At 46.9% G+C, this 115882-nt stretch overlaps 4 protein-coding genes, 2 long non-coding RNA genes and 1 pseudogene across 17 annotated transcripts; 5 read left to right on the top strand and 2 right to left on the bottom strand.

The window, feature by feature from the left end:
- Positions 1-13693: 13693 nt before the first annotated feature.
- On the bottom strand, positions 13694-21518 carry LOC311604784. The gene is made up of 2 exons (XR_014781677.1): positions 21480-21518; positions 13694-14025 (listed from the first exon to the last, which is right to left on the bottom strand). It is a non-coding gene; the product is annotated as an uncharacterized lncRNA (long non-coding RNA).
- Positions 21519-24134: 2616 nt separating this feature from the next.
- LOC311605060 (large ribosomal subunit protein P1-like) lies at positions 24135-24802 on the top strand (annotated as a pseudogene). The gene is made up of 2 exons: positions 24135-24176; positions 24335-24802. The product of its transcript is annotated as a large ribosomal subunit protein P1-like (transcript).
- Positions 24803-27647: 2845 nt separating this feature from the next.
- On the top strand, positions 27648-33433 carry RPP14 (ribonuclease P/MRP subunit p14). 2 transcript variants are annotated; one of them, XM_084796658.1, is made up of 6 exons: positions 27648-27881; positions 29030-29117; positions 29242-29326; positions 31969-32045; positions 32665-32743; positions 33297-33433. In XM_084796658.1, the coding sequence occupies exons 2-6, from the start codon at positions 29047-29049 to the stop codon at positions 33351-33353; spliced, it is 369 nt and encodes a 122-aa protein (XP_084652784.1). In that variant the 5' UTR covers positions 27648-27881; positions 29030-29046; the 3' UTR covers positions 33354-33433. The 2 variants fall into 2 exon arrangements, with proteins under 2 accessions (XP_084652784.1, XP_084652783.1); XM_084796657.1 differs by having other exon boundaries at positions 27648-28125.
- Positions 29334-31060, top strand: LOC311605808. Its single transcript, XR_014782096.1, has 2 exons — positions 29334-30298; positions 30483-31060. It is a non-coding gene; the product is annotated as an uncharacterized lncRNA (long non-coding RNA).
- Positions 33434-33450: 17 nt separating the features above from the next.
- On the top strand, positions 33451-34227 carry HTD2 (hydroxyacyl-thioester dehydratase type 2; the record flags this gene model as incomplete). The annotated part of the gene is made up of 1 exon (XM_084796656.1): positions 33451-34227. One exon carries the CDS (start codon positions 33451-33453, stop codon positions 33964-33966), a length of 516 nt encoding a protein of 171 aa, XP_084652782.1. The 3' UTR covers positions 33967-34227.
- Positions 34228-42394: 8167 nt separating this feature from the next.
- On the top strand, positions 42395-103876 carry PXK (PX domain containing serine/threonine kinase like). Of its 9 annotated transcripts, none has more exons than XM_084794517.1 (20): positions 42395-42619; positions 61989-62039; positions 64661-64708; positions 71113-71299; positions 80523-80600; positions 81032-81105; positions 81578-81652; positions 84314-84418; positions 85074-85175; positions 85740-85901; positions 86165-86282; positions 87582-87660; positions 89456-89504; positions 92241-92318; positions 92771-92857; positions 93233-93302; positions 94803-94862; positions 99477-99506; positions 102010-102042; positions 103448-103585. In XM_084794517.1, exons 1-18 carry the CDS (start codon positions 42518-42520, stop codon positions 99491-99493), a joined length of 1542 nt encoding a protein of 513 aa, XP_084650643.1. In that variant the 5' UTR covers positions 42395-42517; the 3' UTR covers positions 99494-99506; positions 102010-102042; positions 103448-103585. The 9 variants fall into 9 exon arrangements, with proteins under 9 accessions (XP_084650643.1, XP_084650640.1, XP_084650638.1 ...); XM_084794514.1 differs by having other exon boundaries at positions 94800-94862; XM_084794512.1 differs by having other exon boundaries at positions 94800-94862; positions 99474-99506.
- A 10-nt stretch (positions 103877-103886) lies between these two features.
- On the bottom strand, positions 103887-111891 carry PDHB (pyruvate dehydrogenase E1 subunit beta). Of its 2 annotated transcripts, none has more exons than XM_084794524.1 (10): positions 111737-111891; positions 111611-111664; positions 110168-110275; positions 110013-110075; positions 109885-109920; positions 109074-109359; positions 108425-108535; positions 108069-108160; positions 106437-106578; positions 103887-104293 (listed from the first exon to the last, which is right to left on the bottom strand). In XM_084794524.1, exons 1-10 carry the CDS (start codon positions 111776-111778, stop codon positions 104235-104237), a joined length of 993 nt encoding a protein of 330 aa, XP_084650650.1. In that variant the 5' UTR covers positions 111779-111891; the 3' UTR covers positions 103887-104234. The 2 variants fall into 2 exon arrangements, with proteins under 2 accessions (XP_084650650.1, XP_084650649.1); XM_084794523.1 differs by lacking the exon at positions 103887-104293 and adding an exon at positions 105543-106084 and having other exon boundaries at positions 111737-111890.
- Between the last annotated feature and the right edge of the window lie 3991 nt (positions 111892-115882).

Genomic DNA, 115882 nt, shown 5'->3' with positions numbered 1-115882 from the left:
CTCCAAGCCTTATTTTTAAGACTCTCAGTGAACCTGGAGCTAGCCAAGCGCTTGCATCCTTCTCTTACCACCTGCCCGCCCGGCACTGGGATTGCAGGCCCATGTTACTGTTTTTTCACATGGCTGCTGGGAATCCACACTCGGGTTCTGCTGGCATAGCAAGCCCTTTACTGACTGAGCCATTTCCCTGGGCCCTAAAATGCATTTTTATTAGTTTAGACTTACTGTAATTATGTGCCTGTGTCTATGTGGGGTAGAAGCAGGTGAGTGCAGGTGCTTGTGGGGGGCAGCAGTTTCAGATCCCCTGAGGTGCAGTTACAGGAGATTGTGCCCTGCCTGACATAGGTCCTGGGATCAGAACTTGGGTATTCTGCAGGAGTGCTGTGTGCTGGTAACTGCTGAGCTATTGCTCCCCCCTCCTAAGTGTGTTTTTTTAACTTACTAATTTCACATGATTGGTGTTGTGCCTATGTCTCTGTGTGAAAGTGTCAGATCACTTGGAACTTCAATTACAGACTTCTGTGATCCGCCAATTGGGCGCTGGGAATTGAGCCTGGCTCCTCTGGAAGAGCAGCCAGTGCTCTTAACTGCTGAGCCATCTCTCCAGCCCCCTAAGTGTGTTTTGTTTAGTTTTCTTTTGTTTAAGTAACTGAAATTATCTCTCAAGAGCAGAAGTCATCAATTTGTTCCTTTCGTTCACTTCGGTTGTTTATCATTTATTTTGTTTGTTTGTTTTGTTTTGTTTTTCAAGACAGGGTTTCTTGTGTAGCCTTGGCTGTCCTGGAATCATTTTGTAGACCAGGCTGGCTTTGCACTCACAGTGATCGGCCTGCCTCTGCCTCCCAGAGTGCTGGCTTGTTATTTATAGTTTAAATGGAAACCTATGGTGTGGTTTGAATATTGTAATTGATCAGAGAAGCATGGAGTATAGTTCTTAGAAAAGATTTTTTAAAAAATGACATCAAGATTGTGAGATGCAGCCAATGCAGTGATCAGGAAAATGTCAACGTTAGAAAAGAAAAGCACTCGGGAGGCAGAGGCAGAGGCAGGCAGATCTCAGTGAGTTCAAGGCCAGCCTGGTCCACAAAGAGTCCAGGACAGCCCGACAGCCAGGACTACAAGAGAAACCCTGTCTCGAAAAACCAAACAATCAAAGGCTGAAAAAAAAAATCAATAAAATTAAGCTTTCACCTCTAGGAGGTAGGAAAACAAATAGAATAGTGAAACAAAGGAGTAATTCAGCTGAAAATGAAATCAACAGCGTCTGTTCTGTTTCTCAGAGAACTAGACGGTAGTAGATGTTACTGCTCCTCATCTGAGCCTCTCGAGAGGAGGGTGAGTCTGCATCTGGGTGGCAAGAGATGGGTTCCTGTGAGTCACTGAGAAGGCCATGGGCCACGGGATCAGTTTCAAAGCAGCTGCCCATGGACACAGGATTAGAAGCCTCTGTGAGGCTGTGTCCTGATGTATACTCATAACCCCAGAACCAGGGAGGAGGCAAGAAGATCACAAGGCCACAGTAAGACTGTCCCAAAGCAAAGGTCATGGGGGAGAGGGTGTGTGCTGCCCATCTCAACCTGGAAGCCTGGAGGGGCTGTGGCCAGCTGGAGCATGGCAGGCATGGCTCTAGCAGGCCTTGCTCCCCAGTCCCCTCTGCCTTGCTAACAACCGTTAGATTACATTCCTAAAGCTAGCCCCTAAGATCTAGTCCCTTATTTGGCTGTTTCCTCCTCCTCCTCCTGAGGCTGACTACCAAGGTCCAACTGTCAAATTATTAAAGTCCAGGATCAAAAGCCCCCTTGGCTCACCTGATCAACATGCCCAATTAAAACCAAGCACCTCATCCTAAGCTTTCCCTTTTTCCTTTATAAACTGCCATTTGCCATGTCTGCCTCTCTATCCAGAGGCAGCCCTTTGTCCCACTCCAGGACCTCTTAGCTCTCTCTCTCTCCCTTGCCCAGTTTCCCTTCCCTTTCTCCCTCCTCCTCTATTTCCTGTCTTTGTCTCTTATCCTCGCCCTCTGTCCCTCTGGGGCAAATAAATGTCCTTTGTGCTGACAACTTGGTCTTGGGGTTCCTGAGATGATACTTCAACTTTCGAGAACAGTAGGCAAGTTCTGCAAGTAGGACATGCCACCCGCCTATCCTCAACCCCCACCCTGACCCCGCCACTGTCAACAGAAAGCCTGGGATAGAAGTCATGAACCAAGATTAAGAGTCGTTTTTTGAGCCAGGCGATGGTGGCACACACGCCTTTGATCCTAGCACTCGGGAGGAGGTGGATCGCTGTGAGTTCGAGGCCAGACTGGTCTACAAAGTGAGTCCAGGACAACCAAGGTTACACAGAGAAACCTGTCTGGGTGGGGGGCGCAGGGGGCGGGGGAGCTGTTTTTGATAAATAGATAAAATGGGTTTTTAAGGCTCTTTGATGGCACCCTATTTTTTGCTTCAGTAATTGTAGGCCTGCTAGTTACTGCCAGCTAGCTGCCTCCACACCAGATCCTGCTGCTCTCTCTGCCTTTGCTGAACCTCAAACAGAAGAAGGGCAGCATTCATCACAGCCCTTCCTGAAAGACTGCCAGAAACTTCTGGGATAAAAATAAGAGAGCCCCAGGGGACTGGGTCCCACTTCTAGGAGTTAGGACCATGAGGCTTGTTGCAGATGGAGCCTTCTGGGCAAGCGAATACTGAAGACACTGAGCGACAAGCGGTGGCTAGAAACTTTTGGCCATCAGTCTGAGTTTCTTGTCCAGGGTAGGGTGACAACAAGGATGACATTGGTACCGGGTGACAGACATATGCCGGATCGATGGTGCTGCCCATTCAAGTCTGTCTTCTGCTTGAGCTCCCGTGAGGCCCCTGTATCCCAGGGAGTGATACCTGCTGCCCTGCCCTGAGGAAGTTCCCACAGAATACCCAGAGATTGGAATACCTGCCAGGTGGTCCGGTTACAGGTCCAAGGCTACTGTGTTTGCCGGATCCCTTTTTCTGTCTCCTGACCTCCTATGCCTCTCCTGGTATGAGCCACACATTGGCACAGGCAGTTACCTACCCCTAGCCACTGGAAATGCGGCTCTGCCGAGCTTTCATCTACCTCCCGGTGCCACTCTGGGACCACAGACTGGACTTCCTTTTAAAAAGCAGAAGGCATGTGGAAAGGGAAGGAGTGAACAGAGACAGGGCAGGAGAGATGACCTCCAGTCACCTGCCAAGATTGAAGCCGAGGGTGGGGGGAGCAGTGCTTGGGCTACTTAAAATTCCAGGTGGCCTGAGATCAGCCACCTTAACAACAGCATCGGAGGCTGATAGCGAGAACAAACAGAACAAGTTAACATTGTTAGCAGAGCAAGAGCCCCCCACCTCACCCTGCCGGCTCGGAATTTACTGCCTCTACCTCACCCTGCTCAGAATTTACCTCTTCTCGGAGGCCACATCCATATATCTTACCTCAAACATTTCCCAGAATCAACTGCCCCCAAGCCCCAAAAGGTCGCCTTTGTTAGCCGATCAGTTGTTAACTAATCACTGTTGCTGAGTTCTGCTTTTGTAAAGGGTATTTAGACCCTCAGCTTTTTGCAGGACGGGGTTCTCAACTCTTCTGAGCTTGATGGACCCCAACGCGTCGGCTCAATAAAATTCCTTTGCTTTTGCATCGACTCTGGACTCTGACTCTCATTTGGGCTTCTAGGAATAGACTCTGGCGAGCTGAGTCTAACGCTACTGTTCACCACCCCTGCTGCCCCAGGGCTTTGCTATTTAGTATCATCCTGATGTCTAAGCTGGTAACAACCAGGGGATGGGCGTGGCACCAGAGGATGGGCGTGGCCGTTCCTCTCCCTGTGGTGGGAACAAAGGTCTTGAGTCACCATCACTGATCTGAGAAAGGAGGAAGCATCAGACTTCTTGCTCTGAGCTCCGTAGGGAGCCATTCCTTTCTGATTTGTACATCCCCAAGACAATGAACGGGAACCTTGGACGGTGCAGCTTCATCGGGTGATGGGATTGAAGGATTCTGACAATCCCAGTGGCCCAAGGCCAAAGCTGTCTGGGGCATGTGGCTCCCATCGATTGAAACACAACTCCCGGGAGGTGACTGTGAGACTAATGTGAGCCTAGTTCCATAGTTCCTCACCAAGGCTCCCAGGTCTGAATGTGACTCACACTCAGAACCAAGGACCATGGCACCAGATCTCATGTTCTATCCCAAGTCCATGCGTAAACAAACCGACACATGTATGTTTCTACCATCAGTGTGTATCGGATAAGATCTGAAACAAGCCTGCCCTTCACGTTGGTACCAGGAGAAGAGACTTCACTTCTGCTTTGTTTGGGGTTTTTATTTGTTTGTCTGAATTTCAGGCCCTGTCTGAATTAAAATTAATCTAATTTTGAGTAACAATTAAGGCCTTAAATTGAGGAGTAGATTCAATAATCTACTTTCTTGTCCTATCATCCCTACATATTTCAATATTCTCCTTTATTTCTTTTCAATGCCTATCTCTGTACCTAAGAAAGAAAGATAAAGGAAAAGAGAGAAATCCCTGAGTCTAACCTCGCTTTCTTTCTGAATGAGACCAATAATAACTTATAACCAATTCCCAATGACAATAAACATCTATAACCCAAGAAAGCAACCAAAAACCTACCCAAGGCTCCTGCCCCTTTAAGGGAAACAGGGCGTCTTTCTCTTAAGGTTTCTTCTGGCTGATTTAGGATAAGTAATGCCTATGTAGGGGCCCAAGTAAAACTGGGGAAAAAATGGTTAAACAAGCTAGGAATAGTATTTGTGGTCCAGTCTTTAAATGTTGGGAAATTCCAGGCTTAATAAAAGTGTGTGTGGGACAGTCTGAAATGCTGGACCAATTGGCATCAGGAGCCCTCTTTGAAGCTGTCCTTTTCTGATGAGGAACAGCAATGGAAGTACTTGGGGCTGGGACATGAAAGATGCAGGATGTGAGTGTCTCCGCATGCTGGAGGAACGAATCTTGTCAGGTCTAATCCAGCGTCAGTGTCGGGTTCTTTTATTCTGAAAACATATAATTTCTCACAAGCATTAGACAGTCCTAAAACTATGAATGGATTAGGTGTGCAGGATGCACAGAACAGTTGAGGCTGGTTCTCTGCTCTTTGTATGAGCAGAAGAAAGACATCTGCAAATCTTTATTTATGCCATACGAAGAATGACATCTAATAATAAATCATGGGGATTCTGTGACCAACAAGAAGCATTGTCTGTGCCTAGACACTCATGTCTCAGCCAGTCTCAGAGCTATTCCCATGTGGTGTGATTAGCAATGTAAGTTACCTGCTTGTTCTGCAGTTTGAATTCACGTAAGGATAGACTGACTTAAGTTAGCAGTCTCTCTTTCATCCAGGTCTGTTTCATTTTGACCTCCTTCAAAGAGGAAGTATAACATCACCATTAACCAACGAACACACAATCGTTATCACACTGAAATCAACACAAGATTGTATAGTTCTAAATGTCCTTCTCTAGGCTCTATGGCGCCTGATATATAGGCCAGGCTGCTACCTGTTTCCTGAGAGAATATATCTCATTTTAGGGACAGGCCGGTTACCCTGAGCAAAAGAAAAGACATTAATTAAGCCTTAAATAAACTTTATATAAACTCCCATTTTATTTTAGAGTTTATGCATACCTTAGGCAGCTTGCGCCTGGGTTTATACATCTGTTGCAGGTGTTTTTTGCCTCATCCCTTCTCTCCATAGGTGCGGGTTAGAAAATATTGTCATAATAATAATTACAGGCCTAATAATAAACATTATTAGGGCATACTGGTAAAATAACCGCAACACACCTCTGAGAATTACTGCTTAATAAGCTCACCTTTTCCAGTTCTTCTGAACTCTGCCTGGTTCAACTCAGCTGTTCTGGTTCAAACTCTTCAATCTGGCTACTCTCTTGGCCCCTGAATTGTTCTTCTTGGCCTCAAACTAACCCCAACAATCTTTTCCAGTTTCTGGCTCCATCCTATTCTCTGGCTCATTCTGATTTCGCCTGCCGGCAACCTGTCTCTCTATTACATCCCGATAAAACTGCCACCTCTCTCCTCTTCTTTGCCCCTTAACCAGCTTCCCTTTTCCTCTCTCTCTTCTTGTGAGAGCTGGGCATATCCTACTCTGTCCAATCTTTCTCTGATTTGTCACTTTTTCTGCCAATTAAATATCACTTTCAAGCATGGGTGCTTTCTTCTACAAGCTAACTTTACCTTCATTGTTTGGGATTAAAGGCGTGTACTGTAAGACCCCTTCCCCTGTGCACCCGACATAGCAAGCATAGCAGCAGTAACGCTATCTTGCAAGGCAAGACTAGAATAATAGGTTCCCGGGGTAAGATAAGGCCTGGGGCTCAGATGAAAGCTGCTTGTCCTTGTCAAACAAGATATTTATGGTCGGCCATCTGGCCCAGGGAGTGGGCAAACTCCCCTGTTCCCATCCGATGGCCGGGCCATAACCTCGCTCCATGTCAAACAAGATATTTATGGATGGCCACCTGGCCCAGAGAACGGATAAACTCCCCTGTTCCCAGAGCCCACCTAATGACCGGACTATAACCTCGCCTCATTTAAATTTACCAATCAGAGCCCTGTAACTATGCTTTTTCGCTTCTGTAACCGAGCTTCCCGCCAAACTCCCTATAAAGGACCCCCTAAAAACTCGCTGGGCGTGCCAGCCTCTCGGGAGACTGAAACGCCCGGGTACCCGTCCCCTTAATAATAAAGCCTCTTGCTTGTTGCAGCCGAAGCCTTGGTCTCGTTGGTTCTTGGTGGGGGTCTCCGCGTTAAGACCGCCGTGGCGGGGGTCTTACATTTGGAGGTTCCACCGAGATCGGGACCCCCGCCCAGGGACCACCGACCCAAACTCGGGAGGTAAGCCTTCGTGCCGGCCGGCTTAGTCGTTGTTGTCCTTTCGTCTCTTTGTTAATTGTTACGTTACGTGTCTCGGTGTCTGTGCAGACTCTCTGAATCTGGCAAGGACCGGGAGGAGTTGACGAGCTCCGACTCCCCCCTTGCGCCCACGGGAGACGTCCCGGCGGGATTCCGTAGGGACTCTCCGTCCCACCAGAACCCTGCCTCCTCCAAGGTTATTTGGGGCTCCGGCCCATCTGAGAGGCTATTCGCCTCATCTGGGAGCGGCGCCCGGGCCGCCGTCTCCAACCTCCGTTTTATTTTCGCTTTGGCGCAAGCGTCCCGCGCAGGCTGTGTCTGGTCTTCTGTGTCTAGTGTTTCTCTGTTGTGTTTCGTTCTATATTTTTGGTACCATGGGTCAGACTCTTGTCACCCCGCTAACCCTTACTTTGCAGCATTTCAAAGAGGTCCGTGCCATAGCGCACAATCTGTCAGTAGAAGTTCGCAAGGGCAGATGGAAAACTCTTTGTTCCGCTGAATGGCCTACGCTTTATACCGGGTGGCCACAAGATGGCACTTTTAACCTTTCTCTCATTCTACAGATCAAGTCCAAAATTATAGACCCTGGACCACACGGTCATCCGGACCAGGTCCCCTACATAATGACTTGGGAATCTCTCGTTCGTGACCCCCCTCCATGGGTCAGACCTTTCCTCATTCAGCCCCCTCCTATCCCCACCTCTCTTACTACGCCCGCCTTAGAACAACCGCCGGCTCCCACTTTGGAGGCTCCCGCGACTCCCGCCGGGGCCGGGCCCCACTCCGCGACTCCCGCCGGGGCCGGGCCCCACTCCGCGACTCCCGCCGGGGCCGGGCCCCACTCCGCGACTCCCGCCGGGGCCGGTGTAAGACCCCCAGCATGGTGGTCTTAACGAGGAGACCCCCACCAAGAACCAGCGAGACCAAGGTTTCGGTTGCAACACGCAAGAGGCTTTATTGTAGGGGGACGGGTACCCGGGCGTCTCAGTCTCTGGAGAGGCTGGCGCGCCGAGCGAGTCTTTTTGGGGGCCTTTTATAGGGATTTTAGCGAGAAGCGCAGTTACAGAAGCGAGAAGCATAGTTACAGGGCTCTGATTGGTAAATTTAAATGAGGCGAGGTTATGGTCCGGTCATCAGATGGGAACAGGGGAGTTTACCCGTTCCCTGGGCCAGATGGCCAACCATAAATATCTTGTTTGACAAGGACAAACTGTTTCTGTTATCTCAGCACGCTTTTATCTTTCTCCTCTGGGCCCCAGGCCTTATCTTATCCCGGGAACCTATTATTCTAGTCTTGCCTTGCAAGATAGCGTTACTGCTGCTATGCTTGCTATGGCGGGTGCACAGGGGAGGGGGTCTTACATTCCCCCCTCTTGTTGTAAATTGAATGAAATCTTTCATTCAATGACCTCTGGTTTTACCTGTTGGAGCTGTTGGTATTGTTGGGTTAGAACCAAGGCCTGTACAACCGATAGGCGGTCTCGGATGAATTGTACCAGTCTGTTAAGGAAGGATGCAGGGCCCAAAAAGTAGGAGCAGGATAATAATTAATAAAGGGCCCGTTATGGTAGATATTAAAGTGGTGAACCAAGGAGCCTTATTAAACCAGTTTTTATACCAAGTTCGTCCTGATTTAAATTGCAACTGTCGCTGCTTGAGCCTTTGACTCGTTGAGGAATCGGAAGGGGTCACAGGCAAGGAACCTTGGGGAGTAATGAGATTAAAGGGGCTGATGGTCACTGGCATAGGCAGGAGAGGTGCTAGGACAAGGGGTCTGGCAGGTGGGCCTTGTTCTGGAAGGACTTTGTTGGTCCTACAGGCACTGGGGAAGGACTTGTTAGGGTCAACTTAATTTTAAAAATCAACCCAGGGTCTTTCCCCGCAGCATATAAGCGCAATCCCCAGTTGTTTTCTCTAAGCCAGCTCTGATGGTCTCATTTTTCCATGTTAGTGAATCTCACGGCTATGGGGTTGCAGTATCTGTTTTTACAAGGCCCATTTGGGCTATTGCTGTGGGCGCACCTATTCTCAGGGTATTTATAACTATCTCTTTCTCCCTGGTTTGACCTGTCATAGCTGTTTTTTTTTTTTTACCGTGATCAGATCCCAGGTGGAAGTAGGGATCCAATGAGCCTTACCAGTAGTTTTACAACCCCATGCAGCACAATAGAAATCAGAGGTCCCCCCACACTTGTGTCGAAGCTTCTAACTGTGGCCCTGACCAGGGCAAACATAAAATTCTGAGGACCGGAGGTTGGCCCGGCAGAACTGTCCTGAGCACCCGAATGTGCTCCCTATCCCACCCGGGACGCACTGTTTTTCAGCCAGTGGTTTAGAGAGGTCTGTGTGGTCGGGGAGATCCCAGGTGAGCGATCCAGCCACCAACTTACAAATATCTGGCGTTAGATTCGGCCACCAAGTCCATGGGGGGTGCACTGCAGTGATCGACCAGACAGTGTTCCCCTCTTCATTGATCACCTCCCAAGTCTGTTGCATCGGGGCATGAGGGTTGTTGTACTGACTCAGGGTCGCGTCCGCGATGCAGACGCAGCTTAAGAGGATTATCTCCAATCTCGAACTGATGAGGAACTGTAGGGTCTCCAACCGAGTAAGCGTCCTTCAGCTGTTTCCAAATCTCTCGCCTGATCGTCTCGAGAGCCTTAACGGGCTAAAAGATGGGTGGAAGGCACAAAACTGTCATCAGGATGCGCCACACTCTCTAGGATTTTAAACAGAGGTGGTGGTGCACCAAACAGTATCTCAAAGGGTGTCAGTCCCATTGGTCCAGGCGTGTTCCGTACCCGGAACAAGGCAAGGGAGAGAAGGGCTGTCCAATCACCCCCGCCGGTCTCTAAGGTCAATTTTGTTAAGGTCTCCTTTATAGTTTTATTCGTCCTTTTTACCTGTCCTGAGCTCTGGGGTCTATAAGCACAATGCAATTTTTAATTTATCCCCAATTGTCTGGCCAGTCCCTGACTTACCTGGGCGACGAAGGCAGGCTCGTTGTCCGACCCAATTACCTTAGGTATCCCGAACCGGGGAAGGATTTCTTCAAGTATCTTCTTGGCCACTACAGTTGCCGTTTCCTTTTTCGTGGGAAATGCCTCAACCCACCCCGAGAAGGTGTCTATGAAAACTAGAAGGTATTTATTACCATATCGGGCCGGTTTGACTTCAGTGAAATCAACCTCCCAATAAGTTTCAGGTTGATCTCCCCGCAAGCACTTTTCTGCACAGTGTCTGCTGGAACCGGCATTAGTGAGAGTGCAAGCCTTGCAGTTTTTTTTTTACCAGATCCTCTGCTGTCTTTTGTAGTCTGGGGATGTGATAGGGAGACTTGTTGACCAGTTCTGTCATCTTCTTGGGCCCTAGGTGGGTAAGGCGGTGTATACTAGCCAGGTATTCTAGCCCCTCTTCCTCTGTGAGGATTCTTCTCTCTGGAATAAGCTAAGAATTTCTTCTTTATTTTTAATGTCTTTGCCAGCTGAAGTCAGCAGCCCACGTTGTCTATAAATCGCTCCGTGGACATGAGCTGTTGCGAAAGCATACCGGCTATCAGTGTAGATATTGATAGCCTTTCCCTCTGCCAGTCTTAGTGCTTGGGTCAAAGCAATAAGTTCAGCTTTTTGGGCCGACGTCCCTTCTGGTAAACTGCTGGCCCAGATGACAGACTTCCCGTCCACTACTGCTGCCCCAGCCCTCCGCTTACCTGCTACCACAAAGCTACTTCCGTCGGTGAACCAAGTTTTTACCCCAGGCCACGGCTGGTCAGTGAGGTCTGATCGAGTCCCTGTTTCTTCAGCCAGTATCTCTTTACAATGATGAACGGGGGTCTCACCAGCTTCGGGTAGCAAGGTGGCAGGGTTAAGGATGGCGGGCGGAGCGAAGGTCACCCGCTCTGTCAGCAACAAGCTCTGGTAGTGGGTTATCCGGGCGTTGGTCATCCAACGGTCTGGTCGTTGTCTGATAATGCTCTCGAGGGCGTGGGAGGCCACCACCATCACATTTTGGCCCATGGTTAACTTATCGGCATCTTTTACCAATATAGCAGTTGCTGTTATCGCCCGCAAACAAGAGGGCCACCCACTGGCCACAGGATCCAGTTTTTTTTTTTTTTGACAGATAGGCCACTGGGCGCTTCCAGGGTCCTAGAGTTTGGGTGAGGACTCCCCTGGCAACCCCCTTCCGCTCGTCGATGTACAGAGTAAAAGGCTTGTTCAGATCAGGCAGTGCTAGGGCAGGGGCTTCTAGCAGTGCCTTTTTAAGGTTCTCAAAAGCCAATTGGTGTTCCTTAGTCCAAGTGAACTCCCCCCCCCTTTTTTTTTTTAGAGGGTATAATGGGGCCGCCAGAGTGGCGAACCTGGGAATCCAAAGCCTGCAGAATCCCGCGGTCCCTAGGAATTCTCTTACCTGGCGAGGAGTGGTTGGGGTCGGGATCTGAGTCACTGTTCGTTTCCTGGCTTCTGTGAGCCACCGTTGTCTATCTTTCAGGGTGTATCCCAGATATGTCACTTCAGTCCGGCACAGTTGTGCCTTTTTGGCAGAAGCCCGATACCCCAACTCACCTAACTCAGCCAGGATTTTCTGAGTCCCAAGCTCGCATTCTTCACGGGTTTCTGCAGCCAATAGGAGGTCATCTACATACTATAGAAGAGTCACCTGGGGATTATTAGCGCGGAAAGGGGCAAGGTCCCGATGTAGGGCTTTATCAAATAGGGTGGGGGAGTTTTTAAACCCCTGGGGCAATCTCATCCACGTAAGCTGTCCAGTTTTTTTTTGTTTTCAGGGTCTTGTCACTCAAAGGCAAGCAGGGATTGGCTGTTAGGGTGCAATCTCAGACAGAAGAAGGCATCTTTGAGATCAGGTGGCAGTGTTCAATCTTCTCTGAGTCTCCTTGGCCCCTGCCTTCTGTTGTCGCCCAGGTTCCCTGTCTGCCTAGGCCTGCCTGTTCCCTGACGCCTTTCTTTTCTTACCACTGCAGCCAGTATTCTTGTCAGATTCTTTTCCTGCCTTTTTTTTTTCTTATTCTCAGCTCTCTCTTTCTTTCCTCTTTTCTCATCCTCAGCTCTCTCCTTCTTTTTTTCTTTCCTGTTTCACTTCCTCTGTCTCCTTTTTATGCTAAACTTTCTCAGCCTCCTTTACCACATCCCTGATGGTATAATCTTGCAATCTCTCAATGCGCTAATGCGCTGTAGTTTCTTTCTAATATCAGGTGCTGACTGTCCAATGAAAGCCATGATTACAGAGGCTTGCTGTCCCTCTGATGTAGGGTCAAAAGGGGTATATCTCCAGTAAGCCTCCATGAGCCTCTCTAGAAACGCCGAGGGGGGCTCAGTCGCTCCCTGCATGACTTTTTTTACCTTCGCCAAATTGGTGGGCCTCCTCGCGGCCCCTCTGAGACCTGCCACCAGAGCCCGGCGGTAAATGGACAGCCGTTCCCTACCTTTTGCCGTGTTGTCGTCCCACTGAGGACGGGTCAGGGGGAATCCTTCATCTATTTCGGCCAGGGTCTGGACGGGGTGTCCAGCGTCATCTCGGATATTCTTTCGAGCCTCGAGGAGAATTCTTTCTCTCTCCTCGGTGGTGAATAAAACCTGCAGAAGCTGCTGACAGTCATCCCACGTTGGTTGGTGGGAGAACATCAGGGACTCTATCAGACCTGTAAGTCCCGTAGAGTTTTCTGAAAAAGGTGGGTGGTTAGTTTTTTTAATTATAGAGATCAGAGGAAGAAAAAAAAGGCCAATACTATAGGAGTTGTAACGCATTTTTTCCTGTTGGGGCCGGCCCGACAGCACTAAGGGGCAGAACCATGGTGGAATCAGGCCCCTCAGGGGTTGTTCTAAGGCGGCTCCCAGTGCCCGCCAAGGGTCCATCACCCATTGCCCCGGAAGCCGCGGGCGGGGCTGAGGTTGGGGCTGCCGGCTGGGGAACTCGGGGATATGGTGGGAGCAGGGCCATGGGCCATTCATGGGGTTCTGCTATGTCAGGATATATTTTAGGGATGGGCTCCGGTGGTGTGCTGGGCTCGCTTCCTCCACTCTGCCATGGTTTCGATTTCTCTTCCACGGTGCCTTCTTGCGCCGCCAAGACTCAGGAGCTTGGTGGGCGAGGTGGGATGAAGGGCTTGACCCACGGGGGTGGGTAACGGGCCATTCGGCAGAACAAAAAGTCTCCCATTTGCCCTTGCGGACTTCTACTGACAGATTGTGTGCAATGACACGGACCTCTTTGAAATGCTGTAAGGTAAGGGTTAGCGGGGTGACAAGAGTCTGACCCATGGTACCAAAAATATAAAACGAAAGACAACAGAGGACAGCCAGACACAAAAGACCAAAAACAGCCTGCGCGGGACGCTTGCGCCAAAACGAAAACAAAGCAGAGGTTGGAGACACAGGGGGTCCGGATTCCCCGTCTCCCAGATGAGGCGAATAGCCTCTCAGATGGGCCGGAGCCCCAAATTCGGATGGGACGGAGAGTCCCTACGGAATCCCGCCGGGACGTCTCCCGGGGGTACAAGGAAGAAGTCCGAGTTCGTCAACTCCTTCTTGTCCTTGCCAGATTCAGAGAGTCTACGCAGACACCGAGACACGTAACGATTAACAGAGAGACGACAGAGAGACGACATGACAACAACAACTAAGCCGGCCGGCACAAAGGCTTACCTCCCGAATTTGGGTCGGTGGTCCCTGGGCGGGGGTCCCGATCTCGGTGGGACCTCCAAATGTAAGACCCCCAGCATGGTGGTCTTAACGAGGAGACCCCCACCAAGAACCAGCGAGACCAAGGTTTCGGTTGCAACACGCAAGAGGCTTTATTGTAGGGGGACGGGTACCCGGGCGTCTCAGTCTCTGGAGAGGCTGGCGCGCCGAGCGAGTCTTTTTGGGGGCCTTTTATAGGGATTTTAGCGAGAAGCGCAGTTACAGAAGCGAGAAGCATAGTTACAGGGCTCTGATTGGTAAATTTAAATGAGGCGAGGTTATGGTCCGGTCATCAGATGGGAACAGGGGAGTTTACCCGTTCCCTGGGCCAGATGGCCAACCATAAATATCTTGTTTGACAAGGACAAACTGTTTCTGTTATCTCAGCACGCTTTTATCTTTCTCCTCTGGGCCCCAGGCCTTATCTTATCCCGGGAACCTATTATTCTAGTCTTGCCTTGCAAGATAGCGTTACTGCTGCTATGCTTGCTATGGCGGGTGCACAGGGGAGGGGGTCTTACAGCCGGGCCCCACTCCGCGACTCCCGCCGGGGCCGGGCCCCACTCCGCGACTCCCGCCGGGGCCGGGCCCCACTCCGCGACTCCCGCCGGGACCGGGCCCCACTCCGCGACTCCCGCCGGGACCGGGCCCCACTCCGCAACACCCCAGCCGGCGCCTTCTGCTCTGGCGGGTTCCGCTGGGACCGGGCTCCCTCCCGCAATGCCCCTGCCTGTAGTTTCTGCTCTGGCGGGTTCCGCTGGGACCGGGCTCCCTCCCGCAATGCCCCTGCCTGTAGTTTCTGCTCTGGAGGGTTCCGCTGGGACCGGGCTCCCTCCCGCAATGCCCCTGCCTGTAGTTTCTGCTCTGGCGGGTTCAGCTGGGACCGGGCTTCCCCTCGCTCCGCCCCAGCCAGTGTCCCCTGCCATGGCAGATTCAGCTGGGACCGGGCTTCACTCCGCTCCGCCCCCCGCTGGGACAGGTCTCTATCCCGCCATTGTCTGTCCAGCCCAGAAGGTCTTGCCACCAGATGAGGGGCCCCTCCTGGATCTCCTGACTGAAGAACCACCCCCCTACCGGGCCCTAGTGGTTCCAGGTCCAGCCTCATCGGCCGGACCTCCGACTCCCTCGGCTCCTCCCCCGCCGGGGACACCTGGGGATATCACGCCCCGCCCTGAAGATATTGCTCCCACCGCAGCGCCCGAGGCCTCACCGATGGCCGGCCGACTCCGTAGCCGGCGCGAAGTTCCACCTCAGACCTCTCAGGCCTTCCCTCTTCGGGCTGGCACGGGTGGCCAGATGCAATATTGGCCGTTTTCCGCCTCAGATCTTTATAATTGGAAAAATAATAACCCTTCTTTTTCTAAGGACCCCTCCCGGCTAACCTCCCTTATTGAGTCCATTCTAGTCACCCATCAACCCACTTGGGATGATTGTCAACAGCTTCTACAGACGCTCCTTACCTCTGAGAAAAAGCAGCGCGTCCTTCTGGAGGCACGCAAGAGCGTCCCAGGAGCTAATGGGCGGCCTACCCAGCTGCCAAATGAGATAGCCAGTGCCTTCCCCTTGGAACGACCCGACTGGGACTTCAATACTGAGGAAGGTAGGGCCCACCTACGCCTTTATCGTCAGCTGCTTATAGCGGGTCTCCAAAAAGCCGCCAGGCGGCCCACCAATTTGGCCCAGGTTAAGATGGTTACTCAAAAAGCAGATGAGACGCCGTCAGCTTTCCTTGAGCGTCTAAAAGAGGCTTATAGGGTCTATACTCCATATGATCCGGAGGACCCCCTCCTGGCCACCACCCTGGCCATGGCTTTTATCTGGCAGTCTGCCCCAGATATCAGACGCAAATTGGAGAAATTGGAGGAACTTAAAGAGAGTACAGTTCAGGATCTTTTAAAGGAGGCAGAGAAAGTTTATAATAAAAGAGAGACGCCGGAAGAGAGAGAAGAAAGGCTTAGGAAAGAGTCTGAAAAAAGGGAAGAGAGATTGAGAAAAGAAGCGGAAGAAAGGGAAAATGCTAGAGATAAGAAGAGACATAGGGAAATGAGTAGACTTTTGGCCACCGTAGTTTCAGGGCGCCAGGATAGTCAGGGCCAGGGAGAACGGAGAAAAACCCCTGTGGATAAGGACCAATGTGCCTATTGTAAGGAGAGAGGTCACTGGGTACGGGACTGTCCCAGGCGTCCCAAAGGGCCCCGTAGAACCCCCCCCTCCGCGGCTCTCCTCAACCTGAAAGACTGAAGAAGTCAGGGTCAGGAGCCTCCCCCTGAACCCCGGCTAACTCTAAATGTGGGGGGGCAACCCGTCACCTTCTTGGTGGATACGGGAGCTCAGCACTCCGTCCTTACCACCGCACCGGGGCCCCTGACAACAAAGACTGCCTGGGTGCAAGGAGCGACTGGCGGGAAGCCTTACCGCTGGACCACCGAGAGAAAAGTACATCTTGCCACCGGTAAGGTCTCACATTCCTTTCTTCATGTCCCGGACTGCCCATATCCCCTCCTGGGAAGAGACTTATTAACCAAACTCAAGGCCCAAATTCACTTCGAAGAAGGGCACACTCGTGTGACAGGACCACAAGGGCGGCCTATTCAGACTTTGGTATTAAATTTAGAGGATGAATACAGATTGTATGAGACTGACCCCCCTGGGAGCGATACCCCTAGCCCAGACTGGCAAGCCCTGTATCCATCATCATGGGCCGAAACTGGGGGAATGGGCCTAGCTCACCAACAGCCCCCCATATTAGTACACCTTAAGGCTTCTGCCACCCCAGTCTCTATCCGGCAGTACCCTATGTCACAGGAAGCCTACCTGGGAATACGGCCTCATATTCGGAGACTCCTGGACCAAGGCATACTGACTCCTTGTCAGTCTCCTTGGAACACCCCCTTGCTTCCTGTTAAAAAGCCCGGAATGGGAGATTATCGGCCAGTCCAAGACTTAAGAGAAGTCAACAAACGAGTTGAGGACATACATCCTACTGTCCCCAACCCTTACAACCTATTGACGGGGCTATCCCCAGACCATGTCTGGTACACTGTGCTGGACTTAAAGGATGCTTTCTTCTGCCTAAGACTGCATCCCTCCAGCCAGACTCTCTTTGCATTCGAATGGAAGGACCCCGACTTGGGGATTTCGGGGCAACTAACATGGACACGGCTGCCCCAGGGATTTAAAAATAGTCCCACCCTGTTCGATGAGGCCTTACACCGTGATTTGGCCGACTTCAGGGTACGATACCCAGACCTCATATTGCTCCAATATGTGGACGATCTCCTCCTGGCAGCCCCCTCTAAGGAGAGCTGCCAACGGGGAACCCACGCCCTCCTACAAGTCCTAGGACGGCTGGGGTATCGAGCCTCTTTCAAGAAGGCACAAATTTGCCAGACTGAAGTAACCTACCTAGGTTACTCCATCAAGGATGGACAGAGGTGGCTCACTCCGGCTAGAAAACAAACTGTCCTCCAGATCCCACCACCGCGGTCCCCCCATCAGCTCAGAGAATTTTTAGGAACAGCGGGCTTTTGCCGCCTCTGGATCCCTGGGTTTGCGGAACTGGCAGCTCCCCTGTACCCCCTTACCAAGCCAGGAACGATGTTTACCTGGGGGCCCACTCATCAACGGGCCTTCGAGGCTATTAAGACTGCCTTAATCTCAGCCCCCGCACTGGGGCTGCCCGATTTAACCAAGCCCTTTGAGCTGTTCATTGATGAGAAACAAGGCTACGCCAAGGGAATTCTAATTCAGAGACTGGGGCCCTGGAAAAGGCCTATAGCCTACCTCTCTAGGAAACTGGACTCCGTGGCAGCAGGCTGGCCCCCTTGCCTACGGATGGTTGCTACAGCCGCCTTACTCCTTAAAGACTCTAATAAACTTACCATGGGACAGCCAATTACTATCTTAGCGCCCCATGCCATGGAATCCCTGGTCCGGCAACCCCCAGACAGATGGCTCTCCAACGCCCGGGTTACCCATTACCAGGCCATGCTTTTAGACTCGGACAGAGTCACCTTTGGGCCAACAACCAATCTCAACCCTGCCACGCTGCTCCCTCTCCCAGACGGGCCCGAGGATCATGACTGTCAACAAGTCCTGGCGGAAACCCACGGAACCCGCCCTGACCTCACTGACCAGCCCCTCCCTCACCCAGACTTCGTTTGGTATACGGATGGGAGCAGCTTCCTGGATAACGGGACACGACGGGCCGGAGCAGCTATCACCACCACCGACCAGGTAATATGGGCCAGCCCTCTGCCCCCAGGGACCTCCGCCCAGCGTGCTGAACTGATCGCCCTGACCAAGGCCCTGGAACTGGCAAAAGGAAAAAGGCTAACAGTCTATACAGACAGCCGGTATGCCTTCGCCACGGCCCACGTACATGGAGAAATTTATCGGCGCCGAGGACTCCTCACCTCAGAAGGTAAAGAAATTAAAAATAAGACTGAAATCCTGGCCCTCCTAAAGGCCCTCTTTTTACCCCAGCAGCTCAGCATCATCCATTGCCCGGGCCACCAGAAAGGGGACTCCCCTGAGGCTCAAGGTAATCGGCTGGCTGACGAGACAGCCCGCCAAGCCGCTACAAGACCCCTCGACACTCTCGAGGCGCTCTCCTTACAAGGGGACACCGGAGCGCCAGGACAGCAGGATCGGAATTGGAAATTCACCGACGACGACATACAAAGACTTCACAAGATGGGCGCTCTTCCTGAAGGCCCTAACCATTGGCGATACCAGGACAAGGTAGTCGTCCCCTCAAAAGAAACTGACTATTTGATTGACTACTTCCACAAGCTCACTCATTTAAGCGCCCAGAAAATGAAGACCCTCCTTGAAAAAGAAGAAACAAACTTTTACCTATTAAAAAAAAAGGAGGCCCTCCAGAGAGCCATTGACAATTGCCGGCCCTGCACGCTGGTCAATACCAACAAGTCCTTAAATTTGTCAGGAACTAGGGTCCGAGGACACCGGCCAGGGACCCATTGGGAAATTGACTTCACGGAGATCAAACCAGGTATATACGGATACCGGTACCTGCTGGTCTTCGTAGATACTTTTTCAGGATGGACTGAAGCCTTCCCCACCAAACATGAGACGGCCAAGGTGGTTTCCAAGAAGCTTTTAGATGATATTTTCCCTCGCTACGGGATGCCACAGGTAATTGGGTCCGACAACGGACCAGCCTTCGTCTCCCAGGTAAGCCAGCAGGTGGCCAAACTACTGGGGATTAATTGGAAATTACATTGTTCTTATAGACCCCAGAGTTCAGGACAGGTAGAGCGCATGAATAGATCTATTAAGGAGACTTTGACTAAATTAACGCTTGCAGCTGGCACTAAGGACTGGGTGGCCCTGCTACCCCTGGCCCTATACAGGGTTAGGAACACCCCTGGCCCACATGGGCTTACTCCCTTTGAGATTGTCTATGGTTCACATGTTCCTATTGTTCACTTCCTTGACCCAGATATCGGCTCCTTCGCTACCAGGCCTTCCCTCCAGGCACACCTAAGAGCCCTCCAAGAGGTGCAAAATGAGGTATGGAAGCCCCTAGCCCGTGCTTATAAAGACCAGCTTGACAAGCCCCTGGCCCCTCACCCATTCCAGGTCGGAGACTACGTCTGGGTCCGACGCCACCGGACCAAAAACCTTGAACCCCGCTGGAAAGGACCTTACGCTGTTCTCCTGACTACCCCGACGGCTCTCAAGGTAGACGGAATTGCCACCTGGATCCACGCAGCCCACGTCAAGGCAGCCAGGGAGACAGACCCAGACAAGACAGCATGGAAGGCTCATCGAACCGACAATCCCCTAAAGATAAGACTTTCCCGAACCTGATTCGCCCCGTGACTCTTACTTTTCTCCTACTATCCCTCCCCTGGACCCCGTCTGCCAGCCCTCATATTCCAGTACAACAAACCTGAGAGGTAACCAATAAAGAAGGAGACACCATCTGGTCGGTCACCGCACTACATCCTCCATGGACTTGGTGGCCAGACCTAACACCAGATATTTGTAAGTTGGCAGCTGGGTCACTTACCTGGGACCTTCCCGACCACACTGACCTCTTTAACCCCCCGGCTGAAAGACTATGTGTTCCAAATGGGATAGGAAGCTCCTTTGGGTGCTCAGGACAGTTCTACCGGGCTAATCTCCGATCTGCGAAGTTTTACGTTTGTCCGGGACAAGGCCAACCTCGGCAGCTTAGACGCCAATGTGGGGGGGCCCCTGATTTCTTTTGTGCTTCTTGGGGTTGTAAGACTACAGGCGAGGCTTACTGGAACCCTTCCTCCAGCTGGGACCTAATCACGGTAAAAAGGAACAGTACTTATGACAGACCCATGGAAAACGAAAGAAATGAACACAAATACCTTGAGAGCGGATGCGCTCTCGGTAACAGTGGCCCGGAGGGACCCTGTAAGGGAAAATACTGCAACCCCATAGTTATCAGGTTTACAGAAAAAGGAAAACAAGATCGCCGGTGGCTTAAAGGAAACTCCTGGGGATTGCGTTTGTTTACCCAGGGAAAAGACCCTGGACTAATTTTTAGGGTTAAGTTAACCTTGGCCACTGCCCCCACCATGGCAATAGGCCCAAACCCTGTCCTGACTAAGCCACATCAGGCCCAGCCAAGACCCCAGGTGCTACCCCAACCTGCTCCACCGACGACGTCATTTTCGGTAAATCCTAGCACCCCCTCTGCCCTAGATTCACATCCTAACACGAGAAATCAGCTCCTGGACTTGGTAACAGGGGCATACCAGGCCCTAAACTATACTTCCCCGGAAAAGACTAAGGAATGTTGGATGTGTCTCACCTCCCAACCCCCTTACTATGAGGGAGTTGCCCTTATGACCAGCATTACTAACTCCTCTACCCCAGACAATAGATGTCTCTCCAATACCCCTCACCGTCTCACGCTGTCTGAAATATCTGGTAAGGGAACTTGCTTAGGGACCGTCCCCTCATCCCATAAATCTCTGTGCAACACCACTCTGACCAGCACCCCGAAAATTTCGGGAACCAGGTACCTTACTGGCCCAAATGGAACCTACTGGGCCTGTAACACTGGGTTAACCCCATGTGTCACAACATCCGTCCTTAAAATGTCCTCGGACTTCTGTGTATTAGTCCAGCTCTTCCCCAAGATCACATACCATGACCCCTCCGACCTATACCGCCATTTTGAGGGGATCAATCGTTACCCCCGAGAGCCAGTATCCATCACTCTGGCATTGCTACTGGGAGGATTAACAGTCGGGGGAGTTACGGCAGGGATCGGAACTGGGACTACTGCTCTCACTCAGGTTGCTCATTTTCAGCAACTACAACAGGCCATGAACGCAGATCTTCAAGCATTAGAAGAATCCATTAGTGCATTAGAACAGTCCCTGACCTCCCTTTCCGAGGTAGTGCTCCAAAATCGTAGAGGGTTAGATATTTTATTCCTGAAAGAAGGTGGACTCTGTGCAGCCCTCAAGGAAGAATGTTGTTTTTACGCTGACCATACAGGGGTAGTTAGAGATAGTATGTCCAAGCTGCGAGAGAGACTAAAACAGCGACAGTTGCAATTTAAATCAGGACGAACTTGGTATGAAAACTGGTTTAATAAGGCTCCTTGGTTCACCACTTTAATATCTACCATAACAGGTCCATTGCTAATTATTGTTCTGCTCCTACTTTTTGGGCCTTGCGTCCTTAACAGACTGATGCAATTCATCCGAAACCGAGACCACCTATCGGTTGTACAGGCCTTGGTTCTAACCCAACAATACCAACAGCTCCAACAGGCACAACCAGAGGTCATTGAATGAAAGATTTCATTCAGTTTACAACAAGAGGGGGGAATGTAAGACCCCTTCCCCTGTGCACCCGACATAGCAAGCATAGCAGCAGTAACGCTATCTTGCAAGGCAAGACTAGAATAATAGGTTCCCGGGGTAAGATAAGGCCTGGGGCTCAGATGAAAGCTGCTTGTCCTTGTCAAACAAGATATTTATGGTCGGCCATCTGGCCCAGGGAGTGGGCAAACTCCCCTGTTCCCATCCGATGGCCGGGCCATAACCTCGCTCCATGTCAAACAAGATATTTATGGATGGCCACCTGGCCCAGAGAACGGATAAACTCCCCTGTTCCCAGAGCCCACCTAATGACCGGACTATAACCTCGCCTCATTTAAATTTACCAATCAGAGCCCTGTAACTATGCTTTTTCGCTTCTGTAACCGAGCTTCCCGCCAAACTCCCTATAAAGGACCCCCTAAAAACTCGCTGGGCGCACCAGCCTCTCGGGAGACTGAAACGCCCGGGTACCCGTCCCCTTAATAATAAAGCCTCTTGCTTGTTGCAGCCGAAGCCTTGGTCTCGTTGGTTCTTGGTGGGGGTCTCCGCGTTAAGACCGCCGTGGCAGGGGTCTTACAGTACCACCACACCTGGCTCTAAGCTTTTCTTTACCTGATACTTGTTCTATACCAGGCTGGCCTTGACCTCAGATCTGCTTGCTTTTTTCTTCTGGATTAAAGGCGTGTTTGAATTCCAGCCGGATCACACAGATGAGAAGGTCTTTGGATGCAATCTCTTGCCAGGGCAGCCACGTTCTGAATTAAAATTCCTCTACAAATTTATGTCCTGCATATCGTTTATTTGCAACCAAGATTTAACTAGATATAAAGATTTAACTGGTAGCCCTGGGTTTTTTGCTGTTTTGTGTGGCGTGTGCACGTTGTGTGTGTGGGTGTGTCCGTGTCTGTGCGTGCAAGCATGTATAGATATTAGAGGAAGGTGCCCAGTGTCGTGCTCGCTTAAGCTTTATTCCCTTGAGCCATTTACGCCAGGCTGGCTGGGCTCCTGGGTCGGCTGGTTTTTACCCCCCCCCACCCCCACCCCCCCCACCCCCCCACCCCCCCCCCAGTGCACCTGTGGCTACACGAGAGGGTCTGAACTCAGGCTGTGCCCCCCACTGAGCCATCTTAGCCCAAACTTCACAGATTCTTTTTTGCTGCTTGGTTTGGGTTTGGGGTTTGGGGTAGGGAGGGGAGAGAGAGTGAGCCATGTAGTTCGGGCTGGCATGAATGTCGCCATGCTTTTGTCTCAGCCTTCTGAGCGCTCGCATCATAGGCATGGACCGCCACATGATGACTCCTTATTTTCATTTGCTGCAGGCTCCGTCTTCCCGTGAGACTGCCTGCCAGACCCTGCTTTCCCCCTTCACAGGTTCCACACGAGCCACAGGCAAGTGGTTTTGAGTTCTTGGTTGCAGATGATCCAGGGTGTGCTGGAAGGAGTAGCTTCTAGCCTGGCCATCCATGTGGGAGGGATAGGAGCCAACTGGAGTCTTCTGTTGCATTTTTTGAAAAAAAGATTTATTTATTTATTAGGTATACAGTGCTCTGTCTGCTTGTATCCCGGCAGGCCAGAAGAAGGCATCAGATCACATTATAGATGGTTGTGAGCTACCATGTGGTTGTGGGAATTGAACTCAGGACCTCTGGAAGAGCAGCCAGTGCTCTCGCTGCTGAGCCATCTCTCCAGCCCTGTTGTAGGTGGCATCACAGTGCCACCGTATGATACAGATGGCTTACTGTGAGCCAGCTGTCTGGCACTTGGTGGGCCTCCTTAAATAAATGGAAATGATTGGTGAAGTTAACATTTTTTAGCTTCTCATCATCTTGACCTTTGTCCTATCATCACAGAATCTGCTGACAGAGGGGCCAGTGTTCTCATTGGGTGGATGGACAATGGTAGACTGGGCTTTACATTGTGTACTGTAGAAAATCTAGCTGGTACCGGTTAACAAGGCAGGGCAGGGAGAACAGAGAAATGAAGTGTGACCTGAACTCTTGGTGTCCCCTACATTAGTCCATTCTAAAACAAAACAAAACAAAAACAAAGAAGAGCTGAGCATGGTGGCACATGCCTTTAATCCTAGCACTCAAGGGAGGCAGAGGCAGGTGGATCTCTGTGAGTGTGAGGCCAGCCTCGTCTACAAAGAGTGTTCCAAGACAGCCAGGGCTACACAGAGAAATCCTATCTAGAAAAAACAAAACAAAAACAAAACAAATAAAAGAAACAAGCAAGTAGAACAAGCCGTGGAGAGCAAGTCAGTAAGCAGCACCCCTCCATGGCCTCTGCATCAGCTCCTGCCTCTATGCAGGTTCCTGCCCTGTTTTGAGTTCCTATCCTGACTTCCTTCAGTGATGACTGTGCTGTGCAAATAGAAGGCAAATAAACCCTTTCTTCCCCATGTTGCTTTTGGTCTTGGTCTTTCTTTTTTTAAGATTTATTTATTATGTATACAGTGGTCTGCCTGCATGTACACCTGCACACCACGACGCCAGATCCCATCATAGATGGTTCTGAGCTATCATGTGGTTGCTGGGAATTGAACTCAGGACCTTTGAAAGAGCAGCCAGTGCTCTTAACCTTTGAGCCATCTCTCCAGCCCCCTGGTCTTGGTCTTTTATTACAGCAATAGTAACCTTGACTAATTATGCACTTACTTGTTTTGGGAAGGAGTGAGGATGGCTTACAAGGATGGACAAGATCCCACAACAGAAAGTTAAACGTAAGTTAAACGTAAGTGAGGAAGAATAAAGACAAAGAAAGAGGAAAGACTGTAAGCTGTAGTAGTTGGAATAAAAGTGTTCCGTGAGCTTTTCCTCAGCTGCCGCCAAGGTGCTCGGTCCTTCTGAGGAAGCTAAGGCTGCGTTGTCGTGAGGCCCTCACTTCATCAGGCGACTAGCACTGTGCTGGCAGTCCACAACACGACCTCCGTCTCAGAGCTGCCTGCATCTACTCTGCCCTCATTCTTCACGACAAGAGGTTAAGGTCAGGCAGTGTAAGATCAATGCCCTCATTAAAGCAGCCAGTGTAAACGTTGAACCTTTCTGGCCTGGCTTGTTCACAAAGGCCGTGGCCAGTGTTAACATTAGGAGCCCCATCTGCAATGTAGGAGGGGCTGGTGGGCCAGTTCCAGCAGCTGGAGCCATGCCAGCAGGAGGTCCCGCACCAGCCACTGCTGCTGTTCCAGCTGAGGAGAAGAAAGCGGAAGCAAAGAAGGAAGAATCTGAGGAGTCTGATGATGACGTGGGCTTTGGTCTTTTTGACTAAACTTCTTGTTAACATGTTCAATAAAAGGCTGAACCTGAAGAAAAAAAAAGTGTTCCATGAAATCCTGCATGCCTCCAAGTGCTAGGTGACCAGATGACAACTGACTTGGTACATAAGCAAAACACAGATCCTTTCTAAGTGGCCAACAAGCTGCAAGAGGCATTGTCGGGTGCACAATCCGTACTGTCTGTTAAATATGCAGCAGCTTCTTCCAAGATACCTAACTAAATCTTTCTGCTGCCAAGATGAGAGAAACTTCAGGAAAGAGCAGTACCCCTTGAGAGAGTACTGATTGCAACAAATCAAAAATTCGTGTTCCAGCCAGGTGTGGTGGCGCACACCTTTAATCCCAGCATTCGGGAGGCAGAGGCAGGCAGATAAGTGTGAGTTCAAGGCCAGCCTGGTCTACAAAGCCAGTCCAGGACAGCCAAGGCTACACAGAAAAACCCTGTCTCTAAAAACAAAACAAAACAAAACAACAACAACAACAAAGTTTTCATCAATGTCCTCCTGTGGAATATCAATTTGGTATTTAACTTGGCACAGCCTTTCTCTAACAATTAGGAAGAACCTACCTGTTAGGTCAGAGGTTTTTGGACAAAGGCATGATGTCTCAGACCAAGAGATGCCCCCACCCTACCCCCATCTTTGACCAGGAGCCCATGCTTTCAAAAGCCCTCAAAAAACACTGGACAAAGCCAGCTCCTAGTTCTGGATTCCAAACTGACCACTGGACCTAAAACCCACGTATGGGACCCTGAACTCACCAAATATGGCGGTAACGCCAGTATGTCACCAAGTCACAGCTTCTCTCCACTCCCCTTTAAGAAGACCCTACCTGCTGGGAGGCAGAGGCAGGTGGATCACTGTGAGTTTGAGGCCAGGCTGGTCTACAGAGTGAGTTCCAGGACAGGCAAGGCTACACAGAGAATCCCTCTCTCAAAGAAAAACAAAAACAAGCAAACAAAGACGACCCTACCTCAGCTCAGCCTTGAAACTTCCCTGGCCCCATTCCTTGGGACCAGTGAACTTGCCTGAGAGCTGCGTCCCAAGAAACTCACCTTTTTATAAATGCGGTTCGATTTGATTTCTTATGTTGCTGGAGAAACCAGCCATTCACTACCTAACACTTGGTGAAAATGATCTTTGCAGAGAATTGCTTCTAAAAGACTGAGATGGCCTAGGGGTGGGGGGAGGGGGAGTGTTTTTACTTGAAATAAAATTTACATTTCATTCTTAATTTTTTTTGTGTGTGTATATGTCTGTTAACGAAGATCTAGCAGTCAGATCCTTGTTTCCCTCTTCCATGTGGGTACCAGAGATAAAACTCAGGTCCTTGGGCTTGTCAGTCAGCACCCTTTATCTGCTGAGCTGCCTTGCCAGTTCCCTTGGGTGTTTTGATATAAAGTGATGTTACATTTAAATGTTCAGGAGAGAAAACCCCACACCAAACTTGTGGGGAGGAGGAATTAAGAAACTCAAAGAGGGGCTGCAGGAGGTATTCTTGTCACTGCCCAGCTTGCTGCCCCTTGAAAGAAAGAGAGGAGTCAGGTATGGTGGCGTACGCCTTTAAACCCAGCACTTGGGAGGCAGAGGCTGGTGCATCGCTGTGAGTTCGAGGCCAGCCTGGTCTACAAAGTGAGTCCAGGACAGCGAAGGCTACACAGAGAAACCCTGTCTGGAAAAACAAAAACAAAAGAAAAACAAAACAAAACAAAACAAAAAACCTCAACCGTGGCCCAGGCATGGCAGCACACCCCTATGATCTTGGTATTCTAGGGGATGAGCTGCAAGTTTCAGGCTGGCTTTGGCTACAGGGTAAATTCAAGGCCAGCAGGAATTAACCCTATTTCAAAAAGGGGTGGGTGTGGGTGGGTAGAGAAGGTGAGGAAGGGAGAGAGAGAGAGAGCCCTCAAGTTTGGAGAAGGAAGTAACTAGCTAGCGTGGGTTTTGGTTTTGGTTTTGTTTAGTTGGTTTTTTTTTTCCCCTTTATATCATTTGAAATGATACATCATAGTCCTTAGTTTAAAAAATTTTTTTTCACTGAAAAAAACAAAAGCTAACCAGCGAAGTGTTCATTATTCCAAAGTATCTCGTTCATCCTCAACTCTGCATTAACACGGAAGCCCTGGCCGAGTCAGGTTTCAGGAGGCACTGCTTTCCAAGATTTTGGTGCAGGAGTGAACCCAGGCTCTTGGAAACCCAAAATGCACGTGCTTCTGGTTTTTTTCTGGGTCATACACCCTGGCAAGAGGAGTTTGCTGTGTGGCTGGCCCAGAGAGACTCTTTCTCTTTATAGTTTCCCGGATGGCAGACCTCTACGTGAGCTCCTTTTCCCACACAACTCTGCAAGGGAGCTGCTGACGATCTCTCTGCTGTCCGAGAGCTGAAGACGCTGGACTTGGTGGCAGAGAGTGGATTCAAAGCCGGTTCTGCCAAGTCCCTATTGCGGGGGCGTCTGAGAGCCCCACTTAAGATTTAATAATAAAGATACAGAGACACCAGTACAGTATAAGCCTGTTCGCCTTTTTGCAGAGGGCAGTCTCCTAAGCTAGCCATCCAGACTGGACCCTTTACACAAAGGCGCCTTTACCGATATCAGCATACCAAAACTTACCTGCCTTGAAAGACCCAATGCCTAAGTAATTCTCAGCAGGTGGATCACTCTGAGTTCAATGCCAGCCTGATCTACAACCTGAGCCCAGGATAGCCAAGGCTACACAAAGAAAGCCTGCCTCGAAAAAACAAAAACAAAATAACAACAAAAAAAGGGATGAGATGTTTTTGGTATAACCTGTTGAGAGTGAATGAATAAATAAATAAATGACCGTGAAGATTGTCGTGGCTTAATAACCAAGCCACAAACGCAAGTTCCGGGAGTGGGCGCTAGAGGGCGCGGGACCCGCTCGTCCTCAGACTCGCTGAGGTTACGCAATCGTTTAGTGGCCGACGCCGCGCACTGACGTCACGCTCGCTTGAGCGTCCGTAGGGCGGTGCGGAACGGAGTCAAACGTAAATAGGTCTGCTTTCCAGGCCCAAACTTGGGCTGCTGCGTGGGAACTCCCACCCGTGCCGAGTTATAGCAGCATGCCGGAGACAGGAACGCGGCTATCCCATTGAGTGGCGGCTTCGTTCTGCGCCCGGGACGGCCTACGCGCGCGGCAGGTGCAGGTGCGCATGCGCGAGCAGGAGCGCGTGGTAGCAGTGTGGCGGCCCGGAGGCTCTCCGCATTAGGTCAAGTTGGAGAACCGCCGCCGCCGGGCTCCGGACTACGCGGCTAAAGGTCCCGGTTACAGACGGTGACCCCTTCCGAAGGCTGATCCCGCTATATGCTGGGCACACTTCGCGGTGGGCGCTGAGTTAGTGCCGGCGCCTGACTCTTCAGCAGTGGGGATCGGTCTTTTTGAATGACTGGGTTAGTGCCAGAGTTGTTGTTTTGTGTGCTTAAATGTGCAAGACTCTCGTTTGAGGTCGTGAGAAGCAGTAGGCAACGAGACATCCCTGTTTCGGAGTGCAGGCACAGTGGGAGCCTGGAGACGGGGAGTAAGCCTTGTAGGACTGGCAGGGTGGGGGTGTGGTGGTACAGTAATTTGATGGGGTGAGTAGTGACAAACAGTAAGATGAAGGCGGCCAGGGAGCGTGAGACACATGGCCACCTGGAGGCGCTTCTGGCTTGTGGAGAAACTAGTAGCGGTAGCATAGGCCGAGAGGAGAAGAAAGTCCAGAGCATTAGGTCTCATGAAATTCCTTTTCGACCCGTAGAGGTAGCGCATGCCATTATCCCAGCACTCGGGAGGCAGAGGCAGGAGGATCTCTTGAGTTGGAGGTCAGCCGGGCCAGACTAGTGAATTTTGGCTTATAATTCAGGTCCAAGACCAAGGGGCTACATTTAGTCATGGTAAAGATACTATAAAGGTCTTTTAAGCTGGGCAGTGGTGACGCACGCCTTTAATCCCAGCGCTTGGGAGGCTTAGGCAGGCCGACTGCTGTGAGATCGAGGCCAGCCTGGTCTACAAAGCGAGGCCAGGACAGTCAAGGCTAACACAGAGAAACCCTGTCTCGAAAAACAATAAAAAGGTCCTTTAAAATCAAATAGGCTGGATGTGGAAGTATTCCAGTTGGTAGCCCCAGCCCTCCCTAGAGAGAGGCAGGGGCATCAGTTCAAGGCCAGCCTGTGCTATACAGCAAGCCTGTCTCAGAAATAAATAAACTAATAATAATAACAACAACAACAATAATAGGCCAAGTTCCCATTAAAAATACAATACTACGACTACTAACAATGTGTACCTGGTAGTCACCGGCCCTCTCTCCTGTAGGTACCCCATGTTGGAAGATGCCAGCTACCTCATATGAAAGAGTGGTTTACAAGAGCCCCTCAGAGTACCACTACATGAAAGTCTGCCTGTAAGTTCAGTCTGCAAATGGGAGTTCTGTTTTACATTCCCTGTTTGGTTTTTGCCTTTTTAAATGGATCTGAAAAGCATGAAGTTTAATGCGGTATTTTCTCTTTTTTAATGTTTTTTTACAGAGAGTTTCAAGAACACGGAATTGAATTGAATGCAGCGCAGTTCAAACAGCTGCTTGTTTCAGCCCTGAGGGACCTGTTTGGGGAGGTATGGAACCGCTTGGCAGATTAACATTCCTAAGGTTTTTATAAGAAATTCTAGAACAGGGACCAGGGGTATAGCTCACTGGTGGAGTCATGGCCTGCCTTGGGCCTGGTCATACCTGTTGTAATGCAGCACCTGTGATTCTGCCACTGGTAGGCGGAGTCAGGATAAGACTTTGAGGCCGACCTCCTCCTCTGCATAGCCAATGGAAGTCAGCCTGAGCTAGTCCTGGAACTCCATCTGTAGACCAGGCTAGCCTCAACTCACAGAGCCACCTGCGTCTGCCTCTGAGCCCTGGGATTAAAGGCGAGCAACTCCTCTCCCAGCCTAGAAAGAGCGCTCTGTCAGAAACACAGAAATACCATTTAAACATTTTTTTTACCAGAAGCCAGCTTCCAGAAATACTGAATTCTGGTAGGTTACTGTAGTGTGCCCTGACAAGGAACCTGTTAGGGCACTGTTTGCTCCTGCACAGTGCTGTCAGGTTATAGTCTCCACTGGTAACCAGCAACATAGCCCACCTCTGCGTGAGCGCTAGCATGCTTCAGTGAGGAAGTCTTTTATAGAGCGGTGAGGGATGGCAGGGTGTCCTGAGTTCCGTCCCTGGAACCCGTACGGTGGAAGGAGAGAGCCAGCTCCTGAGAGTCTCCTCACACCTCCACGCACGTGCAGCGGCTCAGACTCACATACACGGCACGTGGGCAAACACATCCGTACACGTGCAGTGACACATACACATGTGGGGAAGACACATCTTAAAGTAGTCAAAGAGTGTGAGCAGAAGTAAGCTGTGCCTACTGATAGTGGTTGACGATCTGATAGGGTGTCTTAGTGAGCAGCACTTAGCGCAGCTTTGTCTTAGCCGTCACCAAACAGAAGCTGAACTGTGGAAAAGGAAAGGAAGAACAGGGGCAGATTCTGGCGTACTCTGTTCACATCTGCCACGGACCTTATCAAATATGCTCGGCAAAGACTGTGTTAAGAAGATACAAAGAGGGCCGGGTGTGGTGGCGCACGCCTTTAATCCCAGCACTTGGGAGGCAGAGGCAGGCGGATCGCTGTGAGTTTGAGGCCAGCCTGGTCTACAAAGTGAGTCCAGGACAGTCAAGGCTACACAGAGAAACCCTGTCTCGAAAAACCAAAAAAAAAAAAAGAAAAGAAAAGAAGAAGATACAAAGATGAGTTATAGGCTGGGGAAAATGCTTGAAAACTGTATGTGTGACAAAGAAGTATTACTTAGATTATCACAGAGAACTTTCAGAACCCAGTAGTTGGGTATAGTGAATTACACCTGTAATCAGAGAGCTAGGCAGGCTGAAGTTAGATGATCCAGGTTATGCATAATAAGACCCCATCACACACTAGGAAGCCCAATCAAAGAAAACAAATAGTCCAAATGGAAAATAGGCTACATACTTTGGCAGACATTTCACTAAAGAGAACCTACAATTGGCAAAGAAGCACATGAAAACATCAAGTACCAGGGGAGTGCGTACCAACTGCAATATAAACTAGTTATGTGCCTACCATACAATTCAGCAACAGCACCTATAGGCACTTACCACAGAAAACTGGAAATTATGTTAACAGAAATGCTTATACACGCTAGGTGTGATTGCATATGCCTTTAATCCCAGTACTCGGGAGGCAGAGGCAGTCAGATCTCTGTGAGTTCAAGGCCAGCCTGGTCTACAAAGTGAGTCCAGGACAGCCAGGGCTACACAGAGAAACCCTGTCTCGAAAAAACAAAAACAAAAGACAGTTTCAGGAGATAGAGCTGTAAGAAAGACATGATTTCTATCCCTTGGGCTGTCGGTCCTGTTAAATAGTGACAAGAAGAGAATTATGGGAGAGTAAAGGATGGGGTCTTGTATAAGAAAGAGTGCAGTAAGGAGGTTGAGCCTAACCTTGTGAACAAGACAAGGAACTTTTTATTTGCTTTTGTTTTTTCGAGACAGGGTTTCTCTGTGTAGCCTTGGCTGTCCTGGACTCCTTTTGTAGACCAGGCTGGCCTCGAACTCACAGCAATCTGCCTGCCTCTGCCTCCTGAGTGCTAGGATTAAAAGCGTGTGCTACCACACCCGGCTCAAGAGAAGGAGCTTTTAAAAAACCTCACTCATTCACTCTATCTATCTATCTATCTATCTATCTATCTCTATCTCATGTGTGTACATACATATATGTGCCTGTGTGTACATGTGTGGAGGTCAGAGGACAACTTGGAGTTGGTTCTCTCCTTGCACCATGTGGGTCCTGGGGATCAGGCTTACATCGTCAGGCTTTGTGGCAGGCACCTTTAGCCTCTGGAAAAGGAGCACTTTAAGCACAGATTGGCCGGGCATGGTGGCACACGCCTTTAATCCCAGCACTTGGGAGGCAGAGGCAGGCAGATTGCTGTGAGTTCGAGGCCAGCCTGGTCTACAAAGTGAGTCCAGGATAGCCAAGGCTACACAGAGAGACCAAACAAACAAACAAACACAGACTCTGAGGTGAAGGGGGTATCATGAAGAGGTTGAGCAACATTCCAGACATTAGGAGCCCTTTGCAGGCACATGAAAGTACCAGCACCATTAATTGAGACACTGGTTTTCTTAGCGTTCACAAGTGAGGACAGGTGTCTGCTAATGGTATTGTCCCGTACCTAGGTAGGTGCTGCTTTGCCTGTGGACGTCCTAACCTACGATGAGAAGACCTTGTCAGCCATCTTAAGGATCTGCAGCAGGTATGACAGTGGGACAGTTCTAGAATACTAGGCAGAGAGAGTGGTGGGACAGCACAGTGAGTGAAGCTGTTTCCATGATGAGAGTATATGACGCAGAAGCCAGAACACCTTCAGGAAGTTCACGGTGGCGTTCCTGTGAACATTCCTCCCCGAGGGGCTGTGCTAGACAGAAAACCTTGTGATCGATTACAGCCGATATCCCAGTTGATGGCTGTGGTGTTAAAGTCAGATGTGTACATTTTCAAAAAGACTCTTGGGCTCATTTTTATTCTCTGATTGTGATATGTTTTTTGGTGTGTGATTTTCCCCATAAAGACAGGGTTTCTTTGTGTAGCCTTGGCTGTTGTGGACTCGCTTAGTAGACTAGGCTAGCCACTAAACTCACAGGGATCCACCTGCCTCTGCGTCCCTGAGAGCTGAGATTACAGGTGTGAGCCACCGTGCCTGTGATATGTTTTTTTCCTAAAATTCTGTTTCATTTAAATAAGGCTTCTGGCTTTAAAACACAAACAAGCAAACAAAAACAAAAAACAAAGACATTCTTAACCATCACAAGCAAACGTACTAGGGAGCTGTTGCAGCAGACGTCGTTATGCTCTTTTGATCTTTCTTTGTACAGTGGTCTGGTCAAATTGTGGAGCTCTTTGACCTTGTTTGGAGCCTATAAAAACAAGAAATGTGCCTTCAGAGTGATTCAGGTAAAGACCTTTTTTTCACAACCCCAAGGACGACCGAATACTGCAGTGGTATGATCTGGGTGTGTCTCATTTTTGAGTAGAGCAGAGTTAACATCTAGCGAGGCCAACCGTGGTTCTCATTGCTTCCAAAGCTGAAGCCAGTGGTCCAGTCACACAGGAGATGCCTGGGGTTCACCATTTCTTGTTGGCTGCTACATGCAGTGCTTAGTTGACAGGCTGTTTCCAGGCTCGTGAACACGTGCTCGTGATGGCTCTAGTTCTGTGCATCCTGTGAAACTTGCATGTGTCTGTGTTACCAGTGTCATTATTTCTATTTTTTCTTTCCTATTTATTTAATATATATTTTATTAATTTATTCATATTACATCTCAATAGTTATCCTATCCCTTGTATTCTCCCATTCCTCCCTCCCTCCCACTTTCCCCCTGCTCCCCTCCCCTATGACTGTGACTGAGGGGGACTTCCTCCCCCTGTATATGCTCATAGGGTATCAAGTCTCTTCTTGGTGCCAGTGTCTTTATGCAGCTTGAACGAACCTTCTCTTCTCTTGTAGGTGTCTCCCTTTCTCCTTGCATTGTCTGGGAATAGCAGGGAACAAGTACTGGACTGAATATTCTTACAGCCCAGAGACCTCCGCTCTCAACACTGTCTTTTGCTGTCTGCATAGTTTGAAAACAGAAGCAAGCATCTGCTGATGACGTCTGGAGATGCTGAGGATGTTGCCTGTGGTTTCTGGCCATCGTGTCTGGTGGAGTGGGCTTCAGAGGAGACTGTGGCTAACTCACCTGGTGCCGGCAGGGCAGTGCTTACAGCGTGTGCACATGAAGGTTGGAGACCGAGCCGAGCTCAGCAGGGCCTTTACAGCACAGGACGTGGCTACCTTCTCAGAGTTAACAGGAGACACCAACCCTGTGCACTTAAGTGAAGATTTTGCAAAACACACCAAGTTTGGAAAGACAATTGTGCATGGAGTTTTGATAAATGGACTTATTTCAGCTCTCCTGGGTACTAAAATGCCAGGGCCAGGTTGTGTGTTTCTTTCCCAGGAAATTAAATTTCCAGCTCCTTTATATGTTGGAGAAGTGGTTTTAGCATCTGCAGAAGTGAAAAGGTTGAAGCAGTTTGTTGCTGTTGTTGCAGTGTCCTGTTGTGTGATGGAAAGTGAAAAGACAGTCATGGAAGGCTGGGTTAAAGTTATGGTCCCAGAAGGTTCTAGATCCTGAAATACAAATGTAAGATTGTAAGTTCAAACCTGCGCTCCTGTTAGCAAGCGCCATCGGGGGAGGTGGGCTCTGCACTTGATGAAGGAACGCTGGCACACCTGGGAGCCAGCGGGCAGTTTGCTCTAACGTCTACTTCCCAGACTGCTATAAACTCCACCCAGGCTTAAGTATTTGCAAGATTTCATTCTCTGTGGAGGGTTCAGGACAGCCCGGGCTACATTGAGAGACCCTGTCTCAATAATAAAAACAGAAAAATGCCAACTGGTTCAACTTTCTCTGTTACTTGAAGCATTTACATGCAGCCTTGACTCAGTTATGTAAACTAACACTGTAACATAGAGTTCAACAGAGTGCCAGGCCTGGAAATATTAGCCGATATTATCCTCTCCCCTGGCTTCCCTTGAGTGAGCTTCATGGATTTTCTGAATTCAAAGTTGGCTGTTGTACAGTTGAACAGGTTAGCATGCCCGTCTATTGGGAAGTTGGGTCAATCTGTTAGTATTTTAAACATGAAGAAAAGAATCTGGGATGCAAAGCCTCTATTTAAAAGGGTCTAATTTCTCTCTCCCTCTCTTGAAAATGTGGATCTACCCTAAAAACAAAACAAAAAACCCAACAACAACAAAACCAATCTAAAGACAGACAAAGGGCGGAGGAAGGCAGAGCTGGGTGTGATGATGCATGCGCGTCATTCCAGATGAAGGCAGGAGGACCTCTGAGTGTCAGACCTTATCTCAAGGAAAAAAAAAGTTGTAAATATTTAGATGGTAGATGAGGAGGCCAAGTATTTGTTTCTGTTTGCTTTTTAGAGTTTAGCGGTATGGGGAGACTGTGCTGACTGTGTTATATTAAAGTCATCCCAAACAGCCAATACTTTAAAAAAAACAAAACAAAACAAAACCAAGCATCTATATACTCATGGCCTGCCTGTTCAGGAGGTTAAATGGTAACTGACCAAAGCCATATGCTTTGATTTGGAATACAAGACATGGCATCTCTTACAATTCTAAAACTTAGGAGGACCAGGAATTCTAGGCCAGCCTGGGCTATATAGCAAGACTTTGAACCCAAACCAAGAGTGGATGTGGTTGCCTGTTCCGTATTTCCTGGAGAATGCATTCCTTCTGGTGATGTCTTGAATAGCCTTGTGGGTATGTGCTTGCTTGTGCATGTGGAGGCCAAAGGTCAGTCTTGTGTGTCATTAATGTGACAAGATTCACTTTTTTTCTCACTGCATTCATCTCTAATTGGATGAAGCTGGCTAGCAGTGAGCTCAAGGAATCCACCTGCCTTCACTTCCCCAAGCGCTGGGAGTATATATAAGCACAAGTCACTGTGTCTGGCATTTGCTTGTTTGTAAACATGGATTCTGGGGTTGGAACTCAGGTCCACAAGGTTGCTCAGCAAGGCACTTGGTCAACAGAACTGTATCTCTGGAGCAGTTGAATCCATTACTGAAAAGAATTATTGTAGCCACTAGAGGGCAGTCACGTGTCTTGAGTGAGTGAATTATAAACCTTCCTCCAGTATGTGAGTGAGAAGGAAACAGCAAGGTCAGCGTCAGGCGCAAAGGCGGAGTTCATCTAAGGGTGACTTAGTTGTAGGCAAGTCACTAGACTTGATGAAATGTGTCACCTATCAGAAGGGAGCTCAGGCCTTCAGTGCTCACTCCTACAGGACTCATCCCTGCGGCTCAGCAGCAGTCGTAGGTGTAGATCTGTAAATGCAGCCTGGGATGGTTGATAATAGTAGCTACCATTTTTTACATTCCGGTAAGCTAATCTGCATTTACTATAATTCTTGAGACAGCTTTATAAAGCTGGTGGCCCCATTTTGTTGACTCATGCCGTATAGCTTGTCCCAGGCCATCCAGGGTCACAGAGGATTCAAGCTTAAGCTTCCTTGTACCTATCACGGTGGATCTTGCAGTGTCCTCGCTCCTGGAGCACTGTCAGTTGCAATAGTATTTTGTTAAGATAGAATTCTTTTATTTTTATTTTTATTTTTATTTTTTTTGGTTTTTCGAGACAGGGTTTCTCTGTATAGCCTTGACTGTCCTGGATCCACTTTGTAGACCAGGCTGGCCTCGAACTCACAGTGATCCACCTGCCTCTGCCTCCCGAGTGCTGGGACTAAAGGCGTAAGATAGAATTCTTACATCCTTTCAGATTGTTATTCCCTGCTATCGCTGGAGCATTTCCCTATTCTATACCTATGGTTTCCACCCAGTACCTGTCCCTCATCCCCCCCCCCTCCAGCCCCCAGTAATGGTCATGCCATGTAGTCTAGGCTGGCTTTGAACCCAAGAGTCTCCTGTTTCAGTTTCCCAAGGAAACAAATGTGCTGGGCCACCTACCCTTCAGAGATTGTCTTCAGAGTATGGAAGCTCTAAGGATCAGTTTGATGAAAAGAGAATTAGAGCCAGGCTAGCAATCAGAGACCGAGGCAGGAAGATAGGCTATCTGTTCCAACCCACTAAAAGAAAAAGTTACGCAGGCCAAGTGGGGAGTGGAGAGAGATGTCACACCCTGAAAAAGTAGCTTCTCACGTAGAGCATTTTCACATTGTTAATAGTCTGGGGTGGATATGACCTTTGATCCCTATAAACGGAGTCAGTCTTCTCTCCACAAGTGCTGACTGGGAGCCAGGGCCACCAAGCTGTTCATGTTCCCTTAAAGCAGCATGAGAAAAAAGTCATTCTCTCTCAAGCCCACATGAGGTACCAGAAGGCATGACTGTCTTACAGGGAAGGCTAGCAATTGAGAAGGGGTCACATATGGAAGTGAATGCAAAAGTAATGGCTAAAATAGCCCAATTTGTCAGCACTTTTCACATTAGGGGTGTTATAAGACTGCAGTTTATGTGACACTTGATTGCCACAGAAAGAATACCCATCTTAAGCAATTTTAGCCTAATGTACTGGAAAATGGCTTAATAGACTGTTACATTCTGTTCGAAAAGGAACATCTCCATATTGCTGAAATGCCACTCAATTTCCCCTCCCTGCCCCCCCCCCCCACAACAAATCTAAGGTTACTGGGGAGAGCCTCACTGTGGCCACCATTTATCTTGTGGACCTGACTTGTGTGTTCATCTAGAAAAAGAAATCTCTGAGTGCCTCCAAGGTAACCACGGGTTTTTATTTTGTGCCAAACTATAAGTCAATTCTCTTTTTATGTTCCTAGAGTATAATTCACACACCAATTTACTCCCCGAGAAAATTGCGGTTAAATCACATCTATTAGGGATTGATATTAAAGCAGTCTACCAGGGGTTGACTGTCAGGCTGAGGAGCTGCTGTGACCATGCGCTAGCCGCAGGCCCGCAGAGTCGGGGCGCTGCGCCCTTACTCCTGGGCTGCGTGAACTGCGTGTGGTGTCATGTTAGGGCTCCGGGTATTTTCCCTTTGAGTCTCTGTTCATTTGGATTGCAAAGAGCAGAATTCTCAGCATCTTCAGAAACATTTGCACCTGGAACAGAATGGCAGGCTAGAAGATAACCCAAATAACATGTTCACCAGCCAGACAAGATTGGTAGACTCCAAAGTGGCTCTTAACCGCAAACTGTCCGAATCTTATGCTCCCGGACAGATTTCCCCAGTGTTTGCCATACAAAATGTCAGCATACGAATGACTGGGTTGAATTTCGTTCGTTGTTTAGTATTCAGACCATGACTATTTAAAGAAATAACCTTATTTAGAGTTGTAAGGCCACCCTGCTTAGGAAATACTGGGTATGCACAAGCTTCTGTGAGCTGGTTTTTGTATAGCAGTTGTCAGGCCTAGAAATTTTCCTCAGTAAAATCTCTTATGTTCAATCAATCTGGCTAAGCCTCAGGTTGTTAGATAAACAGCCCAGGGGCGGTCTAAACATTTGGCAACAGAGCAGAATATAATTTATTTATTTATTTTTTCTGCTAGCCTCTGAGTAGTTGTATGTATGTGAAAAGCAAAATCGTGGAATGCTCTCTCCTTATCAGCCCATTCCGGCCAGACTAGAAACACAAGTCTATTTGATTTAGATTAGCTCTGGTCTGGGAAGAGTTTCCCCGTATTCAGCCTGTGCCACTTCAAATGCCAAACAGAGCCAGGCACATAGCATCTGTAGTCAGCCACTCAGGAGCCTCAGGCGGGAGGATCACTGGGTCTCTAGGAGTTCGAGGCCAAGATGCTGATTTGAAAAAAAAAAAAAAGCAAAAGCCAGATGAATATTGAGGTCATATGGGGTTTGCAGCCTGGTCCGTGTCTCAGGACGCTCAGAGGGTTGCTGACAAGGAACTCACTGAGGTAGGTAGGAAGAAAGAAGCCTAGCAAAAGTGAAAGGCTTCCGGAAAGAACCACAGAGCAAAGGAGAGAAACCCTGAGCTCGTCCCTGGCTATCATCAACTACTTCTGACTTTCAGTTTCCTTTTCCTGGTGGAGAAGACAGCCAAGTCACATTTCATGACACGTGCAGCTCTAGTCTTCAATGCCAACGCCTTTTTAGTCCCTTCCCTTTCAGAGAGAATAGCATTCCCATTCCCGGGTCTTCATGAAAGGCCCTGCTGGTGACGTCCTTGCATCTAATAACTCACAGTTGCTTCTTAGCCTCCGCCTCAGGCAATGCCAGTATTGGTGCCATCCAGTGGCCTCCTAATCCTTAGTAAAGCTGTCCCAGTCTCCACTCCATAGGTGAGGAAGCTGAAGCAAAGGGGAACCAGGCTGCTGGCCACGCCGGAGCTGGTGTGGACCCGAGACCTGCCCAGCACGCTAGTGTCTTCCTGAGATTGTGAAGGCAGGCTTTTTCCTAGTTCTTGAGTCTAACTTGATTTTTTTTCTCTCTCTCTCTCATGGCAGTCCTCTTTCAAACCAATCCTTTCCATCTTCACCCACTCCAGACCCATCTTCTGCTCCCCTCCTACAGTACTGTCCACATTACGACTCACCTTTTCCTCCTTGAGGTAGTGCCGCCCAGAAGGAAGTGTCTGTTAGTGACCACTGCAGCCTGAGTGGCCCCCCAAGGTTTCCAAGCCTCAGAGCTATCTGCTGCCTCGAGATGTCTTACCTGGTTGTCTAGAGAAGGTCTGTCACGGCAGGCTGTGAAGCGCTTTCCCTTCTGCTCAGCACTTCCTGCTGCTCAGTGTATCACAGTCTCTGCTACTTAAATCTTTATGGATGTCCCGGACCACCTGTGACTTTATGCCATTTCCCCCCCTAGCTTATGTGCCTAAGAAGCTTGACAACAGTAGGTGACATCTGTCTTGCCTTTTCACTTTCCTATGCTAACACAGTATTTGGGATCTAGTGTATGTTCAGTAGTTCAGTAGGCTTTGCTTTTGTTTTGTTTTTTGAAACAGGGTTTCTCTCTATAGTCTTGGCTGTCCTTTGTATACCAGGCTAGCCTCAAACTCAGAGATCTGCCTGCCTCTGCTTCCTAAGTGCTGGGGTTAGAGGGTAGATATTCTGCCACCGCTCCGTCTACAGTAGGCTTTTGATAGAAGCGTGACTGGGGCTGAAAGTATAGCTGGCAACCAAAAGGCCCTGGGTTCCTGAAGACCCTGTTCAAACTCTGGATCTTTCATGAATTACCCCAAAGCATTCCTCTTTTATGTCTTTTTTTTTTTTTTTTTTTTTTTTTTGGTTTTATGAGACAGGGTTTCTCTGTGTAGCCTTGGCTGTCCTGGACTCACTTTGGAGACCAGGGCTGGCCTGGAACTCACAGCGATCCACCTGCCTCTGCCTCCTGAGTGCTGGGATTACAGGCGTTCGCCACCATGCCCGGCCCTCTTTTACGTCTTATGCGCCAATGGTGGCTTGTGCCTCAGTTTCGGTACTCTATATAGACTACTTTGCAGTCATTGTTTCTGGGACAATCTTTCCCTTTTCCTATAGTGTTGGAAGGGTGGACTGGGGCTGTGGGTCAGTGGCAGAACACCTGCCTAGCATGCATGAGGCCCTGGGTTCAAACCCCAGCACCACAACCAGAAAAAAAAAATTCCACTCATTTTGTGCTTTTTCATTTATGGACCCTTTGGTACCCAAAGTCTTCAAGCATAACTGTCATTATTTTGTTTGTGCAGATATCCTGGAAATGGAGCCAAATCCCAGTTTGCTTGATTCAGAGAGACATCCTCTGAACCTTGGAAATGTATATTTTGGAACCTGTGGTTCCATAGAGCAGTGGACTCTGATTATATAATTTTTTTCCTAACATAAAAATAAAACATTGTAACTATGAGGCTGGAAAGATGGCTCAGAGGTTGGAAGCTCTGGTTGCCCCTCCAGTATATATATACATACACAGGCAAAACACCAGTATACATAAAATAAAAATACATTTTTTTCCGGGCATGGTAGCATATACGTTTAATCCCAGCACTAGGGAGACAGAGGTAGGCAGATCTCTGTAAATTCAAGCCCAGCCAGGCCAACTCACTCTGAGCTACATAGGAGTTCCAGGACAATCAGGACTGTTACACAGAGAAACCCTGTCTCAAAAAACAAACAAAAATACTAACTAAAAGTAAATTAAAAAAAGAAAAAGAAAAAAAAAGCATTGTAATTAAAGGCACTTTAGAAAATATGAAGAAAAATCATAATTCTGTTTCTTATAGGAAACATTTTGGTTATTTCCTTCTAGTGTTTTTCCTGTAAATCTATCTGGATCTTCAGATAGATATATTGCTTTTTTTCATTGTTTTGGTTTTTTTTGAGACAGAATTTCTCTGTGTGTAGCTCTGGCTGTCCTAGAACTCACTGTGTAGACCAGCCTGCCTCTGCCTCCCCAGTGCTGGGATTAAAGGCGTGCGCCACCACCGCCCAACTCACCCTCAGCTTATTACATGGTAGGGGCTCAGTAAGTATTGCTGAGTGACTTACTGCCTTCCTTAAGGATTGGGCCAATTGATAGTCCCACCAGCAGGAATATGACCTTGTCTTGGCCAATTCCTATCATGACAAGAGCGATTGATTCAGGATTTGGGTTTCTGTTACTCTTAAAATGAAATACTTCACTGCCTTTAAACAAGAAACAGAGGAAACAAGTTGAAACCCGCCGCCCCCCCCCCCCTTAGCTGACACATGGCTTGGCTTGACTAGATTGCTAGTTTAAAGCATGTTGGGATAAAAATGAGATGTAGGAAGAGATCTCATATATTTAGGGCTAAATTAAGAAGTTACATTCCATGTGTCCCTCTATTGAGCACTGGCCCCTGAAGGCGATCTGTCCTTGTCGTTTGGTTACTTGGGCTTGGCCAACAATCCCTGCAAGCTTGAACTCTGGCGAGGATAACCATTAAGGGTCATCGAGACCTTCGCCATGACGTCAAACCGCATGGTGGTGGATTTACAAGGAAGCTTTGTTTCTATGACTGAAGTAATAGAGGTTTGGTGGAAACACACTTGAGTTAGAAATCTTTGTTCATTTCCCATCCTGTTGTATTTCTATTAGGCTTTCTATATAGGTATTTACTCAGTTTGGCCGACTGAAGAATGAGGTGGTGGTGGTGGTGGTGGTGGTGGTGGTGGTGGTGGTGTGTGTGTGTGTGTGTGTGTGTGTGGCTTTTCAAGGTCACACAGTTTAAGTACATGCCAGAGGCCAAACAGACAGGGTCTTGGTCATCGGATCTAAGTCTGTTTCCATTATTATCCTGGAAGATTGTGATCTTGGGCTAAGGTAAGCAGGGTAGATTTGGTGCTGACAAATTGCTCCTCAAGTTTGATGGCAGCTCTATGTTTGAGGCTCTTGGAGCTGGAATGCTAGGACCAAAACCTCTCAGAGTCTAAGGCCTCTTAGATTCTTCAGGTTTGATGACCTTTGGCCCCAGCTGAGAGCTGGGGGCCAAGCATACACGCAGTTATTTTTTTTTTTCCACCCCAGTTCTTAGTTGCTTAGTGGTTCCAGAACCTAACACTGTGGGATCCAGTTATGGGGGAGCAGCACCTAGGTTCTCCTGAGGATCAGAGTTCAAAGCCTGAATCAGGATTTGGTTTAGAAAGTCTGGTCTACAGGCTCAGACCCAAGCATCCACCCTAGAGGCGTTTTTTGTTATTTCCCTAGCCCTAAGTTCCTTGGGCAGGGAAGATGTGATTGAGAGTAGTAGGGTCTCAAGTCTGACAATCTGAAGGGTTCATCTGAAAAGTTCAGTTCTCTTGGATCCCTGGGCTCAGGATGCAGCGTCTAGATTTGAGATCTAGTGGTGATGGTTTAGTTTTATGTTCGTGAGCCCAAGGCCGGGTCCTCAATGTAGTGGGTGTACGATGCAATGGCGAGGAGGTGCCACATAGGGACACAATGCCTCTGATAGCAGCCTTGGGAAGATCGCAGTCACCCACCCTTGTGTGTGCCTCGGCGCTAGGACCCAGCGGGGTAGGGCTGACGGGTGATGACTTTTCCGCGGGCCGGGCCTTCCGGCGCTAGGACCCCGCGGGCGGCGGCGGCGCGTGGGGCGGCGCGCGTTGACAGCAGCAGCGGCGGCGGCGGCGGCGGCGGGACGCGGCGGGTGGCGGGTCTCGCTCGGCGCCTCCGGTTCCTGCCCCGGCTCTCGACGCTGCGGCGACGGCGGCGGCCCGGGATGGCCTTCATGGAGAAGCCGCCGGCTGGCAAGGTGCTGCTGGACGACACGGTGCCGCTGACAGCGGCCGTCGAGGCGAGCCAGAGCCTGCAGTCGCACACGGTGCGCGGCCGGGGCGGGAGGCCGGGGCGGAGGGCGGGAGGCCGGGCGAAGGCCAGGCGGCGCAGCCGGGCGCGGGCACCGGCGGCCGGGCAGGTGCGAGCCGCTGCCGCCTCCCTCCTGCTCGGCCGCGGCCGGGCGGCTTAGGGGAGCCCCAGTTGCTGGTAGTAAACACTGGCCAGTTCATCTCTGCTCCATACAGTCTTTTATGGGGGCTTTAAAGCCACGCTTCCTTTAATTTACTCGTACATTTTTTTTTGGTTGTTTTTTTAATTTTTTAGAAAGGGGCTCCATGCATTGTAATTTACTAGCAGTAAACCCAGGAACCAGTTTAAAAAAAAAAAAAAAACCGGGAGCGACTAGCCTCTGGGACTTGGTTGAGGAAATGATGAATGGGGTGGGGGCGGGAGCAGGATTCCTTAGATTGTAATGTTGTGTCAGGCTAGCAAATCAGATTCCATCTCAGAGGCTTGTTTGTTTATTACGGCAGTGTTTGGGGGGGTTCATCACCTGGAGGCTAAAGCCCCAAGCCCCACAGTAGCCCCCCCACCTCGTGTGTGTGTGTGTGTGTGTGTGTGTGTGTGTGTGTGTTTTCAAGTTCCTCTGTTGCTCAAAGAAATCTTTCATTCTGTTGTATTAATTCGGGACCTTTTGGGGTCCCCATTTCTTCCACGACAGCCTTGCTTTGTAGGTCCTGAACTGTTCAAAGCATTCGTTCTCAGATAGAGAAATGACGATCGTTTTTAAAAGTGCACTTTGCTCCCTATGCTAACATCTTAAGTCCTAGTCCAGAAATTTGTGAAAAGGCACCAAATACCCATGAGCTTTTTAAACTTGTAAATTTGTTGTAGCAAAGTGAGGATTTAAAGGGCCCAAGTTTAAGGCAGGGAGTAATCATTCTTTGAAATTATATTTTTGACCGGCTTGCTGGAGAGTAACCTCTCAGGGTGTTTTAGGTCTGTTGAACTCTAAGGAGACAGTAATCACATAACTTCCTCTCTGCCCAGCTATGACAGGGGTGACAATTCTCACTCACTTTGGGGTCTCAGTCTGATAGCAGCATTTCATATGTGTCTGTTGGGTGGGTAAGTAAATGAATTGCAACCTCCTTGTGCCCCTTTTCCGCTTTCGTACAGTGATGACTGTGACCATCAGGACAACGTGGCTTCTAGGGTACTGACAGAGGTCAGTGAAAGTGAGGCGGTGAGAAATGTAATGGGGTTCCATAGTTACTGCAGAGGTTTTCCTCAAAACAAACACAAAAATGTCATGGCAAAAAAAAATGGTAGTTTAGTAGGTTTTTTTCTTTTTCTTTTCCTTTTTTTTTTTTTTAAGATTTATTTATTTATTATGTATACAGTGTTCTACCTGCACACCTGACCTCATTATAGATGGTTGTGAGCCACCATGTGGTTGCTGGGAATTGAACTCAGGACCTTTGGAAGAACAGTCAGGGTCCTTAACCTCTGAGCCTTCTCTCCAGCCCTTCTTTTCCTTTTTTAAAGATGATTGAACAAGAGGCAGTGACTCACAGGAGACCCAGAGAAACAGATGTGGAATAGACAACGTAGCATCGTCTTGCGTAACTTTGACTGTTCTATGCTCTTGTCGTGTTAGCTGTGAAGGGTGAGACTGAGAAGTGTTGCGTCAGCCCTAAACTTTATTGAGAAAAAGCGTATACTGATGCAAACTTCTGGGACTACTACTAGTGACTCATGAGTAAGTCGCTTGAAACCAGCATCAGTTGGACGTTGTTTTGGAAAGAAGTAGTTATTGAAAGTGACGCGTGGCGTTGGGTTCTGTTGGGTAGATTGAAGGTAGCTTTTCAGTTTGTTGGGTGAAAGGAAAAAGTGTCAAAAGTCAAAGGTGCATCCTTCAGAGGATCCTGCTTTCTAGGAAGCTGCTTCTTGGCTGTGGACAGTCACACTGTAGCAGCCGTGCTTTGCTTTGAAGAGGTCTAGAATCATACCTGTCAGTCATGTGACTTTGCTTGGGCAAGGCACTGAAACTTTTCTCTCTCTGTTTTGTTCTGAGATGGGGTCTCACAGTGTATCCCGGTTGGCCTGGAGCTTGATCTGTGGACCTGAGTGGCCTTGAAGTAATAGAGATCCCATCCGGGGTGTAGGCCCAGCTAACTCAAAAAATTTAAAACGTTATTCTGTTTTATATGTATTTATTTTACGTGTGCGGAGGGTGCTCGCCTGCTATGAAGAGTGTGTGGCCGTCAGAAGACAACTCTGAGGAGCCAGGTCTCTCCTTCTGCTGGGCCCAGTTCAGGTCAGGCTTCCAGGCCAGTGATTAACTTGCTGAGCCATCCTGGTGACTCGAAAACTTTTTTTTTTTTTTCATTTTTGATGTCGCTGAAGCTGGTCTTCCTGAGTGCTGGGATTATAGATGTGTACCAGCACAAACCACTAGGCCCCTCTTTTTTTATTTTAGTTTTGTCATATGTAAATGGGGGAAAAACCAGTGCCTGTTCTCAGCTGTTCTCCTCTTGTTACAAGGATTGAAAAAAAAAATCACCTTTTGAAGTATTTGTAAGGTGGTTCCTTTCTTCCATCTCTTTATTCCTGAGTACCCCATGTGTGGAGGGTTAATCACACTTAAGTATGCTATTGCAAGTGAGCTCACTCCTGACCATAGCTGTTTTAATTTATCAAATTGTTTTGTCGTAGGAAACAGAATTTACAGCTCAAAATCATAGGGTAACTCTGACTTAGGATTTTATGAGGGGAAAAATTGTATGGGGAAGATAAAGATACCAGGACGACGAAGGAACACAAAGTCATTTCCCAAAAGACGTACTAGAGTGAGGAGCAGCCGGCTGGCTGGGTGTTTGTTGGTGGGTGAGTCATTGCCTGGCTTTGGCTTGAATGGTTTTCTTTTGTACATTCTTCTGGTTTTTAAGAAACGGAACACAATGATTTTAGCTTGAAGAAATTGCTGGTGAGGGGCTAGGGAGATGGCCCGCAGTGAAGGCCACTTGTTCCTTGCAGAGGACCCAGGCTGGATCCCAAACACCCACGCGGCTCACAGCTGTCTGTAACTTCAGTTCCAATCCAGTTCAGTGCTCTTTTCTGGCCTCTCGGCACCAGGCAGGCAAGTGAAACACCTAGAGTACATTAAATAAAGTAATCTAAGAAAAAAGTAGTGTTTCTTATTTAAAAAAAGAAAGAAAGAAAGAAAATTAAAAAAGAAAGAAAAGAAAGGAAATTGACAAGGAGGCTAGAGAGATAGCTAAGTGGTTAGAAGTATTCACTTGAATGTAGCACAAGGAGAATGAGAGAGAGAGAGAAAAAGGGAGAGAGGGAGAGACAGAGAGAGAGAGAGAGGGAGAGGGGGGAGGGAGAGAGAGAGGGAGGGAGAGAGAGAGGGAGAGGGAGAGGGGGGAGGGAGAGAGAGAGGGAGGGAGAGAGGGAGGGAGAGAGGGAGGGAGAGACAGAGAGAGAGAGAGGGAGAGGGGGGAGGGAGAGAGAGAGGGAGGGAGAGAGGGAGAGGGAGGGAGAAAGAGAGGGAGGGAGGGAGAGAGAGGGAGAGAGAAAGAGGGAGGGGGAGAGAGAGGGGGAGAGAGAGGGGCGGAGAGGGGGGGAGAAAGAGGGAGGGAGAGTGAGAGAGAGAACAAACAGGCCATGATGGCAGGAAAATGAAGCTTTCACAAAATCAGAAGGGAAAGACTGTTATTCAGAGGCAGGATGCTTTGAGAAGAAAGGAGGTTTTCTAAACAAGGGATTATGGGAAATGGCCAACAGGTGAGTTGTAAGCAAGCTTAGATGAAATAAGAGAGAGGGAAATACAAATTCTTGGCTGCATGGAGGGGAAAACTCAAAGTCAAAAGACTTAAAAAAAAAAAGTGCTGGCCTCACAGAAATAAAACCGACAGGAAGCGGCATCTGGAGAGGGCTGTCACCAAGTACGCATGTTTCCTTGTTGCTGTTTGGTAAGTTGGCAGTGTGGCTAGCTTTTTACCTCAGCTCCCTCCTGTTTAATATTCTGCAGGTTCGTCTGGCTTAGGGCCCAGTTACTCTGCATCTGGTGCATTTTGTTCTAGAAGTAAAAGATCATTGTGTGATATTTGTAGCATAAACAAGTATTTAATGGGCCAGTGAACTAGACAGTTCTGGCTTTCATAGACTTTTTCTTGTATTGCATCTGAGGGCTTTTGTTTTCCGAGGTTTGCACAAGTTACCTGCCATACTATAGATGCGATTGGAGTTTCTTGTTTGGCTTACTGAGCTTAGTTTCTTAATTAGTGACCTTTAAAAAAATAATTTAGGGGGCTGGAGCGATGGCTCAGTGGTGAAGAGCACTGTCTGCTCTTACAGAGGTCCTGTGTTCAATTCCCAGCGCCCACATGACAGTTCACAACTGTCTGTAACTCCAGTTTCAGAGGATCTGACACGCTCTCACAGACATACATGCAAGCAAAACACCTATGCAAATAAAATAAATAGTTTTAAAAAACCCCATGTATTCATAACCAGATCTTTAATCTCACTTGTCTCAACAAAACAAAACAAAATAAAAACAACAAAACAAACAAAAAACAAAACAAAACAAAAACCCCCCAAAAACAAAAAAACAAAACCAAGCACCAAAACCTTTGTTCATGTATCACCAGCATACTTATTCAAGTGTGATGCCAAGTAAGACATCGTTGTCTTCCGAGCCTGAAATGCGAAGGTAAGCCAGTATTCAGTGTCAGCTACCCTGAGTGCTTTTCAGATGCTATTTGGAGATTTCTTTAGAAGTCCACATTATACTGAACACTTGTAAAACAGTTCCTCTGAAGATATTTGCATGAGCAGTGCTGACTGTATGGTGGGCAATGGCAGCCCTTCAACACAGCAGTCAGGTGACGGGCCATGGCAGCTATTCCCTGGGACTCACTCATCTTCTGCTTACTCCTGTGTTTTCCCAAGTTGTCCTTTACAAAACCTGATAAACGCAGCAGTCAGGAAACCGTCCATCAGGTGGGTTTAGAGCTAGAGACTTTAAGTCATCTCTTTATTGAAAACCATTGGTTTTGCACTGATTAGGGATCAATGATATTCGGTCCTCACCCGTCAACTTTTTTTGAGCATTACCCCATTAGAAATGTCTTGTAATAGAGAAATAGATAACAGCATGGCGGTTTCTATGGAGAAATGTGGGGTTCTGGGGCAGGACTGTTTTGTCTTGTCTAGAATGCCGTAAACAGCCATCACTTCCATTATGATCTTGAGGTTGTTCAAAATAAAGATAGTCAATGGAAAGTTGGACCGTGTTCATTTGTAACACATGGGACAGGTGCTGGGCTCTCCCTGCGAGGCAGGCGTTAGTCCTGCAAACCCTCCAGAGGCATTTAAAGGCTTCATAGGAAACGAAGCTCCTTATGTTGCAGTTTTTGGCATTCTGAGAAAAGGGAACCTGGGCAGCAGCTGTGTGTGTGTCAGTGTGTGTATGCGTATCTGTGTGTGGCTGTCTATATGTATGTATGTCTGTCTGTGTGTATGTATGTATATGTCTATGTGTCTGTCTGTGTGGTAAAGTTGGGTGTCGTTTTAATTGTTCTCTACCTCTTTATTTTATTAAGTAATTATTTTTGAGACAGGGCCTTACTGTATTGCCCTGGGTGGTGTGCAACTCACAGAGATCTACCTGACTCTGTCTCCTGGGTGCTGGATTAAAGTTGTTTGCTACCATTCTGGGTTCAACCACATTTTAAAAGTTATTATTTTGTTGTTGTTGTTGTTGTTGTTGAGACAGGGTTTCTCTGTGTAGCCTTGGTTGTCCTGGACTCGCTTTGTAGACCAGGCTGGCCTCAAACCCACAGAGATCTGCCTGTCTCTGCCTCCCGAGTGCTGGGATTACAGGTGTATGCAACCACACCTGGCTAAAAAAATATTTTTTAATTAATTTATTTTATGTACTATATGTATATATGTATGTATGTTTATCATGTATGTGCCTGGTGCCCATGGAGGCCAAAAGAGCGTGTTGAGTCCCTTGGAACTGGAGTTACAAATGGTTGTGAGCCATGCGGTGGATGCTGGGAATCAAACCCGTACTCTGCAAGAACTGTGCTCATAACTGCTGAGCCATCTGTTCAGCCCCAACCTGCCTCATTTTTTGAGACAGTTTCCCATTGAACTCTCAGATTCAGCTAGACGGGCCAGCAGGCCCTAGTGACCCTGCTATCGGTGCCTCCTGAGTATTGCCGTTAAAAGTAGGTGTTGTGCCTGCGTTTTTCATGTGGGTGCTAGGGATTGAACTCAAGTCCTTGTGCTTGTGTGACAGATACTTTTCTTTTTTTCCAAGACAGGGTTGCCTTGGCTGTCCTGGACTCACTTTGTAGACCAGATTGGCCTTGAACTCATATCGATCCACCTGCCTCTGCCTCCCAAGTGCTGGGATTAAAGGCATGTGCTAGATACTATATGGACTGTTTAATCCCTGAGTCTCCTTGGATCTTCCTTTTTTAAAAAAAATTTAGTTAAAATTTTAAAATTTTCATTTATTCATTTATTTAGATGTGAGGAGAGCGGAGGCTATATGGGTCCCACAGCACCTATATGAAGGTCAGAAGACAATTTGCAGGAATTGGCTTTCCCCTTCCACCGTGTGAATTCTGGAGAGATCAGATTTGGGCCAGTAGGTCCCCTTACCTGGATTAAAGGCAAGCGTCACCACGCCAGACACTCCTAAACACAGTCACGCACATACTTTTTAAAACAGAGCTTGACTCTGTAGCCCTGGTTAGTCTGGAATTTACAGTAGAGACCATGCTGTCCTCAGCTTGTGGTAACCCTCCTCCTCTGCCTTCCAAGTGCTGTAATCACCAGTGCGAGCCACCACACTGGCTGCTTCTTGGAACCTTTAAGTGCTAAGGGTTGGGAAGGGAGTGGTAAACTCCTCCTGTGGGCAGTGTGCTCTTGAACTGGGTGTTGTTCTGGTTAGTTGTAAACACCAGACGCATAGTGGGGAGATTAAAGTGTGTTGTTTCTTCAGAGACGAGGTCATTGCCCTTTGTTTTCAGGTTGAGACTTTGACTAAGGGCACAAATGCTTTCTCTTGGGTAAACCTTGGGGTTTTGAAGGAGGACTTTCTGCAAATTGACCATTTAATCTTCGGCTGATGCTACAATTACCAAACTTGGGGGGAAGGCTGGCCATCTGTGCATATAATTGCATACCAGTATTTTGCCATACTTCCTAAAGAGAGTGCCGTTGAAAGCAAAAAGGAACTTTAGTGTTACTGTTGCCTTCAAATAGCCGAGTAGTCATTTCTTGGTGGCTAATGTCAGCTTGGGAATTGTACTGCATAGTGGCAAGAATCTGCCCAGAAAGCCTTTCCTACACTTGTTTTTTTTGCAGTAGCATTATATAATAATTCACAAACCATGTAGTTTACCCGGTGGAAGTGGATGCCTGAGTGGTTCTTAGTATACTCACAGAGCTGTGAGCTTATCAGCACACTTAGAAGGGTTTCATTGCCTTCCAAAGCAGCCAGCCACCCGCTCTACATCCTGCAAAGTTTTGTAACATTCCAGGGTATTAAGCTCAGAGCACACAGACTCGCTCACAAGCTCTCCGCTCTTTCAATCCAGCTCCTTCCTAGATGCATAGGCAGGACAGCTTGTGTCTGTGAACTTCTCAGAGCTGCCCTGACAGGGAGCCTTTCAAAATGCTATGGCTCTTAGGATAAAAATCACTGTTAGAAAATACACTAAAAACTGTGTCTGGAGAGGTGAATCTGTAAATAAAGTGCTTGCACAACCAGCATGAGAATCTGTGTTTGGATCTTTAGCATCCTTGTAAACGCTGGATGTGACAAAGTGTACTTGTAACCCCAGAGCTGAGAAGTGTGGAGACAGGAGGATCCCAGGAGCTTGCTGGCCAGACATGGGCTCTTGGTTCATTGAGAGTCCCCAGCCTAAAAAATATGCCAGCAGAATGATTGAGAAAGACATCTGAGCTGGGTGTGGTGGTGCACTTCTTTAATCTCTGCACTTGGGAGGCTGAGGTAGGCAGATCTCTGTGAGTTCAAGGCCAGCCTGGCCTACAAAGTGAGTCCAGAACAGCCAAGGCTACACAGAAAAACCCTGTCTCGAAAAAACAAACAAAGAAACAAACAAAAAAGAAAGAAAACTCCTGATTCCAGCCTCTAGTATCTATACATGTTTAGACTAGCAGGCGTGTGCCAGCGTATGTGTGCGCGTGCACACACACACACACACATACACACTGAAAAAAAAAACTGTAAGCTTGAAGAGTTAACTCATTTTTGTATATCTAAAAATAATGTCCTATAGTGCTATGTATATATTATTCTATGAAAACTGAACTTAAAACACTAGAGCGGCAGGCAGATCTCTGTGAGTTTGAGGCCAGCCTGGTCTCTAAAATGATTCAAGGACAGCCAAGGCCTCACATAGAAACTCTGTCTCGAAAAACAAACAAACAAATAAACTACTAGATGGATTATATACTGTAAGAAAGAAAACAGACTAGTTTGCCTCTTACATAGCACATTTTGGTATGTGTGCACAGATGACTTATTACTGGCCCAGGTGGAGGGAAAAGGGTCCTGGACCAGAAAGCAATAGGTAGGAGCCTTTCCTATGGTTCCACTTGTTTGTCACAGCATCTTTGCGTCTAACATTTAAATGAGTTTCCCCACATTTCTTTGGCATGGTTTAGAGCAACAAGTCATTTTTCCTGTTGAGTTTAGTTGAGCCACCGCTGATCCCCGCTCCCCCAACCATGATGCGTATTGATGGGGTATTGATTTGGGAGAATGTTGCATCGGAAAGTGTCTAAGCCACTTTTGGAGGTGAAAAGGAAAAGCGGTTGTTTATTCAGAGCCTTCCTGCTAGGTCTGCCATTCTCCCCAGGGACTCATTGCACTTTAGCCCTGCACACTTCCGCTCTTTGCTCTTTTGCTGAAGCAAATGGAAATGAAGCTGGAAGCAGGTCTGTGTGCGCCAGCCTCAAGTGCCTGGCCAGTGGAGAGCAGCCCACCAGCCCACCGAGCACAGGCGGATGGACAGTCTCCTGCCATATGCATCACAGCTGTGTGGTCCTGCAGATGACCACATTATAAGTGTCTCACACCCATCTGGGACGGAGTCATCAAGATGGTTAGGAGAGTGTGTTCTACCAGCCCCTGACTCCCACATCGCTACTTAACTGATGCTGACAGCCTTTGCTAGGTTGTGAGAAAGCCTAGGGACGTTCCAGTTGACCACAGAATACCTCTGCAGCCTTTCCTCCTTGAGATGTGATAATCCTCCCTTCTATTGTTCTGCTGCCTAAGACATACCTCTGTGTTCCCTGCAGATCGCATTCTGTGCAAATTTATATCTATCAGCCTCCTATCTTGATTGGTTTCCTGGGTGCTGGAACTACAGGCATGAGCCGCCATGCACAGCTTGTCTGCTGCTTTCCCGCCCTCCCTCCCTCCCACCTGCCTCTGTGTGTGTGTGTGTGTGTGTGTGTGTGTGTGTGTGTTAACATGTGTGGTACACTCAGGTAAATGTGTGTACCCGTGTGTTGTGTGACACTTTTCTGGGGCGATGCAGCACAAATGTCCATTCACTCCCCCAGATAAGGAATTAATGACAAACCTAAGTACAGTACCACCAAGGTCTGAGTGGTGAGCCACTCAGTTTATTAGGGTTACTAACAAGAGCAGGGACGACTCAGAGGCCGCCTGTCACCAAAAGCCCACCTAGCCCAGTGTGGGTAATAGCTCAGGAAAGATGCTACCCTGGAGCTCTCTTTAGCTTGAGAGGTCACTGAATGTGTCTTCCTGGTAGTTCTGCTGATTAGCGTCTCTTAGAGACAGCTAGGCCGGTTGGAGACTGATCTGAGTCTTCTATAGGCCTTACTATTCAATACTTGGAGAGGGAGGGGCCTTGTGCATCTGGTAAATTTCAGGGGCTTCTTGAGATTTCTGAATTGTTTACTTTCTGAGTCTTAAGGAGCCTTCATTTAGAATTACCTGGGTCTTAATGAACATTGGAAAACGATGCTATGTAATACTGTGCCCAGGCCAGAGCACAGCACTGTGTCCTCCTCTTTCACTGTCAATCTTATTAAGACAGTCTCTCACTGAACTGAAAGCTCACTGAGTTGGTTTTCCAGTTAGCTCCTGGGGTCTCTGCGCCACAGGCATGCCCAGCCACGTTTGGCTTCCCACATGTGTGCTAAGGATTTGAATCACACAGGTGATCAGTTGTCATACATCTAAATAATATTTTACTGTAACTTGCTGTAGACCTGCTCTATGTTTTGGGTACTTGGTATGTGAAGTACAGGAGTAAGCACGATAAAATTGGTTCCTGCCTTTGTACATTCATCTCCATTTATTCATTGTGTCAGGGTAAATATGGAAAAGCAGCAGACTCAACCAGTTGTGTGATCTCTTGAATGCAGGCTTGAGAGCTGAGCAGCACTGAGGAGACTTGAGCACATGTGTAGCACATGAGACTGATGTTTGCTGCTGGGATGTGGGGTGCCGTGAGGCGGGTAAGGGATGGGCATAGAGAAGTCATGGATCCGTGAACTTAGATGCATCTCCGGTCCTTGACAAGATGGGAGAAGGAAGGAAAAGAGGGAGAGCATGTCAAGGGAGAACGTGCCCAGATGACGGGAATGGTGCACCAGAGATATGACTGGAGAAATAGTACAAGGTCAGAGGGGCAGTTGGTCGTCAGCTCTAGACCTTTTGAGTAACACTGCAATAAGTGTGGTGATTGTTGTACAGTTGATGTTGTTCCTGCCGAACCATGAAGAACTTCCTGTTAATCATTTGTTTCTTCTCTTTCCTTTTCCCCTCACGTCCTGTTAAGTTGAATTTGTTTAAATATCACTTACATGCAATGAAGTTAGTTATTTTTAAGTATATAGTTTGGTAAATTTACAAAAAGACACATCTACGGTAACAGTTTCTTCTGTCTGTCTTTTTCTCTTTCTTTCTTTCTGTCTGTCTGTCTGTCTTTTGGTTTCTCAAGACAGGTTTCTGGAGTTAAAGGTGTGTGCTACCACTCCCGGCAACTGTAACACTTTCTACAGCCAACATTTTCTTAGCATCCCATTGCAGTCAGTATCCTCCTCTGGTCCTCAGCAGCTCATACTCTTGTCACTGCCATTCGTCTTTTCTAGAACACTCTCTATAAGTAAAAGCCTCTAGGGTATAGGACTTAATGTCAGCCTCCCCCTCACCTCAGAAAGATGGTACCATCACATTGCTAGGCCGACCTTGAATTTTGGGGCTCAAATGATCATTTTGTCTTCTCCTCTAAAGTTTCTGGGAAGACAGGTACATGCCCAAGGTTCTTTCCCTGCTGAGTAGAATTCTGCTGTGCGCATATACTACAGTTTCTTATCCTCACATCAGCGTTCACTGCTTCCAGTTGGGTATATCATGAATCGAGCTGCCGTGAGCGTTTGAGTAAAGTCATTGTGAAGATACGCTAAGTATATATTTTACTTTATAAATGTTTTTGTAGGTTTTTGTTTTTTTTTGTTTTTTTGGTCCTCATAACCATCCAAGTTGCATTTTACTAATGCCAATTTTCACTTGAAGAAAGTGGTGTACAGGTAGGGTAGTTGCTCTAGACTGTAGAGCAAGGAGCAGCAGAATGGCTTCCACGGCACCTGTGAACTTGGAATGGTTTGTTATCAGACCTGCAGAGTGAGCTGTTTGATAGCTGCACTGACCTAGACACCAAGAATTTGGAAGTCCCTTGTGAGCCACAGAACCAGGCAGTGATGCGGGTGACCAGCTTTTCAGTTCTTTCTGTAGCTGCATGGGCGTAGAGTTAATTCCATCGCACATGCTAGATGCCAAGGGCAGCATAGCCAGTAGAGTTGTAGCGTAAGTGGCATGTGTAGTCTTGCATTTTCCAGTAGCTGCATTAACAGCGGTGAAAAGAGGGCTGCTGAGGTGGCCAGCTGCGTAAAAACACTACCTGTGCAAGCCCGATGACCTGAGCTTCATCTCTCAGTTCCTTGATAGAAGGCAAGAACTGACTTTTTTTTTGTTTGTTTGTTTTTGTTTTTTTGAGACAGGGCTTCTCTGTGTTGCCTTGGCTGTCCTAGACTTGCTTTGTAGACCAGGCTGGCCTCAAACTCACAGTGATCCACCTGCCTCTGCCTCTCGAGTGCTGGGATTAAAGGCGGGTGCCCCCACACCTGGCAAGAACTAACTTCTAAAGTTGTCCTCTGACCTCCCCTCCACGTGTACATGTGTATCATGGCATGGCATGTATTATGCCTGTGCACACACCCACCAACCATTCTCTATCTTTCTCTTTCTCTATATCTAATAATTAAAAAATATATATTAAGGGGCTGGAGAGATGGGTCAGAGGTTAAGAGTACTGGCTGCTCTTCCAGAGGTCCTAAGTTCAATTCCCAGCATCCAGATGGTGGCTCACAACCATCTATAGTGAGATCTGCTGCCCTCTTCTGGCCTGCAGGTGTATATTGTATACATAATAATAAACACATCCTGCTTTTCCAGAACCTGTTGGTAAAAGGGTTTGCTTAACATTATGGAGGGAAAACAATGTTTTTATTTGTACATAGCTCCTCTGGTGCCCAGATGATACTCACTCCAGCAGTTTGTGTCCATGTGGTAGGAGGAACACTGAAACATTTTGAGGTACGAAAACCAGCAGGTTGTAGTCAATATTCTGAGCATTCTGTCACCAGGCAGCTGTATGCAGGCCATATCCTCCTGACCTGATAGACTGGCTCTGCCTACCCAACTGACCTGACTTCACTGACAGGAGACTGCACAGTGTGAACATAGCCGCCTAGGGTGATAGAGTGGAGGAGAGCTGTGTCCTTTAAATTTCACAGTACCTATAAGCTTGATGACTGCTTCATGAATGTTCATATAAAAATCCCTTTTCTGTTTATTTTTGTAAAATATTTTTGTGTGAGTAAGTGTGTGTGTGTGTGTGTGTGTGTACGTGTGTGTGTGTACCCACACACCCAGAAGAGGGCATTGTGTTTCTCCACTTAAGAGCTGAGTGGCAGCCGGGCACAGTGAAGAACACCTTTAATCACATCACTAGGGAGGCAGAGGCAGGTGGATCTCTGTGAATTGGAGACCAACCTGGCCTACAAAGTGAGTCCAGGACAGCCAAGGTTACAGAGAAAAAGCCTGTCTTGAAAATCCAAACAAAAAGCAAAGAAGAAGAAGAAGAAGAAGAAGAAGAAGAAGAGGAGGAGGAGGAGGAGGAGGAGGAGGAGGAGGAGGAGGAGGAAGAGGAGGAGGAGGAGGAGGAGGAGGAAGAGGAGGAGCAGCTGAGTGGCTATTATTTTTTGTTTGTTTAAGATTTATTTATTTACTATTATGTATACAGTGCTCTGCCTGCATGTACACCTGCAAGCCAGAAGAGGGCATCAAATCACATTATAGATGGTTGTGAGCCACTGTGTGGTTGCTGGGAATTGAACTCAGGACCTTTGGAGGAGCAGTCAGTGCTCTTAACCTCTGAGCCATCTCTCCAGCCCCTGAGTGCCTATATTTAAGGTATTTATTCTATCTGAGCCTTGGCCTTTTGTTGGGAGATAGAATAAGCTGAGGGATCCTAGACAGAGCATAGCAGCTTGTTACTTTAGAGGAGGCATATGGCAACATGGTGATACCATCATGGTGACATGCATGATTGGTTATGAAATAGACTTCATATGCAACTCGAGAGCTAGTGTTGAATTCTCTATGTAGTTGAGGATGAGCTTGATCCTTGGATTTTTTAATTTTTAATTTTTTGTTTTTTGAGACAGGGTTTAATCCCTGTTTCAAGTGCAGTCCTTTAATCCCAGCACTAGGGAGGCAGAGGCAGGTGGATGTCTGTGAGTTCGAGGCCAGGCTGATCCACAAAATGAGTCCAGGACAGCCAAGGCTACACAGAGAAAGTCTGTCTTGAAAAACAAAAACGAAACAGAACAAAACAAAAAAGTGCCAGTACGTGGCTGGGCAGTGGTGGCCCACGCCTTTCATTCCAGCACGTGGGAGGCAGAGGCCGGCCTGGTTTGGGCTGAGAGAGTCAGCCTCCTAAGGTCCAGAGCCACAGAAAAGTCAGTGCTGCCAACACATCATAGTCTGTCTGCTTAGTGCTCTCCTAGTATGTGATGGGTAGGTCTTGATGTTCAGTGCATCCATTTCTGCAGTTTTGAGGCATTCGGGAATTATTGAACAAATTAGTGAAAGTTGTTTATGCTTTGCTTTGACATCAGGCTTAGTTACTGGGTTCCCATTTTAGCAGTTTATATAATGTTTGTTGTAGAATTTAAGGGCCATGATGCTATAAAATGCTCCAAGGGTTGACTGTTTAACATGCACCCAGGTGACGTGTCTGTGATCCCAGTTCTTGGTGGGCCGAGGCAAGAGAGTCATGCAGTCTAGGTCGGCCTTGACTGCACAGAGAGAGGCCCTGTTTGAGAAACAAATAAGCCATGTCCGCTCTGTAGCAGTGCCTGAGGCCAGAGGTGGTCAGAGTGCTTCCTTGCAGAAAGTCGCTAGCTGGAGCAGCATCTGTCTTTGAAGTCTCTGGGCAGAGCATGGGGGAGACCTTCCCAGAGAGGGCAGCTCTGAGATCATACCTGACATCGTGGAGCTCTCACTGCACAGTTAGCGGTGATGCTGTCCTCAACTGTTCTGCGAACAGGGGCAAAGTACACTTTTTGGTTTTGCATAAAGCAAACTGGGGAATTTTGTTTAGGGAAGGATAAAGTTAAAGGTTCTATGATCTAATTAGAGGATTTAAATAGAGCTCAGTGGTTGGAAAGGAGATGCACTTGGCTTCACTCACCTGCCAGAATTTTTAGTAAGGTAATTGTGGTTCTTTAGATGCCTTTAAAAATCCTTAAGATTTTATTTGTTTGGTGGACTTTTTTTTTTTTTTTTGTGCCTATTATTGGCTCAGCAGTTGACTTAGAATAAAAGTAGGTTCTAGCACCGAAACACTGCAGACGCTGTAGGGACAGTTGATGAGTGTTTATCAGAGAAAAGAGGAATCATTACTTCTAAGTGAAATATTAGAGATGGTGAGTAGCCAGGCAGGTGGCCAGTGAGCTGAACAAATCATTCTATTCTGAGATTTCCTCAGAAGACTCGGCAGGATGCTGCTGCCTGGGACTTTCTACATTTGCACCTTAAAAATACTTCTTTTCTTTGAGCTAAGACCTGACTGTGTGGCCAGGCTGGCTTGAAGCTTACAGTTCTCCTGCTGTACCCTCAAGACTGTAGGTGCCCGGCAGCCTGTGTTAGCCTCCCCAGTGGATGTCACCAGACCTAACTTGAACATTAATTTTTTAGAGAGCTAATCAATCTGAGACGTAGAGATCTTGTGGAGCTTTTTTTTTTTTTTTTTTTTTTTTGGTAAAGAGTACATTGATTTTACCTGTTTATAGTCGGCACAGGCTTCCTCATTCTCAAGGGAGCGATCAGGTGACAAATGCCCTTCCACAGTTATTTGCTTTGACTCTGCTGCTGACCTCACATTGTGGGGTGGGATTTAGAACATAAGAAATGTGTGATCTTAGCTCTTCAAGACTGTAATCCACTTGGAGAGAGCTATTTCCCCAAACATTGATATGGGACGAAAATAGCAGATAACATTTAAAAAGCTCAGCACTCCAGAATTTAAATATTTGCAACAGCGAGCTGAAAGGCATAAGGCAGGAATACTTAGGATAGCAGCAGTCTGGTGGAGAGGGATTAAGTAGAAGGAAGGGGTGCGGTCAGTTTGCTCAGGGTTACAAGAGTGTAGAGGTTGGCGGGGAGCTAACCTGTGGCCGTAGGAGCCATGCAGAGCTTCGGAGCAGAGAGGTCTTGTTTGTTCAGCGTGGTCTTTTGTTTGTGGCGTTCTCCTGGGTTCTTCCAGTGAAGGAGAAGGGCTAGCAGAGAAGTGAGCGAGCGTGGGGGCGAACTTAGAGAATTGGCACAGCACTGGAGACAAGCAGGCTGCCTCCTATGTCGGATAAGGTGGCTGGCCCTCACAAAACCCAGTTCCCTTACTATAACATGAGGGCAACGGCTGTCCACGCTTAGAATCCCAAGAGACTCAGGTTAAGTATGTGCTGTGCCCAAGGATATGAAAGAGCTGAGCCCTTACGGAGAGAGGAAGGAAGAGGTCAAAGATCTTTGAGGTTTGGTTCACTTGTACCCTTCCTTACATCCTTACGTTCAATGGTTTTTATTCCTGTGATACAAAGCTGTTTCTGACTTATTCCCTTCTTTCATGTATGTATGTATGTATGTATGTATGTATGTATTGAGGCAGGGTCCCGTGTACCTACCAGTCTACTCACTGTATAGCTGGAGCTGTACTTGAACTCCTGATCCTCCTTCCTTAGCTTCCCAAGTGCTAGGCTCACAGCCACGTACTGTCACACTTGCCTCAGGATTTCCGTTCTCCACTGCTTTTATCTTTCCTTCCCTCCTTCTTCCTTCCTTCCTTTATTTTTGAGACAAGTTTTCTCTGTGTAACAGCCCTGATTGTCCTGGAACTCTCTGTAGACCAGGCTGGCCTTGAACTCACAGAGATCCGCCTATTTCTACCTCTTGAGTGCTGAGATTACAGGCCACCACTCCATAGATGGGCCTCACTGTGTAGCCCAGGCTGGACCAGGATGTAGCATCCTCTTGCCTCAGCCTCCTTGGTGCTGGGATTACAGATGTGAACCACCTGGCTTGCTTCCAATTTCTTTAAGAAGTGGTGCCTATACATTAGAATCTCCTAGGGACCTCTTAGTACCTGTCAATGCCTGTACCTGGCCCAGACAGCCAATCAGTAACTCTGGGAGATAGGACCCAAGCACACATGGCAATCTTTTCTTTCCTCTTAAGTTTTCTAGGATACAGGGGGAATGAGACCTTCTGCTTTTGTGTCTATGTGCCTGTGAAAGATCTCCCAACAGCTCCCTGTGTATCTGTACTTTAAGTGTCATGGCAAGTGTGAGGGCTGTGCTGAAATGAAGAGAGGGAGCTTATGGTGTGAGGCTGGTTTGAAGGTTCCCTGAAGTCTCAGCTTTTAAGTCAGGGTGGTTTGTATTTATAGCTTCACTAAAGAAATTTGATGCCAGACAGATTCAAAATAAAGTTTTCCTAGAATCTCATCAAAGTAACTGAGTGCCAGCCACTGTATGGTGAGATCCAGCATCCAGCTCCAGAGATGCTTGCTTGGGAAATGATCTGTGCTGAAGGCATGAACAGACAGTTTTGCAAATAACTGCCCCTCACCCTTACACCCTCAAACCAGAGTAGTAGTGTGCATCGTGAGTAATCTAGTAAATTCTGTACACTGGAGTGGACCTCCATATTGTTTATTTATTTGAGTGTGTGTGTGTGTGTGTGTGTGTGTGTGTGTGTGTGTGTGTAAGTAAGTATTCACATCCTGTTTTGTGTGTGGAGGGTAGAGGACCGCCCACAGGAATTGGTTCTCTGTTTCTACCGTGTGGGTTCTAGGTGTTCAAGTCATCAGCCTTGGTAGCAAGTACCCTTACCTGCTGAGCTGTCTCACCAGCCTACACACCAGTATTTTAGGGGTGTAGAAGCAGCCTCCCATCTTGCAGCGTCTGCAGGTCAGTGAGACCTACCAACCACATCTGGCAGTGATCAAGATGATGGTTATGCTTCCCAGTCAGTTCCAATAAAGCTGTGCCATCTTGGACAGCTCACTGTCCTGGGGAATATGAGCCTGTTGCTTAGAGTGGCTGTCCCGGAGACTGAGCAGTAGTGCAGGGTGAAGGGGTAGCCTAGGTTTCCCTCAGTTCTCTTGTATCTTTGTCATTTGTGCCACAGAACATGTGGTCCTAGGACATGTCCAATTTGAAACGTCAGCACCAGACCACACTGACTTGTCACATTGCCCGTGTGCTTCACCCTCCCTTGCATGCCAAGATTAAGCGCGTGGTGTCGGAAGGCGCAGGAGGGAGGAACGTCTCTGGGGAAGTAACTACACATGGCTAGGTTAGTGACAGCCTGGATTTCTTAGAGCTCCTGTCCACTTTTGGGGCTTTGGTGATCCATACCCTCTTGTCTACACATAGGGTCTGCTCTACATCAGAGAGGGTGAGAAGGGTGGGCACCAGTCACTGGAGAATTTGGGGTGCCATTGCAGCCTGCAGCTCAGGACGAAGGTCATCTTAAGTCTCCAGTGATGACATTTCCTTTAGTTTACAACAGTGGACATTTGACTGAAGCATTTCCCTTTGTCCAGTTTGTATAGCTATACTGAGAAATCTGGAAAAAACAAGTAAACAAATGCCTTTTAATTAGGGAGTATCTTTGATCCATTGAAGCAGAGTAAAAATATTCTGAGCAAAATTACCTTTCTAGTTTTCCATTCTATTCTGTAACTGTAACTACACAGCTTATGGAGTATATACAGTGTACACACACAGACAGGTGCATGGAGGTGTATGCTTTTAATCCCAGCACTTGGGAGGCAGAGGCAGGCAGATCTCTCTGAGTTCAAGGCTAAACTGCTCTACAGTGTGAGTTTCAGGACAGCCAGAGCTACACATAGGAACTCTGTCCTGAACAACAATAACAACAAAAACAACACAAAAACAAAAACAAAAAAAGAAAGCTGCTATCTCCCATACATCTGACTGTCCTGGAGCTCACTGTGTAGGTGAGACTTGCTGTCCTGGAGCTCACTGTGTAGGTGAGACTTGCCTTGAACTCATGGTCTTTCTGCCTCTGCCTTCCAAATGCTGTGATTAGAGGGTGTAACAAAATGCTAGCCAAATATAAATTTTAATTAGAAAACTGGACACTTGCCTGACAGTGGTGGCACACTCCTTTAATCCAAGTACTTGGGAGGCAGAGGCAGGTGGATCACTGTGAGTTCAAGTCCAACCTGGTCTACAAAGCAAGTCCCAGACAGCCAAGGCTACACAAAGAGACCCTGTCTTGGAAAAAAAATTAGACAGTTTCTTTGAATGCCTGGGTGTGTGTCCCCATACCCATTCTGTTTGCCCCCCTCCCCCAGCCAGAGTTGCTCTGTGTAGTCCTGAACTCACTCTGTAGATCAGGCTAGCCTCCAACTAACAGAGATCCATCTGCCTCCTGAGTGCTGGGCTTAAAGGTGTGTGTCACCACTGGGCTCACATACAATTCTTTTGTTGAAACAGAATCTCACTGTCTAATACAAGCTGCCCTCAAACCTGTCATTTTCTTGCCTTTCTCTGCCCACTGCTGGGAGTCCAGACACTGGCTACCATGGCCTGCATCTCCCTGCTGCTCCTGTCCTGAGGATTGCATACAGAATCTTCTTCATGTACTGAGTTTATGGCTACCCAGCCACACCCTCCATCAACTTATATTTTTATTTTACAGCTGAGGCTCTTTCTTTCATTCCTTTTAGGAATATATCATCCGGGTGCAAAGAGGAATTTCTGTGGAAAACAGCTGGCAGGTAAGCGTTTCTGTCTATTAAAAAAAATGTTTAAGCTTGTCAAAGCGTCTCTGGGTGTCAAAAAATATGGAAAAGTCAGAACACTCATATACTGCAAATCATATTTCTTTTAGGTGTGAGCCTTTAGATGTCTTATTTTTATTTTTTAATTGTGTGTGTACGTGTGCTTCTCGGTGTGGATTTGTGCACAAGAATCCTCAAGCCCACAGAAGCCAGAAGAGGAAGTTGGATTCCCTGGGGCAGGAGTGACAGGCAATTGTGAGCCATGTGACATAGGTGTTGGGAATCAAACTGGGCTCCCTCAAGAGCAGTAACCCCTGAACCATTTCTTTTCTTTTTCTTTTTTCTTAAAGATTTATTTATTTATTTATTTGCTTGTTTATTATGTACATAGTGTTCTGCCTGCATGTACACCTGCATGCCAGAAGAAGACACCGGATCTTGTTATGGATGATTGTGAGCCATCATGTGGTTGCTGGGAATTGAACTCAGGACCTTTGGAAGAGCAGCCAGTGCTCTTAACCTCTGAGCCATCTCTCCAGCCTCCCTGAACCATTTCTTTAGCCCCATAAGTCTTTAGCTTTGAGACTAATATAAAAGGCTTTTTTAAAGTTCCTGGTGGTTTCGTTAGTGTGAACTGAGTGTTCTCCAACTCAGTCCAGAAACGTAAAGTTAAGTCCACCAGGTAAAAACAGTCAGGCCTGTACATTTTATGGACAAGTTGACTCTTGGACAGCTGGTGCTGGCTGCTGTCCCCAAGAGAGGGACCTTGCTCTACTTTTCTCACTGCTGTCCTTAGAGAAGAAAGGATGATAGTGAGAACTAAAGGCCTTTCCCATCTTGGTTGGCGTGACTTCTGTGCGGACATGTGTCTGTGCTCACAATTGTACTACCTTCTGATAGTCTTGGCTGTGCTTTATGACCCAGCTCAAACCTTGGCTCCACCCTAGGCAGTCTCTGACCACAGTGCTCCAAATGTGGTCTTTTCTTTGCCTGAAATTTCAGCCTGCTTTTGTTTGTATATTTATCATATCTGTTTTCTGTTGAGTAGTTGTGAAGTTCAGCACTGATTTAAACACATTAATTTAATCCACCCTTAAGCCATTCCTCCATAGGCGCATCACTCCCACTTTACACTTTAGAGGGAAGTAACTGGTCCGAGGTCACACATTTTAGATGTTGGCAGAGCTGCATCGCAATTCGCATTTTCTTGGAGTTAAGCAATGCCCTACCTTTGGCTTCCTTGTTATCACATATAAACACACAGGTTTATGTGTATTTGACAAGAATTATCCTACCAGACTATACAAGCCATGATACAAGTTTTTCTGGTTCTACTGCATTATAAACCTGGGTACTTAAAAAAAAAAAGGGCTCTTGGACCCCACCTGAGCCCTGTTGAATGAAACTCTCTTTAGATAATGTTCTAGCTGGTACCCAGGTACTTTATCTGCATGCATTTGAGAACCAGTGATAAAGCCTGAAGTCAGACTGCAAGCATACAGTGATATCCTTACCCAAATGCCTTATTTATGGTTTCTAGCTATGATCAAACACCAAGACCAAAGGCAGCTTGAGGATGAAAAAGGCTTTATTTCACTTTACAGCTTACAGGTCCATCACTCAGGGATGCCCATGCAGGAACCAGAAGGCAGGAACTGAAGCAGAGCCATGGCTTAGTGCTGCTTTCTGGCTTGTCTGTATGCCTTGATGCGCTTGCTTTTTTATTTATTTATTTATTTATTTATTTATTTATTTATTTATTATGTATACAGTGCTCTGCCTGCATATACACCCACAGGCCAGAAGAGGGCATCAGATTACATTATAGATGGTTGTGAGCCACCATGTGGTTGCTGGGAATTGAACTCAGGACCTCTGGAGGAGCAGACAGTGAGTGCTCTTAACCGCTGAGCCATCTCTCTAGCCCGAGCCTGCTTTTTTTATAGCACCCGGGATCCAGCCTACGTGGCACACCCACAGAGAACTGGGTTCTCCCACATCAGTCACCAGTCAAGAAAAGGTACCACAAGCCGACATGTTGGGAGCATTTTCTCAGCTGAGACTCCCATATGACTATAGCTGGTGTCACACTGAAATAAAAGCCAGCACACCAGGGCTAGAAGGATTTGGTTATGTTTTAAGCAGTAGCATCAGTACAACAAAGAAAGGACATAAAAGCTGGACTGTCAGCCAAGCAGTGAGGCAGCCTTACCTCGTGGGAGATGGCATTTTGACTGGATGATGTTTTATTCCTGACAAGGACAAATGACACCAAAGCTTCCTTTTGTTTTCAGTTATGCTGAGTAAAACTTTTTTCTTTTGTAAATCATTAATCCACCCTCTGTGTACTCCATATGAAAAATATTTGAAAAGGTAATTTGACCTGAAAACAAACAAAGAAATTGTGTCGGATGTTTAAATCTCTGGATGCCTTGTGAGTTTGTCTGGCGTTAACTGGCTGACTGCGGCCCAGGCAACCTCTGGAGGCAGCTGTGTGCCTCTACTGGGCCTATCAGTCACACAAAGTGACCTCTGGGCAGCAGAGCATCCCAGGCCAGGAGGTGGAGAGGAGTGAATGCCTTGGCTGAGTCGGAACACCGCTGTCTTGTCTCTTGCAGATTGTGAGAAGATACAGTGACTTCGATTTACTCAACCACAGCTTGCAGGTAAATGCTTCAAAGCACTGGTAACACGTACCATGGCTTATGGTGTCTTCCTGGCACAATCTCCTTTTGTGGATTAGGACTGACTACGTAGGGTGCTCGGGTTCATGTAGGTGGACTGGTGGACCTGGGGCTCTCTTAGGCTTTTCTACTGGGCTCCTCTGCAGCTAGTGCTGCAGATCAACATTAAACTGTAACAGCAGAGACTCAGTCTTTTTCTGCTTGATGATTTCTCTGAGGTACACATTTCTAAATATCTTTGATTTTAATTTTTTAAAAAAAATAAACTTTGAGCCTTTTCCATAGTGGCCTTTAATCACAGCACTCAGGAGGCTGAGGTAGGTGGATCTTTGTGAGTTCAAGGCCAGCCTGGTCTACAAATCGAGTCTAGGACAGCCAAGGCTATACAGAAAAACCCTGTCTTGAAAAACTAAAAAAAAACAAAAAAACTTTGAGCCTTTTCTTTTTTAAGATTTATTTTTTATTATGTATATAGTGCTCTGCTTGCATGTATACCTGCAGGCCAGAAGAGGACACTAGACCACATTATAAATGGTTGTGAGCCACCATGTGGTTGTGGGAATTGAACTTAAGACCTCTGGAGCAGCAAGCAGTACTCTTAACCTCTGAGCCATCTCTCCAGCCCTTCTTTTTTTGGGCGGTGATATTTGAGACAGGGTTTTTCTGTGTTGGCTGTTCTAGGCTCACTTTGTAAACAAGGCCAGCCTCAAACTCACAGAGATCTTGCTGCCTCTGCCTCCCAGAGTGCTGGGAGCACAGGTGTGCACCACCATGCCTGGTGGAGCTAGCTGTCACGTATCTGAGTGGCTGCTAATGGTGTGAACCAAGGTCAGGAGGACTGGTGGGTGGAAGGAGCAGGATGCTCCCTCTGCCTTCATACAGCCATGTTTCACGTCAGACTTCAGAAAACAGTATTGGGAGAGTGAAACCTTTACTGTAAAAGCATGAGTACTTTTCTTCTGCCCGGGCCCAAGAATCTGCAGGGTACTGTGCAGTGCTCTGTGTGTTGTGCTTTGGTCCTTGCTGTGTAGTTCCGGGGATTGAGTGCAGCACCTTTCACAAGCTGTCAGGTGCGCTCTCTGCCACTGAGCTATATCTTCAGCTCCTTATTTGGTTTTACTTTTAGTATGGCCAGTTGAAATCTCTAGATAACAAACATGTTGACAGAGTTTAAAGGATTGTTATTATTTCTTGCCATGTACCCCTGGCTGGACTGGAATTTATTTTTGTTTCAGTGTAATTTTGCTTTTTCAAATTGGTGCTTCCGATATGCATCTTATTATGCAAATATCCACATAGGTTGTGGGAGAGTGTTTTGTTTTGAGATAGGGTTCCATATAGCCTAGGCAGCTTCCAGCTTACTGTGTAGCCCAGTATGACCTTGAACTGATCCTTCTGCCTCAGATGCTGGGATTACAGGAAGAGGTCACCACATCTGGCAGTAGAGGTTTTTATTCATCCATGTAAACAAACAGAAGAGAAAGTACATGCAGCTTTTTGGCAGTGAAATAATTTTAAAAAACAACCTCCGTAACCAAAGGGCTCAGAAACCTCAGAATGAAACTCTGAGTATGGTTTTTGGTATCTGATTATTCTCTACAGATAAATGAATTCCTGCTGAACGAGAGAAATATAATCCCAGATGCGGAGTGGGTCTGAGTCCAATAGCATACTTCAGTGATAATTACAATTTAGAATGTAAACTTACATGCCATGTGAAATAATTACAAAAAAATGTTTAGGAAACAAGATTGGAAGGAAATATGTCAAAATGGTAACAGTGGTGACCCCCAGGTGGCAGGATTGTGGGTTATGAATTGTTTCCACCTAGCTCTTTGTAGCATTTGGTACTTTCCTAGAAAAATACAAGAGAAGTCTGTTTTCAAAAAAATCATGGTTATCATATTTCACAGTAACAACACAAAAATCCCAGCAGCATGTTTCAAATAAATGCAATACCAATTAACAGCCACCCAGGGAGACTGTGCGTCAGTGAAAAGGGAAAGGAGGAAAGGTTAGAAGGAAAGGAGCTGGGCAGAGAGGAAGGGACCTCTGCTTGCCTTAGCCTGGGGAGAGGGCCAGGCTCTGGTGGGTGTTGGGGCAGCCCTTTTCCTCTTAGGCCCTGTTTTCTCCTTCTCAAATGAAGAAGCTGACTTCTGAGGTCTCATACTCCAAATGTTTTCCGATTTGAGGTTTACTGCTCATTGTTGACCTTGGAGAACCGATCTTAAGCTGAAATAAGTGAAGGGTTGTTGAGAGTTTGGAACACTTAGTGGCATTTGGTTGAAGGTAATTACAACTCACTAAGATCTGATGATGGAAGGGAGGAAGGGGAAATGACCAGTCGGGAGCTTTTTCCTCCAGATAAAAGCTGGGTTCCTGGAAGCGTTGGTAAAGTCTGTGGAGTTTAGAATCTTCTCCCAGGCCAGAGGACCAGCCTCAGCATCCAGCTTGGGGACCAGCCAGCTCAGCACTGCACTCTGAAGCTATGAACAGAACTCATGGGATTCTCTGCTGCCTTTGGTTCCCCTCTGCTTCCCCTTTTAAGTGAAGTTGGTTTTTGTTGTTTGTTTTTTGAAGGAGCTAAAGGCAGAAACAGATAGGGCACATTCAGGGGCAAGCTAGCAGAAGTAAGCTCTGTCCTGGCTTGAAGTGGCCTGTGTGAAGGTGCTCAGGGAATCAGCATCTTAGTGACTGTCACCTATGTGCCTAGGTCTCTCTTCTCCCATATAAGAGTTGGATGCTAAACTTTTTAAACAGCAAGGTTTAAAAATTAACTCCCATTGCAGTTTCAGTACTGTGTGGAGTAATTATTCCTCTGATACAGCAGAGACTATAGAATCACAGTGTGGGTAAAAGAACTGATGATTTGGGAGGACTGACAGGGTCAGGCAGACTGGTGCTTTCTTAGTGTGAAATGAAGTCTAAAACATTGGGCTGAGGGTTGGGGAGGTAGCTCAGTGGTGATCTCCCCAGATAACAAAGCACTTGCCATGGAACAGTATGAGTCTCTGGAGCCCATGTGAAGCCAGGTGTGTCCCTAAGGTGTGACAGAGGCAGGGGACCAGGCTCAGAGTCATTCTCAGCTACTCTCTCAAACAGAACAGAAAAGACAGACATTGTATCAAATGCATCCTTATGTCCCCACCATGAGTGGGAACTAGCCGACTACTAGGTTTGACCTCAGCACTGCCATGTAGGCTGACGTAGGAGCCAGTGGATGCTCTTGTATGGATCATGTGGTCAAACCTGCTCATAATAAATCAATAAGTGCTTACAAACCCTTGCTTAAATCATCATTTTCACTAAAAAGGGAATGCTTTTCTTTTTTAGTTGAAAAGGGTAAATGAACATGATAAATATTTCACAGAGAATAAGAACTACCTGCTCCCAAAAAATAGCTGTGTTTGCCAGTGGGTGTGAATCCTTTTAAGACAGTTTTCTTGGGAGCTGGAGAGATGGCTCAGAGGTTAGGAGCCCTGGGTTTGATTCCAAGCACCCCCAGGGTGGCCCACAACCCTCTGTAACTCCAGCTCCAGGGAACCCAAGGCCTTCTTTTGGCTCCCATGGCCACTAGGCACCGGAGTGCACAGATATAAGTAAATACAAGGGAGACATTTATACACATAAAATTTTCAAAAATGAAAATGTTTTTTAAGGGGGAAAAAAGGACAGTACTTATTCCCATATGTGAGCACACCCATGGATTAACAAAATATCCCTGGGTGTATACAAAAATAGGAGTATATTCTGCAATTTCATAAGATATTTTTAGAAGATACCCAAGTTATGTTTTAGGCAATATTAATATACCATATTTTTTGGACTATAAGATGCATCTGACCATAAGACGTACCCAGTTATTAGAGCAGTAAAACAAGAAAAACAGTAAAAGCAGCAATCGGACTATAAGGTGCACCCTAAGTCTTCCCCCCACCCCCCGCCACTTTTGGTGGGAAAACCCTGTGTCTTATGGTCCAAAAAATACAGTATAGCCTTATTAATGCTGTCTGCCCATGAGCAACATCAAATAACTTGGTTGGCATGCTGTGATGTGCTTCCTTTGTATGTATGCATTTTACTTAGCTAAGTAAGAAACTGTAATCACTTCTGGGCCTTTTTGAAAAGATCTCCTGAAGAAACCACAACTAGACAAAGCCTAATTTTTGAAAAACATTTCTTTCTTTATTTTGTTTTTTTGAGACAGAGTTTTCTGTGTATCCTTGGCTGTCCTGGATTCACTTTGTAGACCAGGCTGGCCTTAAACTCACAAAGATCTGCCTGCCTCTGCCTCCCTGAGTGCTGGGATTACAGGTGTGAGCCACCATGTCTGGCTGATAAAACTTAATTTTTATGAATGAGGAAAACCATTTGAAACATAAGTGTCTTATGTGGTGACAAGCTGTGCTTCAGTAGAAATTTATGATGCGTCTCACACATCTCCATAGTTACACAGGAGAGATGGATAACTCAGACTTGTCAGTCAGCCATTTTTTTTCATAAACTTATACTTGCTACTTTGTGTTGCTGTGATAAAAACACTGAGCAGGGCCACTCATAGAAGGAGGTTTATGTTGACTGACTTTTCCAGAGTTAGATCCCATGATGGTGGGACAGTGTGGGATCAGGAGGCAGGCACCACAGCTAGAGCAGCCAGCTGCCAGCTCACATCTTCAAGTACAAGCATGAAGCAGAGAGCACACTGCAGGGAGGGCAAGGCTCAGGCTCCCAGCCTCGCCTCCCGCAAGGCCACACCTCCTGCAAGGCCACACCTCCCTCAAGGCCACACCTCCCCAACTTTGCCCAGCTGGGGACCAGGTGCTCAGCCCACCGTGAGCCTAGGGGGCCATTCTCGGTCAGCCACCATGCAGACACTTTAGCCTTCCCGTGGCTGCATCGTTGTTGCTTGACAAACCCAGAGTGGAACTGAGTTAGGCTCGCCCCTTAAGTAGCTCACCATGGGTCCTTTTCTCAATTCAGGATGCCTTTCTCAGTATACCTTACCCTCTGTCAGGATGGGTGTTGCTTGGATTGCTTTTTGTTTTTACTTTTTTGATACAAGTGTCAAATAGCACTGTAATGCTGCTCTTGAAGGTGGCTTTGCTTTGTTTTTTGAGTTTAAAAGTTGTCTTAAAAGTTTAAGTGAGCTGGGCATGGTAGCTCACACCTGTAATCCTCACTTGGGAGGCAAAGGCAGGCAGATCTCCATGAGTTCAAGGATAGCCTGGTCTACAAAGTAAGTTCCAGGACAGCCAGGGCTACACAGAGAAATCTTTTCTCAAAACACTAAAAAAAAAGAAAAGAAAAAGAAAAAGGAAGGAAGAAAGAGAGAAAGAAGGAAAGGAAAGGAAACCCAAATGAAGTCTGGAATAGTGGCACATGCCTTTAATCCCAGTACTCAAGTTCGAGAGCAGGACTATTACACAGAACACCTGTCTTGGTAAAACAAACAAACAACCCAACCCCCCCCAAAAAAACAAATGAGACCTAGGAAATTAATCCCTCCCTCCCCCCCCCCTCTCTCTCTCTCTCACACACACACACACACACACACACACACACACACACACGTAAAGGCAGAATTTTGAGGCAGTAAGGTCAGAACCGTGAAAGAGAGTTCTTTCCCCCCCTCTGTATATTCCTCTGTAGATCAGGCTGACCTTGACCTCAGACTCTGCCTCCAGAGTGCCAAGCTCAAAGGTGTGTGCTAACACCGCCTAGCTGTGAAGGAGAACACGATCCCTTCATCTGTCGTGGAAATACTACAGCTAATGGCCAAGGACGAAACAATGTAATGCAAGCATTCCCAAGGTCAGAGGTCAGATGTAGGAAGTGCTGTGGCTATTCAGGTTCTAGAGACCCGGTGACATGGGTCATGGAGGTTGGAGTGTCACAGGACTGCTAGTGCTAGTTTTGTAAAAGCAAATTATTTCTCTTGGTACTATGTCCATGTATAACTTTGGAAAAAGTGAAAAAAAATAAGTTACTGTGATTAGTATTTAATTTTATCAATTATGAGATGTATAGGTTTATATATAAAATAATTATATATATATAAATTTTTATCACTAAAGCCAGGCACAGTGGCACACACCTGTAATCCCAGCACTCAGGGAGGCAGGCGCAAGTGGATCTCTATGAGTTCGAGGCCAGCCTGGTCTACAAAGTAAGTCCAGGACAGCCAGGGCTACACAGGGGAGCCCTGTCTTGAAAAAACAAACAAACAAAAAAAAATTCTAATGCCAAAATTAGAGTGCATCTTCAAAGTGTACATTGTTTTATACTTAATGAGCTACAGTGGTTCAGGATTCAGATGTCCCACGTACTTGTGAATGACATGAATATAACTCCCTCTCTTCTTTCTTTTTTTCCTTCTGTCCTTTCAGATTGCAGGCCTAAGTCTACCTCTTCCTCCCAAGAGACTGATTGGAAACATGGACCGTGACTTCATAGCTGAGAGGCAGAGAGGCCTGCAGAACTACCTTAACACCATCATGGGCAACCATGTGCTGTCCAGCTGCGAGCCGCTCAAGAAGTTCCTGGACCCCAACAACTATTCTGCAAACTACACTGGTGAGAACCTGGGGCCTGTACGCTGCAGTGGTGTGGGGCCCGAGCTCGGCAGGGGTGACGCAGGCGAGATCACGCTGCTTCCCTGTGGGAGAGTGAGCACATGCGTGACAGGCCAGTGTTTCTTTGCAAAGACTAGCTTAGTTGTAATTGTCTGTACACCTGGCAGAGGGAAATAGCTTCCAAAGTGTTTGTGATGCCTGTGCAATAAAACATAGACGAGAAACAGTCATGTCCATGCACTTCTGGTCTGCTCCGTATCCTCTCTGTGGAACAGAGCGGACAGCCGACAGCAGCACACAGAGCATCCTCAGCCTGCTTTGTGTTTGCTGTGTGTAATGTGTCTGTTTTAGAGCTGTCTTTAAGTGTAATGTGGATTCAGAAAGGCCCCTTGTTGGGTACCGCATGCAGAGGGAGCCCAGCACCAGGGCTTGTGATTCCCTCCAGCTCACACATAAAGTCAGCGGCACCTGCAAGCCTAATGTCAGAAAAGGAAGAACTAAACACCTCCTTCACTCTGCTGTGGCCTTGCAGGGCACTGAAGCTGCTGTAGAGCTGCCTGAGACACAGAATAAACGTATTGCTTAAAGCCAAGTCATACTTGAAGGTTTTCTAAATGGAACTCTGGTTGTTAATTTCTCGTTAAGGGACTAGATTCTGTTCTTGGGTTTAAAAACTTTATTTTTATTTTTTATTTTATTTTATTGCTTTTCAAGACAGGGTTTCTCTGTGTAACAGCCTTGGCTTTCCTGTACTCACTTTGTAGACCAGGCTGGGCTTTGAACTTAACAGTTGTGGGATTACAGGTATACACCACTGCACCCAGCTACATTTTTTAAAAAGCCAGACTCATAGCACTTGGGTGGTGGATGGCCACACATTTAAGCACAACCGATTATACAGTAAGTTCTAGGCCAGCTTGGGCAGCAAAGTAATAGCCTATTTGAAAAACTCTAAACAAAGCACACTCCATTTGAATTAGCTGAGGAAATGTGTCTCACTCCTATTTGAGAGGGGGAACTGGAAGCCTACTAGTTAGCAGCAGACCCTCCTGCACTGGACAGTCACTTGGGGGACGTGTTAAGAAATCCCAGGGCTTGGGGCTGGAGAGATGGCTCAGTGGGTAAGAGCACTGACTGCTCTTCCAGAAGACCCAGGTTCAATTCCCAGCACCTACATGGCAGCTCACACCTGTCTGTAACTTCACCCTCAAATAGACATTCATGTAGGCCAAACACCTATGTACATAAAAAATAAACAAATAAATAAAAATTAAGAAAAGAAAAGAAAAGAAATCCCAGTGCTCAGGCTGTGTGCATGTCAGTCAGTCTGGAATCTGTACAGCTGAGTTTGAAAGCCTCAGCCTGGAAGCTCCCTGCTCGCAGTGCGGTTCCCTAGCCAGGTGTAGTTGGCAGCATGGCAGCAAGCTTATTACAGAGCGAGAAGCCTTGTTTAGAATGTGCTTGCCATCTTCTAACGGATGTCGTTCAGGCTGGGGAAAACACTCTTCCAGATCCGGCCAAAAGCAGTGTGTACTTGAAGTTCCTTTACTTTAGGTACAGAGTCAAGCACTGTATGGTCACAAAGATTCATTCTCTTTCCTTCCTGGCCACAAGACCTTATACACTGGGCTGGAACCCAGAAGAGCTTCAGTTCTGTCACTACCTTCTGAGCCTTCCATGTCTTTCTTCAAGTCTCACCTGAAGGCTGGAGAGATGGCTCAGAGGTTAAGAGCACTGACTACTCTTCCCCAGCAACCACATGATGGCTGACAACCAGCTATAATGTGATCTAATGCCCTCTTCTGTCGTGTAGGCCTATATGTAAGCAGAGCACTGTGTACATAATTAATAAATCTTTAAAAAGTATTTTTAAAAAGTCTCACCTGACTGCTCCTAAATGTCAGCAGGTCATATGGATGGCTTTTGTGAGTCAGCCCAGCCCTCTTTATGTTTTGTCAACAGTATCTCCTGAGTGTCTGCTGATGCTCACAAGGGCAGCTGTCTAGCTGTAATGGGCAGGTAATGGTGACATCCATTCAGCGAGCGTCAGTGACCTTCCACCCCATGTACGCAGGGTAGGCACGAAGGCCATGCATTCCTGTATCCAAGGAGCTTGAACCAGAAGCCTGATGATTCACACGGGGTAGACAGACACCAGAAGGCAGCTTAGAGCTGTTGTATTAAAACTAACCGTGTGTGTGTGTGTGTGTGTGTGTGTGTGTGTGTGTGTGTGTGTGTGTTTCCTCACTTGATGATTCTCTCTGCTGGGTTTAAGATTTCCTCTACTGCTCCCAGTTGCACTCAGGAATTTTTCTTCCTTTTAATTATTTAACTGGCAGAGAAAACAAACCGGCTCGAGATCTCTGGATGGGCAATGCTTTAATCCCAGCCCTCACAGCCCTGTCTGTGAGTTTGAGGCCAGCCTAGTCTATGAATTGTGTCCAGAACAGCCAGATCTACACAGAGAAAGCCTGTTCAAAAACAAACAAGGATCCTTAGATGGTAACAGAAGGAACACAGATCAGACAAACCTCTAGGAGCCAAATAGCATTTTAACTTGGGAATACCCTGGTAGGACCAGAGCCACACAAATATGTGGGGCCTAAGTAAGGCCTCCCTCTCTGAAGACCTCAGTTTCCTCATCTGTACGACAGTTGGGACCAAGGAGATGACGCAGGAAAATCCTTGCCTTGCAAGCATGAGAACCTGAGTTTTGAGTCCAAGCAGAGTTGGGAAAACCCAGAGGTGTTGGTTAGTACCTGTAATCCTAGCGCTGGTTAGTACCTGTAATCCTAGCGCTGGTTAGTACCTGTAATCCTAGTGCTGGTTAGTACCTGTAATCCTAGTGCTGGTTAGTACCTGTAATCCTAGCGCTGGTTAGTACCTGTAATCCTAGCGCTGGTTAGTACCTGTAATCCTAGCGCTGGTTAGTACCTGTAATCCTAGTGCTGGTTAGTACCTGTAATCCTAGTGCTGGTTAGTACCTGTAATCCTAGCGCTGGTTAGTACCTGTAATCCTAGTGCTGGTTAGTACCTGTAATCCTAGTGCTGGGGAGCAGAGACAGAAGGATCCCTGGCTGCTCAGCCAGTTTAGCCAGAACGGCAGGTTATAGTGAAAGATAACCTCACATCAAAACACACCCACACACACACACCCACACACACACACACACACACACACACACGGAATCTCAGTCTCTCCTTGAGGACGAGGGGTTTTAAGAGTCTTTAGGGAGTCCCCTCCCCCTAATTTGGGGTCAGTTTGAGCAAGGTTGGGGAGGGTGATAGGCCCTCAACATTTTAGGAACACGTGTCCTGACCCACCTAGGACTTAGCGGAGCTGAAGGACCTTTTAAGCTTTTGTGTGTGGTAAAAAGTGTGAGGACTAGAACTTGGCCATCTTTGTTACCTACTTAAGACCCCTTTGTCTGTCTGTCTGCCTGTCAGGGATCTGTCCAGCTCCTAGTCCCCGATTGTTAGGGGTGGCCAGAGTATGAGATCATCAGAGTTCCCATCCACCAAAAAACCAAAACAAAACAAGTAAGCCGGGCGTGGTGGTGCACACCTTTAATCCCAGCACTCAGGAGGCAGAGGCAGGTGGATCGCTGTGAGTTTGAGGCCAGCCTGGTCTACAAAGTGAGTCTAGGACAGCCAAGGCTACACAGAGAAACCCTGTCTCAAAAAACAAAAAACAAAACAAAACAGTTCCCATCCAAGCCGGGTGTGGTGGCGCACGCCTTTAATCCCAAGCACTTGGGAGGCAGAGGCAGGTGGATCTCTGTAAATTCAAGGCTAGCCTGGGCTACAAAGTGAGTCCAGGACAGCCAAGGATACACAAAGAAACCCTGTCTCGAAAAAACAAAAATGAAACAACAAACAAACAAAAAGCCAGAGTTCCCATCCATGTCCAAACACTCCAGGCTGTTTAGAGGACTGAGTCCTGAAGAGAAATGGTAGGTGAGGAAGCTGATCCAGGTCTCCCTTTGAATGAAATGTCAGAATTTGCCTTGCTTCTGGGTGGGTTTACCAGCTGCCTCAGAAGAGGGAAGTACAGTTCACTTCCTCTTGCCAGCTTGGCCAACTCACTTGTGAAACTTGCCGCGTGGCCCTGGCTCCTTGGGACTCCCTGCTCACTGTCCGCTCACATGCATGTTGCACCTCTGTAAAAAAGGCCAAGACTCTTGGCCCTTGCCTCTTCCCCACTTCTGAGTGACCTGGTTACATATTGCCCCACTTCAGCAAGATTTGAATTCTAAAACCAGCGGTGGTGGTGCACGCCTTTAATCCCACCACTTGGAAGGCAGAGGCAGGTGGATCTCTATGAGTTCAAGGCCAGCCTGGTCTACAGAGCAGAGTACTAGGGCCGCTGGAGCTACACAGAGAAACCCTGTCTCGAAAAACAAAACCAAACAAAGATTTGAATTCTGTATTGGATTGGTGACCCACATCCGCATAGCTGCTTTTCCTTGTCTGGAGCACCCTGACTGGGGCGCCTTGTTTGTGCTGGGCTGTATGGCCAGGGCCAGCCTGAGTCTCAGGGCTGAGCAGAGGGATCTCCTAAGCAGCTGCCTTTTGTCCTTCCAGAGACTCAGCTTGTAGTTACTGGGCCTTTTCTTGGTTTTATCCAAAAGACCAAGTCCGTAAAGGTAAAATAATACACACACCCTGAAAAGAGGCCGGGGAAGGGCTGGAGAGATGGCTCAGAGGTTAAGAGCACTGACTGATCTTCCAAAGGTAATGAGCTCAATTCCCAGCAACCACGTGGTGGCTCACAACCATCTATAATGAGATCTGGTACCCTCTTCAGGAGTGCAGGCAGCATACTGTATACATAATAAATTTTTAAAAAGAGGCTGGGAAAGGGAACAGACCAAGCAATGTGGAAGTTCCCTTGTCCTAAAACTTGGAAATCACTTGATTAGTAGGTTAGGAAGGATTATGTTCAGAACAAAGGCAGGATTTTCTGGAGTGATTGCAGGCTGTAAAACCCAGCCCTAGGCAGCCTACTGCAGGCCTGGAGGAATCAGAGTTTGTTCCTTGCACCCAGCTCCTGGGGTTAGGATCTTGGAGTAGTGTTACACGCCCTCGATCTCAGCACTCAGGAGGCCAGAGTATGGATAGTGAACCAAACATTACAGGCCATGGGGCCAGAGCCAGTGCTGTAGCTCTGTCTCAAAAAACAAACAAACAAACAAACAAAAAACCAAAAAAAAAAAAAAAAAAGGTAAAATACTATATCAATGTTTAAAATACAGGCACACTGTTCCCAGAATAAGAATTGGTTATTTTTTGTTTGTTTGTTTGTTCTCTGGTTTTTTGAAGCAAGGTTTCTAAATGTTGCCCTGGCTGTCCTGGACTCACTTTGTAGACAAGGCTGGCCTTGAACTCACAGAGATCAGACTGCCTCTACTGGGATTAAGTGTGTACCACCATGTCCAGCTAAGAAATGGCTTTTTTGGGGCGGGGGTATTTGGAGACAGGGTCACTCTCTGTAGCCCTGGCTGTCCTGGACTCACTTTGTAGACCGGGCTGGAGAATTGGAATTCTTATTAGCTGCCCCCACCCCTTCCCTATATCCGGTGGCATCTCAGAGCAGCTCTAACAGAATATAAACAGAGCTAGTTTTGCTCTGGAATATTTAGGGACACTTTGCATATTGAGTCAGTAAACAAACAGCCAACTGTTGTCTCCTGCAAACTTCTTCGCTCATAATGTATACACAGGGATGGTGTTTGCCAGGCTCTCGGCAGATTCCAGGAGAGGTGGTTGTTGGTGAGTCCAAGCCTCCCCAGGCTCTTTGGAATATAATTAGCACCAGGCGGAGGTGAGATTCCACAGGGTTTTTTGGAAGACTGTTTGCTTTCAGGGATCTGTATTGGGAGGAAATGGCACGGAGTCATGCTTTTTGGTGGGGAATGTAAAAAGCAGTTAGTCTGATAGTTTCTTACTACAGTGAACTGGAAGGAACTTCCTCTTTTCATTGTCTTTGTTAAAGAGGAAATTCTCACATGATTAATGAACAACAAAAAGAGGATAAATTGGTAAGTAGACAGGCACTCTGTAACTTAGCACAGCTGCGCCATCTTATTGAAGAAGGTATTTTTTCTGAAACTCTGGCTTTTATTCCAGCATATGCTTCAGGCTAATCACTCCTTTGTGGTTTGTAAAAGCTGTAATTCCACAAGGAAGCAAAGTGGGACAAATATCCCTTGGGACATGTTGCCCATGTGACCTTATCATACTTTCTGAATCTTGAGCTTTGGCTGTGGCCTGATAAAATTCCTGGTTTAGGTCAGCTACTTTACATACTTTAGATTTCTTGGTTTTCAAAAATGTGTTTCCTTCTATTTCCTGCTGACAGTAGGGTGGTGACAGGGGTTAAAAGGCTAAAATGTAGGCCAGATTCTGGAAGAACAGGCTGTTGCATTTTCTGTCCAGGGTCTGAGAACATCTGGGGCTAGGAGGGACAGTGCAGGTCCAGCTGGCACAATCTGTGAGGTGGGACTGGAGCACTGTGGGTAGCTGCTTTGATAGTGTCCTGGATGTAGGCAGTCAGGCAGGATCCTGGAACATACATGTGGGCAGAAGACAATGTAGGTTAGGGAGAAAATTCCCTTTAGGTGTACATTTGAAACTCTTGGGAAAGCACAGAGAAAAGGCTTGAAAATAAAGAAGAGACAGTGCTTGAAAATTTTGGGAGAGCAAAGAAAAAGGGTTAAACATGGGGAACTTCCTTCTGTTTTACCCAATTGCTGGTGGTAATTAAAAGTTTGGTTTTGGATCTTGGGATCTAAGTTTGGTTGCAGAAGTGTGTAAGCTTAGCAGTCCTTAATGTGGGCGTAGGGATTTGAGATTCTCAGAAGGCATCCCAGAGGAGCCTGGAAAGGCGGCGGGTGGACTGTTTCTCATTGGGGGTGAAGTCAGTAACCCATCAGGGCATACCCAGAAATGGATTGTGACTCAAAAGACAGGTACACAGACTGATCCAGCCACTCGTCATTGCTGGTCAGCAACCAAAAGAGTGCAGCTTCATGGCTGAGCTGGACCGGAACACAGCAACCTAGTGCACTAGGATTTTTTGGAGGCTAAAGGGCGGCAGCAGGGGTGTGTGTGTGTGGGCAGGGTGTGCGGGGAGACTGTCAGAAGTCTCACCCAGTGGGAATAGTCCTAGTTGTAGGTCAGCGAGAAGGACCAGCCACCGTGATGTAGATCAGGCTTGGGTACCTCTGTTCCCAGTGAACTAGAGAGGCGTGGACAGTCTCTCAGACAAAGGGAAGCATTTATGTGGCTAGGAAGGGAAAAGTGAGCTGGTGTTGGGTGCAGAAAGGTGGCAATCAGGTAAGTAGGGGGAGGGGAGTCACAAAAGCAGTGAAAAGGGGAAGGAATCCCACCCTCAGAAACTTAGGCTGTTGATTGACAGTACTTATGTGGATTCCCTTTGACCTGAGAGGTGGATTTCCTGTAACTTACAAGAATTCTTTTAAATTCATCAAGGGAGATAAATTTAGCATCATCCTTGTTTGAAATCTGCAGTGAAATATACATTGTTAGACATGTACACATCATAGGAAAAGGCAGTAGACATACAGCGTAGCAGAGGCTTGGGAAAAGACCTTTATGGTAATGCATGAATGCCCTTTGAGGTGAGCTTAGGAAAGGCGGAAGCCTTATGGAGTTTTTCTGACATCTGTGGAACAGTAACAAGGGGAGGACAGAAACCTGTAGAGCAGAAGGGAAAAGCTCACTTGATTTTGATTTTCAGCTCAGTACGCATCGTGAAAGGGGGGCTTCTTTCCTCTGTTCCGAAGACTGGAAGTATGTAATTTTAGCCCAGTGAGAGACATTTTAAGAAAAAGATAAACCAAAGGAAATTTAAAATCTTGAGCTTGGAACTATGATAGGATCGTATAGTGGAATGTTTTACTGTAGTTAGATTAATAAATCAGAGCTCTACTGGTTAGTGCCAACACTCTGAACAGTTAATAGAACAGTAGCAAAGCAATAGCAAGAAATAAGATGTCCTTTTAGATATTTTAATCTTCGCAACTGGCATTTACCAACTTAAAACACTTTCTTAGACATCCTTAGACCTTCTAACATTCATAAAACGTCCTTCTGGAAGCTTTAAGACATAATAGAAGGTCTGTCGGGAACAATGGCAGTTTAATGGCAGGGCAGCCAGGCTACTCTGAGTCCAGGCCAGCGCAGCCTGCTGATAAACCCTGCAGAGCCAAGGAGAGCTGTGAGGTGTGTGGCCATCAGTCACGTGGCAGAGTGAATCACCTGCTTGCCTAGACCATGGCTGGGTCCCAGAAGAGAATGAAACAGCAGAAACTTCCTCAGCTTAGAAGTGAGGCCTGAAGGCAGAGCTGTGATGGATTCTGACGGGAGTGAATGCAGATTTAGAGTGAAGTTTGGAACAGAAGGAAACTGTAGTGGGATGTGTTTTAGATAGAACAAGTCCGGTAGAAAGGATTACAGACTTAGGAAATTCTGGGAGAGCCTTCCTGATATGGGCCAACAATTTTATTTAAAAAATAGGAAAATAAGATGCCAGGCAACAGATACTATATAGAGGTTTATTAAATGAGCGTTGGGAGAGAAGAAAAGGGGAGAGAAGGGTATCTGAGAGAGAGAGAGACAGAGACACACACAGACACAGAGGTAGGGAGAGAGAGGAAGAAAGAGAGAGGTAAGAGAGAGCGGTAGGTGAGTCTGTCCTTTTATATAACCTGGGGCAGGGCCACGCCCCCGTGGCAGGTAGGCAGTGACATCACAGGTAGGCAGACTGAAGCAGAATCCCAACAGAAACCCTGTCTGAAAAATCCTAAAAGCAAAAAAAAGTGTTTCCACATGATTGGTAATTTTATTTTTGCTCTTTAATAGTCCTATAATTTGGAGGTAACTTTAGATTTACAGAGAAGTTTCAGTTGTGGTTTCCATAGACACTGCTCACCTGCTTTCCCCAGTCTAGCATCTGATATAACCATGGCACGCAACAGGAGCTAAGAAAGCACTGCTGGCACATCCCCACTAAACTTGGGCTTTATTCAGCTTCCTTCAGTTTCCCAGGACAGTCTGAAAGCCTACATTATTTTTAATCCTCTCTTTTTTGATCACGTCTTTTTAAGAAGTCCATAGCCTACAGGGATTGCATTTGCACGAACAATATGTGAAGCCCTTGGCTTTTCTTAACACATCTGATTTCTCTGCTTTCGTTTCAGAGATCGCCTTACAACAGGTTTCCATGTTCTTCCGATCAGAACCAAAATGGGAGGTGGTAGAACCACTGAAAGACATAGGTGAGAGTCTGGCATGCCCATCCTGCTAAGATGTCACCCAGCGAAGCGCTTTCCATCTGCTGACGTCATACTCCTTGTAGCTCCCTACTGCCTGAAGCATTGCCCTTACCTTTAATACCTGCTAACCTTGGTTAGAGCTCTGTGAGAGGAGTGCGGTGCTGGTAACGTGCAGGACCTCCATTCATCCTTCATTAGGCCCTTTCAGTAAGTCGGAGGGAAGTGCCGTTTCTCTAGCTTTCCCATAAATATAGTAATTCCTTTGTTTACTGTTTTTATAGTATAGCCTGTATGAACATTGTTATGTGCTTGGGCCCACATAGCTATGGCTAAGATTCCTAGATGTAATTTTAATTAACTCCTTAGTCAGTAAACTTTATATCAATTGTTGCAAAAATGCTGAAGCAGTAAGCGCCTTCCTGCTTCTGTGGCAGGTTGGAGGATAAGGAAGAAATATTTCTTGATGAAAATTAAAAACCAACCAAAGGAGCGGCTGGTGTTGAGCTGGGTAAGCTAATTCCTTTGCTTTCGTTTATTCCATATTGAGAGCCTATGAAAGGGTAAGACACTCTAAGAACTGTACTGTGCTCTTACCTAGTGATGTGTGGACTTCTTTAGTCCCACACTAAAGGAGAGTTACTGTAAATCCCCTGGCTATACATAAATGTTCAGAAGGGTGTACAAACAGCCTCAATTATGAGTGACAGTTTTGGAGTGACTCTCAAAGAAATTTATTAGGCATTATCTCATCCTTTTTGCTGTGGGAGTTCTAGCGACACATTGGCTATGGAGTTGGATGAAACCCCAGGCATACCCTGATGTTCATATGTGCACACACTACCTCTCTAGAAAAGACTATGTAGTTTCCATTTTGGATTTATAGCTAAGAATTTGGTCAAATAAAGTTAGAGGGGAAGACATAGGGAATTTTCCTTTTGGTGAGCAAAGTGATACTATGATATTTCTTCCTACATTTCCAGGCTGATCTTGGCCCAGACAAGTACTTGTCAGATAAAGATTTTCAGTGTCTAATCAAGCTTCTGCCTTCCTGTGTGGTAAGTACAAGTCCTTTTACTGTCCCCATTGCTCATCAGGGTCAGTGTTTCTTGAGGGTGAACCTGTAGAGAAGAGATGGAAATACCCTGCAGGCCCAAGAGAATGGAAAGGTACAATGGCTTTTAGTTAAACTAAAAATGTGTAGGCTAGTCCCATAAATGAGATGTCCTTTAAGCCAGTGTTTGTGATATCTTCATAACCCAATAATGGTAGTAATTTAAATGTAGTCTTTATATTTTAACCAAATATCAGAGAGGAATGTGCCACTTCGCTGAGCCTCTTGTTCTTCCTGAGTGTTTGATCATTGAGACTTCAAGATCTCTTTCTAGGCCAAGACTAACTGCTCAGGCTGTAGGTAACCTGGGTGAAATGATGACAAAGTAGCCACTTCACTGTCTGAGTGACCTTTCATAGGCTAACTAGCTGGCCCAGAAGCAGGATCGAGGCCTTTGTTGGAAGGAAGCACGCCGATGACTCAGCACCACAGAATGTCTTTAGCAGAGACTGAAGTCTGGCCTGCAGACGCGTTACCGTTGCCACCCATTACCTGTTTCCCACACTCTAGAATTAGTTGCTTGTGGAGTGAGCACAGTCACATTGACTTGTCCACTTGAGTCAGTTTACCTTTAAAGACATCTTGTTAAAGCAATGAGGCCATGTTTTAATGAGGTGTGATTTATGCACAAGAAAAATGCTATGGCCTTGAGTTTGATTGGTTGTATGACAGGCTTTCAGCACCCAGAATTATTTTTATTTTTTGTTTGTTTGTTTTTTGAGACAGAGTTTCTCTTGTAGTCCTGACTATTCCAAACTCGCTTTGTAGACCAGGCTGGCCTCCAGCTGACAGAGATCCACCTGCCTCTGCTTCTGGAGTGCTGGGATTAAAGGCATGCACTACCACGCCTGGCCCAGCACTCAGATTTTTGTTGCTGTTGTTACAGTAGTTGAAATTGAACCCAGAGCCTTGCATATACTAGGCAGATGCTATACCACTGAACTATGCCCCCGCTGTAATTTACCTTTTATTTTAAGATAGGGTCTCACTAAGTTTCCCAAGTTGGCCATGAACTCATTCTGTAACCCAGGTCAGTCTTGAACTTGTGATGTTCCTGCCCCTGCCTCTTAAGTCTGGTGTTATGGGCCTGAACCACCAGTCCCAGTTAGCACCTATATTTAAATTACTTTTAATGAATATTTAAAAGCAAAACAAAACCAAAGAAGAAGGGACTAGAGAGACGGCTCAGAGGCTGGGAGCATGTGTTCTTGTAGAGTACCTGGGTTTGATTTTGAGCACCCACTAGGTAGTTCATGACAGCCCATAATTTCAGTTTTCGTGTATCTGTCACCCTCTTCTGATACTGTTGTGGGAACCAGGCACACATATAGTGCACATACATACCTGCAAGAAAAACCAAGAATACTCGCAGTAACACTTGCTATTGTACCAGTATTTATGAGACAGAGACAGGAGAGTTATAAGTTCAAGACCAACCTAGACTACATAGTGAGACTTTGTCTCAAATAACAAAAACAGTCATCGTCCCCACCGTAGTGCATATAAGAAATACACATTAGCTGGGCTCAGTGGCTCAGTCCACAGCAACTCCTTCTAGAGTATAGACAGCAGATCTCAGCACTAGCCCATTTGAAGGCCAGACCTCAGACGTGTTCTGAATGCACCTTTGTGGTAGTCTAAAGACAGTCTTGGATTAGGACTGTCCATTAGTAGAAATGATGAATGTTTTTCTAAAAGTCAGCTAGTTAGCTGGTAAAAGGTAACTCAGACAGCAAAGTGACTGTTTTGCCATTCCTTCCCCCTGGTTACATGGAGCCTGAGCAGTTACTCTTCTTGCCCATGTAACCAAAGTTCCAGGTTATAGGAAGACTTTACATCTTTAGAGAATTTGTCTCTGCCCAGTGTGGTTGCAGTAGTTGCACGTCTTTAATCTCAACACTCAGGAGGCAGAGGCAGGTGGATCAATGTGAGTTTGAAGCCAGCCTGGTCCACAAAGTGAGTCCAGGACAGCCAGGATACGCAGAGAAACCCTGTCTTGAAAGGAAAGGAAAAAAAGAAAAGAATTTGTATCTTCCTCACCTCGCTTGAGTGACATTAGGGTGCCCATCTGAAGAAGACAGTGAATAGGTCCACTGGAAACCTCCGAGGGAAGTCAGGGATGTTCACGCTGCTGACTTCTGCTAAGGGCCGCGATGCCAAAGCGTACTGTTTGAGCTTGTTTCCGAGCTGTGCTCCTGCCGCGCTCCTGCCACATGCAAACAGCGGTGCAGAGTACGAGGCAGAGCTGTGAGCAGAGACACACTTGCCCTGCTCTCCCACTTAGCGCTCTGACTGCTGTGCTCTTCTCCTCTCTGCCACCATGATGTCGCCTGAACTCTGGATACGTGCAGCCAAGCGAGGCCTTCCATGAGGAGCCCCTCACAACAGAGATCTCACAGGAGGGATTTAGCCAAGCAGGCCTGGGTAGAGCTGAGGGAGGAGGAGCTGGTTTACCATAAATGACTTAAAAGTAGCAAGTGTTCATGAATGCCAGATATATGCAGAACTAAAGCGCCAGCAGGGTGCCTGACTCTGGTAGATTGTGACTCTGAAAGGACCTGGATGCGGACGTGAACCGACTTGAATTTCGCTTTTGTCTTGGCAGCACCCTTACATATACCGGGTCACCTTTGCCACGGCTAATGAGTCCTCAGCGTTGCTGATTAGAACCTTTAATGAAAAGGGAACTTTGAAGGATCTGATCTACAAGGTACTGCTTACTAACCAAGTCCACGGGTGTAAAGCTCTTCTGTCCTCGAGAACCTGCTATGGGTCCTTGATATGTAAATTCCAGAAGTTAGGCCCCATGAGTTTTTAAAAACAACTTTGCTTGAGATTATAATTACATAATTTCCCCCCTCAGGCCCCATGAATTTTATTGTAAAACTTAAACATAGCATGGTGATGCATACCAATAGCCCAGTTTTCAGGAGGCTAGGGCAGGCTTGCATGTTTCAGTCCAGCCTGGGTCATATAGATCCTGTCTCAAAAACAAACAAAAAATACTGGTTTGGAAAAACTACCATTTGCTTATGAGCATTCCTTTCCCCATGAGCAAAGATGGAGCTGTTTTGATGGTGAGTTCTAAAGTTCGTATTGTGCATTGAACAAAGCAGTGCTGGAGAGTTCTAGCAGTAGGCCAGACTTTGTTAATAGACTAGGGTGAGACCACATAAGTTGTCTCTCAGAGAAAGAAGAAACAGAGCCCAGATCAGCCTCTACTCAGCCACAGACTATTGCATTAATATAGCAACAACGACCCTCATACCCTGTGTGCTGGAGCCCCTGGCTGTTATTTTTTTATGAAGCCTGTGGTAAAAATTGGCTTCTTTACCTCTTTATGTGTTCTCTGTTCTTTTCTAAAGACAAAACCAAAGGACCCCTTCCTAAAGAAATACTGCAATCCCAAGAAAATCCAGGGCCTTGAACTCCAGCAAATAAAAACATATGGACGGCAGATATTAGAGGTAAGAGGCATTTGATTTTGTTTAGGTTGCTGTCTTAGTTTGAGTCTTATAATTGTGAAATATTGGTGTTTCAAGACAGGGTTTCTCTGTGTAGCTTGGCTGTTCTGGACTCATTTTGTATACCAGGCTGGCCTGGAACTCCTAGGGATCCACCTGCCTCTGCCTGGTGGATTTCATTTTAAAATTTATTAACTTTTTCTGGGGACTTAACTCCTGCGCTCCTGCATGTTGAGATAACAAAATGCATTTTTCTTTTCACATTTGTGTGTGTGTGTGTGTGTGTGTGTGCGTGTGTGCGTGTGTGCGTGCATGCGCGCGCGTGCGAGCACATGCGAGTGTGCATGCCATAGCACAGTGAGTGGAGGTCAAAGGACTACTTTTGGGAGTGGGTTCTTCTTCCTCCACATCTGCCCTAAGGATTGACCTCAGCTTGCCAGGCTCTGTGGTTAGCACCTTTTACCCTGCCTGAGCCATCTCGTTCTCTCCAAAAATATTTAAAACATGCGTTTTACCTGTGTGGTATGTGAGTGAACTGGGAATAATTACCCTACATGTCTTTTAAAGGTACTAAAGTTTCTCCATGACAAAGGATTCCCTTACGGCCACCTTCATGCGGCCAATGTGATGATGGACGGTAACACTTGCCGGCTGCTCGATCTGGAAAACTCCTTGTTGGGCCTTCCTTCCTTCTACCGGTCCTACTTCACACAGTTCAGGAAAATCAACGTAAGCTGTGACCGTCACACCCGCTCTGTGTTTAGATCACCTGAGCATTAAGCAGTAAAAAATACAGTGGGAGTTGCCTTGCTCTTGTTTCTCCCATGGAGTCACTGGGTCTCCAAGAGGCAAGGATGAAATGGTGGGAGCAGTGCCCTGTGAGCCTTTGAAAAGGGCTTTGGAGTCACAGTGGGCATGGGGCTGCCCTGGCCTTGCTTCTGGTGGGAGCCTACGGCTGGAGGGTGACAGCAGCTCTGCTCTTTTCCCCCCAGACATTGGAAAGTGTAGACGTCCACTGCTTTGGCCACTTACTGTATGAAATGACTTATGGACGACCTCCAGACTCCGTGCCTGTCGACTCCTTTCCTCCTGCACCATCCATGGCTGTGGGTCAGTAGGGGGCCTGGGGGTGGGTCTGCTGGGACCTGGTGGTCTGCAGAGCTATTTAACCTCCTTCCCAGCCCAAGAAAGACACCCAGAGAAAGGTGTCATTGTCCACAGCCAGAGCACTCAGTGAATGTTCGGGTGGCTTGTCTGAAGCCTCTGGCAACTGCACTATAATTTTGGAAGCAGAAGGATGTAAGGAGAACTATGGCTAACCTTGGTTTTAATCAGAAGCAAAAGTGAGGGTCAGGCAACTTGAAGCCAGACTTGAGGAGCCAGGCAAGGGCCAGCGTCCTGTCCAAACAGGTGTGGGCACTGGAAGGCGCTTGAGAGCTTGGCCAGAGGCTGGAAGATAAGTGTCCAGGTTGTCCAGCCTCTCAAGTAAGTGGCATCAAAGAGCTGTTATAGCCTTACTTAAGGAGAGCAAGGAGCACCAAAGGACAGGTGAGACATAAGCACTGATGCAGACTCATCTAAGAGCCTCCCATCGTTAATGGCCAGCTCAGAGTCAAGGCTGGAGGAAAGAGAGCCCAAGGTAGCTGTTGGGACACTGTGCTTGGAGTATGAAGACCTCTCTGTCAAGTTTCACTGTATCAAATGAAGCAGTTCAAGAGAACAGACCCGGGCCAGGTGTGGTGGAGCACGCCCTTAGTCCCAGCGCTTGGGAGGCAGAGGCAGGCAGAGCTCTGTGACTTCAGAGCCAGCCTGGTCTACAAAGTGAGTCACAGGACAGCCAGGGATGTTATATAGAGAAACTCTGTCTCAAAAAACAGAGAGGCGGGGGGAGGGAGGAAAGAGAGAGACACAGACACTCAGGGTCTGTTTCCTGCTGAGTTTGAACAACTGAAGCTGAGCAGTGACCTGTGGGGAGGGGACTCTGGATGCCTGGTTATAGCATCAAGGTATGGATGCTGAGGCGTCAACAACGGGCACTCTGTGTCCTGGTTTCCATTAAAAGCGAGGAAGCAGCAAAACCAGGTTCAGAATTTTGCTTTTGTGTAATGTTTGCTTGTCTCTAAAGAGAATAATTGTATGAATACTACTTGATGCCTTCCTCCAGTTATCCTGGGAGTATACTTAGCTTTCTGTCAGCATATGGTTTCTGAGGTTTCTTTGGAGTCATTGATAATGCCAACATTTCCCATCCCCCCGCCCATGTATGCCATCTGTCTGTATGTGAAGAGTTTTGACACTGTCCTGATCAGCCTGCAGACAGTTGTTGCAAAGAGATGTCAAACTTTTCCTCACCAAGTGGATCTGCGAGAGTGTTCTGTGGAACTAAAATGTGTATCTGTTCATTTCAAGTGGCCGTGTTGGAGTCTACGCTGTCTTGTGAAGCCTGTAAAAATGGCATGCCTACCGTCTCCCGGCTCTTACAGATGCCGTAAGTCAATCAGATGCATTGCTTGTAATCCTGATAACTGTGCCCAAAGCCCAGTGCCACGGTAGAGATTCAGTTATGGTCCCTGCAGAGTTGAAGTGACCAGCTTGCTCAGTCACTTAGAGCATGATACCATGACCCTTTGCTTGTGACCTCTTTGCTTAGTCCAGTTGCTGTCCTAGAAATTCAGTGTGATTTCCACATGTGCCCCATCACCATTAGTGCATATGTGTGTGTGTGTGTCTGTGTGTGTGTATGTGTCTGTGTATGTCTCCTAATTTAGGAAATATAGGAGAGCCCTCGCTAGCACCTCTCTCTCTGCTGGTGGGCTCCAGCTATGTGAGGTTGGCACCCATCAGGCCATGGTGGACCTGCCCTCCACAAGGAAGCAGTGTGTTCTTGGCCCGCTGTGCTTCTGTTTATTTCTGTTCAACTGCTAGTATGTACCAAAGCTTCTGCCAAGGGCTTTCTATACAAACTCTCCTGTCAGCAGAGCTGGGGGTGCTGCTGACTCCTCATGGCTTCTCCTCTACGTGTTGTTCCTTCATGGACAGGCTATGGGTGCTGTAACTGGAGTGAGAGAAGCCTGTGAATGGATCTCAGCTTCATTCCTTCTCCCAGGAGGACTTGCACAAGCTTCTTCAGCGCGTTGCGAAGTTTCCCTAGCCCTCCCTTGTCTGCACCAGCTTGTTGTGTAGCCAAGGTATTCAGGAAGTAGTAACAGCAGTTTAACTAAACTTCAGGGCCTTCACTCCTTCTTCCTGCATGCCTAGAGAAGGCCTCCTGTAGGCCAGGCACGATTTTTCACCCTGGGGAAGCTGATGATCAGAAGAAACAAGCCCTTTTCCATTCATGTGACACTGTAGCATCTGTTTCCAAACCAATAGCCACTAATAACAATGTACCTAGGACAAAATAGACCCACTTTGAAAACTACATTTACCACACAGGTCCTGGGCTGAAGTGCACGTGGTTAGGGAACAGCCTGTGAGAGGCTGAAGTACTTGAGTTTACACTTGCATCCCCTTCCCCAAGCTCTGTGCTTGTCCCAGCATCAAGCCAAATATTCTGTCTTTGCCTAAAACTTCCCTCAGCATGGGCTTCTGCTTTGCAAAGAAGGGCTGGAAGAGGTGTGACCTGGGTTTAGTGAAGTCAGTGGATGGATGACAGAGGAGGACCAAGACCCAAGAAGGATGCTGGAAACAGCAACTGTCGTTTCTGCAGTCTTTATAAGAGAATTCTCACATTAACATCACTTAGCCGTTTGGGCACTATCCTAGCAACCTTTCTGGCCAGAGCAAGCAGCTCAAGGCTCCTCCTGCTGTTGTTTCTAATAACACACCTTTGAAGAAATAACTGGTACACTCCAGAAACTTCTGCTTTAGAATGAGATATGAAAAATAGAAGAAAACCATTTTTCTCTTAGATTACAGTCAGGACAATTCAAAATGTACTAAGTTCTGGAATAAACTACCTTTTCTGAGGCAAGAAAAAAAAAACTAGTTCTGTTTAGAAACATCTGCTAAATGTATTCGCAACATTTTGAAAACTGGTGCAAAATTTTTTGCAAATATTATATTGCCGATATTATCAAGTACAACAGACCTGACCCCTCCCAAAAAAATACTTCTGAGGACACCAAGTGACTTGTGAACACCTTCGCCTTGGCTGACAGACTTGGAGTGGTGGCTGATGGGCTCTGGGCCTGAGGTGCCTTAGCTGCTTTGACCTGTTCGGAGAGTGTGCCTGCTTCTGAGATTAAACCCAGCGCCTTACCCATTTGTTTCTTTTCTTACAGATTATTTAGTGATGTTTTACTAACAACTTCGGAAAAGCCACAGTTTAAGGTAAAGAAAATTATATAATTTTGAGGTTTGTGATGTAGTTGGCTTTTAAAATTAATTTTTTAGCTTTGCATGGTGGCACATGCCTTTAATCCCAGCACTTGGGAGGCAGAGGCAGGCAGATCTTTGTGAGTTTGAGGCCAGCCTGGTCTACAGCGCAAGTTGAGAACAGCCAGGACTACAAGAGAAACCTTGTCTTGAAAAACAACAAAAACAAAAACAAAAACAAGAAAAAAAAGAAAGAAAGGAAGAAAAGTCTGGAAGGAAATCTCAAGAAAAGCAGTAGTGTGGGAGTGTTGCTCATGGACTTTGGTACTGACAAACCAGAGTCAGGCCTTGCCTGCTCTGTGGATGCTAGTCGCCATGTTAATTGGGGCTGGCTTTCCTCTGCTTGGAAGGAAAACGTCCCATCTCCTCAGCTGTTGTTTTTCAGTTGTTGGTTGTTTTCTTTATTTTTTGTTTTAGAAATCTCCATATCTGTTTCCATGATGACTGTATCATTTTACATTCCTACTAACAGTGTACAGGGTTCTAATTTCTCTGCATCCCTGCTAAGACTTGTGTTTTCTCTGCATATATGTCTATGTAGTACACATATTCCTGGTGCCAGAAGAGGTCATGAGCTGCCACGATGGGGCTGGGAACCAAACCCAGATCCTATGCAAGAACTGTTTCTTTTTATAAGTCTTTATTTTTCTTCTTTGTTTGTTTTTCGCCACAGGGTCTCACTATGTAGTTCAAATTGGTGCAAAACTTGCTATATAGCTTAGGCTAGCACGGAACTCAAATTCTCCTACCTCAGCTCCTCAAGTGTTGGGATTAGAGGCATGTGCTACCATAACAAACTTAGTTTACTTTTCTGTTTGTTTGTTTTTCAAGATATGGTTTCTCTGTGTAGCCTTGTCTGTCCTGGACTCTCTTCTTAGACCAGCCTGGCCTTGAACTCACAAAGATCCACCTGCCCCTGCCTCCTGAGGCATGCACCACTAAACCCTAGCTTACATTTTTTAATAGTGCCCACCATAATGTCTACAAATAGATACAATATCTTAGTGTGGCTTTAATTTGTATTTCCTCAGTGTTGAATATCTTTCTAACTGATGAAAAAAACACCATTTGGTAAGGCAGATTTTTTAAAAAAACAATTCTTTTTTTTTTTTTTTTAAGATTTATTTATTATTATGTATATACACAGTGTTCTGCCTGCATGCATGCCTGCAGGCCAGAAGAGGGAACCAGATCTCATTATAGCTGGTTGTGAGCCACCATGTGGTTGCTGGGAATTGAACTGAGGACCTCTGGAAGTGCAGCCAGTGCTCTTAACCTCTAAGCCATCTCTCCAGCCCGGTAGATTTTTTTTTTTAATCATCATTTATATATTTTCTTTGAAGAAATTTCTATTTAAGCCCCTTTCCCTTTTTAAAATTGGGTTACTAATTTTTGTTGTTCATTTGCAGAAGTTCCTTTATATCTTCTGATTCTGAGTCTTTATTTTATTTTTTGAGGCAGGGTTTCTCTCTGTAGCCCTGGCTGTCCTGGAACTTGCTCTGTTGACCAGGCTGGCGCGGAACTCACAGAAATCCCCCTGCCTCTGCCTCCTGAGTGCTGAGATCAAAGGTATACACCACCATTACTTGTTGACATTAAGTCTTTATAAGTACTGAAAAACTTTAAATTTCATTGTCAGCAATGTCCTGTGTTGAACAGTTTCAATTTTGACCAATCCAAGTTACTCATTGTTTTCTTTCATTGTTTATGTTTTTGGTGTTATATTCAAGAAATCATTTCCAGCTAGGTAGGATGATCTTTGCCTATAATCTCTGAGGTAAGAGGATCTTTAGTTCAAGGCCAGGTGGGGCTACATTACAGTGCCAGGGCTGTACAGTTACCCAACCTTACCAGAAAGAGGCCCCGCCCTGGGGATGGGTGGTGGCAGACAGCAGCGGAGGATGCTGCAGCAGGAGGGTCACAGGTGCATTCAAGGCCAGTCTGAGCAGATCAGGGAGAAGCTGCACCCTCAAAAAATAAATAGACAAATAAGTAGGCTAATTTTTTTAAGTAGAAAGAAAATATTGGCAAATCCAGTGCCAGGATGGGTGGATGCTCCTTCCCTGTCTTTAGATGTTTTGTGGCTTTAGGCATTACAGTTAGGTCCTGCATCCATGTTGAGTTTTCCAATATGACATAAGGATCTAATTTTACTACTTTTTATGTAGATTTTTAATTTTTACCAACAACAGTCTTTTGAAGTAGTTGATCTTTCCTTGTTGTGTTGTTGTTTTGTTTTTCGAGACAGTGTTTCTCTGTGTGACAGCCCTGGCTGTCCTGTATTCATTTTGTAGGCCAGGCTGGCCTCACTTCTGTGGACCACCATTGTCTCCCTACATGAGGACGTGCTTCTGGAACTCTCCTTCTACTCTATTATCTATGGAATAATTGGCTTTGAAATGAGGTTTTGTGAGACAATGTAATAATTTTGATGACTTGTTTTTTATTTTTTGAGATTGCCTTGGCAATTCTTGAACCCCTTGAAATACTTGAAACATAGTGTGTTTGTGTTTTAAATTTATGCATTTGTTACCCAAAAGTGCTGGCAAGGTGACTGTAGCTTGTGTGGCTGGAGTGCGCGGCTTTAACTGGTTTTGTTCTAGAGGGGCTCCCATGGGATAACAGCTGCTGCTGCTGCTGCGTGTGTTCAGGCCCTTCACTCAGAAGCTCCTGTACTGCGTCTCCTTTCAGATTCCCACAAAATTAAAAGAGGCACTGAGGATTGCTAAAGAGTGTATAGAGAAAAGGCTCGTTGAGGAACAGAAGCAGGTAAGGCGGCCACAGTCCCTCGCTGCCCTGGGGTCATTTAGTTTCCCACTCACAGCCATCGGCTTTCGACTGCTCACTTCATAAACATTTTGTGCGTACCTGCTCTCAACCAGAGTTTGGGCTGAGTGCTATGACAGAGCACAGTATCTCACAGCCCCGCTCAGTCTGCTCAGTCTGTGTGGAATAAGCACACACACGGGGTGACTGTCCTTCGTGGTCAGGCCTTGCTGGGCAGGTGGGTGGCAGTACTCAGGGGCTACATTATTCTGTAAGGGGAGGTGGCTGCAGGAGTTGGGAAAGTGAGGAGGACCATTGTCACCTAGCAGACCTGAGCCACAAGACAGCAGGCTAGCAAAGACCTGGTTTGCCTAGCAGTTCAGTGTGGCCAACCACGTAGGAGCCTCCTGCAGGTGGGACTTGCTCTGACTTGTGGGGACTGTGGTCTCTTAAAGATTCACCAGCACCGAAGACTAACGAGAGCTCAGTCACACCACGGGTCTGAGGAAGAAAGGAAAAGGAGAAAGATCTTAGCTCGAAAGGTAAGCCTGTTGTCCCTGTGTTCTCGTTTTAAATCCAGATGACTAGTTTGGACACGGGGACGGACACACTCACACACACACACACACACACACACACACACACACACACACACACACACACACACAGAGCATTCCTGGCTTGGTAGGTCCCTTCATTACGGCATATGTAATTGGAGGAAGTGGTCAGCTTGGGTAGTTACGTCAGCATTCTTGGTTTTGATTTCCCCTTTGGCTTGTGGCTTATTCACTGCATTGGGTTAGGAAGCTGAATATACCATTCTCTGTAGCTGGTTAAACTGTCTGTCTGGAATTTTTTTCTAACTCTCAGCTAGCATGTAGCTTGGCTTACTGCCCGTCCTTCTTTTATCTTTAAAGAAGTCAAAGCGATCTGCTGTTGAGGACAGTGAAGAACAGCCAGTGAAGCACAGCAGCTCCAACAACTCAGGTAAGTGGCTGTAGGCTGTCCTGGGCCCATCGTCAGGTGCAGTTCAGGCCTGGATTGGAGAGTTGACTGAGCAGTGCAGGAATGAAAGAAGAGACTACAACTCTGTCCCCAGTGAAGAACTCTGACGACACTCATCCCTCACGTCTCCACCACTGGCAAGTTCAGTCAGTCAGAGACAGGAGCATTTGACATGGGAGGAAGGTAGGCCCTGCTGTGTACATGGAGATTAGCCTAAACTTTGCTCTCTGCTCTGGAACCCATGCAGACCCTCAGTGGATTAAGGAGTAGACTCGGTGGTGGTGGTGGTGGTGTGTGTGTGTGTCTTTGTGTCTGTGTGCATGTATGTGTGTGCGTGCGTGTGTGCGTGCATGGCAGCATTGTTCAAGAAAGGCCAGTGTGGTACAGAGGGCCTCTCTTGAGTCGCTCTCTCAGTCACTATAATAACTGTCCTGATAGCCTTCACAGTCATTCACAGCTGCCCTCCTCTGGCCATGCTGGCTTTGAGCCTAATGTATGCTCAACTTTGGACCAGACTGAGGGGCAGCCTGTGTGATCCAAGGCTAGTTTTCGAATCTGTGAAATAAAAGAGTTTTTACCCCAAATATGAGAATGTTTGCTAAATTTCATCCAAGAAAAGGTCTAGAAAATCCACAGACTTTGGGGCTGAGCCTCTTTAACTGATTGTACCTGCTCACAAAGCTGGTCTTCAACAGGTCATGCCTCATTTTTTTCGGTCAGTTCGGATAAGATGTTGGCCCACCTTAGAGGAGATACTAAGAGATATACAGGAGAACTGAGCTGAGTGTGGTCACACGCTGCCTGCAATTCCAGGGTCCGGGAGGTTGAGGCCAGATCCTGAGATTGAGGCTAGTTTGGGCTCCTCAGTGAGACTCTGCCTCAAACAAATGGATGAATGAGTAAAGCCTGAAATTGGTGTGGTGGCACACACCTTTAATCCCAACATTTAGTAGGCAGGGGGCAGATTGTGAGTTTGAGGTCTACATGGTGAGTTCCAGGACAGCCAGGGCTACAGAGAAAGACCCTGTGTCAGAAGCAGAGTCAGCTGTAGTAGTCTGTGCCCGGGATCGCTGTGCTTGGGAGGCTAACACAGAATAACTGCTGAGAAAGCCACAAGGACCAAATGCATAGAGGAAGGAGAAGAAAGTAAAAGCATGTGTGTAAATGCTACCAGGTGCTCTTGGGTAAGGTTCCTACAAGGCTGCTGTGACCATAGTCATTGGTTCAGGAAGAGATACAGTAACCAGTGTCTATGCTACCCATGTCCTCACTGGTCAGTAAGCCCTAGTGGCTAGTGAAGGGAATGCACGCTGCCCCGGCATGAGAACCTGTCACCACTGGGTCTAATTTTCTTCTTCCATTGTGCACAAGCTCCACACCTTGGCTAAGTACACGTTCTCAAACAATGCTAAGTCTCTGCTCACACCAACCTTCAGATGTCTGCCTTTGCTCCCCCTGAGGTTTCTCTGTTTTTCTTAGCAGGATCTGGGGCCAGCTCACCTCTTACATCCCCGTCATCTCCAACTCCACCCTCCACAGCAGGTTGGTAATGTGTAAGGTGGCAGGGCCCCTCCCTCTCCTTGCCTTGGCCATGCATTTCAGGGGTTAGACCCCCACCTGTCTTCTCCAGAGGGACACATGCAAATGAAAACACTTGTTATCTGGAGGCTAGGTTCCCAATACTTGTTATCTGGAGACTAGGTTCCTAATACTTGTTATCTGGAGGCTAGGTTCCCAATACTTGTTATCTGGAGGCTAGGTTCCCAATACTTGTTATCTGGAGGCTAGGTTCCCAATACTTGTTATCTGGAGGCTAGGTTCCCAACACTTGTTATCTGGAGGCTAGGTTCCCAATACTTGTTATCTGGAGACTAGGTTCCTAATACTTGTTATCTGGAGACTAGGTTCCCAATACTTGTTATCTGGAGGCTAGGTTCCCAAGCTCAGTGCTGGGGGAAGCACTGCTGCAGCACCCCTATCCTCTCTGGCTTAAGCTTGCTGTTTGCTGAAAAGCCTCCTGCAAGGCTCCTTGGGTCAGAGCGTGTCTTAGGGCAAAACAAACACACTGTTGTCCTGGCCTTTGTCCTACCACAGCTTTCTCCTTTAGACCCTCCTGTTGTGGGTTTGTCATAGCAGAGCTGATTGAGCACACAGTAAAACATCCATACCAGTGAATTTCCTGATAACCATTTGCTCTCTGTCCTGTTCTCTGAAGCACATGATAACCTGGATAATCATCACTAACCTTTGTTCCACTGTGGGAATCAAATCAGATACTGTGAGGGTTTTTTTGCAACAAACAAACAACCAACCCACAAAGTATTTGTCTTTGGGAAACCTTAGAAAAACAACAGTTCTGTGTAATAATGTCTTACCTTTTTGAACTAAGATCTTTTTTCTGACTATTTGTAATCTAGTAAAAACAAGGGGGCAGCATATCTACTTTCCCTTCCAGGTGTCTAAGAAGCTGTCCTTGAAAGAGTTCCTCCCGCTGTTTGAAGGGGGATCTTTGGCAGGGTTGGCATATGAGCTGACAGTACCATACTCTTAAATGCTAATGGCATTGCCCACGAGCCACCAAGAGTGTTAAAAGTGGCTGCCTTTAATGACTCTAGCTAAGCCTCCTGGGGGAGAAGTGAATGCAAGAGGGCTAGTTTTATTTGTCCTCTCCTTGATGGCTAAGAGGGATTCCTGTAGAATTTTCTAGGGTCAGGGTCGGTCTTATGTAGCCAAACGCCAGGTCATGGGAATGATTCTCTTGTCTTTGATTTTCTCAGCAGATTGTAAAGATTTTAACTGAGAACTTCCAAATAGAACTGTCTTGTGAAGATTAACTGTTTGGGCTGACCAGAAATTTCTGGAAAACTACTGTTGAGACTATTTTGAGCCCTTTTCCCGATGACATGGTGTTGTACACACTGAGGAAATGAAGAAGATTCTGAGGCTTCTTAGCCGTGGTTAACAGGGAGATGTGTATGAGCTGTGGTTCTGGCAGCTTATTCCCTTTCTCATCTTTAGCTGTCTCATTTCACTCATAGTCTAGTGCCCCTGCTAGGGGGTGGGGGTGGGGTCTTGTAGTTACCTCTGCTTTAAATGGCAGCGATCTCATAGAATAGCAACTTTACATAAAATGAGTTTGTTCATTTTGTTTGTTTTTGCTTTTGAGACAGGGTTTCTCTGTGTAGCCTTAGCTGTCTTGGACTCCCTTTGTAGACCAGGCTGGCCTTGAACTCACAGCGATCCACCTGCCTCTGCCTCCTGAGTGCTGGGATTAAAGGCAGGTGCCACCACACCTGGCCTGTAATTTTCAAAGTAAGAGAAGAAAAAGTGGATTTTTTTAGTAGCGCCTGGTGAGTGTGGGGGAAAGCTCCATGTAGGAAAGTAGTAGCAGGGGCAGCACTGTAACTGGAGAACACATTTTGAAGTTCAAGCAGGGTAGCTGTCAGGAGAAGCTTCTGAGACAAATTAATGACTCCGTTCCTTTAATGATTTTGTTGATGAAATTACTGACAGTTATTCATCCCAAAGACCATGCTCTGACCTCTACTGGCTGTTATCTGTAATGAATCTCAGAGTTCGCCTAGCAACCTAGCATTTCCGGTGCTAAGCCAGGTACACATAGTACTCCAGATGTAGTCAAGATACCTACAGGAGGCCCGGGGTTCACTGGGAACTCTGTATAGCCTGGGTTACAGGGAGAAGCAGACAGGCTCCAGATGATACCCAAACTGTCAGGCACAGTTCAAGCAGACAAAATCTTCTCTGTGGGTCTAAAGCCTGGTTGGTAAGGTTTTCTACTGGTAGTTCCCTTGAAATAACAATTTTTATCGTGGTGGTATGTGCCTTTAACTCCAGCACTTCCGGAGGCAGAGGCAGGTGGATCTTTGAACTGGAGGCCAGCCTGGTCTACTGAGTTCCAGGACAGCCAGGGCTACACCAAGAAACCCTGTTTCAGAGAGAGAAACCTTCTAGACAAATGAAAAAGCATGAAAGCCATGAGTCAAAGCTCAGCTCAGACCCTGTGGCAGATTCCTCTTCCAAGTAAAACCACTACATTAATCTTCCCCGGACTTTGTCTTTAATCTCTTCATTGTAGAGGAGGGCCTGCCTATGTCCTCTTCTCTAGAGGGCTTTCTGGGAAGCTGGCTTTTAAAAGGATCTATGGGCCAATGTGATGGCTCAGTGGTGGTAAAAGTGCTTGCTGCCAAGCCTGGTGACCAGAGTTCTATCCCTGCAAGCCACTTGGTAGGAGAGAACTGTCTTCTGCAAGTTGTTCTCTGACCTCCACACTGTGCGATGGCACTTATGTACCATACACACACTCCACACACACTCAACACACACATACACACAGAGCACACACACACTCCATTCCACACATAACACACACATACACACACAGCACACACACACTCCACCCCACACATAACACACACATACACACACAGCACACACACACTCCATTCCACACATAACACACACATACACACACAGCACACACACACTCCACCCCACACTCAACACACACATACACACAGAGCACACACACACTCCACCCCACACATAACACACATACACACACAGCACACACACACTCCACCCCACACCCAACACACACACACACACACACTCCATTCCACACATAACACACACATACACACACAGCACACACACATTCCACCCCACACATAACACACACATACACACACAGCATACACACACACTCCACCCTACACATAACACACACATACACACACAGCACATACACACTCTACCTCACACATAATACACACACACTCCACCCTACACATAACGCACACACACCCCACAGCTGGGCGTGGTGGTGTGGTGGGTTGTCTTGAAAAAACAATCACACATAAATAAACTAACAAACCTGTAGGCTCAATTTTCTTAGCAAATATGTTTTATTATGAACTTATTAACCAAAAGCACCTCACTTATAACTCGACTAACCTAAACAATAGGAAAAAGAGATTAAGGAATATAATAATGAAACCATAAGGATATCAGTTCCGATAACGATTTTCCTGGCGTAGTCAGCAGGATTTCTTCTACTGGAACCTGGAGCAACCAGAACCCAGAACCTCAGCCAGAGCCCAGAGCCCCGAAGCCTTCCCTCAAGCGGTTCTCTCTAGGAGTGTCTCAGAATGGAGCAATGACCAGCCAAAACTATCCCAAGTCACCAAAGGCCTTGTCTCTTGTTTTTGGCTCACATTTATACTTCCTCTCAGAATTTGTTCAAGGATGTTTTTCAGCTGGTTAAAAACCAGTCTCCCCCACATGATGGTTTGACTTCTAAGGGGATAAACATCACCTGCTCTCTCACAAGTCTTTTTCTCATCCCCCAGTTGTGATCTAAACAAAAAACATGTTTATCTCTCCTTCACAAACCTTTGCCGTTTTAGTTAAAATTCATGGCAAGGCTTTTTAAGCAGTAAATTATCATCAGACTTTGGTAAAGCAGTAGTTTTCCCTTTTTTGAGCTCACAGAAATTTCTGTGCTTATAACTACGTAAAAATAGCATCTAGTTGAGTGGTGGTGCACACTTTTATTCCCAGCACTCAGGAGACAGGTAGATTCTGTGAGTTCAGTGCCAGTCTGGTCTACAGAATGAGTTCCAGGACAGCCAGGGCTACACAAAGAAACCCTGTCTCCACCCACCTACCCCCAAAGCACCTAACTGGCTTAGAAAAGTGTGAAGAAAGTGAGTTGTTCATTTGCTGTACCCTGAAAGATTCATGTTTGTGTCTGTAAACCAAGGCATTTTGTGGCTAACTGTACCCTAGTTTTGCCGTGAAAATACTTTTTACTCCCTGGTTTTTCAAGACAGGCTTTCTCTGTTTCACAGAGTCCTGGCTGTCCCGGACTCTCTCTGTAGACCAGGCTGGCCTTGAACTCACAGAGATCTGCCCTCTGCTTCCCCAAGTGGTGGGATAAAAGGCATGCACCACCGTGCTTAGCTGAGAATACTTAACATGCATCTCAGACTAACACTTTACTGTTAACTATTTGATTAAATGACATTAAACTCTGAATAATAATAATAATAATGTCTCCCCCTTCTCTCTCTCTCTCTCTCTCTCTCTCTCTCTCTCTCTCTCTCTCTCTCTCTCTCTCTCCCCTGACTTCAGTAGAGCATGCACCACTTTGAACGTGAATTTTCGGTAACGTAAGCTATCCTGACTTATCCAGCTTTAAAGATGCTGTGTTTCTGTGTGTGAGATTGGACCCAATGCATTTGTGTCACTGATGAACAGACCTGGAGGCAGAAGAGAGCACTCCCTTTGTGGAACATTTCAGTGAAACGCAGCATCTTTAAAAGGCCCCAAGTCACTTCATCTGTATTCATTTCATTTCCTTCATGAACCTCTAAAATCTTCATTTTTCACTCCAATTTTAGTTTATAAATGTGACTCTAATTGCATCTCAATAGCATCTGAGTGCAATTTTAGAAATTATTACTCTCAAAGTTGTGCTACTGAAATATTGGTTCCTAGTTACTGAGAAGGAAGACATAGTATTAGGCAGTTGGGTTATCGGCATAACTTCCTAGCTTTGTAATATTGACAAAAAAAAAAAGTTCTTTGTGACACATGCTACATCTAACCAAGACCAAGGCAAAGGTGGCCCAAAAAGCTGAGGACTGCTGTGACTCGGTGTGACTTCTGTCTTCTGGGTCTGGTATGGTCTAGTGGCCAGCTTTCCTACCCATCCAGAGCTACAGAAACCTGGAGAAATTACTAAACTTGGCTTAAGACTAGGTGACTTCAAATGTCGTTTCTATAAGAGTGTACAGATGTGCCTGGCATAGCAACCCTCTAAAGATCTAAACTGCATAACTTTTCTTTGTGTACCAGGGTGCATCCTCTTTCTGGCCCTTGGCTGACTGCCACATCCCTGTTGGGTCTGGTGGAGGGACTTCTGGGAAAGTTAAGTCGGCTAGTATTAGGATTTTTGTCCAAGAGAACATGAGCTAGGAGAATCTGGGATTGACCTGGTTGTCATTCCAGGTGCACTTTGTTGTTAGTTTTCAGACAGGGGCTCTCTGTGTAGCCCTGGCTATCCTGGACTTGCTTTGTAGACCAGGCTAGCCTTGAACTCACAGAGCTGGGATTAAAGATGTGTGCTACCTTGCCCGACCTGCAGGAGCATCCCCATCCCAGCTGTGACCTCATGTAACTGCCAGTCAGCATGGAATTTGTCTGCTCTTTCCTCTTGTCTGTGGCCTGCGGGTAATTAGCGTTCAGGCACAGAGATAGTACATGCATCAGGCAGTTTCAGGTTTTTCATAGGGCAAATTGCCAGCTTCTTTGTTCTCTGTCCCTTCCCCTTTTTCTTTCCTGACAGTGTTGCTAATGCTGTGATCTTATACTCACTAACCTTTAGAAGAAGCTAGAAGACTTAAAGTGCCCAAAGACAATGAATAGACGGAGCTTATCCTCAGAGACTGAGCTCCCAGTGTGTTCTTGCCTCTCGCAGCTTTACCTTTCTAGTTCTTAGGGCCTTCCCTCAACTTGTAGTATCCCCTAGAGGCTGGAGTCTATCCTTCTTTGCCTTAATGTACACACCAAGTCCTGCTATAATTCTGACAGGCCTAATGAGGAAAATCATGCTTCATGGAACATCTGGCCCTTTGGGACTGGTTGGCCCAAGTCCCTGTGGGCAGGCATCAGGTGTTCACTCTTCCACACTGGAATGAGTAGCTCCCTTTCTCACACAGTCTCCTCTGTTTGTTACACAGGCACAGGCTAGGCCAGTCCCTGTGAGCAGGCGTCAGGACTCACTCTTCCCTTCACCATACAGGCATAGTATGTTAGATGGTATATTGATACCGCAGCCTCTTGAGGAGTTTAAGCGACAGTTTCGGCCTCCACTTAAAAAATAAAGACCCATTTTACTGAACCCACCCCAACTCCCAGATTCTGGTAGAGCATGTAAGGTTGTGAGGCCAGACTCAAAGGTTGGTTCTCTGTGAAGCCAAGCTGTGGTATGCCAAGATCACCACCCTCACCCAGGAATTCAAGCCCCTGGGCCTGTCTCTAGCCAGCTTCCTGAACCCTGGACTGGAGGGCAGCCCGTCTTGGGATGGCCAGTTTCCGGCATGCAGGGCCCCCAGTGCTGCTGCAGCCCAAGCATGTCTTCTGACCTTTAACCCTGCAGTGATTCCTCAACCCCAGGTGTCTGAGCACAAAGATGGGAGGGAGGAACCTACGGCTCCTGGTCCAGAGCATCCAGAGCATCACAATACATTTCTACTGCCCTTCTCTGGCCATCAGGATAGTACCTGGTGTTTGGGGTATTAGTGGCCTTCATGGCAGCCTTGGTACTGCATGCTGTCAAGAGACTCAGTCCCAAGAGCTTCAAGAGAGACCTCCTCCACCCCAGCATCTCACTATTATTACCCAAATGCTCTCAATCCACCTGGGCTTCTCATCCCCGGAATCACTGCATGGTAACGTCCTTTATAGCCCCCAGAGAGCCACGATGTCTTCCACAATCCACCCTAACATAAAGCCTAACTCACTTCCATTCATTGTTGAGTGAAACCGACGTAGACTGTTGTGTCCGTTCGTCTGTACCTAACCTTTATCTGTATTGTTGCTACATTATTTGAGAATGCCACGATTGCAGAGCATGAGATGCATTTGTGTGATTCTTTCATTTCAGCTGCCTTAGGTTGAGGTAAAGATAGAAAGGAAGGTAAGTGGCTTTTGTGAATCAAGGATTCCAGCCATTGCTTGTTGGTGCTTAGTGATGACACATTTACTTGACTATTTTCTTGGTGACCTTGAACCATTCATTTTTTCATCCACATTTAGTGGACAAGGTGTCCTGCCTGTTATTCCTGCAGCTCACAGCAGAGTATCCCAGGGAGGGGTAGAGGGTAGAGTTAACACATAGAAGTAGGGGCTGAGAGAGCCACAGTGTGTGTGACAGCCACAGGCTGAAGTCTATTACAGCAGTGATGGTTCTGTACGTTACTTTGGAGAGAACAGTTTGCCAAGTTAAAAACAACAGCAACAACAAAATGAAATCTGGGGACTGACCAGATGGCTCAGCAAGTAAAGGGGCTCCTAGGCCTTGATTGACACCATCTAAGAAGTTCACTGTAGTATACAGGTGCCTGGAAGCCGAGAGATGTTTTAGGTACCCAGTTTCCCTCCTTGCCCAGGATCCCTGATGCTCCAGCACACACACAAGAGACATGTATACTCACTCACTCACTCTGTTCTTGGGTTAGGCTACTGTGAAAAGGAACAGTTCCTGAAAGACTTCACCCTGAGAATGGCCTTGCCAGGGAGAGCCCTTTTCTCTAAATTTCTCCTGACAAGTATTAGCATTTTATATTTCCTTAATGCAGCATAGGGAATTATTCAAACTAAGACTCTCAGGGACTTGAGTAATGTAGCTAGCACTGGCTCCTCGTGGAGTGTCCTGAGTGGCCTGTCATTCTAACAGGGGTCACTCCGGCTTTTGTCATCAGGTTGTCTCTGCTCTCCATATACTCTCTTTACCACTTACACTCTGCTTTTCAAGTGAAGATGCAGTTGTGTGGTACTACAAGATAGGTTGGCTATAAAATGCTTGCCATGCAAGCACGAGCATCTGAATTTGGATTCCTAAAACCCAGAATGAATGAGATGATATGTAAAACCACAAAGCTGGGGAGGCAGTGACAGGATCCCTTGGGTTTGCTGGCCTACTCTAGCCAACCACATCCTTTAAGTATTTCGTGAAGAAACTGTGGGCCAACTCTGCATGCAGAGATGTGAGCTCAGTAAGCAGATCTGACCTGAACCTAAGCTATACAGCTGGAAATAGTCAGAGCTACTCCAGGGAGAGATGTCACTGTGGTTTCACATAACCTCCGATACTTGATTTGATTCTCTTCTCACATGACTGTCATTTGAAGGAAATAACCTTTAAGCCCCTTCGTTGCTTCTAATTCTTATGTTTAATCAATGTTTGAAGACATCTTGAATACTGGGTTCTTTCTTGGCCCCCCTGAGAACATTTAGTCTCCCCAGATTGCACTCTGCTGTGGCCTGAGCAGCAGCCGCAGCATGGAGCATGGAGCACTGACCCTCTCCCCTTTCCTCCGCAGGGCTGTCTTCTGCATTACCTCCACCTCCTCCACCACCTCTGCCTCCACCAGCAGGTCCCTTGCCAACAGGCACAGAGACACCTGCTCCGCTCCTGCCCCAGGCTGTGAACGGGGAGAGCCGTGGGGCCTTGCTCAGCTCTATCCAGAATTTCCAAAAGGGAACTTTGAGGAAAGCCAAAACTTGTGATCACAGTGCTCCTAAGATTGGCTGATGCTTGCTGTTTACACTGGGAGGGCAGGCTCTTCTGTGGCACTGCCACCTGCAGCCCCTCTTCCTGTGTGAGTCCTTGCACAGCCTCCCTCAAGTCCCTTCCTGGGTGAGTCCTTGCAGAGCCCGCACAGCCAGTCTTGCAGACACATGCCAGTTAAGAGGCTTTTCAAGAGGGAAATGCTCCCCAAGTAGAATAAAATGGGGCCAGCATTGCTGCCTTAATGAGTGTTTTGTTCCTTTGTGACTCTAATGGGCTTCCTTTAGGGGCAGCAGCATAAGGGAGTCATTACTTTCACCAGCTAAAGGAAAAATGATAAAAAAAAAAAAAAAAGCAATGACAGCGTTTTGTCACAGCAGCGAATGACCTCTGTTACTATCCCTCCTACTCTATCTGAAGTATTCTCGTAGCTCATTCCTCCGAAGCATAGTTTGGTTATTTCTTAGGTAGTTCCCATTTGTGCTGTCCTCCCTTCCTTCTCCCATGCTAACACTTGTCACCGTAGCAGTGACCTGCTGAGGCAGAGGAGCAGCTCTCACCCCCTCACGCAGGACATGGAGTGTTCCTCAGCCTCAGGTTCAGTGAGATCTCACAGCGCTGGCCGCCACTCTGGATTCACAGTCCTCAGCTACAGTTACTGAAACAACATAAACCATGGAGAGAGCACTTGCCGGTTAGAGGACTGTCTTCATCCTCAGCAACTGCGGCGTTTGGGGGAGAGGGAGGGCCAGCAGTACAGGTGCATCAGCATCCATAGCAATCTCTTCTGACTTCACTTATTCAACTTCAGCATCTTTTTGATGTTACTTAGTTATTAGTAATCCTTTATCCTATGATTTGCTTAAAACTTTAAATAAATTGCACTTTAAAGGATTATAAGAAATCCATTTTAAAATTCAAATACATCAGTGTTGGTTACTATGCAGAAAGAATGTCATTGTGTATAGTTTCATGTAATGTGATACATGTTCAGCTGTATTTTTTATTAAAATAAATCATGTCAAGAAAGTATGTTGTGACTTTGCTAGGTATTTCAGATGAGAGCAAACTGTAGTCACAAAGTATACTCAAATTTCCTTCCTCTACCCTGTCTCCTTATGTATGCTTCTATGACTTGTTTAAACTACTCTTTGCTATCAAGTTCTGAACAGACTCATATAAACAGAGTGACTGGGTTTGGCATAAATTCTCCTTCCATTTTAAAAGTAGCCCTGTTAGAATTAGGGGTGACGAGTTACAGACAGGGCTGGCAGAGTGCTTGTCTAGCACTGAGGAAGCCTTGGGTCTGTCTCCAGCATGATGGTGTATGTCTGTAGCATCGTCTACTCCATAATTAGTTTGAGGCCAATTTGGGCTGCATGAGACCCTGCCTCAAAAAGAGGCTGTGGATTCATGAAATGTGGCCTAATGGGCAGTCCCTGGTGGAAATGTGGGCCTGAGTGCTTCTGCTTTCAGTTCTGCATAGTTTCAAGTATATGAATAAAAGCAAATAGTAGGGTCTGGGGGTGTAGTTGAGTAGTAGAGCACTCAGCTAACAGGCACATGGCCCTGGAAAGAAAAAAGCTTCAATCAGGGCCAGGTGTGGTATCTTGGGAGGCAGAGTCAGGTGATCTATGATCCGAGTCTACAGATAGTTCTGGCCCAGCTAGGAACAGTCAAAGTCTCTCCAATTTCTTTCTTTTTTTGAATTTTGAAGATAAGGTTTCTCTGGCTTTGGCTGTTCTGGAAATCTATGTAGACCAGGCTGGCCTCAAACTCAGATATCCACCTGCCTCTGCCTCCTGAAGTGCTGGGATTAAGAGGGTACACCACCACTGTCCAGCTTGACAGTAATTTCTTAATAGTACTCCAAGACTTCCACACATTATGAATAGAAATACAATTACTCATAGGTAGGAATCCCCTTTATTCCTTATCAAAACACATTTACATCAAATGTAGATAATATACTTTTTAGACATATAAGTTATCTTTTGGGGTATATCCTTCATCAGGACTCTGGCGTTATCTTGGCCCTTCTAATGAAAGAGGGCACATTTTCATATTAATCTTATTTAAAGATTTAGACAACAGTAACAGACAAAGAAAGCACAGCATCTAGGGCAGGGAGTGGAGAGTGTTCCCCTCAGAAACACATTTAAACTTTTTACCTTACAGAGACACCTGCTGCTTTAGCACTAACTTTATGACTGCTTAAGTCTTGCAGTACACAGGTAAAGTCCCAAACAAGTATCAACAAGTATTTTAAATAAATTTCAATGACTTGACATTCAAAGTCCAAATTAGACATTCAAAGTCTTCTTTACTGCAAATATGATGTCTTTGACCTGAGGTATGGCGCTGTCTTCTAGGATCTTTGCATAAGGCATCGGGACATCAGCCCCAGTGACACGAACAGCAGGAGCATCAAGGAAATTGAATGCAGGGCCTAGGGAAGAAAGGAGGCTCACCTGAGAGGCAGACTTGGGATTCAGGAAGAGAAAAGAAAAGTACTAGCTGGGCAGTGGTGGCGCACGCCTTTAATCCTGGCACTTGGGAGGCAGAGGCAGGTGGATCACTGTGAGCTCAAGGCCAGCCTGGTCTACAAAGTGAGTCCGGGACAGTCAAGGCTACACAGAGAAACCCTGTCTGGAAAAACCAACACTTTTACAACACTTACCCTAAGGACAATACCCTAACTGACAAGTTGAAGCTTTAGCTCTCTTCCCAGTCAGTGTTCACTACAGTTTGACTGCATTTTAGAACCAGGTTTTTGTGTTTTGTTTTGTTTTTTTAAATACCTTCCATGATTCTGGCACAAATCTCAGCTCCTACTCCAAATTGTGGCCAGCCTCCTTCCACAGTTATGAGATGGTTTGTCTTCATGACACTGGCTTCTATAGTCTCAATGTCCATTGGCCTGATGGTACGCAGATTTATTACCTAAAGACAACGCAAGAAATAGGCTTTATAGAATCTGAGAGACAAATACAGCCTTGACCCCCAAACACCACTTCTCCTTTTTTTTCTTATGTGCCCTAGGCATGAAACAGCTTTGACCACCAAGGCAGGCATCAAGCTAGGATGAACAAAGGACTGCCATCTGCTCTGCCCCTGGCTGATATAAGAACACCACCACCACCAAGGTGTCTCTTTGCCCATTGCCAGGGGTTTCACCACTTCTTTTTTTTTTTTTTTGTTAATCTCTGGATCTGAGAAAACTGAATCTGCCTTTCAATAGATGCACCATGGAGACAGAAAGGAAAACCAGTATAGCAGAGCGCGCCTGTAACCTCACCACTTGGGAGGCTGAGGCAGGATGACCCAAGTTTGAAGACAGTGTGGGCTACACAGCGAGACCGTGTCTCAAACAAGCAAAAAGTAAAATGAGAATTTGTAAGTAAAGTAGAAGCCTGGATCCGGCCCAGGAAGCCTCCTCACCTACAGGATTCACTCACCTTCTTGGCTTCAACAGCCCTCTTACCAAAATAAGTAGCCGAGTGGTAATGCGCACGGTCCCTATACCATGACACCCTATGATGGAGTAAGACTTCTATTGTCCTCATTTTTATAGCCTATGAAACACAGCAGTACTAAGTACTACTTGGTAGGTTCTGCACAGGAAATTAGTCAGTTACTTCTGAAGTCTAACGCCCAGGCTGGATCTTGGGTGTGTGCTTGTATGTGCACATATGTGAAGAATCAGCGATGACCTCAGGTTTCTTCCTCAATTGCTTTCTGCCTTTTTTTTTTTTTTTTAAAAGAAACGGTATCACTGAATCTGGAACTAACTGGCTGGTTGGACTGCCTGGTCAGGTTACCAAGCCCAAGGAATCCTCCTAGTACTATGTCCCCAGTGCTGGGATAGCAAGCTAAGGCTGTCACGGTTGGCTTGTTCTATTGTTGTTTTAAGATTTATTTATTATGTATACAGTGCTCTGCCTGCATGCATTCACAGCTTCTGGAGAGAGAGAGAGAGAGAGAGAGAGAGAGAGAGAGAGAGAGTGTGTGTGTGTGTGTGTGTGTGTGTGTGTGCGCGCGCACGCGCGCGCCTGCATGCAATGCACACAATACCACGTAGAAGTTTGCTGTAGCATACATGTAGAATTCAGCAGTAGTTGGTTCCCCAACTACCAAGTGGCTCCTAGGGATTAACCTTAGACTGTCAGGGTTTGGCAGCGACTTTCCCTGCTAAGCCGACTCACCAGCCTTGGGCCTTTTATTTGTTTTTTGTTTTTTGAGACAGGGTTTCTCTTTGTAGCTCTAGCTGTCCTAGACTCCCTTTGTAAACTAGGCTGTCCTTGAACTCAGAGATTTGCCTGCCTTTACCTCCCTGAGTGCTAGGATTAAAGGCATGCACCACCACTCTCAGCTCAGCCCTGGGTCTTAAAAGGAGATTTTTCTGTCTCAAACCCCCCAACCCCCGCACGTACCTCACATTCGATTCCCTCCTTAGACAGTACAGCTGCAGCTTCTAGGCAGTGGCCCACTGGTCTTGAATGGGCAACTACAGTGATGTGGGTTCCTGAAATAAAGTGGTCACAGATTACAGGTCAGAGGAACTAATGTAGCACGCTGAAGCCAGCTATAGCTTATCTTATCAAACCTTCAGCTTATTTCACTACACTATGTAGTGAAATTGTATTTATGGACATGAAATACAACCTACCAGACGATTAAGAAAAGCCTAACTTTTTAAGTCAAACTACGTAGTAGTAACTTCTGACCTATATAAACAAACAAACAAAATGGCTACAGTAAATATTCACGTATACCAGGGTGCTCTCACCTTGCCGTTCGATTTTGGCTTTTCCAATAGGAATCAGGAAGTCTTTTGACTGAGCTTCTGCAGGAATTTCAAACGCCACGCCGTACATCAGTTCGTTCTCTAGCATCACCACTGCAAGACACTGTAAGCTCTCAGACAACAAACCAGACAAATCAACCCAAATGCATACCCACGGAAATCATCCTGGGAGTAAGAAGCTGGCTTCTATCACATCTAGAAGCTTCGGGCTGGCTCACATGCTGACAGCTGCAGTCTGGGCAAAGAGGGCAAACCTATGGTTTGGGTATGCAGTGAATAACAAGCCCCCTAGAGTGAGAAAAAAAACCCCACTTTTTTGGGGGGTGGGGGGGGGTTTGAGACAGAGTTTCTCTGTGTATCCTTGGCTGTCCTGGACTCGCTTTGCAGGCCAGGATGACCTTGAACTCACAGTGATCTGCCTGGCTCTGCTTCTGAGTGCTGGGATTAAGGGCTTGAGCCACCATGCCAGGCCTAAAAAACCATATTTTTTTTTTTTACTATCTTTACTATTCATAAATCATTAGCTATATTATATCTAAGGCTCCCAAGATGCCCTTGATGGCTCCTTATATGCAGAGAGTTCGTGTCAGTTTTTTAATGTTCAAAAGAAACCCAGGGTTACTATGCTGACCTGGATTATTATCACGAATGGCTGATTTAATAAGTCCTTTTGCGTCCTCAGAATTCCAGGGGCTGACCACTTTTAAACCTGGGCAGTGCCCATACCACGCAGCAAAGCATTGTGAGTGTTGAGCAGCTACACCTGCTGAGGCTCCATTAGGACCCCTGAAGACTATGGGCACAGGCTGAAAGCCCGCAGACATGTAGTAGGTCTTGGCTGCTGAGTTTATAACGTGGTCAATGGCTTGCATAGAGAAATTGAAGGTCATAAATTCACAGATGGGCCGCAGTCCAGCCTGTCAAGTGGAAAACATCAACGTTAAAAAGACTAAATAGAACATGGAAGGGTGGTAAATAACCACTCCATTTTTTCCACATGCAAATAGCTTTTGTTTTGTTTTATTTTTGGAAATAGGGCTTCTCTGTGTGGCCCTGGCTATCCTGGAACTCACTTTGTGAATCAGGATAGCCCTGAAATCAGAGATCCACCTGTCTCTCTCTCTCTTTTTTTTTTTAAAAAGATTAATGTATTTATGTCTATTAGTGCTCTATTTGCAAGTATGCTGCATGACAGAAGAGGGCAAATCCCATTTTAGATGGTTCTGAGCCGCCATGTGGTTGCTAGGAATTGAACTCAGGACCTTTGGAAGAACAGCCAGTGCTCTTAACCACTGAGGCATCTCTCCTTTGCCTCTCCTGTTCCCCACCCCCATCTCGCGTGCTAGGATTAAAGGCAAACACCACTATGCCCATGCAAACAACATTTACAAAAAATATTAAAGGAAATCTCTTTGGATAACTTCATAAATAATATTACATACCATAGCTGCACCAACAGCAATTCCAGCAAAGCCCATCTGTAAAGCAAACACCAGCCTAAGAAAAAGTCCATAGAAATTAAAACTGTGACTACTCAACTAGCCCCTCAAAGCTTGTCTGGAAGGCTTACCTCTGATATGGGAGTATCTATGATCCTCTTGTCACCGTATTTCTTCCATAAGCCTCTGCTAACCTACAATTAAGATTCAACCCCATGACTTTCAAGTGTTTGTCAGGGCAAATGGATGCTTTTCAATTTTACATAGGTTTATTTACTTCTCTTACCTTGTAAGCACCGTCATACTGGGCAACTTCTTCCCCAAGCAGAAATACCTTTTCATCTCTTTCTAGTTCTTCATCCATACCTTGATTAATAGCTTCACGAACTGTCAGCTGGCACAGGTATATAAAGAGAAAACACGCCACAGGATTAGTTAGGATACTGTGGAGGCTCCCTTCTTTATACTTACCTAGGCTGCCCAGAAATTTAGCATTCAGGCTGACGGTTCCAAGAATCTGAGGAGGCAAGACAGCAAGCCTGATGGCTTTTTGTTTGTTTGTTTGTTTTTTTCCCTCGAGACAGGGTTTCTCTGTGTAGCCTTGACTGTCCTGGACTTGCCTTGTAGACCAGGCTGGCCTTGAACTCACAGAGATCTGCCTGCCTCTGCCTCTGGAGTGCTGGGATTAAAGGTGTGCATCATCACCATGTGGTGGATGGAGAAAACTGATTTTCTGGAAGTTGACCTCAAGTGCACACACACATACACAAAGCAGCTAAATGCATATCATACGAATTAAAATTCCAAGAACTTAAAAAGTAACACTTATGTCAAATAACCTTCACCAGATGTTAATGACAAGCGTCCAGAACACCTGTACTGCTTCATGTACAGGCAGGCAAGAAAACTGATGGAGTGCTAAAGCAGCTCACAGGCAGTTTCCTGGTAGAAAACATGCTGGGTTGTTTTATCACTACCCGTGGAGTACTAAGAGGCCGAGAACTAGCAAGGAAGTCTAATGCTGAGTATTACGCACTCACTAGTGCACAACACTTGACATCCACCATGCAGGAGCTGCTACTTCAATATGTATCCAAACCGTGGGAACAAGCCAAATACCTGTCTTTGAATGAATATATAAATAAAACGTACAAAGCATATGAATCAAGCTGTCAAAGGACCAAATTCTGATGTATGTATTCTACATACATGGATGAACTTTAAAGCTACTGTGACAAGTTAAATAAGCCAGACACCCATGGGCAAAAAATTCAACTTACATAACATTCTAGAACAAGCAAACGCATAGAGCTAGAAAAGTACAATATGGGATGTAGTAGTGTGCGTTACTACTATCCTCTAACAGTTCCTATTTCGGATGACCAAAAAAGTTCTGGAAATGAATAGCATATACAGTGAATTCATTCGATGCCAATGATCCCTGCGTTTAGCACATAAGGTTTTAAAGTTATATTTTACCACAATTCGGGCTGGGAAAAAAAAAAGTCAAGGAAGCAGCTGGTGGCTTATTAGACTGCCACCGGCCTGGGCATCTGTGTGAGTGGGACCGTGGGGCGACAAAGGCAGCGCCAATCTTCGGCAGGACGCGGCCGCCGCCAGGGCCCGCGATGCCACCCGGCGTCGGGGCAGACGCCACCCCCGGCTCTCAGGCCTGCTCTCGGGACAGAGGACTCCCTCCCGGCCTGGCCCAGCGTCGGAGGCAGGTTACCTGCAGCGCTGCGGGCGCCGAGCGGTGAAAACGCCTCTTCAGCAGCCCGGAAACCTGGCGAGGAGAGAGAAGGAGGTTCATAGAAGGTACAGGTCGGCCGAGGGCGCGCCGGGGGCTGCTACCTACTTGCCGCAAGGGTCCCCGCAACAGAACAGCACCAGCCGCCATCTTGCCCGTGTCCTCTACTCGTCGCCTAATGACAACACAGAAGCGCCGCAGACCCAGCCACAGTCTCCGCTTTGTGGAACCAATAGAGACCGAAGACTGCGGGGCCAGCCTTCCTGAGAGAGCCAATAGGAGGGTGCTATTCCGGAGGCCCCGCCTCCTTGGCTTTGGCAGGGCCGCTACCTATGGGCCGCTACTCTGCGAGCGTAGCCAACGGCCCGTTGCGACGTCAGCAAGCTCCACCTGGCCAGCCAAGGGCCAGCCGCGTTGGTGAGCAGCTGCGGTTCCTCTCTGACCTGGAACACTGGAGATAACTTTGCTAACCGCCTCTCAAACAGCTAGCACGCCCTGCGCACACCCGTAACTGCTGCCTGCCCTCGTGCTTGGCCTGAATCAGTGCAGCCTGATTGACCGATGCTGGAGGAACCTTAAAGCCACCCCTTTGCTGGCACTTCCTCTGCCTCCTGAGTGCTGGGGTTAAAGGCGTGCTCTACCAAGCCTGGCTTGGACTATGAGATACCAGATAAAAGTGTTATATGCAAGCCGGAGGTCGAGGCACACGCCTTTAATCCCAGCACTCTGGAGGTAGAGGCTTTATGTTTAATATAAAATAAGATAGTAAGGTACCAGGCAGCAGATACTTATGTTATAGAGGAGTTTGTTAAATGAGCATGGGGAGAGAAGGAAAGGGGAGAGGGGTACCGAGAGAGAGAGAGAGAGAGAGAGAGAGAGAGAGAGAGAGAGAGAGAGAGAGACAGAGACAGAGACAGAGACAGAGACAGAGAGACAGAGACAGAGAGACAGAGACAGAGAGAGACAGAGACAGACAAGAAGAGAGGGAAGAGAGAGGAAGAGGAAGAGGGAAGGGTGAGGTAGGACTGTTCTGGGCAGGGCCACGCCCCCATGGCAGACATCACAGGTAGGCAGACTGAAGCAGAATCCTAAGGCGAATCTCTGTGAGTTCCAGCCAGCCTGGTCTACAAAGAGATTTCCAGGACAGCCAGGGCTATTATACAGAGAGACCCTGTCTCAAAAAACACTAACAAAAACAACAAACAAAAGTTATTCACTCAGTATGATGGTATGTCACATGTGCCTGTGTTTCATTCCTGTATACTATCTGCTGTATGTTTCTAGCACATTTTGTTTGCCTTACTCATCTCTTTGAGTATTTGGATTTTGTGAACGATGCTGTGAACACTGGGATACACATGCCTACTTGAGGCATGGCTTTCAGTTTGTGTTGCTGGGGATGGAACTCTGTCACTCTAGCACTTTGCTTTCAATTCTTTCAACTATATGGACTCAGAGGTGAAATGACTATATCATGGGGATTATATGGGCTTGTTTGTTGTTGTTAGTACTTGCCCACACAAAATTCCACAGCAGTTACATATTCCACCCGAAATACACGTTTTCTTGCTATTATGAGTTTTAGATTTTAATGTGACTTTAAAGGCTGGGTGTGGTGATGTATATCTATATCCCAGCTGTGAAGAGACTGAGAACTTGGAATCCTAGGCTACAGAGTAAGACCTCATCTCAAAACACACACGTACAGTCTCTCCCACCAATCACAAACTATAATAAGTTAACTAAGTGAAATGTTTTTGAGTGAGAAACAGTTGTCCCATTGTAGGAAAACAGTTACAGTCGTGCAGAAACTATCAGGTAAGCATCTGTCTCACTGGAAGTCTCCAGAGAAACAGAGCAATAATACGCATGGGTTAAGAAGCTTAGAGGTAGCTACAGATACAGTTGTGTGATGATTATGAAGGCTGAGAGGCCACTTACCAGCTACAGGCAAGTGGGAGAACCAGACACCTTGGTACTGTGCTGGCTCAGTGCTGGTCTGCAGGCCTGAGGACGTGCGCGGTGCAGGTCAGAGTGTGCAAGCCTGCATTTCCGATGATGGCTGAGGAGCAAAGCATGGTGTTTCTTTCCCAGGAGACGGGGAAAGAACGTGCCTTGCCTCTCCCTTTTCATCCATCTGGGCCCCCAGCTGTGGATGTGGATGCAAAGCAAGCTCTCCATGCAAAGGGAACAAGAGTTTGTTCTGACTCAAAAGAGGAGTGAGCATGGCCTCGGAACCCAGATTCAGGTTCCATGTGGAAGCATTTCATGAACTTTTATGGTCATAGGACAAAAGCAGTACAACACCAAGCATTCAGCCTGCTTCCTTGAAGAACCCAGCACTGCCAGCCCAGGGATAGCACCATCCACAATCGCTAATTAAGAAAAATGCTCTACAGACTTGCCGACGGCCGGATCTTTGGAGGCAGCTTCTCAATTGAGATCTCTCAGATGATTAAGGCTTGCATGGAGCTAGCATAAATCTAGTCACCGCAATAGAAATGTGGGTGGCCAGTCATTTTAATATCTCTAGGGTGTAGAATTGGGGATTGCTGGTCCCCAGGATAAGAGTTTTTTATTTTTGTCTTTCCTGCCTTTCTGTTGAGATGATAAAATACTCTGACCAAAGCAAGGTAAGGGAGTGTTTATTTTGACTCACAGTTCAAGGATACAGTGTATCATGCTGCAAGACAAAGTGGCAGAAACTTGAGGAAGCTGGTTGTTATGAAATAATAAGTACCTTTGGCAGGCCAGAGGCAAGGCCTGGCCCAGGGAAACTACACCGTGCAACAGACCTGGTACAAGAGAGGTTTATTGGGGGAGAGGAGAGAAGTGAGGACCTGCGGAAGGGGTAGAGGCAGCCAGAGAGCCTTGAGGGCAGAGAGAGAGAGAGAGAGAGAGAGAGAGAGAGAGAGAGAGAGAGAGAGAGAGAGAGAGAGAGGAGGCGGAGGTGGACACATTGGAACTCCAAGGACAGAGAGAGAGAGAGCTAGGGTGGTGAGCAGGTCCATTTATTATTTATTTATTATTTATTTCAGTTTTTTGAGACAGGGTTTCTCTTGTTGTCCTGGCTGCTCCCAGAGTGCTGGGATTACATGTGTGCACCACCACGCTTGGCTTGAGCAGGTCCTTTTATAAGCAACACACACCTGGTGTACTTGGCTTTGGCAGGTGATGGCAGCAGGTGATGACATAGCAGTTGCTAGGTCCCTGAGAGTAGGCTATTGGAATTGCCTGTAATCTTAACATTCCTTTCTTCTTGTTTAATTAAAAATGAGGAGCTATGGCTGGGTGTGGTGGCGTTTAATCCCAGCATTCAGGAGGCAGAGGCAGGTGGATATCTGTGAATCCCAGGCCAGCCTGGTCTACAAAGTGAGTCCAGGACAGACAGGGCTGTTACACAGAGAAACCCTGTCTCGAAAAACAAAACAAAACAAAACAAAAAATGAGGAGCTAGGAAAAGGTGTTGATGAGGCAGGAATGAGGGCCATGTGTTCTCTAGACTGTTTCCTGCTGTCTGGGGTGACAACATTTTGGGGGGAATCTAAGATCAAGGTGCTGATCAAGTCCTGTTTCATTCGCTGTCCAGGCTGTGGAACCATCTGGGCCTTGGAAGGTGCAGGCCTAGTTGAAGCAGTCTGTGAGGTTGGACCACCTGGGACTAGCCACTTCAGTGTTGTCCTGGGTGCAGATTTTGAGGAAACACTTGGACTATGCTGAAACGTGTGTGTGTGTGTGTGTGTGTGTGTGTGTGTGTGTGTGTGTGTGTGTGTGTGTGTGTCAGAAAGAAGATAAAGTTAGGTAGGCTAGGAAGAAACTTGTACATTTGAAACTTTAGGCACAAGTTCTTGGCATTTGAGGGAGAGGAGTCCCAAAACCAAGGATGGGGAAGGAATTCCCCTCCCTGCCCCTCTGGAATAGGCCATAGGCTGTAGATGACAGGGGCACTCATCTGGAGTCCATTTGATCATGAGAGGTGATGCGGGCCGATTACACGAATCTTTCTATCTTTACAAAAGAGGTGAGGTTCAGGCATGCTAGCATCACCATTGTTTGTAATCTGCCCTGAAGCTCACATTGCGAAGAAGGCAGTAGAGCACAGCTTTGTGTCACAGTAGAGGTGTGGGAAACAAACACTTCAATGTGAGCTCAGGGAAGACAGACAGACTTCAGACCATGAAAGAGGGCTCCTTCCCTCTGCCCAGAAGACCAATGTATATAACTTAGCACAGTGAGAAGTCCCTTTTTAAGTCT

This window comes from Acomys minous, assembly GCF_964271855.1.
Source record: "Acomys minous genome assembly, chromosome: 9".
In the NCBI taxonomy this organism is placed as follows: Eukaryota; Metazoa; Chordata; class Mammalia; order Rodentia; family Muridae; genus Acomys; species Acomys minous.
Note: the sequence above shows the minus strand (reverse complement) of the source record. Positions and strands in the feature narration are given on the sequence as shown.

What these genes read in the sequence shown, in the direction of transcription:
- RPP14 (XM_084796658.1), top strand. Translation starts at nt 29,047, where the DNA reads ATGCCAGCTACCTCATATGAAAGAGTGGTTTACAAGAGCCCCTCAGAG. An exon ending in TGAGGGACCTGTTTGGGGAG is followed by an intron (nt 29,327 to 31,968) that starts GTATGGAACCGC and finishes TCCCGTACCTAG; the next exon opens with GTAGGTGCTGCTTTGCCTGT. An exon ending in ATCTTAAGGATCTGCAGCAG is followed by an intron (nt 32,046 to 32,664) that starts GTATGACAGTGG and finishes TTCTTTGTACAG; the next exon opens with TGGTCTGGTCAAATTGTGGA.
- PXK (XM_084794509.1), top strand. Translation starts at nt 42,518, where the DNA reads ATGGCCTTCATGGAGAAGCCGCCGGCTGGCAAGGTGCTGCTGGACGAC. An exon ending in AGCTTCTGCCTTCCTGTGTG is followed by an intron (nt 81,653 to 84,313) that starts GTAAGTACAAGT and finishes TTGTCTTGGCAG; the next exon opens with CACCCTTACATATACCGGGT. An exon ending in CAGCAGCTCCAACAACTCAG is followed by an intron (nt 93,303 to 94,799) that starts GTAAGTGGCTGT and finishes TGTTTTTCTTAG; the next exon opens with CAGGATCTGGGGCCAGCTCA.
- PDHB (XM_084794523.1), bottom strand. Translation starts at nt 111,778, where the DNA reads ATGGCGGCTGGTGCTGTTCTGTTGCGGGGACCCTTGCGGCAA. An exon ending in AGTATGACGGTGCTTACAAG is followed by an intron (nt 110,076 to 110,167) that starts GTAAGAGAAGTA and finishes TCTTAATTGTAG; the next exon opens with GTTAGCAGAGGCTTATGGAA. An exon ending in AGCCAAAATCGAACGGCAAG is followed by an intron (nt 108,161 to 108,424) that starts GTGAGAGCACCC and finishes ACTTTATTTCAG; the next exon opens with GAACCCACATCACTGTAGTT.